This window comes from Amblyomma maculatum, chromosome 2 (assembly GCF_055883805.1).
Source record: "Amblyomma maculatum isolate TAMU_Amacu chromosome 2, ASM5588380v1, whole genome shotgun sequence".
In the NCBI taxonomy this organism is placed as follows: Eukaryota; Metazoa; Arthropoda; class Arachnida; order Ixodida; family Ixodidae; genus Amblyomma; species Amblyomma maculatum.
The window spans coordinates 198390860-198535038 of NC_139345.1; the positions used below are offsets into that span (position 1 = coordinate 198390860).

The 144179-nt window shown below is 45.1% G+C and overlaps 4 protein-coding genes and 1 long non-coding RNA gene across 5 annotated transcripts; all 5 read left to right on the top strand.

Annotated features, from left to right (window-relative positions):
* Positions 1 to 17492: 17492 nt before the first annotated feature.
* Positions 17493 to 61467, top strand: LOC146200883 (uncharacterized). Its single transcript, XM_084592458.1, has 3 exons — positions 17493 to 17693; positions 59403 to 59552; positions 61074 to 61467. The coding sequence occupies exons 1-3, from the start codon at positions 17493 to 17495 to the stop codon at positions 61446 to 61448; spliced, it is 726 nt and encodes a 241-aa protein (XP_084448584.1). The 3' UTR covers positions 61449 to 61467.
* A 15343-nt stretch (positions 61468 to 76810) lies between these two features.
* LOC146200884 (uncharacterized) lies at positions 76811 to 81912 on the top strand. The gene is made up of 3 exons (XM_084592459.1): positions 76811 to 76822; positions 79496 to 79645; positions 81538 to 81912. Exons 1-3 carry the CDS (start codon positions 76811 to 76813, stop codon positions 81910 to 81912), a joined length of 537 nt encoding a protein of 178 aa, XP_084448585.1.
* A 2894-nt stretch (positions 81913 to 84806) lies between these two features.
* On the top strand, positions 84807 to 89132 carry LOC146200885 (uncharacterized). Its single transcript, XM_084592460.1, has 3 exons — positions 84807 to 84872; positions 87093 to 87242; positions 88764 to 89132. Exons 1-3 carry the CDS (start codon positions 84807 to 84809, stop codon positions 89130 to 89132), a joined length of 585 nt encoding a protein of 194 aa, XP_084448586.1.
* A 7262-nt stretch (positions 89133 to 96394) lies between these two features.
* LOC146200886 (uncharacterized) lies at positions 96395 to 99594 on the top strand. Its single transcript, XR_014704857.1, has 3 exons — positions 96395 to 96562; positions 97027 to 97107; positions 99015 to 99594. It is a non-coding gene; the product is annotated as an uncharacterized LOC146200886 (long non-coding RNA).
* Positions 99595 to 115176: 15582 nt separating this feature from the next.
* On the top strand, positions 115177 to 118007 carry LOC146200887 (uncharacterized). The gene is made up of 3 exons (XM_084592461.1): positions 115177 to 115194; positions 115623 to 115772; positions 117633 to 118007. Exons 1-3 carry the CDS (start codon positions 115177 to 115179, stop codon positions 118005 to 118007), a joined length of 543 nt encoding a protein of 180 aa, XP_084448587.1.
* Positions 118008 to 144179: the final 26172 nt, after the last annotated feature.

Here is a 144179-nt window from a genome sequence, read left to right on the forward strand (position 1 = left end):
CAACGTCCCGCTGGCTCCTTCCTATATATGATCAGGTCCCCATGCAGATAACCCGTTTCAAGTCTGTGTTTTCTCTTGCAGAGCCGTCCTGTTGTATTATGCACACTGTGTCGTAACAAAAAACAGCATGATTTTTCCTTTAATTTGCGATACTCTGATTCAAATCCACGACAAAGCAAACAATCGTCTACCTTGAGCTTTCATACCATCAGCAGTAAAATAATGGTGCAGACTATGCGCATAAGTGCGAAGAAAGAATAACCGATGGTCGCTTAGGGTAACAAACTGGATTTCATGGGAAGGAAAGCGTAGCAGGGGCGGCAGAAAGTTATTTATTTATTCATATACCCTCAGGGCCCGAAGGCATTAAAGAGGGGAGTGGGAAAGATACATTGGTACAGGGTACAGTGCAGCATAAAACAACATAGGAGAAACAATAACACGGCGAAAAGTGATGAAAATAAAAAAAAGGAGGATTGGCGCAAAAAAAAAAGCGGAAAGGCACTTGAAAAAAAAAACATTTCCGACAGTCAACAATGTCACCGAAAACGAACAAAAACAATTGACTACCATCTATAAATATAGATTACATACGGCAGTCTTAAAAAAATTTGGGTCCGTAATATCAGCAATGTGCCTAGGAAGGTGGTTCCAACTGACAGAAGTGTTTGGAACAAAAGAATAAGAGGCGTGTTTAGTCCGACATAACGGAACACCTACTTTGTGAAGATGATCAATGCGACCTGAAACATATGTGGGGGTAGTTAGTAGCCGGCTCTTAAGGACAGGATTGTGGTAATAGATTTTGTGAAATATAGGCATAAGCGAGAAATTTTTCTGCGTAGTGAAAGCGGTGGCAATGATAATGTTGTTTTCATAACGGTAACAGTGGAGTTACGGTGATAGTTGGATAGTATAAAACTTGACGAGCGGTTTTGAACAGATTCGATTTCAGATTCTAGAGATGCAAGGCCAGGGTCCCAGACAGAGGCTGCATATTCCAGTTTAGGACGAACAAGGGTTTTATAAAGAAGCAATTTTATTGAACTAGAAGAAAGGTTAAAGTTTCGGCGCAGGTACCCCAACATGCGGTTAGCATTGTTAGTAATAGATTCCACAGGCAGATTCCAAGAAAGATTAGAAGTTATGTGCACACCAAGGTATTTATACGAAAAAAACAGTTTCAAGAGGAGTATTATTGAGGTTATAATCAGCTACTTCATTGTTACGACGAGAAATACGCATATGTTTGCACTTGTTAATGTTAAGCTCCATTTGCCATAATTTACACCACTCTGAAACTTGGTTAATATCAGGCTGAAGAACAGAAATGTCAGAGTGACTGTTAATTTCACGGTAAATAACACAATCGTCAGCAAAAAGACACACAGAAGAAGCAATGGTGTTAGGCAAATCATTAATATAAATGAGAAAAAGTAGGGGCCCTAGTACGGTGCCCTGGGGAACGCCTGAGCCCACTGGAGAGGAACGAGAGTTCGATTCATTTGCTGTCACGTATTGAGAACGGTTAGTGGGCGGATGAGGTTAAAAAGTTCTCAGGGGTCAAGTGGATGCAGCTAGCACAGAACCGGGTTAATTGGGCAAATGGAGAGGCCTTCGCCCTGCAGTAGGTACAATCAGGATGATGATAATGATGATTATGCTGCCGCGTCATGCGCAGCACCGCATGCATACCGGGGCATATTTTGTCGTCTGTACGCCAAAGTCGATTCATTCTCATGGGTAAATGCAGACGATACAAAAATGACTCAGTCGGAGCTTTATGGTTGGTTGGTTGGTTCACAGGAAAGAAAAGGCGTAGTATCTGTCACACTTGCTCTGTGGACACCTGAACCGCGCCGTAAGGGAAGGGAGGAAGGTGGGAGTGAAAGTGGAAAGAGAGAAAAGGGAGCCCTAGTGGAGGGCTACGGAGTAATTTCGACCACCTGGGGATCTTTAACGTGCGCTAACATCGCACAGCACACGGACGCCACTTCGTTTCGCCTCCATCGAAACGCAGCCGCCGTGGTCGGGTTCGAACCAGGGAACTCCGGCAGCTTTATCTTAATGTTTTATCTTTAAAAAAGATACCGGTTGGCGTGCGCGCAATGATGATCGCGATTCCACTTGTGCATTTGCCGGCTAGCGGGCGACGCGCAAAGCGCTACCATTCCGTCTGCTCTCCGCCTGTTGTTGCGGCGCTCGCAGGGTCGCGTAAATCGACCACGGGGGCATTTAGTTTCGCGGCGCTGTCAAGAGTTAGCGCACCAATTTGTCGTTGTTTTTTTTTCAAGGAGAACGAGGAGAGGAATAAAACGCGACCAGTGTAGCGTCGGAGAGGGCAGGTGAGCAGAGGGCGAGAGTACTCTGCAAAGTTGAGCGCCGTACGCAGGCTGTGCGTTCGCGTGGAAAATGCGGCCTGTGCAGAATAGTGCAGAATGCACTGCGGCGCGCCAGCTCGTGGTGGTCAAACTCGGCACTCCTATTTTATCTTATTCCGTGGTTTAATCAAAGCTCGGTGATGAGCTTAGCCACATGAAGCTTTGTCCTCCCTGGAGGGGTACACAAAGTTAAACCACCTGTTAATTTTTTTAATGTTTATTTCATGAACCACGTTTTTTCTCATGCGACGTAAAAGCCGATATTTCATTATTTAGTTATGTTGCGTTAGAATACACAGTCATCTGCAAGCAGACAAATTTTCGATGACACATGAACGGGCAAGTCATTGATACGAATAAGAAACAATAAGGGACCGAGTACTGAGTCTTGCGGGACACTGGAGTCAACTGGAGCTAAAGCTGATTTAGCATCATTGGTGGTTACAAACTGAGCCATAGCCTCCTTTATACACTACAAAGTACATACAGAGTATAAAGGAGGCTATGACTGAGCACATGATGCTCGGAAAGCGCGGGTCCAATCGTTTACGGCCGGGTCTATGTTTAGGAAGCTTACTTTATGAAGAAAGAGTGCATGCCTTACTAAGGTAAAATCGAGAAATATGCAGTCAGTCGAAAAAACCGGAGTCTAACTTGGCACGCAACTCATTGGTGAAGATGATGAGCTGATTGTCACATCAGAAATATTTACGACATTCTGTGCAACTAAGAAGAGATTGGTATTTTCAAGAAAATGAACTAGATGTGTGAGTATGACATGCTCCATAATTTACTGATGTGACGGAAATAGGCTTGAAGTTATGAGGATCATGTGACGGTCCAGTTTTGTTAATGGGTATTACTTTGCCTGTTTCCCAATCGTATGGTAAGGTAGCGGAGATATATCATTAGGAAAAAATGCATTGTATTTTGACTGAACTGTATTCCACGGTATTTTGTAAGAGAATATCTATTCCATCTACCTCAAATGGTGGTTTAGGTTTTATTTGTTTATTACAGCTTTGATGCCGGTTGTATCGAATACAATCGGATTCATAGGGTTGGTGAAATTTATGGTGGGCCTCTTAATGGGACATTAGCAAAAGAAAATAATTGCATTAGTAGATCATTGAGCATAGTGGCACACAAATGGACAGCCATTGCTAACGCACAACTCGCAACCAATGATAATGTGGATTGATAGAATTTTCTCGTACGGTGCTTCAAAGTTTCTTTGGGTTAGTTTTCAATAACGTTTTTAAGCAACATTTTAGGAGCGGAAATATTGCGAATCATATATGGCACTCACGTACAAATTCGCTGCAACGTGTTAGGTTTGAAGAATATTTTTCTGCTCGGAATGACCGTTTCCTCTTCTTTGATAATCGATTAAGGTTTGTGTTATATTATGGTGGTTTATTATTAGCCTAGACATTCGAAGAGGTACATTTTGGCGATTAACTCAGTGATCTCGTTTTTGAAAAAGACGAGTCAGTTTCTATGCAGCATTACAGATGAAGTGTTAGGTAGGTGTCAAGAAATGCGAAGAGCTCACTGTTGACGGCGAGGAAGTCAGACTTCCTATAATCTCGAATTTGGTTTTTCTTTGTCGGCGCGTTTTGGTTGTGTTATTGTGAGCGTAAAACGTAATATGCTATGATCGTTCAGCCTGCGCAGATGCGCAAACTTAGACAAATTATCAACTGATGACGTTAGGATAAGGCCAAGGAGCGATGAGGCGTGTGTGTTACTCGTGTTTGGAGACTAACTTCTCGCGATAAGCCGAAATCTGAGCAAATGGAATTAAACCGGTCACGTTCCCCTGACGAGGTGATAAAAACCGGGTTGGCATGCGACCAGGCGATGTTAGAAAAATTAGTCACCTAATGCTATAACTTCATCACCGCGGAAATGCTTATTAATTTGATTTAACTGTCTATAAGTTGTAGCAAAAAGATGAGTCGCTTGATGGTGATCGGTAACACACACTTAACAATATTTCTTTTTTTTTTTAATAAGCGTTAGATCTCGCGCTGTGTGCCAGGTGATTCTGAAAGGACAGATGTTTGTTGTAGTGCTGTCTTACAAGTGGTGGAGGTCCGATTTGTATCCCCCATCTCTGGCATTAGACCAACCTACGGTGCTTCCTGGAGCTTTGCTCTGGCCTTCGCTTACGTCCTTTCCCTGAGCTATGGATGAGGGCAACGGTGTTCGCTCACCCCTGGCGTCTCCAGCTGCTGCTTCGGCTCCCCCTGTTTCGACCATCACCAGCCGCCAACGTGATCCAAGTTCTTCGCCGGCCTTCGCGGTGAAGATGTCGACGACTGGCTCGACAACTACAACAGGGCTAGTGCGTTTAACCGCTGCGATGACCCTCACAAAATGCTTAACATTGTCTTTTACTTGGTCGACGTCGCGAAAGCCTGGTTCATCAATGAGGAAGACATCGGTGACTGGCCGATCTTCACGGACAGCTCAAGAAAATTTTGGGTGCTCCTGCTGGTCGCTAAGAACTGGCGAAGAAAAAACTAGTCACTCGTCGCCAGCAGCCAGGCGAGTCATATACCTCGTACATTGAGGACGTTCTGGCCCTGTGTGGCCGTGTCAATGCTGATATGCCTGACCTCAGCTTGTTCGCCGCATACTTAAGGGCATCAGCACTCTCCCGTTCCACATTTCCTTGCACAGAGTCCATCGTCTGTGTCTGAAATTACATTCGCTTGTCAATGTCTCGACGACCTTCAGTCGTGCCGCCTCGTGCAAGACTGCAGCGATGGTAGCGCCCTCATAAAGGAGTACTTGCGTTCCCTCATTCGTACATGATACGAGAGGAGCTCTACGGCCATCCACCGATCTCAGACTCTCCCGCCAGCTACTGCAGATTGGAGCAGTACTGTCAAAGATGAACGGCCACTTTCAACTACACTCTGGCACCTGCTACGCCTCACATTGCCTCTCGGTCGCCCACCTATTCTGAGATTGTTTTGTTTCCTGTCAACCAGCCTTGCTTTTTCCTACTTGTCCAGCACATATATGCGGTCACGTCGCTGCCATGGCACAATATCCGCAGCTGCTCCATCATGTTCCGGCCTGGCACCCCTCCCGCCCTGGGTGTTGCTATTGTGGGATACGTGGCCACATATCCCGTGTCTGTCCCTCAGTAAGATGAGCAGAAGGTTATCTTTCTTAGAACGTGTCCCCGTGCGCCAGACCGATCATTATTTTGTGCCCTACTCAGACTTTCCTCGGCGTTTTTGTTCACCATGGGACTGCCCCGATGTTTCTCGGCCCTCGCGTTCTTCTCGACCCCAATCCACTATTCGCCACACGTCACTACTTTTCGTCGTGCCTCGCAAACCGTTGAGCCTAGAGCTGATGAGTAACTGACACAGTTTTCGGAGGGAAAGCTGGTTGTTGTTGTTGTGGCTGTAGGAAGAAGGAAACGAAAATGCACGCGCCAGCTACTAGCTCTGTAGCTCAGCCACCTCCGCAGTCTCGTGTGGAGAGAAGAGAGAAAGTAGAGAAGGAAATAAAAGAAAGAGGGAGAGAAAGATGCGCGCCGCCACAGCCGTTGTCCACTACCTAAGCGGTGGCGGGTGCAATGACGGCCTACAACAGATAAACATTCGGTGGCTGGCTAGCCCCCGCCGCAAGCGGCGCTGTCGTACCATCTCAGCCCATAGGGCCAGGAACAGCCACCCTTCAACACCTAGCCGGAAAGTTGTTTGTTGTTGTTGTGGCTGCAAGACGAAGGAAAATACAATGCACGGGCCTGCTACTGGCTCTGTAGCTGAGCCACCTCCGCTACCTCGTGCAGACAGAAGAGAAAAAAGAGAAGAAAAGGAAGAGGGAGAGAAAGACGCGCGCCGCAACAACCGTCCACCATCGGAGCGGTGGCGGGTGCAATGACGGCCTACAACAGATAAAGATTCAGTGGCAAGCTAGCCCGCGCCATAAGCGGCCGTGACCTACCTGTCCCAGCCCCATCAGGGGAGTCTCTCTAAAAGCTGCTTCGAGTATGAACTCTGAAAGTTCTTGCGGGCGACCATCGAATATGCTAACAGTAATTATTGGAGGACTGCATTGAGGCCCTCATCGACGCGGGCGCCGTGTATTCTATCAGACATTTTACCCCCTGTTCTCGCTTGAGCAAAGTTATTAGTCCATACATCGGTCCGCCACTTAGTGGAGCTAATAGCACTCTCATAAAACCCATCGGGCAATGCATAGCAGGTGTCCTCATCGATAACCAGCGGCACCACATCGAATTTATTGTGCTCCCCTCATGTGTTCATCTCTTGATCATGGAATGGCATATCTTGCAGTCGGCGTCCGCCCTTATCTCTTGCCGCGATCGCCTCAGCCATCTTGCGGCCCTCGATATATTACCGATGTCTAATTCTTTCAATACGGGCTTATCTTCTTTATTTATTTGCAGCTTCCTTGTAATGCTCTGTCCTGCAACCATTCATTATTGACAAGAGCAAGGTGGCTGAAGATACAGTGCATTCTGTGCATCCAGCTCAGGCTGATTCCTGCCTGTCAAATCTGGTGCAGCATCCCCTCAGCCTTTATATATTTATGCGAGATATCACACTCCTGGAACCGTCTGGGTCATGCATGGGGCATACGCTTAACTCAGGTTAGTTACCATAGGAGTAACAATTCTGTGTTTGGGTATATTGCAGACATTGATGGCGAATTTCATTGCTGAGTGTCATTTTTCGTAAATCTCAATGGCATTTCAGTAGACATTTAACTAAACCCCAGACCATAGCACACATTAATGTGGCATTCAATTGGATTAATCTAAAAGGCTTTCTTACAGCTGTATATTACACAGATATACCATCCCGGTTTAACTCATTATTAGGTTCTGCTATAAAGAATATTATATGTATGTTTGGTTGTTTGTGCTTCTGTGCAGGCGAAATAGAAAAGGCTAGACAGACTGAACATCTGCTTTTTTTCTGCAGCTTGAGAGAAGAATTGAAAATATTTATGGAGAATTTGGCTTTGAGTGACAAATACTAAAACACTGAGAAATGCCTGCACTAATCAAAATTTCTTTTATTACAGATGGTACTGATAATTTTTCTTCTAGATTGCATTCCTTTTTGTTACAACTACATCAGAATTCTGTAAATCTTGGGGCTGCTATAATAGCCTCTTCATTGAACTAGACAGTGTCTGTTAATATGCGTTATGTTCTTGTTGAGAATATTTCTTTGAAAAAAGAAGAGATGAAACACTATGGGTAGAATTCTTATTTCAAAATTCCAATGGTCACTGCTGTAGCTTTCACCTTGTACACAACTTTTTTTTGTGTGTCTGTAAATCTGGCCTGATCAGGCTAGTCTCCCACTGTTCTTCGGAAGTTGGTTTGTCTAGGCTTTGGGCTTTGTCACCAAAGAATCCTTCCCAAGTAACATAGTATGTGTTGGGGGTCTCGCCGCACCAAGGGCAGACACCGTCATATTGATCAAGGAACATATTACTAAGCTATGCAGGTTAAGGAAAGTGTTGGCTTGTAGTTCGTGCCGAACTATGACATATCTCGCAGTCGGCATTGAGGAGTCAGGGAACTTGTCGCTATATTCGAAGACAAATAAGCTTTCACTGTAGGCAGGAGGAAGAGGAAGGTGCGGTCACAGAGGTTGCCTGTTCAGTTCGTATATCCTCAAGCTAGGTCATCAGGAGCCGCATTACCCACAAGCCTTTCGCCACCTCACGATGGCATTGTATATTATATGAGGTTTACTTTCTTTACCTTAATGTGACCCATCGGTTGGTAGGTTCCTTTCCTCATTATATTTGTTTCAATCTTGTGTTTATGTTTGGCTGGTGCAGGTACACATGATGCTTGTAGTTCTTGTTTGAAGCCTGCGATTGAGCTAGCAGTGAATATGTTGGGAGTAAACTGAGTGCTCTAGTGCTTTCAAGATTTTTTTGAAGTTTGTAACAGTAGCGTATAATATTCATTTCATTACTCAGTTGCAATTTATTTTCTAATTGGCGATGTGACGGCCAGAGCGGCACCATTTGGGGTGATATAAGAAAGGTAGACTCGGCCATTCAAACGCTAGAAAGGAGCAACTGCTGCCATCCTCTATTCAGTTGTGCATTGAGTTCCAAGAAAGCAGTGTATACTAAGGTAACATTTGTGATTCATCCTTTATCTCGGCCCCCACTTACTGGAATTTCATCTATATTTTAAATGATACTGCGCCCAGTGCGGCCCCAGCACCTTTCCAGCGCTTTGTGCCAGGTCGGATACCAGCTCAACAGACAGTGTTGTAAAGCTAATATCGGCATTTTTAATCATAGTCAATCAATCAATCAACCGTCTTTTTTAATCTCGCAAGCTGCCAGCGTAGCTAGCAAGATCAGTGCAAACAATATGCTGCTTTCACGCTTGAAGAAGCTGGAAGGTACTGGTTTTTGCAATAGGGTAGTTAGTTTCATTAAACCGTTATGTATCAATAAACCGTTATGTGAAATACTAGGCGGTACTTTTGGTAGAACAAAACAAAAATGATGGCTACACAGCTTGTAAGAGCACTGATCAAGGGTTGAGGGGAACCTCAGTTCACAAGCCGAGTCAAAGTTTTGGCAAGTGGGCTAGTCTTCGCCTGGGCAGCGTGATCATCACTGGTCGGGGTATAATTACGCTTTTGTTCCCAAAGAAAAGCAAGGGAGAAAGGAGTAGGCAAGATTTGAACAAATGTTTCTTCCTTATGAATTTGTGAGCCTGGAATGGGTGATCGCATGGCCTGAAAAAGAAAAAAAAACAGCAGCAACATGACAAATTACAATGCGCGGTTCCTGAACAATAAGCACCTAAAGCAGGACTGAAGCTGACAAGCCTTCCTTGAAAGAGAACGTGCATTCCAAAAGGTCCTGATGAATACAATTGCAGGGGAGCAGTTATCAAAAGCTTTCCACAACGAGGGTAAACGGACAAATAAACAGAATAACAGATCACGTGAACCACACCTACCAAGCCCACTATCTGAAGAAAATCATTCAATGGGGATCCAAAATACGACGTGGTAAGAAGGAAACATTTTTGCAAAAACACCTAAAGGTTATGTTATTATGGATGGGGATAGAGTGTACACATGGTGCTGCAAAAACGCTACAATTAACGCTATATGGGAATATTTTCCCGAAAAGGTATGATGCAGAGGGAATATGTTTAAGAATTCCAAAGTTTCTTTCAAGGTATTTCTTCCTGTTGGTTCCAGTGCTCTAAATTTATGAATTAGATATGCCTCCCTATATTTTCTACGCCTTGAATATGTAAAGCTAACTAGAAAATAAATAGTTTATTTTTTTCGAACTTATTGTCTTTGCGGTTGAAATACTGAGAAACTGCTTTTGGGCAGTATTTTCCAGTGTGTGCACTGTTTATAGGTTGTCATGTTGCTGCAGCTTTTTATTCTCTTCATCACGCTAATCACCGGTTGCAGGATCTGAAATTCATACTTATGAAACATTCCTTCACTCCTTACCCTACTTCTTTTCCCCTCCCTCCCCCTCTTAGGTATTTGTGCTTTGGAAGAAAAAGCGTAGTAAACCCCTACCAGTGATGATTGCGCTCTCCAGACGAAGGCATGTCCTCTTGTCGAAATGTTGGCTCGGCTTGCGAACTGCGGCTACCCATCATCCCTTGCTCAGCGCTCTTTCATGCTACTCAGTATTTTGTCGTTTGTCTTAGAGTACATGACTGCAAAACAATCATTCTTTCGCGCTGAAATCATGTGAACGCTGTAATTGTGGTAGAAATCGAACTGGTAATTTTTTCTTCAGCTTAGTTTAACAGGTTGTCATCAGCTATTTGCCTTTTTAACTATGGCTTTATACAATGAAACAAAAGTTTGAAATGAAATGTCGTCGACATCAAGAAATTTCGCTATCACAGGTTGTTTTGATGAGATAGCGTGCGCGTTGCTATTTTTAATGAGGGAAATAGAAGCCGCCAACAAATTAAAAATACCAAGTAACAGCATGTTCCGTGCGTCCAAATTCACTGGGCTTACAGCGGTCTCATTCATGACTTGGTCAAGAACTACCAGCTTCATTCCTTCGGCATAACCCGTGACAGTGGCTTACATTGCGGCTGCTTGAGATAGCGTTCCTGTTATCTGCAATCCCAATCTTGAACGCGCGCCAAGGGACGCCACGAGACAGGAGCCATGACATAGCATCCAAACGCACACTTCTTGGAAGATACTGCGCCTTTCCTCCAGAAGTCTCAGCTTGTCTAGCGTTTCTACCATCTGCAATCCCAAACTTGAACACGCACCAAAGAACGCCGCGCAACAGCCGCCGCAAAAGCCGGACACACTTGCGTGGAGACGTACAGGCGGCTTTGACCCTTTCAGAGAAAGGCCCCACCTTTCGGAGCGGCGGTGGTGGGCGTGCGTATCGAGGCCCCCTTCCACTTATGACGTGTATGACGTCAGTAGTCACGTGGTGTAAAGCATAACTACCAGACCACGCTACGCTGAAGGCTCAAATGCTTTCGCAATAAGGCATTGCTTCTCGCGTGGTAACAACTCACGCCAATACTCCTAAGCCATCCTTGTAGGCACTGCTTCTGCGTCTTCGTCTGGCAGGACCCCGCTCCGTCGTCCGTGTACTTACATACATCCCGCCGGCCTGTGACGCTCACTGGCCCCCTTTCGCTGGCCTGCTGCCCGGCAAAAAGCCGTAAGCCTTGCTTCGCGCGCTTATCTACCCGAAGTTTTGCGCCGATAACATGCTGCCCCCGCTCCAGGTAGCTCGCTCATGCGTACTCGCGCTGTGCGGGCAAACACCAACGAGAACAGGGAAACGCGCGCGCGGTTTGAAACACTAAAAGGGGCTGTGGGGCCCCACAACTTGCACTGTTCCATGACTTGTGCTGTTACAACCTTACCTGCATTAAATAAAAACACTGAACTAATAGCATAGCTAGCAGCATTCTAATTGGAATAGAATTTCAAACACGTTTGCAAATAAAACCTATTTTCCGTAAAATGTACAAAATGGTTCGTAATATCGTACATTTCTCGGAAACTTCGGAAGAGTTGTCAGCTGTATGATACATTATTCTTGTTTTCTGTTATACCCACGATATCTGGCCAAGCTCAACGTGAGTATTTCTGCTATGACTTCGGTTTTTGAGTGTACTGCGGTGATTTTGTACCCATCGTGTTTGACAGCTTCCTATTCTACGCACTCGTACTAGCCCCTGATTCCGAGATGCTGCTAAAGGCCTAATGTGAGTAACAGGATATCGAAGAGGTACCTTTCAACCAGACAGGTCGCTTCAAACTGCATTTTTGTCCGCGAGAAGCTCAGCGATGTCTACGGTGCCCCTTCCCAGCTAAGACTCATGAAGTCAGGAGAGGTTTGTACACATTTTGACAGTTGGATGTCCGACGGTGGGTTTCGAATCGACCATCTCCTACTACCGAGACAGGATCCCTAACTACTAGGCCACAACTTCAGTACCTTAAACTCATATAATTTGAGTTCAAAGGTACCGGGACGTGTCGTAATACAGGGTAATGTAAATAGCTTATTACAGGCCTCCAACTTCCATGATGTATGTACGACCAAACTAAGTCTTGTCGAGTAAGTGTGCTATAAAAGTCTGCAGCAATCACTAATCGCACACAACAGCTCATTACGGTGCGCAAGCCTTGAGTACACATTCAGCAAGCCACTGTAATCATATGGGTCCTGCTCACTTTGAGTAAGCTATATACAATGCATGTGTACATTTTAGCATGATGGGCTTTATTACCTCTCTTTCCGGACTACGCTGTCAGATCAGAGTGAGAACACGGAGTCAAAGCTGTACTAAATTTATCAATGTCATTTCTTTATGTTTACTATCTACATGCAGCGCGAGCACAGCAAAGGCGCACTGGCCAATAACAGTTTCTCAAAAGTGCTGCATTGATGATTGAGCATGCACATAGGGCTGGAAACATAGGCAGTTGAGAGCAACCATGCTAGCCTTAGTGGTTACTCCAGCAACATTACCAGAAATGTATGCGTGTGAGAACACTTGTGTAATTGTGTTGCATGTTATCCATCGCTTGTGCGTGCCCACCTGTATATGGGTGACAGGGCCCTCGTCAGGCAGATAGTATCTGCCTTTTGCCCTGTCATCCAAGACCAACGGTGTCTGAAATAATGCCTCAAATAAATAAAAAAAATTTACAATAGGAAGAAAAGGTAACACGTTACGAAGGTTAGGCCTTTTAAGGAAGAACACACCCGGTGAGCTAACCCCTCTGAGAAAGAGGCGGTCAAGACGTACGGCACCTTCAATCTAATGTAGTTCAACAGGAAAAGAAAGCACTCAAAAAGCATTACAGTCTGCTTCCATTACAACTGTCCTAAAGGCAGCACATTTGGGGTCGGGTTACTCTCTGCGCTCTCAATTTTGTGCACGGCTCGTAAGAATGCCGTGACTTTGAAATGTCAGTCGTGACGGATTACGAAACCGTCCGTTTGCCAGCGTGCATCTGGTAGCATTTATTTGCTCAAGGGGCCGTTTGCTAACTTTTGTGAAACAGCACAATGAATAAATAAATAAATAAATCGAGTAATCTTCTATTTTGGCAGCGAACTATGTTTTAAAGCCAATAATTTCAAGCAACACAAGAAGCGTCTTTTCATTTATAATTAAATTTGCTTCTCAGTTATATTTGTGGCCGCGAAGCTACGCTGATTGCGTCAAAGCGTGCGCATTGCTGTCTGCAAGGAGATATTTTTTTGCATTTGTTGCCGCTTTTTCACGCGTCGTCGAGGTTCTGTATAGGTGTCGTAAGTACACAGAACAGTTTCACTGAAGGCGGCTGACGCTGAGTGCGTGATGAGATAAAATTTTATGAAACGCTCGTACTAAGACAGATGAAGACACATGGTATTGTTTTCGGTAGGCGAGAAACGTTCTAAACATTGAAAATACAGCAGGTAAGTGATCTTTAGTTTTGTTTGCCTTTCTCTAGGGAACACAAAATGACCACGAAACATATAGCGTGGGCCACAATATATTTCTCTGGCCGCATAATCATCTCCTGGTACGTAGCTGGGCAATTAGAATACATGACCATGGCAATGCTACCGCCGCAGCCGGGACTAAAGCTGAAGCCTTTATTCACTTTAATAGCAGAGTGCTCCAACCACAAAAACACCGTGATTGGACTTTCCATGTATAGTTTCCATCTTAATGTGGGCTATATTTAAAGAGCGTTCTTCATGACTGCGTTGTTTTGCTTTCGAGGGAAAACGTATAGCCGCACTCCGTTTCCTTGATACATCTATGCTGTTTTACGCATGTCTGTGTACCTATGGGCATTTTATACTTTTGTGCTAGTCCATATTAGCGCTGAAATTCGCAAATCATATTATGCATTCCATTTTGCAGCTTAATGTTTAGTATGCTACACTGTTTAGCGCTAAGCAAAGCTTCCATTCTCACTCAACTAAATTGGCATCCTCTGTGATCTCCACGAATTCTTCACATTCTAACTTTATTTTCAGTCCTGAAAATTTCTATAAGGATCCGAGAGTGCTCTGCACAAAACGTTTGCATAGCACTACTTGAGTTATGTTTCTCTTTGGTGGTGTGCTATACCTGGTTTTGAAATGTCCAATTCCTGCGATTCTCTGGCCCCGAAGACCCATTACGAACTCGTGGCGAACTGCCAACCATCGCCCATCGCCCTATGTGCTACGCTTTATTTGCCGTCAGCGTCCGCCTCATCCTGTCTATGACATGCATCCGTAGCAATACGATCCCGCGCCACCTATGTGCAGTATCTTTGGGTAACCGCTTTTTTGCCACTCTCACAAAACTAAGAAGCAAAGTGCAGCCGCGACATGATTATGTTCCTTTCTAGACGGGGGTTCGTCGGTATAAATATTTTTCCAGGCCCTAAACGAGTTTAAAACCTGCGTGCCCGAGCACCGCCTAGTAGTAACTCTCTTTGACCCGCCTGCAGGTGACATCGTCCTCATAGCTGCTGCTCGTTTCTTGCATCTGCTGGTGCTTGTTCACTCAAGCTTGCCGTGGTACAAGATATCGGTTAGCGACTACTTCTGCAGTATAGTCTGCTGCGCAGGTCGTGCCTTGAAGACGACAGCGAGTTCCCAGAACGCTTCGTGGCGCTTCTCCATCGCCGACCCGCGATAGGCCTGTAGCTTCGCCGGTCACCGTGGTCTAGGACGCATCGGCATCACCGCCGGCACCTTCTCTCCGCCCTATTCTTTGTGCGCGCTTGCCGTGCTACAAAAGACTGGACCACACCGACCTGTGTAGTCAACTGCAGCATGAAACTGCGTTCAAGCAGCTCCTAGATATCCGTAGTCTGCGTAGAGCACTAATGTTGACCGCTGCCGTTAAGACGATTTGACATGGCGATGGGTGACGCGTAAGTTTCCTTGATGCCAGTGGTCTATCGTTTGTTCGCTGCTAATTGGCGTGCAATAGCCGAACGAACCAGAATTTTCATTGCTGTTTCAAGCCACTGTCGCATATGCAAATATGCTAGTTTTTATTCTTGTGTGGCGACAGACTGCGATCTCCCCAAGGTATTTGGGGATCATGAGATTTTCCCTCGTCGCCCCGAGGAGACTACGATTCCGCCGGTCACTAAGGTGAGTACGTTGGGAATTTTTTTTACATGCCTTAGAAGAATGGCGAAGACAGTATATGCGTGCCTCATTGCGTTAATATGTTTGGCTGTAAGCTGAAATTTTCTTTTGGGAATGATCGCAGCCAAATTCCAGGAGCCCATCCCAACACGTGTATTTTGATAACATTATCAACGGCGTCAAGAAAAATATAGCCTATACTAATAGGTAGTTCCCGTGTTTTGCAAAAGACTCCACGACGCAACTCAAGAATGCAATGTTATCTTCCGCGGAACAGCCATAAACATTTGTTGATAGTAGCGCATTTCCTGCCCTAGCCTCGTCCTCTGTCGTTTATTGCACTTTGCTTTGTTGACGATGAACCAACGCGCCCAAACATTTTCCCTTCTGAACCTACATCCTTGTACGCAAAATAAACAAGTAAAACAAACGTGTAGATATTGTTGCAGATTCGCATAGGAATCTGTAATAAGAACAAAGAGAAGAAAGACGAGATTTGCGAGGGGCGCGCGCGGTAGAGAATGAGCGGCATGTTGACATATTGATAGACGTGGGAACAGCCGAGGTTAAAAGCAGTTCAAAGGCGTCCTGGTGTGTGCCCTGCTTCTCCTATATTTTTGGTGCCGAAACCCAGGAGGTAATGTGAGCTGCTCTATCGATTTTTTTGGAGGTTACAAGAAATCCAATGACCGTCCAGGAAGATATCAGTAGCTCCACCATCGAACCTCCTCGGACAGAGAGGAGGGCTTCAGCGATACGACATAGAGCACATCATGAGGAAGCGCGTCATTCAAAAAGATTTTCAGTCCCGGTTCTACCATGAGGCGAGTAATTTACTAAAACCGACCGAATGGACTGTTCTTGACCTAAAGCTTATTTATGCCAGACTAAAAAGCTGCAACGACGGCCTGCACATTCTGAATGAGAAAACGAATGCTTCCAAAGTCGACTCTTGTGTACAAGGTGTCACAGCTGTAAAGGAGTACGGGGAGACTGCGACATAGACAATGAGGCTCTTCAGCCGCCACATCGAGGGCCTTCAGGCGCCTACTCCTGCTGCCGACAGCCGTCATTTCACGAAGCCAGTAGATGAGCTCCCTGCAGAAGCTGTATTGTTTACGAGCGCTGCTTTACCGGAAATGTTCACCGAACCACCTATTGACTTAACCAACGATTCTGTCATTGAGCTTAAAGAGAGGCAAGTCGTTATTGCCACCGTGTTCACGGCGATGCCCGATTTTCATTTATTCGAGTCAACCTCTTAAGGCATCTACGAAGGAAGCACAGTAAAACGAAGCATCGCAGAAATTCATTGATAAGAGTGACTTTAAATGGTCGCAGTGCGATGTCAACATTCACAGAGGAGCGGCTACCATGCAGTGAGAAACACCTTCCGGCCAAACGTATGGCTATCACCAACCTACCCAGACGGGGCTCCCGACAGTAAAGAAAGCATCGAGCCAGCTACACGCGTTGAACGGCGCGCGGATGATCCTGCGCAGTTTACAAGCGAGATTGTTTTCGGAATGTCATCGGAAGAAGACTTTTAAGGAGCGCAACATCTTGATCCTGTACCTCATGACATACCCTTGGAGCGAGAATCCAAACAAGTCCACAAGCAAGCAATCGAGAAAGACGGAAGTGCATTCAATGGCTCTGTGCAAGAAAAGGAGAGCCATCAGCAGAAAGCCTACCTTGAAGAATGCACAAGTGGAACTTCTGAAAATATGTGCGGAAGAAAGACGCCTCGATAATGACTCTAGGTGGCACACCGACTTCTGTAAAGTTCAAGAAAGAGGCCGAGGTAGCAAACGAAAAGCTTGCCTCCAGTGGTTTTGCACAAAGAAAAGAACGATGTCGGGCAATGCAGCAAGCACTTATGCACTGCGCAAGAAAAGAAGAAAGATAACAAACAATCGAACAGCCTGGAAAAGTGGAGGCTGAGTATCCACAAGCACAGAAAGGAAACAAAGCCAGGGCGCAGAAAAAGAACACTGTGGAAACCGAGAGTGCTTTGTCAGAGTGCTGTGTTGATCCAGAGTGAGTGCGTATGTCAGTGCTGACGTCAAAGGTGTCCGCCAAAACGTCGAGCTGCAGCTGTGTATTTCCAGTCCTGCGTACTGTTGCTGGTGCGCCAACGTTTTCATATTGGCACCGAGAGCTCTACATGATAAGTCATGAAGAAAAAGGCAGAGCACGCGTGAATCTATCAAAGTGAGCCTCAAGTCAAAGATCCAGCCTAACCAGATAAAACTATCACAGCTCTCGGCACCGAGAATTTCGCTCTTCCAGAAAACTCGGAGCAGCTGAGTAAACATGTCTCCCGAAAGTAGCATTTCACCTGGAAGTAGTGCAGTTGGTATCAAAGCCGGTACCTGGAGAGGTGGTATTCTGGTCGTCGCTCAACAGAACCGGAACCTCTGGACATCGTGCGGGATTTAACGAGGGTCCATGGCTACGACAACGCTCAAGCAGATCAGCGATGATACCGATGATACCTCAAACAGTTACAACCACCAAAGGGACCACACCGCGAAACTGAAGCCGATGCTGGACAAGCGCAATGACCTTCGGGTGTGCAGCTCTTGCGACAACATCTTGGACGCCATCCACCTACTGCAGATAATCATCACAATAGCTCCCACTACCCCGGTGCCGTAGTACATAGTGTGCTGTTACATGAATCAAGGAATTGATGTATCGTGGTCACTCAGCCCGACGAATCAGCGCAGTCTGTTGCGGCGCGTATAGCAGACAGTGCGGAAAAACTTGGATTCGTGTGTAGGCTACAGTGTACGATTTTAAGGTGTTCTGCCATGCCCCTCCTAGTTCTGCTCTGTTGGTACGCTTGTTGAGGAAGTTGGAAGCCGGTTTTCGTAGATTATCTCAGGTTATCATTGACGAGCGAGATGTTAGTACCGACTTCACCATGGCGGTCATCAGATACCATTAAGGTGTGACTCTATTCCAGCTTCTAGGTATTGCTTACCTTTGGGCGCAGAGCGTGTTGCAGATTCGCATAGGAATCTGCAATAAGAACAAAGAGAAGGAAAATGATGTTTGTGAGGGGCGCGCGCGGTAGAGATTGAGCGTCATGTTGGTATACTGATAGACGTAGGGACAGCCGAGGATTAAAAGCAGTTCAAAGGCGTCCTGGTGTATGTCCGCGCTGTCCTGGCATAAGACAGCGCGTGCTCTCCATGTGCGGGAGAGAGAGAGAGGTGGTGGCTGATCCTGGCCCTGATGGGGCTGGGACAGGTAGGTAACCGCCGCTTGCGGCGGGGGCAAACCTGCAATCGAATTTCATCTGTTGTAGGCCGTCATTGCACCCCCCTCCCTGCTTCGGTGGTGGATGACGGCTGTGATTGTGGCGCGCGTCTTTCTCTCCCTCTTCCTTTTCTTTCTTCTCTATTTTCTCTTCTGTCCACACGGGGCAGCAGAGGTGTCTCGGCTACAGAGCCAGTAGCAGGCACGTGCTTTTTTTTTCTTTCTTCCTACAGCCACAACAACAACAACAATGTACGGGAGTTGTTTATTTGAGGCTGCGAGCTTGCACCTCGTAATAAAGCATCCTGTTCTTTGACCTGGCGTCTGGACACTAGTGGCGACGAGGATGGAATTATATAGCCAGGCTGCTAGGATGACCAACACCGTCGGGAAGCTACCAGAGTTCTAGCCAGACATCGGCGACTTCGAAGTGTACCTGGATTGCTTCGGGTTACCCGCTGCTGCCAACGATGTCACAGATGACAAGAAATTGCAAGTTTTCTTAACGGCTATAGGCAAGAAGGCCTATATTATGCTCCGGAGCTTACTGCTGCCACAAACGCCGGCGACGTCTTCATTCAAGTGAAGTAGTAAGTGGGCTTAAGAAACACTACACTACCAAACGCTCGCTTGTCACCGAACAGTATCGGTAAAACCAGCGCAAGCAGGAAACCCATGAGAAAATCGCCAATTTTATAGTCGAATTAGAGGCTCTAATCTAATCTAAGCGGCTCTGAAGCGGTGCAGCGGTAGCATAAAGGTAGAACATCCGCCTCGCATGCAAGTGAACCGGGGCTCGAATCCCGGTTCAGCGCAATTCTCCACCGGATAAGAAAAGCAAACAAAAACAAAATCCGCGTGTTGATGGAATTGCATAAACAGGTTTGGAGTGCGACCTGATGCCGGTGAACACCTCCGGCAACGCATTACCTCACCAGAACAGGAGTTGGCCACCCTGGAGCAGTAATTGGCCGCAACGTTTCATGATTAGTCCAATAAAACCCCGGCCCTCAGTCACCAGCGGCTGCGGAACAAATGACCACGGCGGTGGTCAAACCGGTGACGCAGCAGACGGTGCTAAGAATTCCTGGCTCCGCTGGACAGGCCGTCATTGTAAACTGACCCTGGCAACGCTTAACGCTAGACTCCTAGGTAGTGACGCTAGTTTAGCAGTGCTGTTAGAGGAACTAGAGGGTATGTAATGGGATGTCATAGGGCTTAGCGTGGTTAGGAGGCCGAATGACGCATATACTGTACTGAAGAATGGCCATGTACATTGTTATCGAGGTTTACCGGAGAGGCGAAAACTAGGAGTAGGTTTCCTTCTCAATAAGTATATAGTGGGTAATATAGATCAATTCTATAGTACTATCGAGAGGGTTGCAGTGCATCGTAATTAGCCCTAATAAGCGGTAAAACTGAAGGTTGCACAGGCCTATGCACCTACATGTAGTTGAGATGACCAGACAGTTGAGAGCTTCTATGTAGAATTGGCACTGTGAAAAGTAAAGACACATAACTCTGTACTAATCTAACAATCATGAATGCCTTCTTCAGCAAACGGAAGGACCGGAAATGGAAAGGTAAAAGCCCTAACGGGGAGACTGCAAATGAAATTGACTTCATACTGTGTTCAACCCCCGCCATTATGCAAGATGTAGAGGTAATCGGGAAAGTGTGACGCAGTCACCACAGGATGGTGAGGTTCCGAATTAATCCAAATCTGAAAAAGGAACGCAAACGATTAGTAAGAAAGAATACCATCAATGAATTAGCGGTGAGGGGGAGGGCAGAAGAGTTCAGGATCTCGCTACAGGATAGATAATCAGCTCCAACCGAAGATGGCGACATTACCCCAGAAGCAATAAACAATAATTTTAGAGATATCATTACGGAGTGCGCTTTAGATGTAGGCGGTAGGATAGTTAGATAGGATACCGATAAGCTGTCAAAGGAGACGAAAGATTTGGTTAAGAAGCTCAGAGTATGAAAGCATCCAATCCAACAGACCAGATAGAATATGCAGATATCAAAGCTAATCAATAAGCGCAAAGTGGCCGATATAAGGAAGTATAACATGGAGAAAATTGCGCATGCTGTAAACAACGCAGGAAGCCTTAAAGCGGTTCAGAAGACATTGGGAATAGGCAAAAATCAGATGTATGCGCTAAGGGACAAGGCGGACAACGTCATTACGAATGTGGACAGGATAGTCGAAGTAGGCGATGAGTTCTATACTGATCTCGACAATAGCCAAAATAGTGAAGACCGTACTGAGATTGGTGGTAGAGAAAAACAGTCAGACGTTCCCCCAGTGACGAAGGACAAGGTTAAGAAAGCAATAGACTCTATGACAAGAGGGAAAGCAGCTGGAGAGGATGGGGATATTGTACTAGAAAACTGGCCACGTTGTGTACGCAGTGCCTGGTATCATAAACGATACCGGAACCATGGAAGAATGCAAACATTATCCTCATTCATAAGAAAGGGGATGCTAAAGACCTTAAACATACAGACCAATCAGCTTACAGTCTGTTACGTATAACGTATTTAATAAGGTAATCGCTAATAGAATCAGGACAACCTTAGACTGCAATCAAGCAAAGGATCAAGATGGTTTTCGAAAATTGTACTCTACTATCGATCATATCCATACCATCAGCCCGGTGATAGAAAAATGCTCGGAATATAACCAGCCCTTACAATACATAGCATTCAGTGATTACGAAAAAGCATTTGACTCAGTAGAAACCTCGGTGGTGATGCAGGCATTGCGAAATCAGGGGATAGACGAGCCGTACGTGAAAGTGCTGGAAGATATATATAGTGGCTGCACAGCAACCATAATTCTGCTTAAAGAAAGTAACAAAATCCCCATAAAGAAAGGTGTTAGGCAAGGGGACACGATCTCCACATTACTTTTCACAGCTTTCTTAGAAGAAATATTCAGAGACTTGGATGGGAATATTTAGGGATAAGGGGAGATGGAGAATACCTCAGTAATCTGCAATTTGCTGATGACATTGCCAGTAACTCAAGAGATGAACTGCAAAGAACAATTGGTGGTGTAGAAAGGGAAAGCAGAAAGGTAGAATTGAAAATCAATATGGAGAAAACTAAGGTTTTTCAGCTTCGGGAAGGAACAGCAGTTTACAGTAGCCCTGGAAGTAGTAAGCGAATATGTCTACTTAGGACAGGTAGTAATCGCAGATCCGGACCTTGAAAAGGAAATAACAAGAAGAATAAGATTGGGATGGAGCGCATTTGGCAAGCACTCGCAGATTATGACTAGCAGCTTACCGGTATCGCTCAAGAGGAAAGTATACAACAGTTGCATCTTACCTGTACTCACCTATGGGGCTGAATTGTGGAGGCTAACCGATAGGGTTTTACTTAAGTTGTGGACAACGCAGAGTGGTATGGAATGAAAAATGGTAGGCGAAACATTAATAGGAAGCGTGCAGAGTGGGTCAGAGAAATAACTCAAGTTACTAACATTCTAGTGGAAATCAAGAAGAAGAAATGGGCATGGGCAGGGCATGTAGTGCGAAGAGAGGATAACCGATGGTCGCTTAGGGTAACAAACTGGATTCCAAGCGAAGGAAAGCGTAGTAGGGGACGGCAGAAAGTTGGGTCGGCGGATGAGGTTAAGAAATTCGCAGGGGTGAAGTGGATGCAGCTAGCACAGAACTGGGTTAATTGGCGAAATATGGGAAAGGCCTTCGCCCTGCAGTGGGTATAGTCAGGCTGATGATGATGATGATGATTATGAAGTACCCCGCCGAGGTGGCGCAGTGGTTATGGCGCTCGACTACTCTTCCCAAGGAAGCGGGATTGAATCCCGGCCTCGGCGGCCGCTTTTCGGAGGAGGCTAAAAGCAAGGCGCTCGTGTGCTGTTCGATGTCAGTGCACGTTAAAGAACCCCAGGTTGTCGAAATTTCTGGAGTCCTCCACTACGGCGTCTCTCATAGCCTGAGTCACTTTGGGACGTTAATCCCCACAAAATCAAACCAAACCAGACCATGATGATGATGAAGAAGAGGCTAGCGGCAACCTGCGAATTCGGTACGTTTCTGAGCGAGGCTCTGCGTAACCGGCTCGTCGCGCGATTGCGCTCCGAAGCAATACGATGCCGACTGCTGCCACTTCCTGACGATGAAATATTAAGGAACCGAGCGTGTGTGAGGCCATATCCATGGAAGCCGCAAGCCAGGACTCTAAGGACATGCTGCAATCGTCGAGCAACTAAGCAGCAGCGTCGGACAGCACCGATGTCTACTGGAAGCAGACGACCGTGAAACAACGGAAAGCGCATAACGGATAAATGGCTATCAAGCAAGGAGCTAGAGCAAGCGTTCGTAGCAATGAGTCGCAAGCAACTAACGCACCCTGTCACTGATGAGGGAGTTGCACCTTTTGTAAACAGTGAGTTGCACCAGTGAGTTGCACTTTTGTAAACAGACGCTGCTACCAATGTGAAAGAGGTGCTCGCGTTGCAAATTTGTGCAGATCTAAGGTAGTGGACTCTGTAGAGTCGGGTGATAACACTAATGAGCCGCTGTCTCTTTGTCACACTAACCAGAAGGCTGGCGCGTCAGCCATTGCTATTGTGGTTACAATAAATGACAGAGCAATTCAAATAGAAATAGACACAGGTGCAGCTGTATCAATTATGTCTGAAAAGAAGTGAGCGAAACACTTTCCTCATACTTGTTTAAGAAAAGCTAATGTGAAATTGGTCACATACAATGGAACGCCTGTGCCTATTGCTGGAGTCATGGACGCCAAATTGCAGTATCGGGATGAATGTTTTGATCTGCCGCTAGTTATTGCAAAAGAAACGGAGGGTCCGAGAATGCCCACGTTGGTAGGTCGAGAATGGCTTTTAAAAAATGACCTTGACTGGCACGAGATAATGACTGTGCAGAGAGTGGAAAGTGAGACGTCCTTCACAACAAATACCGCCATGTGTTTGACTCTGGTTTCGGTGATAACAAAAGTTTCAAAGCTAGCAATGTCTTGAAAGAAAATGCGCGCCCTGTGTTTGCTAAAGCAAGACCAGTTCCGCCCGCTTTACGCGAGTACGTCGAGCATGAATTGGAGAATTTAGAGAAAGCTGGTGTCATCTATCGGGTCAGGCATAGTAGTTGGACAACGCCCCTGGTCATAGTTCCTAAAAAGAACAGCAAAGAGCTGCGTCTTTGGGGCAATTACCGGGTCACCTTAAACCCGGTAGTTGAGGCTGAGCGTTATCCCTTGTCGCTGACCGAATACATTTTAGCAACCTTACAAGGGGGAACAGTGTTTTCTGTTCTTGACCTGTCAAAGGCGTACCTGCAGCTGGAGCTCAAGAACTGCTGACTATTAACACGCACGTGGGCCTTTTTAGGTTTCGTCGCTTGCCGTATGGCATATCATGTACACCAGCAGAGTTCAAAGCTGTCATGGGCCAAATAGTTCATGTTATGCTGGGTACGGCCTGCTACTTGGATGACGTAATCATCACAGGCGAGAACTATAGGCTGGCTTACGAAAGAGCGGAACGGGTCCTACAGCGTCTGAGCGAACACGGTATACGTGTGAATGAGAAAAAGTGCGCTTTGTTTTAGCAACGCATAACGTACTTGGGACATGAAAGTGATAAGGATGGCCTTCATCCGACGCCGGAAAAGTTGGTGGTCATCAAAAAAGCGCCCCTGCCGACCAACGTGACACAGTTGAAAGCGGCTTTGGGCATGATAATCTTTTATGCCAAATTTTTTGCCAAATTTGGCAACGGTCCTTGAACCACTTCACGACTTGCTCCGCGTCAGTGTGACGAGGCTTTCACATTAGCCAGAACAGTTGTCTGATAAAATTGTCTTGACGCCTTATAATGTTAAAAGGAAATGCCGATCACCTATGATGCCTCCGAGTACGGACTCGGCGCAGTATTGTCGCACGTCGAAAACGGCAATAAAAAATTCATAGTCTTTGTGTCTCGGTCATGTCATCAGCCGAAAGGAACTATACGGACAAATAGAAGAAGAAGCCCTGAGCATTATGTTTGCTGTGAAAAAATTTCACAAGTACTTGTACGGACGGATGTTTAACATTTTGACTGAACACCAGCCACTGACTAATCTGTTTGATCCGAAATGGCAGGGAAGCACGGTAGCCACTACAAGAGTGCTTCGGTAGCTTGCATTTGTGGCGAACTATCGTTACCAGATAAAGCAGAAGCCGGGATCTGCTATCAGTCGTGCGGATATCTTGTCTTGCTTGCCACTACCCGACTCGGGGACCAGTGTGAGGAAATCTTATGTTTCGTCTCTGAATGAGTTGCCTGTGACGGCAAAGGATGTTGAACGCGAAACTGGCGAGATAAACTGCTGAGCGTCGTTTAGAACATGATATGGTATGGCTGGCAAAGAACTGTGTCCAATCAGTTGAAACCATTTTTCATTCGGTGATTTGAGCTCAGTACAGACAATGAATGCCTGGTATGGACCAACAGAGTAGTCATTCCCGAGACGCTCCAGAACCAGATGCTGTATGTATTGCATGAACAACATCTGGGCATAACCAGAATGAAAGCTGTAGCAGGATCCACTGGTGGGGGTCTGGCAATGATCATGCCCTCAAGCAATGTGTGCGGAATTGTCAGATATGTCAGTCCTGACCCTGGCTACTATGTCAAAACCCATAGGAGCGTATACATTTGGATTTCGCGGAAGAAAAAGGCAGATTGTTCCTTGTCGCGATTGATGCATACTCCAAATAGTTATAAATCAAAGCTGTGATAGTGACAACTGCTGCCAAAACGGTTGAATGTGTTCGTTCCTGGTTTGCTTCATGTGGGTTGCCGGTAGAACTAGTAACCGATAATGGTCTGCAGTTTCGAGCAGCGGAATTCAAAGAACTTCTTAAAGCAAACGGAGTAAAGTATACACTCACGCCACCCTACCACCCACATTGTAATGAAGCGGCAGAGCGTGCAGTGCAAACAGTCAAGAAGACATTGCTTAAGCAGCTGCAGTAACAACTTCGCTTTCTCTTATAGAACTACACCGCATACTTTCATGGGAAGAACACCCGCCGAATTATTTCTGCGAAGGAAACTGCGAACTCGCTTGTCGTTGCTAAAACCGAGCACTATAGAGGCACTGAGTACGAAGGCTGACAAAGTAAAAACGTCTGCTGATAAACGCTGAGGTGTGCAGAGGTTGTTTGCTTTTGATGATCGTGTGTGGGTTCGCTCGGTGCGTGATGACGTGGTGAAATAGTGGCCTGGTTACGCGAGTGATATCACCAACATATTTAGTGTGTGTGAAACAAAGTGCGGTTTGTGCACGCTGACCACCTGCGACGATCCTGCATCAAGTCGAGTGCAGGATCAGTTCCTGAGGTGGACCTGCCTCATGGATCACACGTAGGGCTTCATTCATCCGCTGGATCAACCCCGTCACCGTTTCCAGCACACCAAACAAGAGGCGACCAACCAGTGCCACTGCAAAGGAGCACTGGACAGCGACGGCCGCCGGATCGTTTAGAACTGTAAAAGGAAGTGAGTTTTATAGCGTTGTGTTGTATCCCGAGAAGGACGCTCGCTTTGTATTGTCATGGCTGGTCGCGTTTGTCATGTCTGTCTGCGCATGCGCCGGCAGCTCACGCAGGTATAAGACAGCGCACGTTCTCCATGTACGGGAGTTGTTGGTTTGAGGCTGCGAGCTTGCACCTCGTAATAACGTCTCTTGTTCCTAAGCCTAGCTTCTAGATACAACAGTGTTGAGAGTAGGAGCGCGCCAGCAGCATGTATGCGAGGGTAAAAAAATATGGTCTTAATCTGTACTCCCATGAATGTTTTTATTTCCATAAAATTGAGCATATATAATGTGCAAAGCCGGTGCTGTTGATCAAGTATTTTCAAAAACAAAAACAAATAAAACAAAAATACTGGTTTCACGGAAGAAAAGGATTCGCTATATTGCTAACCTTCCTTATCTCCCTTCGACACGAACTTCCTTCCAGAATTATCAGATATTCCGTTTTGAAAATGTGTATATTTTTTGAATTTTGCGCTCGTTTTGCCATTCATCTCCAGCTTTCAGGGATTTCTTAAAAGCACGGCGCATTTAAGGGCAGCATCAAATCTAATCTGCACCCGTAATTCCAATATCTGGTTTATTCCATACTTTCGAAACAATTATAAACTACAAACACTAAAACACAACTTACCGTCCACTCTTAATAGACACAAATTCCTGGCTAATGTGAGCCTAAATGATCCTAAATGTATTTTGCTAACATGTAACTAGGTTTTATATTGCCACCAGGTGTTCGTGAGGTTCTTAGGTGGCGCCTCGAAGAAGAGGACGCTGAAGTTTGCTCGCGCGCTGCGTGCGATACTCTGGCTGCTGGTACAGCTTCGCCCTGTCGTTTAGTCACGTCTAGCCCTGTTGTCCGTGACATATTTTGTTGTCGGCGCTCACTATCAATAGCAGTATATGTCCCAGGTACCTGCGCACGCCCAGGATTCAACACCTGTGCCAGTATACACCCCTGTGCACTGTGCTAGCCGGAGGAATCAAGGCCTGCCCCTCAGCACGAGCTGTTGGAGTTCAGTACCGCAGCCGCCCCTCGACCTGTCATGCAAGCTACAGGTTACTACACCTTGCAGAATCCACACCTGCGTCAGCCCTTCTACGGCAATCAGACCGAAGACGTTGAAAACTGGCTCATCCAGTTTGAACGGGTTGCCTCATTTAATCAGTGGGACGACGCCGCCTAGCCTAGAAACGTCGTCTTCGGCCTGGCAGATGGCGCTCGTACTTGGTACGAGAACCGAGAAGACGCCCTAACATCATGGCGCGAGTTCTGCCGACTCATCCTTGAGACCTCTACCAGCGCGTATCGGCGATAACGCGCAGAAAGAGCTTTACGATCTCGCATGCAAATGCTGAGACTGTAACAGCGTATGTGGAGGACATGACACGGCTCTTCCGACGATATGACTCTGCCATGGCCGAAGACAAAACGGTGCGCCACCTTATGCGCGGCGTTAAAGAATAACTGTTCGCTGGTCTCGTGCGTAATCAACCGAGCACAGTTGCCGGGTTTCATGCGGAAGCTGGCACTTTGGAGCAGATGCTCCAGCAGCGGTCTACCACCTACAACAGGCCGGTACTTGCCGCTTCGGTTGCGGAGCCGCTTTTGGCCTTCGGGGCCACCCAGAATCTACGCGAAATTATTTGCTCAGTTTTACGCGAAGAGCTCCATACGTTTTTCGGTGCTCCCCAGCCGACACTCGGCTTTATAGCTAGCATTGTCCGTGAAGAGCTTCAAGCATTGAGGCCTTCGATACCGTCTGCTGATCCGCCACTTTTTCCCACGGAGTACCATCGTGCAACTTATGCAGATATGTTGCGACGCCCTGCGCTTGCTTCGATGTCATTACAGCCTCCTGATGAAGGCTCACTGCATTCCGCACAAACTGAGCCGTACGCCGACAACCGACGACTACCCCAGTGGAAGGCGGGCCTGTGGTGCGGCTCAAATCGGCAGCGCCTCTGGTTACATTGCGGGGAACCAGGTCACGTGTATCGCCAGTGCCTCAATTGACACCTGGGACTACGCGGATTTCCCATCGACATGTGCCGCCCTCCACTAGGCCAACGACCTCGTGAGATTGAGGACCACTCAGCCCAGCAGCGCATGGTGCCAAGTTCCCAGCGGCAGTCACGCACCCCGTCCCCACGCCGACGTTTGCCGCAGCCCAGATCCTCCTGGATGGCGCAACGACGGTCGCCAAGTCCCCGTCGGGAAAACTAGACAGCGACCTCCGGAGGCGAGGCTTCTTGCAATCGACGTACGGAGACCCCGCTACAACGATACCAGTGGGCGACCACGATTTTACTGCACCGACGACAGTTACGACGCTGGAAGATCGATTCTCGCTGTACATACCCGTGGTTCTCGGCGGCTATAAGGTTAGCGCAATGGTAGACACGGCGCTGATGTTTCGATTTTAAGCGGAAAGCTAGCGGCGCTTAAAACAGTAATGACTGCATGGTCTGGTACGTAGATTCGCACCGCTGGTGGACATTTCATAACTCCGAGTGGCCTGTGCACAGCATGAGTTCAATCAGTTAGCCTCCCTTTAGGCTTTTTATGGGACCTCTAAGCTTTATTAATATCGGATGTAAACGCTAAAATCCTATTATTTTGTAAACAGCACAACTTTGAATGCATACTATATACATATCATGTAATCAGTTGAATGCATACTACATATCATGTAATCAGTTCTTATTATATATGTTGCCAACAAGGCAACATAATTTCCAGCAGAAAAAGAATATTAATTTGTAATTTTTGTTTTTACTTTGTACCTCAGGATGTCAAGCGAATATTGTAGGCAGCAGGCACACTTCCAGTGACTTTGGAGCCTTTGTCACGCTATTGTGCATTTGGCTGCACGTTTATAATTAAGAACGTATCTCGCAAGCCAACCCTGAGTTTTGTAATTAAATCAAATAATCACCTTAAGTACCTTTATTTCGCAATTTTACAAGAAGAAAACGTGGACGAAGAAAACGTAGCTTCATTGCAGCTGGACTGCACTCGAGCCAGCCATAAGCAGCGGAAATGTGTTACATTCAGTTTTACTGTAAGCTCTATACCAACCATAGGTAATATATGATAACGAATTGAAATGTATTACACATCACGTAAAATGGCATAAAGTGCCTGTAACAGCTAATGAAAAAGGAGCCTCAATGCTGATTAAAAACTTAAATACAGTAGTTTGGTAGGGTAGTCCTTATCTAAGAATTCTGGAAGCTTTTGCGAGTACTTGTAGAAAAAAATGGTTTGTAACTATTACTCAAGGACACTTGATAGGTCTTTTTTTTTTTTTGTTAGTCCAGTGTCAGCGCTCGTGTTGTTGCAAGTGTCCATCTTCGTCTCATTTTCGCTATTTTAGTATGAATAAAGCAAATCAACTCGCCCGGCTTTTTGTTCGTCTAAGTGATGTCAAGGAATAGTGAATCGTAGTAATTTAAAGCGGCTGGCAGTGTGTGCTGAATTCTCTGTTTTTCTTATTTTGTGCGTAAAAAGAGAGCATGCCAAGGAGGTTGGTGATGAAAAGGGTATCTTACTGTAGTGTGAAAACACATCTGATTTGCCCTGAACAATCTTCTCACAGCAAGACAGCAGTGTGTGAGCGGTGAATGGACAAGTCTCAAACTCCAATGATTCGATATTTTTCTAAAAGAGGCGCTTTGTGTTCTAAATAAGGAGCATTTGATACAGCGCGGACTGCTTTGTTTGGACTACTGTGAGTTGGTGCAAGTTTTCAGCTGTGTATTTCCCCATGCCAGCACACAATAACACAAGAGCTGAAAAGGGCATCATAAACAATCTGTTAATCGCCATTGAGAGAGTATGTCGGTACCAAATTATTATGCGCGCAGTTTTACTTAATTTAAACAATAATAGCCGAGCGCAGTGGTTTTTGGACATAAGCTCATTAAATATAATCCCAAGCGTTTTCACACTTTTCCGGTCCAAACGATGTAAGGTCCAAGGCTAACGCATTCAGGCACCTGACCTAGTGTTCCCAACGTAAATAAGATCTTAAAATTTATCTAGTCGATGAGGATCCATACTTGGAAGCGCGAAACAACAGGAACAAATCGAACGAGATTACAGAAAGAAGCTTTATATGTGAACTAAACAGAAAAGAAATAAAATGAAACACTACCCACATTTCCGCACACCTGCTATAGGAATACATGGCCTAAAAACCGAAAACCGCTAAAGAAAACAAAAAAATGGAATCAAACCAACTACCCGTACCCTGCGCTCGTACTGAAGAACCTACGTAAAAAAGCGATCTCCTTTTCAAATACGGTCGCCGAAGGTGATGCCAAACTCGCGTCCGCTTCTTTTTTGATTAGGTAAGCTACCACCAGCTCACGACATATCTTCTCACTGTGATTAAACAAGATACTTGTTTTATTCAGCAAAGAAAAACAATCTTTGCAACCTCGAAAGTGCAATGCGAGGTTGGAGGACACAGCACTTTTCAACTACCTACAGTGTTCCGCCAGACGTTCATTGATACATCGGCCAGCCGATGCAGTTCTTGCCACATGAAAGCGGAACTGGATACACAACCACTGTGTACGCCTCTTTCTGTCGGCTTTCGTGCATTCCCTCCTTGCACTATCACCACCATGCTCAAGCCTGTTGCGCAGAGCACTACACACATAACCCAGCATATTCTTCTCGGTGAAAACAACGTTAACTCCGTACCGCGCCTTCCTTTTTTTAGGCGACGTGAAAAGCCGTGGACGTAAGTTATTCGCACCATACGTTTACTCGATCTTTCCTCAGACCTTCCCGTCTTACACAGGATCCTTTCAGAGAGCTGAGGCAAGATCCGATCAGGAAAAACCACCTTCCTTAAGGCTGTGGTATTGCCCCAACGTACGAAACAACACACACTTAGTTTTTGGTTCCTTCAGAACAAGACAGTTTGATTTGCCCCATTCACATAAACTACAGCAAAATTCATCTGCCTCGGTAATAACGGGTGATAGATCCTTTCCCGCAAAAACGGCGGAGTAATATCATCGGCGTAGATAAAGAATTTTTAAGTCTTGCTCATTTGCACTATATCATTTCCGTAAAATAGGACACGAATAAGTTCCAAAATATATCTCTGTGGCGCGCCCCTCACACCATACCTTTAAAGCGCGATTTCTGTTTGTTTTTTCAGTATGTTATGATCGACCCGTAAGATACGAACAAATTAAATCCGCTTCTCCTCTGGACCCATAACGCTCTATTTTACCCAGCAAAACAGCGTGAATAACGCGGTCAAAGGCTTTGCTGAAGTCCAAGTGGAGCCCAAATGTCATCAATTCTTTTTCCATGTTTTAACTAATCAAACCAATTCAATCTTTATTCAGCATTTTTAAAGAAAAATGCAGGGAACGGGGACAAACAGCTGCTCTGCGGCACGCTCGAGTGGGGCCCCGGACCCTTTACAAGGCAGTGGTTCAGAACAGTTCTACAGCAACAGCGCAAAAAAAAATATGACTCATTTTCAGGTACTCATGCATAGGTAGATAAAATTTAAAGTTTCAGGTAAAAGTAAGAAAAGCATTTTGCGCAGATTATTATCAGAACCTTAAGTCATGACAATGATAAAAATTACTCACCAGAAAGGGGGAAGGAGCGCGGGACTTTCAAATGGAAACCACAATAGCGTAATGTGTGGCAAAATGACCGTATTATGGATGTTAAACTTTATTCATGAGGATGGCGGACATAGCGCAAAGCTGCAACACTGGTTGATGAAATGAATATATTAGCCTTAGTTGCTGTTTGCGGATCAATTTCATTATGTATTAATTCGTTTAATAGTCTCGGAAGGCGATTTTCGATGCTATTGAGCCCATGTTTAATTCTGGAGTATGACACTTCCCATGTTTCTTCATTCCTTATAACGTATAAGAACTTGTTGTTTGGCTAGTTGGCAACTGATCATTTTCAATTTAAAGGCTCCAAAACCACATGCACACACATATACAGAAGCGAGTAAAAATTGGAGCACGCTTAAGCTTCGCATTTAAGAATGGAACGCGATAGCGTTATCGAGCAACTTGCTATACTCATTTTTCTTTATTAATCTTTCCGGGACGTAGAAGCGCTGCCAGCCATCTTGCCGAAACGCGCGTGCCTCAAGTTGCCGTCGTAGTTCGTCGGCAACATCGTTGATGATCCGAGCCGGCGCGATTAAGATCACGGAGGCCATGCTCTGACTATCTTATTCCGTGCGCCACACACATGATGGCGCTGCGTGCACGCCAAGCGAAGAGGAAGAAAAGTTATTTGCCACTCGCTTAACTGCGTGTTCTGGAATTCTGTAATTTACATGCTCATAATTATTATTATATTCCACAATACACTTCTCTAATGAAAATTTCTGAGACAACACCGCAATCAATAGACGCGCCTTTGTCCATTTCAAACCATCCCCGGAGGCCCACGTTCGATTCCTCCGGTCGGCGATTTTTCCTACTCGTTTTTATTTATTAATGCTTCTGGGATGTTTCGCTCACGGCCAACGCCGGGCGACGCGAGACGGCGGCCGCCGACGACGACACCGACTTTTCTGCGAAACGGGGCCCTTGACGCTGTCGCGTTAAAACGGGACATAGCGCCTCCCTTAATGCATACCCCTTGTCTGGGGGAGTTTTAAATTTACATGAAGACAGAAAGGCGTCATTATTACTCTTTAAGCTTTATTTATTTCTCATGAAAAGGTTGAAATAATATAATTTTGGAGAAGGCATGCTTTTTCACGCATAATACGTATTATGTAATCGGTTCTCATTGAGGAGTAACATATTTCTGAACCAGAAATGCTTTTGTGTGATGATATTTCCTAAAACCAAATGGATGACCTATTATGAGGTCACGTTGCTCTAGAAACTCTTTATTCTTGAAATAATTACCTTTTCAAACCCTTTATCATACACCAAAACAGACTGGATGATGTTTAGAGAAAATGTTTCACCCCCCCCCCCCCTCCCCCTTGTTCACCTATGGATGACAATAGCCTTGGCTATTAGCGTGCTGTCTGTAGAAAATGCCAGTAGTGATCGTTATGTTGCATATGTGCGAAATGATAGGCGCGATCATACTTAGCACGTACTTAACATGCTTAATATAGAGGTCATCGACTTGCCGACTATTGCTGTTTTAATACCCTCAAACATATCGCTACAACTTCTGCAGTAGACGTTGGTTAAAAAAAAAAAAAAAAGCAAAGAACGCTGAGACCTTGGGGGATATGTTGCTGCTGCATAAATGCTCGTTTTGTTCCCTTTTATACAAACAAATTATTGAAGGAGTTCGCAAGTTTTTCGCCCTTTATTGCAGCCGTATTAACGTAAGAGTGACGATGAAGTTTTATACATGCTACTGGCTTAAGACCGCGTGCTTAGTTTATTCCAAATAACCTCGTTTTTATGGAGGCATGAATTGTCAAAAATGCTTCTGTACTAATTTTCTTCCGAATTCCTGATAGTCTTGTAAACTTGTTTCTGAATGACTTGAATTCTACCCACTTACTGTAGTCACTACATTGAAGGAATGCCTGAATCACTTCGTCCTTACCTTTAATCATTTTAGCCGGTTACAAGCAACCCAAGGTTTCCATGATATTTGCTCTTATGAAATGTTTTCATTGAAATGAAACAATAAATGCTCTGCTTTAAGAATTATAAGATTTTATCATATGAAGAATCACAGGCATAGAATTTTATTATAGGCACTTGTAGCTGCCGATACTTCCCTCCAAACAAACGCATAATGCTGTTTGTGAAGTCTCGTAACGTGAGTCCTGTTACATCGGGATACATTATTTCTGCAGCTCCTCGTCTCCCTACGCATTCTGTCCATCATTAAACAAATAAATGATTAAAATATAAGCCGCATGACCATTAAGATATCGTATCACAGAAATGATTGTACGTTTTCGGGACATAACATCAGTCCATACACACGTGTGGCGTTAAGCCGAGAAGATGCGCCGCAATGGAGTGGTATAAAATCATATTTCCTAACGCAATTTCTCTGCGCGCGGCATTATGGAAGACACGCAATGTGAAGCCACTTAGGAGCAAGCATAGGAATCACACAGATGCACAGTCGAAAAGGAAAGGCTGCGTAACGGCTGTGCTGCTGCTTCTTCAGTAGACGTGAGCTTACGGGGGTTTTCGGCACGAGTAATCCCACCTACAATTGGGCACTTAAGCAGCACCGAGTGGCACTTCATTTTTTTTTTCAGCGCACGTTAATAATAGTAGCGAATTGATCCAACCAAACGATGCTTGTGTCAGTAGTGTCTCAATAGGTTTCAAAAGAGACTCGTTCAACTCCGTGCAGAAAATAAGACACAAAAAGAAAAAAAAAACCTGCGCTCAAACCACGACATACCTGAAAGGCAGCAAGGAAGAAATTACGACAGAGAACATTAGGTGAAGGGGAAAACGAAGAAAAGCTAAAGAATGTCCACGTTTCCGACAGCTGGCTGAAGAGCAGCAGAGGCCTTCCGTTGCGAAGAGCTGCGCGGCAGAGGCTGCTTAGGCGTCAGCCAGGCGTCCTTCGCACTGGTTGCCGACACGCACTCATTCGCTGTAGCGGCGGCGCAAATGGGTGGACCCCGAACGAGGTCGTCGCGGGTGGCCGCCATTCTTGACGGCGGCCGTAACGACGCCATGCGCGGGAAGAAGAGCGCCCGCGCGCATTCTTCCGCCCCCTTGCGCGGAAGTGAACTAGACCGGCCGCCGCCAAATGACCTTGTTTGCCTCGGCCACAAGTGACGCGTCTTCGGAAAAGCCCCGGCATTCCTTTGTCCGCGAAGGCTTAACCGCCGGTGTCCACCCTGTCCCCCTACAGAGCGGCTTGGCTAGGAGAAAGTGGTTGCGATGAAACCCGGCGTGGTTGGCGTTCCGTGCACGGCAGAATAATCGTGCGGATAATTCCACGCATTGCTTCAGCCTCGTCTCTACTCATGTCGTCCAGCGCAGCCGGCGGCGTCTCGGACATTTCATTTTCCCTATTTTTCTATCTCAATAAAGGTTACATTCTTCTCACAAAGCGCTTACAACTTTCTACCGTCAGTACTTGGAAACCACCTTGTAGACGCTGCCGCCTGTAGCGCGATCAATACAACTTGCTTCCCTGAATATTGCTTTTCAGGCTCTGTACTCCTAACATTCTTTAGAGGCATGTAAAAGAAAAGGTTCAGTACTGCAGATGCAACGACTTAGATGAAAATTCCACCTTTCGAAAATTAATCTTTTTCCTCCATTCGATATGTTTTATTTCCTCGATTAATACTATCAACCCAAAAAAGCGGCCAAAAAATAGCAGGGCTCAAAGTCCATGTTCAAATGTAAAATAAATACTCCAAAAGATCTTAAATACTACAGTTAAACAATAAATATGGACAAGCATTTTCAATACACAAATAAACTAAAATCGTTATATTGGAAACCTGGGCCACAGCTGTCTTCAGTTGTAAATAGCCCCACTATACTTTAGCGCTGTACACAAACAACTTCTCTAAATGATACGGTCATCATTTTTTGATGTTGACAAAAGAGAGGAGTTATGTGGAGGAGAGTTTTAGATTTTTCAAGTTTGTGGAAAGTAACTATTATTACAAATACCACTCCGTGTAAGCGCTAATGCGATTAACTTCCTGTTAGACTGTCCTGAGATTTCACTAGTTTTGATTTCAAGGTGATTTTTATCTTATTTTGAGATAATTCTTGATAATAAGGAATGGCGCTTTTCTAAAAAGTTTTTATTACCTGGTTCTGTTTTCCAGCGTAGGTAGTCCAGCTTCCGCAAAGGATTATGTTGAATAATTGTTCCTGATATATTTAATAAAGTTAAACCTTGCAGTGACTCGCTGTATAGAAAAGGGGTTTCGGTGCGAGGATGCAATATTATTTTAGCGTATTGAATATACCGGTCTCACTATGACATTGTATGCAAGGCATCTTACATCTAGATTATACAGCAGTGTGCATACTGCGTGTCCGATAAAGTGTCAAGTATCACTGGGCTGAAGGTAATGAAATAAATTTAGAACATCCTTCAGTTCGTCTTAAAGAATGCTAAGCCCATACTTGGGGCCGAGTTGGCTTCAGATTCTTGCAGAAAAGAGCCAAAAAAAACACAACAGAAAAAGAAAAGGACACGAGTCGTGGTACACAGAGGACGCGGCAGACATCCCGTGTCCTGTGTTCTGTTCTATGTTTGCCGTGTATTTTAGCGCCTTTTTTGCAAGAAAACCTTTAGACTTTAGCACTAGTACGTTAACTGGTCCCTTAAGTAGCTTTGCGTCCTCTTTGCATATCACTTCGGAGACTATGCCGCCAACCGTTTATGTATGTATGTATGTATGTATGTATGTATGTATGTATGTATGTATGTATGTATGTATGTATGTATGTATGTATGTATGTATGTATGTATGTATGTATGTATGTATGTATGTATGTATGTATGTATGTATGTATGTATGTATGTATGTATGTATGTATGTATGTATGTATGTATGTATGTATGTATGTATGTATGTATGTATGTATGTATGTATGTATGTATGTATGTATGTATGTATGTATGTATGTATGTATGTATGTATGTATGTTTGTGTGTGTGTGTCTGTGTGTAAATATAGCCCGCCACACCTCCACTTAACCAAGGCGAACGAACCTGTCTCTATAGGTAGGGTAGTTTCCATTTCAAGGCTTCAATCCTCATTCGCAAAAATTATACATGCAAATAATTTCCTTATAGTCTTAGGTGTAAATATGTAAAATGAGAAATATTATTGCGCCATATTTTTCAATCTTGCCTATTTTGCTACTGTTTTAATCCCGTTCAATACTACAGATCCACGTGGAACGTCAGAACCTTTCATATCGTCCTGATTTCCAGCTCACAACAGCGACAACTTCAACACCAACACCAGCATTTCCGCAGGATGAACGCTTTAACGTGTCGGCTCTAAAAGAAAACAAGCTGAAGGTGGAAAGCACGAAATGAACAAGTATGTGTAATGGTTGATAGGTGCCTATCAACGCATTATTCCCGGACTGTACGGATCGTTTTAACCAACCTCGCAGTAGAGTTCATTCCTATAGAATGACATCATTTGGCGCCAGCTCCAGTAAAAGTAGGGAACAGTCCAGCATCAACCTCACCGTTCCATTCGCCTTTTCAAGGAAATAACGTGGAAATCAACTTTTGTGCAGAGATTTTTTACAAGGCAGTTTTGCCCTTTTATTGTGGCAAAGAATAGATTCTACTGTATACATTTTTGTAGCATCTAAATAGAAATTTGGCTATATAAATAGGGTACAAGTGTACAAGGAATATATAAAAAGCGAGGAATAGCGTAGTGTACAAGTTTACATCTGTGCAAGAAATATATAACTTCAAGGCTTGTCAAATGTATTTTTATTCCCTTTAATATGTCCTTCCTACCTAGAATTTGTACGCGCGTTCTAGAGCTACTGGGTCAGGCCTGGGATCTGATTATTTAGAGAAATATTTGAGCCAAGCATTTAACAGTACCGCCTTATATAGTGAAATCAAATGCCTCCGCGGAGCTTGCCTTCCACAGCACGCTTCTAAAAATTTTCATTAAGGTGAGCCATGCCCTTAGTAACAATGAAAATGACGTTAAAGTGATGTTAGTTCAGTTCAGTTCAGTCGTTCAGTCGTGTCCGACTCTTCGTGACCCTATGGAGCATATCACGCCACGCTTTCCGGTCTCTCATTATCTTCCCTAACATCTCATAACTTCATCTGCAGCGCCTCGAGGATGCCATCTAACCATTGCGTTCGCTGCCTACCCCTTCTCAGGGGACCCTCAACCTTTCCCAACATCAAATCTTTCTCCAGCGACTCCTCTCTTCTCATCAGATGACCAAAGTAGCTGAGTTTTAACTTTAGAATTTGACCCTCCAATGGGCAGTCAGGGTTTATGGTCGACAATATCGACTTATTTGTTCTTCTTGCAGTCCAAGGAACTCTCAAGGGCCTCCGCCAGCAAAACAATTCAAACGCGTCAATTCTTCGGCGGTCAACCTTGTTCACAGTCCAACTCTCGCATCCATACATCACAACTGGAAAGACCATACACGAGTTCTACGGATCTTGGTTGGCAAACTAATGTCTCTGCTCTTTACTAGGCGGTCAAGGCTAGCCATGGCTCTCTTTCACAGAAGCAGGCGTCTCCTAATTTCATGGCTGCAGTCTCCTTCCGGAGTAATCTTGGAGCCCAAGAAGAGAAAATCTGTCACAGCTTCCACTTCTTGTCCCTTGATGCTCCAGGACTTGATAGGGCAAGACGCCATGATCTTTGTCTTTTTAATGTTCAGTTTAAGCCCAAACGTTTTACTCTCTTCTTGTACGCCCTTTTGTTTGGGTGTGGGTCTTGAAATAAGTATAATTTGTATACACAACATGATCACCATACATTTCCATGCGCTCAATTTAAATTAAATAAAGTGATAGATATAAGAAAAATGTAGAAGAGGCATTGTCAACTGAGCCTCATAGACTAGGCTACGGCAGAATAGTAAAAAAAAACAAAAAAACTGCTCCGTTGATTCGGGCACATACCAAGCATTATCCTTGCCTTCAGTACTCCTTCCATCTGCGCTTGCTCCTTTCATCGGAACCTGCCCTGTATTCCAATCAGGCTTTTGAATAAGTCGTACTTACTTCGTTTGCTCGACACAAATGTGGCGCTATGCTGTTCACAATCAAATGCCTTTCAGATGTAGGTGCATTAGAAAGCGTTTCGATGACACTAAATGACAACTTTTGAGCAGTAAACGTATTACAAAAGCGGCCAAAAAGTGTAACACTAAATTATGGGTTTGTTTAGTCAGGATACATTTTCTTAATTTATTGTTGCTGCGCCCTGCCTGGTTGGCATAGTGGTTGCGGCTGTCGACTGCTGTACCGCCGGATGCGGGATCGAATCCCAGCCTCGGCGGCCGCTTATCACTGGGGGTGAACAGCAATGTGCCCGTGGGCTGTGCGATGTAAGTACACACTAAAAACCCCAGGTGGTTGAAATTTCCCGAGTCCTCAAATACGGCTTTTCTCATAGCCTGAGTCGCTTATTGACGTTAAGCCCCACAAATCAAACTAATTTATTTCTTTTTTGCCTGCTTATGGCAAACGGCGCCTGTCTATTTCTCCGTTGGAAGTTGTCTGGCCTTTGTACATAGAAGCACTTCATCAGTGTTCTCTAAATACTCTGAACGCTTGCTCGATGATGAGGAAGCTATGGAATTGAAGAAATGGGCGGGAAAGCTTTGGTTGCCTATTCGGCGTAGTTTTTCTAGTGAACGCCGGAAGATTATGGTAATATCGCTTCCGTTGCGGCGCTTTATTCTTGCAGATATTCTGTCCGATTTGGTAGTAAACCGTCTATTTTCCTACTTTGCTTCAACTCGAGAACGAAAGGCAAAATAACACTTATGTGATATTCATAACTTCTGTGTTGCAATAATGTGCCCGCTTCTCATATTTGGAGCGCAACCTAACTAAAGACTGGGATCCTCTCTATATTCCAGCTTTTTTTTTTTCAGATAAGATTATGGTGCTCGTAATGTGAAGTCCAGTGGTGTCACTGGTAAGCATTTTGCTTAGCTTTATGCAGTTCTTGCCTCGGTGTTTCTGTACACTTAAAAAACAATTTCTACGTAAGCAGTGTCTGGCGGTGATAAGCTTCTACGGTGGTGATAAGCTTTTTTTTTTTTTTTAAATTTCATTTAGGCTTTGCCAATGCAAAAAATACATAATGCGCTGCAAAGAAGCCGCCTCCTATTAAGTTCATAGAGACATTTGTACACTGGGTAAGACTAGCAGGGACCCCTTCCTTTTGTACTGCGAAACTCGCAGACATCTATATAATTCTATATAATAGGCATAACGACTCTACGCTGGCGGGGAAGGCGGACTTTTAAAATTCTGTTTCAATTCTTGCCAGGTCTTTGTCATCTTTCTGGGAATACCGCAGTTGATGCCACTCATACCGGGTGAAGAAGGAGACACGTCTCTATTAACAACGTGAGGCTCTCAAACGCCTTCCGTCTTCTCAAGAACAACGTACTCGCACACAGAATGCAAGCCTGCCTGCTCGATGTTGTAGGTAAATAATTTTACACCCAGCGAGGAGTTCGAAAAGTAACAGGGACGAACCCGCTCGACTGAAAAAAAAAACGACAGCATTACATGAATCATGTGCCCACGATGAGCACTGAAACAGAATAAGCTGAGCACGCGGTGGCCTACATTCATACGGATAATTATTCAGAAGAGATAAAAGACACGGTTGCAAGAGGAGAGATAACTTACCAAAGTACACTTTGTTTCTACGAAGGTATCTATTTTCTCGTAATGTTTTCTCCTACAATAACTTTATACTCATGGTTTCTGAATGACTAATTATTATCAGCGCTTTGCTGTCTAGAATTCTCTCTGTGTCCTTTGAGGTGCGGCAGGCATACGTATTTCCAAATGAAGTTTAAATAATTCCATTCATACGAGAAAATGTAAACATGTTGTCAACTCTATAACATTTTGGCGTAGTCTGGAGACATGCTTCGAGAAAGTAAACAAGCTAGGGTATAATGCCACTGGCAGTGACAAAAACCTAACGGGCGAAGCCTTAATCAACATTGCACAAAAGTGCTACCCACGCAGTAGTTGATGTTCTGGAAAATTTTCAAATTGCTAAAGATTGTAATCCTTCTTAAAGCACCTGCGCCTCACTTAGTTGTCTTCTGTACTAACCTAGAACTGCAATTTCGCTTTTCTGCTATTTGTATTACGTCGATTTGTGCTGCCGTGCAAAGATCGTGGACGTTTCCATCCAAGTGCCTAATTTTCAAGCCAGAGGTCCTGCATGTACTTTCCGTCAGCTTCATATGAACTGATCAAGTAGCAGCAAACCTTTGTTATGATCTTCATTGAGCAAGGTATTCATTTTTAATGTATTGTGTTTTCAGAGAATTCACTGTACATACGCGTTTCAATCGCTGTTGCCCTGCAGCTCTATTCGGTCAACCTTTGTAATGTGTTTACGCCAAAATTGTCCATGGTGCACTGGTGCTATTTAATTTGATTCACATGAAACAATGTTGATAACAAAGAAGCCATTTGACATGTCGATAAAGTTTCACTTATTGAGAGCAAGCCAGCGCTACAAAGGAAGTATAGATATGGTATAAAGCATATTGCATTGTTCCTTAAAAAGAAAGAGGCTATCCCAGCTTCCGTTTGAGTTATTTGTAATCAGCGCTTCCGCTTAAAAAAATAATAATACCGCACACATTCTCTCTACGGAAGCTCGCTTAGATGGAAACTGAAACGGTTTTCAAATTTCATGAAATTCGGTGGTTGGAAAGAAAGGGTCTTGTTAATAATCTGTGTCAATTTCTTTTTTCAAATTCTATTGATAAGAAAAACAGATATCGCTTGTTAAAAACGCGCCGCGGTCATGCCCTCGTCGCTGCCTAGAGCGGCGGAGGCGGGGCATCGAAACTGGGGAACAGGCGGCGTCAATTTTGAAATGCCTGCCGGCCGGCTAGGCCTGCCCCATGTTTCACACGCTTGCTTAGCTCCGTCCCGCGCTTTGGGGATCTACGGATCAGCGCAATCTGCTGCAGATGCTGTTTGTTTTTTCCAGTTCTATCGTCTGCTGAAGGTTCCGCGTGTTCAAACGTTCCATATAAGGTCAACCAGCAGATACGCAGCTGTTACTACGACGCCCTCCGACTAGTGAGTCTCTTTCGCTCAGTTGTAAAATAAACGTCGTCCAATGTTGGAAAATTGTTTTTTTGTGTCATTAGAAAACAAGCATTCTTGTAAGTGCGTGAAGCAACTGGTGGCTACCAACCCGGCTTTCCGCTGTGCTAACATCAGTGTTCCAGCGACATTTTGCTTTATAGTCTGCCAGAGGATAAGACATTTTCGGCGCTGGGGGGTCTGACATGAAAAAGAAAAAAATCTTGGCTTTGGATTTACTTGTGTTTTGCACTAATGATTCGCATGCCGTTGACGGTAATCGAATCTTGGCAGCGATTACGGCCATTTGGGATTTCAATTAAATCAGCACAACTGAATTCCGCGGCTCTGTCATTGTTCCCTCACCTAATTAGGTTAATGCCGCTGCTGCACGGCTGGCTTCACCTTAGTTACATTTAACCGAGACTACCGAACTTAAAACGCGATTTGCGGCTTACTGTTGTTACGTCTTGCAGCCGTTCACGACTACGTAAACAATTACCAATTACGTACAACAAACGAAATGCATATGAACGGTAGAACGAAGCTGCATTTGCAATAGTCATTTATAACGCAGTGTCTGGAGTGCCGTGCTTCTCGCGCGGCAACAGCGCGCTCAAGCATCGTCCGAACGAAGCACTGCCTCCACATGACGCGCCGGCCGCGCCTTCCGAAAGCTGTCCGTGGATCCCTTGCTCTAGCATCAAGAAAGCGTGCTCAAATATATTGCCATTCTAAATAAAAAGCCCAGGGATAACGGAATGTCAAACATTATTCCTTACTGATTCTCGCTATCCCGTACCAAGATGCTAGTAGGATAACTGCGATACAAGCAAGTTCTGTTCACAGCGGTGTAGCGACAGCCGCCGGTGCCGTCGCGGCTCATCCGATCTTCTTGTGTAGCTCATCTTCCAAGGCGGCGCCGTGATAAATGATTTCTTAATTTCATTGTGAGACAAATAATTTCCAATAGGCAGTTCTGCGAGTTCACTACAGCGCTGCTTCATTTCCAAGCGTCGTCCGCTTTCGCGCCGATGCGAAACAATATAGGCCTAGCGACGACCAGGGAGTGCGCTCATCCAGAGCACCCGTCCGCCGCGCTCGCTGCTGGCAAAGTTCCGGTAAGCTCGCTTAATCCGGCGCTGCAGGCGCTGCGAACATATCTGATTTCAAGATGCGGCTGAAGCCAGACCATTTTCAGCGTTGCTTTGAACAGCGCACGCTGAAAACATAGGGCGGATAGCAGCTGCAATACGCGCGCGTTTGTTGTTGCGCCGTTGTGCGATACTCGAAGGTTGTACAAACGCGCTGTCGGCTAGGATTGCATCATATACAATGCCTATTTCTTTTGTTGCTACTGAGCCCAGTTTTAGTGTGTGAAGGGCATTTGTTAAATCGGGCCAGCTCTTGCACTTCTCGACTCGCGCAAATGCGCTGACTTTGCTCTTGCTGTCGAAGTGCTCGACAGCGTCTTTAGTAGCGCCCCCTTTTTTTTTAACTGCTAGGTAAGTGTTCGAGGTGTTTTAAATTTTTCGAATAGCCAATAACATTTTAGGTCGAGCTCTCAAGTCCCCTAAGCGACGCGCACACAGCAACACCGCCGGCGCCGGCCTGGCATACCCGAGCTTGACGTCATGATGGGCCCGGCCAATTACGGACAACAGCGGCGTTTGCTTGGAGGCCGGTCCCGCTGGTGCTCGTTCTCTTGTTAAAACTGCCGTTTGCGCTCCTTTCTGCCTTTTGAAAGTATGATCTTGTTCAGCAGACAAACAACTATAAAATGCATCCCATAACTGATATTTTGCGAAAAACGTTTCACCTTTCTTTTAAGCCAGAATGCACAAAGAGGTGTCGAAATAAATTTCGACTTCCTGAGACGTTTTTGTTTCAATTGAAACACACTGCTCTCGGCGTTTTCTTCAACTTCGCCTTTGTCGAAGCAGAGCCGCCACGACCGGCATTTCAGTTCATGTCCTCGAACTCACCCACCAACCATCGTTACGAAGAGCGAGCAGCGATAGATGGGTCCCATCTCGTGCTGTACAGCAGCGTCAGAAAGTAATCTAAACACTTCTTTTTTTGCCTATCCAGAATGGAAAACTGCAGTGCTTGCCACGTGGTCACCCGTACCATCCCAGGTGTCCATCGCAATACCACCATAATAATAATAATAATAATATTAAGAATAATAATAATAATAATAATAATAATAATAATAATTGGTTCACTGGAAGGCAAAGGCGCAGTATCTGTCGCATTTCTTTCTGTGGAGACCTGAACCGCGCCGTAAGGGAAGGGAGGAGAGTGGGAGTGAAGGTGGGTAGAAGAAAGGGAGCCATAGTGGGAGGCTACGGAGTAATTTCGACCACCTGGGGATCTTTAACGTGCGCTGACATCGCACAGCACACGGACGCCACTTCGTTTCGCCTCCATCGAAACGCAGCCGCCGAGGTCGAGATCGAATCCGGGTTCTTCGGCACAGTAGTCGGCCGTCTTACCACTGCACCACTGCACCACTGCGGCGGGCATGTACCGCCATACACCTGCGTAGGAAAGAGTAATCCGGGCGCATTGTTCTTTTCTCACACTTATAGTGCGCCACTTATGCCACCTCTGAAGCGTTAGGTCACTGCAAGCAACGAATAGCTCTTGTATGTACCGTACAGGGTCTTTGAGCTATACACAATAGCATTAAAGGTCCCATTCTCCAGAAATATGGGGCACCCTTTTAGCAGGTGGTAATTGGCAAGGAACGTACGAGTATGCACGTGCACTCATTTATCGTCTGGTTATGTGGAGCCCCAAGAACTAAAGCCGGAGGTGATTTGTCAGGCGCTTCACATCCGGACTCCGCATATGAGATAATAGGGTCACGTCTGAATCCAGCTCTCTATGACCTCTGGATAAGAAGGGGAAAGTGGGCTATTTGATTAATGATTATTGTTGCTCACACGAATGAGCCCATGAAGGAAAAAAATTAGTCCACTAGGAAATGAGATTCCAGATAGTTGGTGTGGTTTCGTAATTAATTCATGAGAGAAACAAATTAAAGACCTGTGTTTTGTCAACTCTTCCGCTTTCTCTTCTGCGCCTGGGTATTCCATCTCCTAGTTCGCTTTGTCTTCGTTTTCACGCACTTGAAGTGTGAACCCACTGCGAGAGAACTTCGCAGCCTTATTGCCCTCTTTACGTATTGCCGTCGGTTCGTCAGGAGTTTCGTTCTATCACTGAGCCACTGATCAGACTTCCGAACACTGACTCAGTCTTTTTCTTTACGGTCTTCGGTATGAGACAATGCCTTCTCCTCCCTTCGGTATCTTCGCGCTTCTCCGACTGAATAACACCATTTTGTCCCTAACGCCCGCACTGAGGTGCACACTGACACCAGTTGTTGGCATCGGCGCAGTGCTCGCTTAACGTTATACCGGATTGATGAATACGTCGTCAAGTACGAGAGGCGAACTGTCACAAAAGCGGAGACCAACTACACCGTGACCGAAAAATAGTGTTTGGATATCGTCTGGCTACTTCACAAGCTTTCTCCTTATTGACACGGCTTACCGTTCGCCGTCGACGTGGGCCATCACGGATTGTTCTGGCTATCATCACTCAGCCAACCTTGAAACTGCCTTGATCACTGGCCTTTGCGCCTCGGAAAATATGTTTTCTGCGTTCTCCTCTGGTCTGGCCGTGAGCATGCAGACACTGGTGAGGCTTCCAGTTATCTTATACACACGAACACCTCAACCCCTCCCTCCATTGAGGTCATTTCGCCTTCTCTTTCTCTCGACGTCATAATATCGGAGCAGCATAAATATCCTTGCATCGTCTCTCGTCTGGATTTTTAAGGCGAAAGCATTTACTGGCTTATGACTTGCAGAGTGTCCATCCGTGCGCCAGCTAGGAGGCTCCCATTTCTTCGCGAGATTACGCTGGATACTGCTGGATTCCACTTGTCAATCATCCTGATGACGTCATGCGAAAAACAAAAATGCCTACACTGGGAATCGAGCTCTACTCCTCGGATCCCCCACCTAGCGCTTTAACCAACTGCGCCAACCCCGGGATCGTGAAACACACATCATAATTATTTGCTATCGAGAGGATGGTAGTTGCGGGATTCAGCGTGAGAGATACTGCGCCTTTCCTTACTTGTAAACCAATTATAGAACACCGGCGAACTTTGATGCGTTCAACGTAGCCCTTGTTATTTCTACAAGAGGAGGCCATGCACTGTATGCAACAGCAACCCTCATGCTTTCGAATTTCTGCAATGATTTTGAAATTTACAAGTTAGTCTTCCTTTCCGTCCGCACCTCAAACCCTGCGCCACCAAGTACACCATTTTTCCATTTGAGAAAACCTTTTATACTATAAGTAATGCCGAAAGTTGGGCGAGTTGGTTAACATTCATGATGGAAAATAGCGCGAAAGTACACGAAGGACAGAAGGAAGTAAGACACGGACAAGCGCTTGTCCGTGTCTTACTTCCTTCCGTCCTTCGTGTACTTTCGCGCTATTTTCCATCATGAACCTTTTATACCTCCGAAAGTACTTTTCTGACAGAAGTAAATGATTCCTTGGGGTTCTCCGTGCATTACGCGAAGAAGTGTGTGCCTCTTAACAAGCAAGCCCTCAGTACCCTCCTCTAGCTGGCGTGTTCACGACGTCAGAACGGCTTCGAATTCGGTACCTCTGGCGGAGCAGGCACTCTTTTGTTTAAAAATGCGTACGTACGATCCTGTCACGCTTGTTACCGCCGTAAGTCTCCTCGTCATTTTGATCCTCCGCTGCAGCCAATCCCTTTTCCTGTTCGACCTCTTGACTGCTACCTGCCTTTCCTCCTAGTCATTTTCATCCTCCTCCCGCTCATGACTGTGTCGGCATCGATTTGTATGGCCTCATCCTTACGCTGCCACAAGCAATCGCTCGGTAGCTGTGGCTGTGAGAAGATATGCCTAAACCGCAGCACTGCCGGCAGCCTGGGTCGATGATGTGGCGTCTTTCATTCTGCACCAGCTGTTCTTACGCCGCGGAACACCACGTGAACTGTTGAGCGATAGAGGGCAAGTTTTCTTGTCTGAAGAGAAGGAAGCACTCCTCCGAAAATGTCACATTATATCCCGCACATCCACGAATTGTAAGAGAGGAGTACATTTACAGTCTGATCGTCCGAGCGCTCAGCGCGATGTGTCTAACCTGACGCAAACTCCCGGCTTCTGCCTCCTCGTCTTTCCCTAGCATCTCAAAGCTGCCCCTGTTGCATTTTCGTCACCACATTTTTAACTACATTTTCTGTTCTGTGAGTCATGTTTTGCCTATAAAATTTCGGACTTCGCCTTTGCGGCTCTCGATCGATTTGTCTTCGTTTCACGCGCGGCCCCATAGACCAAAAGAATGTCAAGTTAGACACAACTCTTACGCTAGACAGGCACGTCCGTACAACCTGGCTTAAACGAAGCCTTTTTTCTGCGTTGGGTGGTTTTTCATATGTGACAACTTACGATTGTAGAGTCTGTGAGGGTAATAACGTAAGTAATCAAAATATTAGGGGTTAAGCCAGTAGAAAAGTGAGTTTCCTGCCACCTGCAAAAGTTTACGGAACCTCCATTGCTTTGGCGAACTAAGGGTGGATGGATTGGATATATGATAAGAACGTTCCCGTTTACACGGGGGGGGGGGGGGGGGGGGCTGTTTCAACCATGCTGTCTTTTTCTTTCATATATATTTAACGCTGTTACAAAATCCGTCAACTACTCCTCCATTTCAGTCAATAAATTTTTTTATTGCCCTTCTAGCCTTATGTTATCTGAGTATTTCATCCGCCCATCTTCCAATTGCTTCTTGTTAACTTGCACCGCAGATTCATTCTCCCAGTCCCTGGTGTATTCAAACCTTAGCGCAGCATAGAGAGTGACTGCGCCTACATCGACATCCGGATCAATACCATAACATGCGATTATATATGTTCAGTTGTTTCTACGGATTTACCACCGGCTCACAACAGTCATCTTCCAAGTTAAATTTCTTTTTCTTCCTTTAAGCTCGAAGGTATTAGGATCTAGATTCAAAAAGCAGGGCACGAGCTATTTGAGTTATCAAATATTTCTTCCTCAACTGCCATTTCCAGCTTCTTTCACGTAGAATTTATAAAATTTTGCATTCTGTGTTTTTACCTTTTGTTTCACGGTCTTTATTTACCCGTCATTGTGCTCTGCATGATTAGTACTGGTCATTTTTCTAGTTCTCTTCCACACTTTTTAGTTACTGCGTTTTAGTTATAGGTATTTATATACTATAGCTGCCCACCTGTTACTGCCCATTTTCCTGAGGCGTTGTTTACATAATATTTTGCTCTAACCTTCCCGTTATTCTAAACATGTCTGACCCATAGAACCTTGTGCTGCCTCGTTTGACGTGCGCGCTTAGTGCTCATCGTTTAACAACTCTCTGATCTTTTTCTAATCTCGACTGTAGCTCTGCCTCTAAGCCCAATATTACATTCTCGGAATTAAACCCTGGCATCATAATTCCTATACAAATGCACGTCAGAAGCAAATACCTGCTGTATTCCAAAAACTGCGCTTCATTGGGAAACTGCACTACTGCGCCATCCGCCATCACAGAGCTTGGTGTCGAGGCTCGGGACACTCCCCCGCCAGGTACGCGCTTCGCGAATCTTTGTCCTTTCTTCCGCATCACCCATATCTCTTCGCTCGCATCATCGTAATGCGCTTTTGACACTCACTGCAGCCGCTGAGGGAAGTGATAAGGGGCTGACAATATAGTTGCATAATCTCTGAGTGCCTGCTTCTGCTTCTGCGATGGACGACGGAGCTCCAGACTGTTTTGCCCATCGCGTAAATATTGCATAAATAAATGTTACCTTGAATATATCATCTCTTTCCCAACATTCATTGGGGGATTCTTTTTCACGTTTGCAAGTGCCTTGGTACAGCTTCACCTTCAAAAACGGAATTCGCAGCTTCGCAGCTTCATGCGCAACAGTTCGCGTCTGGCGCCGCCATGCAGGCTCAGTGGCTCATGCATTGTGTAGTGTAAGTATATCGTAAGACTGACAAGACAAATGACAGCGTCGATGGTCGCAGCAATGTTTTGAGGCTGGGATTCAAAAACACCCATGCTGTGTGTGTGTTAATAGAAAATACCAACAAAAAATGAATAAATGACACATATAACTACAGACCACCTTCCGGAACCTTGCTTATAACTGATGCTATCCTCAGAACTGATACGTTTACAGTAGATATTTCAGTTGTTGTTATGATTTTCTATGAAAATGAAAAAATGCCCTCGTTCAAAATGAAGGCGTGCAACTAGGGCAGAGTTGAGAATTGAAAATAAATTTTGTGATTGGCCAGCCTGTCCTTGGAAGATGTATACACCTGCAACATTGCGCGACGCTCAAAAGTCTTCAGCGAGGTCGCCGTTCATGGCACAAGCCTAAGCAGACGTGCGGCAATGATGACGCGCCGCACCAGCGGTTGCCAAGAGTGTCGAAGACGCATCGCAAGGAAGCGAGCAGCAAGCCATGTCTAACAGCGAAGTGACGACATACAGGAGAAAAGGGCGTCTGGGGCGCTTTTTCCGTAAAACTTGACACGATGCGGGGGCGACAGATCGTGCAGCAATGCAGACTCTCCGCTCTGCACAGTTTCGCGGCCCACAGTACGAGAACGATTATTCATTTATTTTATTTATACAATACTCAGGCCTCGTTGCGGCCCAGGAAAGAGGGGCGTACAAAGTACAGAATAATTGCATTAGCAGACGTAAGAACAAAAGGACCACATATTAGTGGGCACAATAGCAATGAAGCTTAACAGCTGCGATAACAAAATGGGTAAAAAGAACACTCGGTCTTGTAACCATGAACAATTCCCAAAACAAAAAGTGAAAAGTAATCTACAAATGAACCGTCAGTACAGTTCAGGCAGTGAGAAGGAATAAAACACAGATCAAATTGAGTAATTACTAATTGACAAGAAAATAAAATCAGTAATTCAAACGGTCAATGGAATAAGTAATGTTTAGTAGCAGTTATAGTGTGTGGGGGAAAAGAATATTTACGAATGTTAGATCTGGCATTATAGGGAGTCAGAGAGTCAGCATGACGATGACGTGTTCGGCGTGCTGCCATTGGCGTTACATAATGCTCAGGAGTGAGGGTGAGGAGATTAGTTTTAAGCCCCGCCGGGATGGCGCAGTGGTTACGGCGCTCGACTACTGTTCCCAAGGACGCGGGATCGAATCCCGGCCTCGGCGGCCGCTTTTCGATGGAGGCGAAAAGCGAGGCGCCCATGTGCTGTGCGACGTCAGTGCACGTTAAAGAACCCCAGGTGGTCCAAATTTCCGGAATCCTCCCCTACGGCGTCTCTCATAGCCTGAGTCGCTTTGGGACGTTAAACCCCACAAACCAAAAGCTGACATTAGTTTTAAGAAGAACAGCCGACAAACGAGAACTATTAAGAGTCATACCTTAAAGGCGGAGCTTCATTGTCGTTCTATAGACGATTTTAGTTTCGATGCCTGGGCGCAGCCTTCTTAGTTTGATGGTGGCGCCCCGTATGAGCCAAACTGGGAAAGTTCGCTCCTGCTCTCCTCGTAGCAGCTTCGTTTGCACGACGTATTGTTGATAAAAACTTCGAAAAACGTGTGCTCTTAGCTGCACCATGAAAGAAAACGACAAATTCGCAGCACGTACAGCAGGGCGTAAGAAAGCGGCACCGCACGCAGGCGCGGCGGACGACGGCACTCTCTCCGAGCGCTACTCCTTAGTCGTCACTAGGCATAAATTGTTTCGCATCGAAGGCATATGCGACTACGGTGTATAGTCCGACGGCACCTTGTAATTGCTCAGCGCTAGAGTAAATGGTCTCTCGCGGAACTGCCTTCCTGCCGATCCCATTGTATCAGTAAAAGAAAGATGTAAATTTCGGTGACGCCTTAGCAGGGGAGGCAGTGTGCAGACGATGAACCGCGCGCCGCACTGGCTGCAGCTGACTGTGCTGAGAACCTTGTTTGTATATGCAGTTATCAACAACACGGCATGGGTCACAGATCCGCACGCAAGTTTTTTTTTTCTTTTTTGCTGTCGGCTTATTTTTTATGTGAAGAACAATAAGTGAAGAGATCCACCGTATCGTTGGCGCGGCCGGCTTGCGGGAGGCCGCGCCCGCACGCACGCACGGCTTGCCCAGAGTGCGTGTTTACTACAGCGGAAGAAGTAAAATGGGAATCATATTCATGAGTCCGTCATTAGTACTAAGTCTGTCTGGTTTGCACAAAAGGTTAATTGGCGAATTAAATCAGGATGGACTGGAAAGCGGTGAAGCAGAAACATATCACAGTCGCACTCGGACTGTCATTGCATGCTTTCCGCATAGGCTCTCGGCAATCATGCTGCGCTTTCTTTGATTGTTTATGCAGTTCACGATCACGTAATGTTGTCCCGATGACATTACCACTAAAATTGGCGCTAATAAAGGTATTTGAGTCACTCAAACGACAATATACCGAGGGGCAAGGCTGCTCTACTATGCATGAAGCGTGCGAATGCACAGCCCACTCGGTACTGGCAACAATGGGCCGGCGCAAGGAATCTGGTTAGAGAGTATTTTCCTCCTCTCCTGCTTGCTCTCGGTAAAACGGTCTGTATTTGTTGCTGACGTTTTACAAGAGCAAAAATATTTAATGAAGAATCATTGAAGTATTATTGCTCAAATTTGCAAAATTATCGCACTAATTTTGTAGTATCACTCGCAATATATTGCAGCTTGCTTATACTGAAAATTAGTGCATGTTTTATCACAGAATGACCACTAACTCATTTTTATAGGATGTTGTACTACCATTGTCAAATTATTGTAGTTTGGTGAAAATTTGCTGAAAATTGTTCTATGGTTTATGATTAAATGACCTGCGATTCATATTATGCTTGAGGTTTTCCAGTTTTTGGAAATAATTTATTGACATTCTTGGTAACGGTCGCTGCTCCAGAAGTAAAAAAAAAGTTCTTTACCTACAGTTTTAGTACGTCAGGGGGACCACACTCGTGACCACATCTGCATCACATGCAACCTCGCGTTTGAGTGGCTCCGCAAGCATGAGGCATGTGAGCGCATTTACAAATATGCCGGTGGTTCCAGCTAATTTTAGACAAGGGCTAAACGATTAAATATTTGAGTTTGAAGAGGGAAACAAGCTAGATACAGCTGCCACCCACCTTGCGCACCACAAATTAGGAAGCACCTTCTTTTCAGACAACAAAATTGAGAGCAGCACAGTCGGCACGCTAGAATGCGCTAGCAGGAGCTGTCTTTTTTGCTTGTGCTTTGCGGGCTTTCTCTCGAGCTCCGAAAAGAAGATACGCCTAAGGTTCTCCCTATTGTGAATAAGCGAAAGGGGTTTATGAAGTATTCTAATTTTTGAAGTCCGATTTCTTTTCTAAAGTCAATATTTAGAAATCTGAAAACTGAATTACGCATAAATAATTGAAAAAAAAAACACTATTGGCGCAGGCTCGCTCCCGTTTCCCTGAGGGAAGAGCCAGAATAAGCACATGACTTCCGGCAACTTTTGTGAAGAACGGTACTTCTGCCCTTAATTGTAGGTCCCTGTCCACATTGAATACTTGCGTAGGTTTTCAATATTTATTGATTGAGATTTCTTTGCTATACAGAACATTTTACAATAGTTTTCACGAACGCCAGGGAGGCGTTTAGTGGTGGAAACGCAGTGCTATCCAACGTTAATAAAAATAGTGTCGATTGCCAAACTGAGTGAAGTTCCGCGGCGCCGCTGCCATCGGCTGGTTTGAGTGCCGCTTCAGTAGGCTTTAGCTGGTCTGATCGGTGGTTGAACTCGCACAGTGCGTGCAACATGGAGTGCAGTGGGCTCGCGACGCGGTTGCTGCAGCGACCGTTATTTGTGCTGCCTGTGGTTGCATGGAAAGTTGAAGGTGCTATAAATACCATGCCGGAGTGCTGCATTTGAGGCTGCACTCGGTTACAAGAGCAGCAAGACTGCAAGCCACTTGTTCTCTGCTCTGATAACGCGGGCCTCAGTGCGTCATGAGATCGCGTGATTTCGCGTGTTATTAGAGTTTTCTGTCAAGTCACGTGTGTTCGAAATTCATTTTCACGAAGATAAAATCGAGACGGGAAAATACAGCTTCGCTGAAGGATGCGTAATGAAGGTTTTCCCTAACCTACCCTCCTACCTATGAAGCCGCCTACAAATAAGCGAGAACTGCAAGACAGGAAGGTACTGTAAGGGAAGAGGAAGAAGTGAATCCAGACTATTCCTCTTAAGAAGCAGCTTTAAACTACGACGTACCAGTGATGGACACGAGCCCACGGTAAAGGGCTTCGAGGATATTGTTTATCGTCCCCACACTGGCGAGGTAGCAGAAGATGGCGGCGGAGACAGCTTTGTGGCATATTTTATGCTCATAATGGAGCAGGAATTACTAATTATAAAATAAATGCGTCATTATCGTCTAACAAAAACGCGGTAATTTGTTCCTGGAGCACTCAAGCACGCGAACTACGACGGACGGCTGTGACGGACGCGGCTCCACGTTAAAGGTCTACGAAGATGCTGTTTATCGTCCCCTCGCTGGCGAACGATAGCAGACGATGAAGGTGGAGACAACTTTGTGGCATGTTTTATGCTCAGAAGGGAGCAGGAAGTACTAAATCTATAAATAAGGAAGTAATAACTCACTGACATCCACCCAAGCTCCGCCATACGGCTACAAAGGATAGCTATACAGCGTTTTCAGAAACTTCGTAGGTAAAGAAACATTCGTCCTGATTCGTTGATCGAACCCGGCCCCGCCGCCTTTCCGATGCAGTCGCTCTACCGACTGAGCTAACCAAAACGGCTATCACCAATGTATTGGATTATTTGACCAATGTATAAATAAGTGCGTCATTACCTTCTAACTAAAAAGCTCTCATTTGTTCCTGGAGCAGTCATGCACCCTGCAAGCTACGTTACTGAACTACTAACTGGCATCGAATCAGTCATTGTTTGGAAATCTGTTCTGCTCGATTGTGGACCAGCTTTTAAGCAGGAAGCTACCACGGATAGGATGTAGCCTGCGCTTTTTGAGAGTTTGCAGTGAAGGTTATGAAGCTTTGCTTGGTAAAGCGGATGCGTTTTTACCCAGGATTTCTGTCTGAGAGGAGAAATATGAATAAGCTGGTTAAGATTGCAAGAAAGAATTAAGCCACTCTCGCCTGCTATAATGCGTGCATTCAGGATAAAGTGCAAAAGGTGCTCTGAATAATTTGTACCATTGTGTATATAGGAGGCGACGAATGCCCGATTGTCTCTCTGTATTTGTGTCTAGCAGTAGCGCTTGATGGAGTGATCGCAAATTAAATACTTGCGACACTGCCTCAGGCCAGGTATCATAATCGAGAGTAGTGAATAACAAAAAATACAACTCTGCTATCTCGAGTTATTTGCGTCGGACCTTATCTCTACGCTTCCTCTCCTCTTGCGGGAAGAAACAGACAGCTCATGAAGCTGGGGGAGTTTTCCGCCTTTGCTGCTCAGGTTGCGCGTGGATAAAAGTCACTGCATGCTCATTGACGAAATTAATGATGTGAGCAAAACCCCTTTATTCCAGTAAACACGGCCGCTGACATCGTAGTTACTTGTCGTCAACTTCCGATTGCCGCAAACTTGGCCCTTTGCGCTGTGAAGGTGTTGATAATTGGTCGTTAAACACGTATATAGTGTGGCACAGAAACATCAGAAACGCGCCCCATACCTTAGCGCTGACCTAAGCATATTAAGCGGGAAACGCATGTGAGCGAAAAAGTGAGCGACGCGACAAGGCGGCGCGGCGAAAGCGATCATGGTTCGCTCCGTCGCCTACTGGGGAAGACGCATGCACGCGACAGCGCGAACCGAGCGAAACGGCGATGACGCTCTGTGTAGGTTGTGTGGCTGGCATAGTGGCTTAGTACACCGCAAAACTATTGCCAAATGCAACAACAGTCATAACGATTGCAAGTTATTTTGCGACAACATGGCAAAGCAAAATGTATTTACAACAAACCGTATCGAATGTGCGTTAACTTGCACTGTAGTCTGTACGAGTAGTCACGTGACCCATTGTTTCTTTTGTTTCGGTTGCGATTAGACGTTCTTTGAATCCTTGGCTATTCACCATTGTTCGTACAAAGCGAAAAATGTACGCGGTAGTGTACAATCACGTTGCAACACAGCAATAATAAAGAAAGCGTGCAAAATGAGCGGCAGTGACGTACGCTCACTTCCGGGCGAACGAGCGAAATTTTCTATTTCGGCAGATCCGAGCGACGAGCCAAGCGACACGTGCATTTCTGTTCGCGCGAAGGCTTCGCGTGCCGCCGTCGCGTTCGCGTTCGCGTGAGTTTTCGCGTGCATGCGATTCAGCCTTTACTGATCTTACGGTGAATTTGGCGATCATCTGACCTCCAGCTTTAGTGTAGATGTCTCCTATGCCTCTTCGGGAAGAAACTTATATAACCAAGTACACCCCCCCCCCCCCCTCAAAAAAAAAAAAAAAGAAAAAAAAGAAAATTGATAATAAGCGCCCGTGTCAGCCAACAGTATACCGTTGGCTGAGCATGCGACCGCCTTTATCGCTCGAATAGCTTTAGCAAAGTTTTGTAGCATGCTCGACACGGGTTCAGGTTCTGACTGGTTTCTTTAGCGTAAAGAACGGCAAGTGCGGCATCCGGTATTTCAGTCCACCTAACATTGCCGAAGGCTACATGCTCCGCCGGACGACTGGGACCGCGGCATCTGCTTGTGCTTCGGCGGTGACCCGGAGCCCGATTCGACAGCTGCGCCACGTCAACAGCAGTGGAGAACCTGGAGAATTTGGCAATTGATCTTAGTTCTGTTAACGTTGGTGCTATCTGCCAGGGCAATGCGGAAAAATTCAGTTTACTAGTATGAAGCACTTACGTCTCACTTATCAAATTTCTTTTCTGCGTCCGATGTGAACGTATTTCAATTACTGTACTTCCTTCCGGATTGTTAATAATGCTGCGCTATCGTCCATTTCCACGTACAGCAGCGCTGAGGCAAAGCAGATTTGAAACTGGGAAATGGAACCATCATGCAGCTGGAGCGAGAGCGCTGTGTGTGTTGGCAGTTCTGCTTCGTAAAAAGAAACTCCCGCAAAGAAGGGATTCGACCCTGTGGTGAGGGTGTTCTTTTTTGTTCTCTTTCAGCCGCGTGTTTATGGCCCTAGATTTCTGAAATCGCGATACGTCGGAAACACGACAGTTAGCTTCGACGGCGTTCGCAGACAACGCTTCCGAAGCTTCTGTTTTAGTACATCTCAAAAATTGATCACACATACATACTACCTTGGTCTGCTCTCGATTCCTGTCAGTTTGGGGACAGCACCACTTACTCTACGAGCTCTTGGTCTATTCACTCTCTTAATACCATCTGATCTATTAGCCTTCCTTGTTAGCTCAGTCGCTAGACCGACTTCTCATATATAGGTATGATCCAGGACTCAAATCTCTCTCCAGGATGAATGTTTCTTCAACTCCAATGTTTTCATGAAACCCGCATGGACCTCATTTATATCCCTATGTCTGGGCTTGTATAGCTGCTGTAATGAGCAGTCACTCTCTAGTAATTATAATATTACGGCAATATTTTTTGATACAGTGAGGGTCTCATTAGAATTCAAATTATTTTTGGGAGTGCTACACAATTTATTGTTAACACGTTCTTGTTTTGGTATTATCTGCAATATGAGCGGTTAAAATCAATCGCTAAAAGTGATTGTACTCCGATAAAGAATTGCTCATCCTTTTTACGGTTTGCTTCGCAGTATTCAAAAGAGCCTTTCAGATGGCGCTATCTTCGCCAGCTGTGGTTGAAGGAATCCATGGACTACCCGTCGCATTGTCACAAGAAACTCCATATCAAGCTGGAAGGAGATTCAAGCTTCAAGCCGAACGTCACAGTCTTGAATTCGCAATTACGTGGATGACTTGCCCGATAACTTTATTTGTCGAAAATTTCTTATTTAGATTTTTTAGGCGCCGCACGTTCGCAATTATAAGCAGACTATTTAGCCTCCTGCCCATATTTTCTATGCGCACAGGTCGGATTCACACACCTAGCAGTGCCTGCTAATGTTAGAAAAACATCTTTTAGGCTTCATTTTGATCACTGAGTACACACATTCAGTCGTAATTCAATCTAACGGTATGTAGCTTCCTTTTAAATAAAAATGGGATCAGAAGGAATTGAAAAAGATCTATTATAAGAGCAAAACGTGATTTTTTGTTATTAATAAATGATGCCTGCAAGAATGTTTGTTCAGTTCATTGAGCAGCCTGATTAGCAACTATTGAGCACGCATGCCGTTTAGCCATCAGGAAGCTTTACATTTCTGAGTGTTCAGAGTTGAGAAACTGAGACCACAAGCCACAAATAACTGAGAGACTTGCGCGTGCAGTCAGCCCCAGAAACTTATGAATATGAAAACGATAACTTCATGCCCAAGATGAGCCTGGCCAACCTCGAAGAAACAACCCAAAGAACACGTCGCTTAGATTGCTTTTCCTCGGCCCACCTGCGCCACAGTCATGCGGCTGCAGTTGAGTGCGGAAGCTTTTTCAAACGTACTATATCGGCGACGCCTTCACCCGGAAAAGTCAACTGAAACCCATTGTTTTATTACGACCTCACAGATTAGCGCAGCGCCATTTGGTCTCAGCGCTTGAGAATGCGACGCGGGCAGCGTAGACATTCGCCGATGTGGCCACTGAGCAAATGGCGCAAAACGAAGAAGCACATTGCGTTCGCGTTGCTACCAACGGCACTGTCCGTGACAAAATCACGTTACGGAGAAGGAGAGAGAGGGTGAAGAGAGAGCGCGGTCGTCTCCTCCGTCACGAGAATCGCAATGCGTTGCATATGGCCAGGCAGCGTATATAAAAGCTTGACGCGCCATCGCCGGCATCGCATTCGCCGCTGCCCCTGCACTGAACAGAAGTTTGTGGTTACACGTCCTTTGGATATGATCGCTAAGGTGAGAAAGATATGACGTTCTTTCCTTCGCGTTCTCTTATTACGAAAAAAAGTTAGGGAAACAAGTCACAAATTTTGTATTGCCTTATTTAGGCCGACGACAGGTGTCATGCTCTTGGGCGAGTGTAACAATTATGAAAGTGGAAGAAAGGAGACCTTTAGGTGTAACTCAGTTTTTCTTGTATGTTCTTTACTAAGGCATTTTACTGCCTTCTTCGTAGCTCAAAATGTGGCTTCACATTGCACTGCTATAGTCTTTCTTTATTATATGGAAGTGTGTATAATTCGGTTCATGCTTTATGCAAATGAAAGAAAAAGAGCACAGTGAATAGTTCGTGGTACGTCAGACTGATATTTTCTCTCAGATTGGGATACCGTGGCTGTGCACACTGGTAACGAAATAGCGCCAATTGTGGACGTGTGTCCGCGTAATACGTTATGCTTATTTAGGAGAGTCACCTTGTCGACGCTCATGGGAAGTTTTCACTGTTTCCTCTACGTCTTTGTTTCTTTTTCATTACATGTACTCTCCTTTCTCCCTTTCCTCATTAGACAGAATTATTTTTATTTCTAAAACCAGTCAGTGGTCGATGTCGTGGAATTATAGACTTATTAAGGCCACAGCTTTACAGGCTCTGCTCTGCAAAAAAATTCCGGCATTGACGACAGCGACGTTAGCGGAGCTAACGGCGCGGTGAGCGAGAAATCACTATCTATTATGGCTCTTGTAGGTCGTAGCTGGCAGGTGATATAGACGGGTGGGGATTAATTGGCGTGTTGTACGACGGTAACAGACGTCGCTCATTGAAGGAGGCATAGTAGGAGATGCTAACTCGGTCTTCTCTTGTGAGATTTGCTGCTAAGATCGAACCTTCAACGATCGCTACTCTTAGGCCACGCAGACATCCGTATGGCTACAGGGCCTTCTAGGTATCTCTGTCCAGTGCATGGTCACCCACAAGAATATTTGCGAGTTAAAAGAGACACATATTAATGGGACGGTTATTAAATGATGGTCGCTAATTGTAGCAAATTAGATTTTCATGGGTGTAAAGCGTAGCACGGGGCAGCAGAACGTTAGGTTGATGTTTTAGATTATGAAGTTTGCAGGGGTGAAGTAAATGCAGCTAGTACAGGACCGGGTTAATAAGAGGTGTATGAGAGAGGCCTTCGCCCTGCAGGGGATATAGTGAGGCTGATGATGATGGTAATTATTCGAGTAGGCAAGTTAACATACCCGAACGAGGATCTTCAGAAGAAGCTGCAGAGGGGAGCCAATGAATGGGAGCTCTTCCCTGGCTGCCTATCGCCCCTTTTGAGATTTATTAGCACTTCTAGGCCAGATGATCGAAATGAAGAATACATAATTTGCGTATAAATCCTATTGACATACCTCTAAAAGCCGGAAATAATTTTTCGGTGAAGTGTTTCGGACTAATTTATTTCAGTGATGTCTACTATTATTGCAGTTTTCTGGAAGCATAAAAATTAGCACACCCAACAGGGCAGAGCGTTTACGGCCATATTTCTCTAAAAATATTGATACAAACACAAACGACTTCAATATCATCTGCAGCACCAAGAACTATCCCATTTTAAAAGTTGTCGATGCTGTTTTTTCAGGTTGCCGTGCTTTTCTCCCTAGTCGCCTTTGTGCGTGCGGGCAATGTGTTCGGCGGCGGTGGACGATATGGATTCCAAGGCGCAGGGTTCCGGGGCCCTATCTTTGCTTCGGCGGCCACTCCTGGCTTCTCCGCTGCTGGTGCCTCTTACGTGCGTATAGGTTAATAAAAAAAGAAGGATGAAAAGAACCTCTCCCCCCCCCCCCCCCCCTCTCCCAGCAAACTGCATAAGCGACGTTGAATTTTTCTTTCAGTTTACGTTGTATTCGGAAAAGTAAACAATTCCAGTAGGGCAGACTCGCACGAATGCTTATAACGTTCGAACTGAGATCGGGTTCAGCTGTCAGCCCAGCTCTTTCTGTGGTTCTATATTATCGGTATTTGCTTACATCAGTACTCTATATGACTTTCCATCACCTTGGACGTGGAGTAGGAGGCGGAATCTGCCCTCGTTTTCACATGCAGAGATTCCGACTACAGCGATCGCAGAGGTTGCAGCGCAGGTGAATGCATCCCTAGAATATAAAAGTAATCCGTATTTACACTTTTTCCACGATTATAAAAGGAGTATTTTTTAACAAAGAGGTGTCGATGAAGGCGGCACATCTTTATTGTTTAAAAGACCAGCAAGATAATTTATTGTACTCTTGCATATCTACTCACATATTTAAACTTTCAGAAACCTGAAGGAAGTGTCTGACAGAAGGTGTGCTATACATACGCAGTGCAATCATATTTCTTATCATACATCTGTATACATAACATTATCATCTAGTCATGTAAAAAAATCAAAACCGTAAAGGGAAAAAACACAAGCGTTCCGCCCTAACAAAAGTTTCACTAATATGCAGCAAGCGATAGACCTTGGTAAAACACTTTACTAGATGTGCCAGACAAGAAGCTTCGTTGCAGAACCTCATCGTGTAAACTGTCGCCAGAAAACATTGGTTAAATAGTCTGCGTGTTTAACTGTGTCATACTATTGACAGAAAGGGTGCTTTTAACATACCGTAGACCATTGGTGTTTGCCCATAAAGTCAATACCATGTCATTACTTACTTAAAAATTAAAACAAGAAACAGCTTATGAGAGCACAATACTTTTGTGCCAATAAGAAAACAAGTGCCAGCATCAGCGTATTCAGGAACAAATGGTGGCTAAAATATTTCCCTATGTTTAATATGCGCATACCGTTCTAATCAAGAGTTCAGCACCTATACACATACATATCAGCTGTGCAAACTAGCATGCAATTTAAACTGCACAAAGCGAAACTGTAGATACATTCCGAATTGTATTGACAACAGAAAACTCTAGGAAGGGTTTTGTTCCCTTTGCTACCGAATTTCCCGCCGCCTTTTCTGTCCGCTAGAGAAAAGTATTAGAGCAGCAGCTGCACGGCAGTAATTTGTTTGTATGTGCATAGACGCTAATGAAAATAGTGATTTCATTATTCCATCATACGAGCGATATACTCTCTTGTTTCGGCAGATTGCTCAGGATTTCTTTACGAGGCCGGAACCGTATGCAAGTGCGCGAGTGGGCGACATCTTGCAGTCAGACGACACCTTATCCATACTTAGCGAAGAAAAGGGCAAAATAATGTTCCAGACTATTGAATTTTACCGATTGAGCGCTATTGTAAGCGAGGTTTTCCTTCCTTTTTCTTCAGCCTCCCCAACCGTACAGTTTCGGATACGACACCACAGACGAGTTCGGGACCCGTCTGTATCAAAAGGAGCAGGGAGACGCCAGCAACGCCAAGACCGGCACGTACGGCTACCGGGACGCCAACGGCCTTTACCGCACCGTGAGCTACGTGGCCGACGCCGGAGGCTTCCGTGCCACGGTGGACACCAACGAGCCGGGAACTGCACCCGGTGCCAGCGCCGACGCCGTCTTCAACGCCAAACCCGTCGCGGCGCCGGCTGTAGCTCCGGGTGCGGGCAGATATGCAGCCGGTCGCTACGGAGGAGCCGGACCGTGGGCTTCCGCTTCTGCAACCGTTGCACGCGGATTCGGAGCCGGTGGCCCCTGGGCGGGATAGTCAAACTCCCCGTATGAAGCGCGAGCATGTATTCCGGAGTTGCATCCTCTAGTCCAAGCTGGATGCAAGTGGAGTGCAGAAATTCTGCAACTTCGTTAAAATAAAGAATGTTTGGTTATGTTATGAACGGTGGTAGCGTGTTCTATGCTTATTGCCCACTCCCAAGCGTTGCTATTAAACGATGCGTTGAGGTGAATTCCAATACTGAATTGGAACAGAAAGTTGAAAATAAATCGTACATTGCGCCACTTAAAAAAAGAACGAAAACCGGACGATTAGCCAATATTCGTGAAAAAGTAGAATAATGTCAGTGATAGAAAGCACACATGTTTTGCCGGAACCAACTTACTTTCATGAATCGCTTTGTTTAAGACATAGAAAGCAGAATTTCGACACGGAAACACGCTGTTGGAGCTCGAACTCGGTTAACAGATTGTTGGCTACCACGAAAACAGGGTGAAACTACTAAAGGCAGGAGGGAAAGTTTCGGGCTAAACCAAGCTGCTAGAGGTCAAATTGGCAGTTTTAAAGTGGATGTAACGGATCAAATAAGGGCCAATATTTTCAAACTACTGGTAAAACGCCGGAAGAAAAAATCCTAACAAGAAGACTGAGATTGATAAACTACATGCCATCTGCACAAAACTTCCCCTGAGAAGTCGGAGATATAATATTCTAGGAGCCCATGCGGTAGATAGCCCCGAGGTTACCGGCTTCTAGCGTTCGTCGTAATAATCATCCAGATTCTAAAAAATCAGGGGTAGCTATGTTCTCAGTGACTAGTTTCGTTTTATGCTCTGCAGTTTTTTGTTCTATTATGCTGCTTTTAGTTGCCGTTGCAATTGGTCAAGTCAGGAAGAAGTCACATTTTTGTTTCATGAGACCAAAATTTTGAGGTAACCCGCAAAAAATGTGGAGGCCGTCATTCCGTGAGCGATACCCAGATAATGTTAGACGCCGATTTTTGTCAAATTCGGACGAAGTCTACTTTCGGGGATTGAGGGGACCACGTCTTGAAAATGGCTCATCGCAATTTTTTTTTTTTTTCATTTCGGCTATTTTACCCTCTTGGTAAGGGCTACATTAGAGAGGGGTCAATAAACACACAATTTCAGAAATAGCTCGCATGAATAAACAACACAAATAAAAAAGAATGCAAACGATCGAGTCCAAACTGATGACGATACGCACGGAAAACCAGAATACATAGTGCACGATGATAAGTTTGCATATGTAACGAATAAGTAGTTCAACAGTTTTGTGAAACTTGTTGGTATAACATAACAAGAGCGTAAACAAAAATGTTAAAGAAATAAATGAAGAAAAACGAATATTCCATGTACATGAATGAAAAGCATGTTAAAGCGCGGTTATAAATTTATCAGAGTTAGTTATAGCTGTTAATAAAGGCGATAACTTGTTCCAGGTTAGGTTAGAGAAAAATTGAGTTAGACAAAGACGCTGGTAAAATTCGTTCTGTTAACTTTCTGATTATGATCACGCCAAAAAGATATAAATGGTGATTGCGCTATATAAATATTGTGTAAAATACTGTATTGATAATGAATTATTTGCGAAAGATAAATGCGGGATAGTTTTCTAAGATATTTAGGTAGCCGAATGTTTATTAATAATTTAACTTGCTGTTGCACTTACTGTTCTATTGAAATTATTAACGATAAAGCGAGCGGAGTTGTTTTGTACGGCCTCCAAGCAGTGTGCAAGACTATGTGCGCAACGCAGGTATCGTTCGTAATGATCGTAAGCGTAAGCGCAAAAAACGTAACGTGTCTGTCCAGACTGCTGTCGCATTGAGCGTAAGATGCGGAACGTCCGCAGCCAGCGTGGGAGTGTGAACATGCCAAGTGTGAACATGCGCTGTCGCAAGCTACGTAAACGGAAGTTCCAGCCGCTATGCGCACTGCGATAAATACGACACTTACGACGGATACGACTGTAGTCTGAACGGGCTTGAAGCGTGAAGCGGATTTCGTATCTTCGACCGAACTTAAGTAGCGTGCAACGTGTATTTGAGGGGTGATGGTGCATGAGTAAAATCTGGAAGTAAATACCCCAGTGTATGATAAGATTTAGTGGTTATGCTCCTAATATGCAACTTACAACAGGCTGTTAGTTATGCGATCTCTTAAATATTAGTTTGAGGTCACGCATACTAACAAATTTTCAGTAAGGAAATAATTATGAGAACTGCAGTCAGGACTAATCCGCATTGCTTTGAAATTGTTAATTTTAACTTGCATTTGGCACTATGGCATTATACAAGATGTAGAGGTAATATTAAAGGTGTGATGGTAACGTGTTGAATTGGTCTATATTTTAAAAGGGAACGAAAATTACTAAGGAAAACGTCCATTAATGAATTAGCCATGAGGTCGTAGGCAGAACAATTCAGGAACTCGCTACTGAAAAGATATTCAGCTTTAACCGAGGATGGTGAACTTATTGTAGACGCGATAAACGATACATTCAGAGAAATCATTACTGAGTGCGCGGTAGAGGTAGGTGGCAGGATAGTTAGAGAAGATACCGGCAATTTAACTTAGCTGAGCAAACATTTGCTTAAAAACTCCATAGCATGAAAGCCTCCGACGCAACCGACAGGATAGAATTGGCAGAGTTATTAAATGAAATCAATACGTTTAAAGTATCCGTCATAAGAAAGTACAACATTGAGAACGTCGAGCCTGCTCTAAACAACGACGACGACCTAAAGGCGCTCAAGAGTAATTTTGGCATACGCAAAAGTCAGGTTTATGCACTAAAGCACAATACGGGCAATGCCATTACGAATATTGACAAGATAGTCGAAGTAGACGAGGGATTCTATACTGATCAATACAGTAGCGGACATAGTCACGACAATAATGAGATTGGAAGTAGTGAAGAGCAGTTAGACGTTCTGTCAGTGACGAAGGATGAGGTTAAGAAAGCTTTTGAAACTATAAAAATAGGGAAAGCAGCTGGGGAGGATCAAGTAAGTACTGATTTGTTGAAGGACGGGGGAAATCGTGCTAGAACGACTGGCCACCCTATATACGCCTTGGCTTTTGTCACGGACGATACCGAAATCATGGAAGAACGCGAATATTATGTTAATTCATAAGAAAGGGGACGCTAATAACTTGAGGAATTAGTCACCAATCAGCATACTATCCGTTACCCGCAAGGTAAATACTGAGGTAATTGTAAACAGAAAAAACGCAACCATAGACTTCAATCAAGCAAAGGATCAAGCAGGTTTTCGGAAAGGATACTCTACCATCGATCATATCCATACCATCAACCAGGTGATATAAAAATGCTCTGATTATACCCCGCCCTTATACATAGCACGTGGTGAATACAAAATAGCATTTGACTCAGTAGAAACATGGGCAGCCATGCAGGCATTGTGAAATCAAGGTGTAGATGAGCCGAATGTGAAAGTACCTTAAGGTATTATATATAGTGGCTTCACAGCGACCACTGTTTTGCATAAATAAAGTATAAAATTTCTATAAAGAAAGGCGTTTGGCAGGGAGACTCGATCTCCCCAGTACTGTTCACAGCTTGTTTAGAGGAAGTATTTATACGCTTGGAATGGGATTAGTTAGGGATAAGGGTGGATGAATAATAAATACATGAGTTAACCTGTAATTCGTAGATAATATTGCCTTGCAAAGTAACTCAGGGGATGAATTTCAAAGAATGATTGCTGACTTAAACAGGAAAAGCAGAACAGTAGACCTTAAAATCAATATGCAGAATGCTAATATAATGTTCAACAGCCCAGAGAAGGAACAGAACTTTGCAATAGGTAGAGAAGTACTGGAAGTGGTAGGTATATATTGTTTTGTACGCGAACCAAGGCAAAGCCATCCCGCCTCCTAGCAAATGGACGTACTGTCGCTGCATCTTCAATGCCGCCTTGTGCGTGCGAGCCAGCCGCTTCGGAGAGACCAGCGCCCTGACCCTGCCCTCGAAGAGGAAGACGCGCCAAAGAAACCCGAGCCGTGCGTTTGCTTGGAACTTGACCGTCCTCAGAAATTGTGCGCGACCAAGACACGCGAAGCAATGCTTTCTTTACAAGCGTTCACGTTTCTTTATTTCCCTCTCTTCTTCTCTCTCCCAAAGGTACAATAAACGATGTCTCTACCCAGCAACTGAATCGAGAGGTTCCTCTCTCATGAGGCTCCCACGCCCCGAACATAACACTGGTGAAGAGAATCGGGATTTAGAGCAGACGCACTTGAATGTCAGGCCACAGCTACTGTAGCGATGTACGGCGCAATCGAGCCGTTTAACGGCAAAAGTGATCTTGGTGGATACCGCTCCTCATATTCTAATTCGTTTCAAACGACTTCTCCAACGAAGCGAAGAAGCTCGCGCTCCTTCTGCCGCTTCGCGGGATCGAGACATTCGAGACTGCCTAAAACTTGGTCTTCTTAAGCGCCGACTGCATCTTTCCGACAAGAAAACACTACAGGCCTTCAACTCGCTAGTCAAACTCACATTGGAATATGCGTCAGTTATCTGGAATCTCTACCAAGCCTATCTTATTAACATGTTAGAATCGGTCCAAAACAAAGCAGCGCTATTCATTCTTTCACAATACTCTCGGCATCAAAGCATTATAGCGATAAAACATCACTCAATCTCCCGCCCCTAGTCGGCGCAGAAAATTCAATCGTTTATCTCTTTTTCATGCTCTCTATCACAGCAGCACACAATCTGCATGCTAACATATCTTTCCGGCGCCGCACATCTCTGCTCGACTAGATCATATCAGCAAGGTTAAACCTAATTTAATGCGAACAGAAAGATTCAGATACTCACCTTTGGTCCTGCCTATTAACGAGTGGAACTCACTTCCTTCTAGTATCTCCATTATTCCTGAAGCATCATCGTTTCAAGCAGCCCTTATATCGCACTTGAATTTGCAAACTTAATTGATGTGCATTTTACCTTTCTAGCTCTTTAATTTATCGTCTATGTTACGTGCTCCATTACATGCCCTGAAACGCTTCCCTGTTCCATGTTCCGCCACTTCCGACTGCAATATTTTCATCTTTTTTTTTAAGTACTGTATTTCCCTGCTTTGTTAGATGTGCACTTTTACTATTATTTTTAAATCTCCGAAACCTGCTCCTTTCGCCTGTATAAATTGTTCAATGTTTTTAGTGCGCCTATTTCTGCTTACAGCTTTTTGTTTGCTTCTATTGTAATTTATTTGTGATTAATTGATGAATCCCCCCCTATGTAATGCCTGCAAGTGCCCTTAGGGTATTTGAAATAAATTAATAAATAGAATAAAAATATGCCATTGATAAATGCTTGGATATGCTTTGTTTTTTCAGCACAATGAACACATGCGCGGTGCAGGTACTGCGATATTTGGTTCATGTATGTGGGGCGAATGCGCTAGTTCTTATTTCTTAGAACAAAATACGCAAAGAACATTACTCTTTCTTCTCTAACCAGGTCATTCTATTAATAAGGTTGAAGAAATTCGAGCGTTGTTAATTACACTAGTGAATGACAAAATGCAATCTGCCTGCTAGTGATATTGCAACTATTAATTCATTATGATCCGCCGCTAAGGTCCTAGTGCGCCACTTTATGAAATTTTTCTAATCTAGCACCCAGTCGCTGTGTGAGAAAAGAAACAACAGTCCTAAGCTTTAAATATTTTGATGGTCGGACGTTACAAGCCTAATCTGCCAGTACTTCATTCCAAAAAGCAATAAGTGCAGTTGTGTTTGCTTTCATCGCGAAGTCGAGCGCGCTTTGGCAGCTGCAAGGGCGCGAAGCATGTTGGCGCACGCCCCGCGCCTTTGAAGTGGGCCGCGCAATGGCGGCCGCCGTAGGCGACGACGCAGTTGTCTACACCCTCAGCGGCACGCGCGGGCATCGTGGCACCCTACTTTGGTCGTACATGTGGCGCCGTCTGGGAGTCGCTGCCGAAAAAGGTGCTTGTCTGGATAGGCAGCCGTGGGTAGCGCGAGGCTGTGTTCCGATTTCTTCCTGGTTCCCCGTAAGAATAAAAAAATAAACGCCGACTGAAATAACTGCCTTTATTTACATTTGTCTTTATGGTCATTTCCAGCCTCATAATGATTGCACCCATTGATGTTCGTTTCGGCTGCGCATTTCCCATGTGTTTTGTTTTCCAGGACTGCATGCTAGGTTTTTCCAAGCATGCATGACCGATCAGTTGTTTATATAGAGCGCACGGCACACGAAAAAACAACAACAAAAAAACAAGATAGCTTTTTTTTGAGACCCAGCTGGAGCTCTAAGAATTGGACTATGCATTCATGCTTGGAACCAGCGCTTGGAAGGTCTTCGGACACGGCCTGTGTTGCAGACAGCGCGGAGCCCTCCTGCCCAGCGGGAGCTTTTTTTTTTTTAATGACTTCTTAAGGATATTTTGCACCAGTCTTTGGCGTTCGCTTTTGGGAAGACTAGTCCGATGTGGAAGTACGATATTGAGATCGAAGCACATGGGAGGAGTGCAGGCTTTCTGACTTGCGCCACGGGTTCATGGCTCCCCGCAAAGAGAAAACATCCTTTAAAACTAACGGGTCGAATAACTTCTCTGTTGATGGGTGCTATAATAGGTATAGAAATACCTCCGGGTATCAACCTAAAATCAAGTTTTTTTCGGCTTCCTTCGAAATCATACGAGAGCGATGGGACTCATCGTTAACAGTGGCACCCGGCTTTGCAGATGCAACTGGCATCCCTGATATTATGTGGGTTTGCCAACAACTACCTACTATAATACCGAAATAAATATGCTCTGACGAGAGGCCAAAAAGGCCGAATATATTTCACCTCTAAGCTGACGTCGAAAAGGCGCTTTTCATTTGGGCAATGCATTTTCTGCAGATATATGAGGGCTCCTCTAAACTGTGAAGTTCCTCGCGCTCTCCATACGCGTGCTTGGATTCGTACAGTTTTTGTCCGCGCACCAAGCGGTTATTCTTAAAATAAGTCTCATAATTCCCGATCACCCAAAAATCCACAGGACAGCACACTCTACGGAACTTGCACAGCCATGTCTGTTTTTCCGCGCACTGCACTGTCATAAGTCACCACTTGCTTTCACGCACCGAGTCCAAAATAAAAGCTACGGCAGAACTGCCGAGTGCCGAAAAAGCATGCATGGCCCGACGCTTTAGGGCACATCTTCAGATAAAACCTGGGCTCCTCCCATCCTTCAGAAGAGCTCTTTTTTATTCTTTTTTTAGGAGCCTTTACATTGACCGACGGAGCCCTGCTGTGCTCGGCTGTATCTTCAGCGGGGTGTAGCACGCCGTCTACACATAAATTGCCACCAAAGGGAAAAGCCAGTGCTGCGCATTACGCGCCAGCTTAGTTTATGTTTTATTTATCTCCTTGCTTTCAAAGTGCCATATTGCTTAGATTCCAAATTCCAACTTTAAAAACAAAGCAAAAAGGAAAGAAAGCCTGAGAGCCGCCTGCAGAAGCGCTTGCGCGCCAACGATGCGCTGCGGACGAAGCGCCGGCAGCCATCTAATAGACGGCATGAAAGGGTAGTGGCTTTCTTCGCTTTGCTTTTGTTTTACTTTTCAACACACACACACGGTACATGTGTCTGTATATATATATATATATATATATATATATATATATATATATATATATATATATATATATATATATATATATATATATATATATATATATATATATATATATATATATATATATATATATATATATATATATATATATATATATATATACATACAATGCCTTTTAGACCGCACCCCATCATCAGACGTCATTTTTCTCATAGGAGACTGGAATGCTAAGGTCGGGAGTGAAGAAATATCCGGAATTATAGGCAAGTTCGGTCTTGGCGAGCCAAATGAAGCTGGGCAGAGGCTAGTAGAGTTTTGTCAAGAAAACAACCTGACCATAGCGAATACTCATATTCAACAGCACAAGAGGCGCCTGTACACTTGGACTTCACCGGACGGTCTGTACAGGAATCAGATCGATTATATTCTTTGCCGGCAGAGATGGAGAAGCGCTATACAAGCAGTGAAAACAAGGCCTGGAGCCGATTGTGGCACCGATCATCAGCTTCTTGTTGCCAAAATTAAGCTTCGATTGAGGAAAACGCAGAAAACTAGAAGGCCTTTCAGGTATGATCTGGATCAAATTCCATTAGAAAATGATGTGGAAGTGAGGAATCGATTTCAAAAATTAGATCTAGAAGACAGAGAGCCCGAAGAGATGTGGACTGATGTTCGTGATATAATACAAGAAGTTGCTACTAAGGTAGTTCTAAAGCAAAAGAAATGCAAGAACGCAAACTGGTTATCTGAAGAGGCTTTGCAAATAGCTGAGGAAAGGAGGCGTGCAAAAGTTATGGGGGAAAGAGAAAGATACAAGGTTCTCAATGCGGATTTTCAGAAAATAGGAAGGAGAGATAAGAATGCCTTCCTGAACATACAGTGCCAAGCAGTTGAGGACAACAGCCAACTAAGGAACACTAGAGCTCTGTATAAGACAATCAAAGATATCAAAGGAAGCTTCTGTGCTAAGCTGGGCGTGATAAAGGACAAACGAGGCAAGGACCTCACTGAAGCCTCAGAGATAAAGAAGAGGTGGCAGGAATACACAGAAGAACTGTACAAGAAAGACCCAAATGTGCAAACCCAACATAAGACGGTTGTGATTACTGATCTCGAGCCGGGCATCCTGAAGAGTGAAGTTGAATGGGCCTTAGCTAGCCTTGCTAAGAACAAAGCTAGCGGAATTGATGGCATTCCAGCCGAGTTGCTTCAAAACCTCAACCATGACGCTGTTAACATTCTGCATTTATCATGTCAGAAGATTTGAACAACCCTGCAGTGGCCACAGGATTGGAGGAGGTCAGTTTACATCCCCATTCCAAAGAAAGGTGGTGCCAAAGATTGCTCCAACTACCGCACGATCGCGCTTATTTCGCATGCTAGCAAGGTGATGTTGAAAATCCTCCAAGGTAGGCTGCAGCAGTATGTGGATCGGGAGCTTGCGGACGTGCAAGCTGGGTTTTGCAAGGGCAGAGGAACAAGAGACCAAATTGCCAACCATCACTGGTTCATGGAAAAAGCAAGAGAGTTCCAGAAACCCATCTACTTCTGCTTTATTGATTATGCGAAAGCGTTTGACTGCGTAGATCACAGCAGATTGTGGCAAGCTCTCCAAGAAATGGCAGTTCCAATTTACCTCATCTGTCTCCTCAGGAACCTGTATGAAGGACAAGAGGCCACAGTCAGAACTGGGCATGGTTTTACTGATTGGTTTCCGACTGAGAAAGGAGTGAGGCAAGGCTGCATACTGTCGCCCTGCCTATTTAACCTATATGCAGAGTGCATCATGAGGAAGGCCGGTCTGGACGAGTCTTCAGCTGGAGTGAAGATTGCTGGAAAACGTATCAACAACCTTAGATATGCGGATCATCATCAGCATCATCAGCAGCAGCAGCCTGATTATACCCACTGCAGGGCGAAGGCCTCTCCCATATTTCTCCACTTAACCCGTATCTGTGCAAGCTGCATCCACTTGACCCCTGCGAACTTCTTAATCTCATCCGCCCACCTAACTTTCTGCCGCCCCCTGCTGCGCTTTCCTTCCCTTGGAATCCAGTTTGTTTCCCTCAGCGACCATCGGTTATCCTCTCTTCGCACTACATGTCCTGCCCATGTCCATTTCTTCTTCTTAATTTCTACTAGAATGTCGGTAACTTGAGTTATTTCTCTGACCCACTCTGCACGCTTTCTATCTCTTAATGTTACCCCTGCCATTTTTCGTTCCATAGCCCTCTGGGTTGTTCTCAACTTAAGTAGAACTCTCTTGATTAGCCTCCACGTTTCAGCCCCATAGGTGAGTACAGGCAAGATGCAACTGTTGTATACTTTCCTCTTGAGCGATACCGGTAAGCTGCTAGTCATAATCTGCGAGTGCTTGCCAAATGCGCTCTATCCCAATCTTATTCTTCTTGTTATATCCTTTTCATGGTCCGGATCTGCGGTTACTACCTGTCCTAAGTAGACATATTCGTCCACTACTTCCAGTATTTCGCTACCTAATACAAACTGCTGTTCCTTCCCGAGGCTGTTGAACATTACCTTAGTCTTCTGCATATTGATTTTCAAGCTTACCTTTCTACTTTTCCTGTCTAGGTCATCAATCATTATTTGCAGTTCATCCCCCGAGTTGCTTAGCAAGGCAATGCCATCAGCAAATCGCAAATTACTGAGGTATTCTCATTCCAGGTCTCCGAATACTTCCTCTAAACAAGCCGTGAATAGTACTGGATTGTGTCTCCTTGCCTAACACCTTTCTTTATAGGAATTTTGTTACTTTCTTTATGCGGATATGTGGGATATGCGGATGATACCACTTTAATGGCAGAAAGTGAAGTGGAACTCAAGAGACTTCTGATGCGCGTACAAGAAGAGAGTGAGTAGTTTGGGCTTAAACTGAACATTAAAAAGACAAAGATCATGGCGTCTTGCCCTATCAAGTCCTGGATCATCAATGGACCAGAAGTGGATGCTATGACAGATTTTCTCTTCTTGGGCTCCAAGATTACCTCGGAAGGAGACTGCAGCCATGAAATTAGGAGACGCCTGCTTCTGGGAAAGAGAGCAATGGCTAGCCTTGACCGCCTAGTAAAGAGCAGAGACATTAGTCTGCCAACCAAGATCCGTATAACTCATGCTATGGTCTTTCCAGTTGTGATGTATGGATGCGAGAGTTGGACTGTGAAAAAGGCTGACCGCCGAAGAATTGACGCGTTTGAATTGTGGTGCTGGCGAAGACTCTTGAGAGTTCCTTGGACTGCCAGAAGATCAAATCAGTCGATATTGTCGATCATAAACCCTGACTGCTGATTGGAGGGTCAAATTCTAATGTTAAAGCTCAGCTACTTTGGTCATCTGTTGATAAGACAGGAGTCGCTGGAGAAACATTTGATGTTGGGAAAGGTTGAGGGTCACCGGGGAAGGGGTAGGCAGCGAACGCGATGGTTAGATGGCATCCTCGAGGCACTGCAGATGAAGTTATGTGATGTTAGGAAGATAGTAAGAGACCGGAAAGCGTGGCGTGACATGGTCCATAGGGTCACGAAGAGTCGGACACGACTGAACGACTGAACTGAACTGGCCTCTTTTCGGCGGAGCTGAAAAAGTAGGCATCCGTGTGCTGTGCGGTGTTAGCGCAAGTTACAGAACCCCAGGTGGTCGAAAATCTTCGAGCCCACCACCACAGTGTCTCTCATAGCCTGAGTCGCTATGGGACGTTAAGCCCCAAAACCAAACCACACCAAATATATTCGAGGAGTTCTACAACTTTACAAGATCTGTAATGGCAATTTTCTCTCAAGTAATAATTATAAATGCAATTAGTTTACTAATAATAAATGTAGTGAGCAACACATCTGTAGGTTATCATAGGCGACTCTGAACAATACTTAACTTTATTTTACCGCGTGATCGCTGACAGTATTTTTTTTTTAAACTTGGCTAGATTTAGCTCGTACACCCGGCATATACAGTTATTTGTAGCTTAGAGAGTGCTCGGTTGTTAATAATCTAACGTTTTGGAGAGTGGGCGTGTATTCATGATAACGCTGCTGTCGAAGTTGCCGACGTTATGATGGCTTCCTTATTGACTTTTCAATCAACATTACTACATTCCGCATCCATTTCGACACAAATCTAGAAATTGAGTGGCCACTGTTACAATAGGTCATCTGAATGGGATCTTCAATGTACGTTATCGGTCCTCTTCACATCCCTCCACATCCAATAAGGACCCTAATGACTTATTTAACACGATTTGTACGTTATATTATATGCCACATGCCTTCTTACCGGACGATTCCAAACTAACAACGTAGAACAGAACGCTTTCAATCTTGTTACCCTTTTAAACCCAAGTCAAAGACTTTTAACGTGGGCTTTGTTATTTGCTTAACATGGTTGGTATCCCGCTCAGATGTTGCAGACACCCTGCATTTTTTCTAACTAATCAACTAAACAAAATCGCTTCAGTTGTCACTATTGTATCCAGTATAAGTGACCACTCCTTACATAGCTTTTCTTCAGTGGAACAAAACAAAAAAGAGAGAATTGACCGTTGGTTTCAAAAACGCCAGCGTTGAGGTGTATCAAGTGGAAATTAATTTTCTGCCCTTTTGGTATGGTTTGGTTTGGGTTTGGGGTTTAACGTCCAAAAGCGACTTGGGCTAGGAGCGTAGTGGAGGACTCCGGAAATTTCGACTACCTGGGGTTCTTTAACGGGCACTGACATCAAACAGCACATGGACGCCTAGCTTTTCGCCTCCATCGAAAAGCGGCCGCCGAGGCCGGGATTCGATCCCGCGTCCTTGGGAACAGTAGTCGAGCGCCCTAACCACTGCGCCACCCCGGCGGGGTTTTTTGCCCTTTTGGCTTTGGGAAAGTGTTATAACTAATTTTCACCATCGTACAGTTCAGGCTTAAAGGGATAGTTTCGCAACCAAGGTAAAACATGTAACGAACAGATACGTTTCGAACCGAACCTTAACATAGAATTCTGCCGACCCGTTGTACAGCACTCTACACACACCTTTATAATAGCCGTCGTACAAAATGCTCCTATAGTGAAGGTAAATCATCGCCTACTAACGTACGCTGGACGATATAAGGCCAGCTTGCTCCGGTTACGTAAACTGTTAACAACGCTCAGCTTCGTTTTCTTTTCATTAATATGTCACTCATGGTTAAAGCTAACGTCTGTAAATTCCGGTGCATATTTCTCCATCCTCTGAAAACGTAATTACATTACAAAACTCCTCTGGCCAATAGGGTTCGAGCTATCTGTGGGTATCTTTTCCTAAACGATATATTTTGCAAATTTTTTTTCTTTGCGTCAAAGCTCTTACCTTGACGGAGGAAAGAATTATAAATCGTTGATAAAGTTCGCAATATTTGTGGACATAGCTTGTGTTGCTAAATTGATCGAAAACTATTATAATTCTTTTAGGTTTGGCTCTCTTCTTGCGAAATGTCTGAAAAGCACTTCAACATATATATTTTCCTCATGCATTCCTTACGCAATTTCTTGACGCATGTACAGACTTTGACAAAAATGTACAACCTAAGCTCATTGCTTCTATGTCCCGTAACGAGGCTCGTGCCGCATCTCCAGCATTCGAAATCTCGTAGATGGCAAATCCCGTAGTCTGTCTCCTCTAAACTATTGCTTCCTGGAGCGCAGTTACAGAGCTTAGAAGCTGGCCCGTTGGACCGTCTTGTTTTGACAAATAATGTACCTTCCCTACGCAATTGGAAATTGCGGCTGGAGCTCTTCTACACTAATCGCGAAGCAAAAACACTAGCAATGAATACAGCTCCACTACTCTAGGAAATACTTGCTCTAAGCTACTAGAGCGCTGACTTTATATCTTGAATCAGACTCGTTCTTCAAGTGCACAACCCGGTTTGCGTAGGTCGTACTCACGTGTAATTCTGTTCATATTGTGCACTTTTGAACTCCACTGCATTCTTGACGGATCGCCATTCGCTCATTGCATATGTCTTATATTTTCGAACACTTTCAACATGGTTTGTAATACACTGCTACTCCACAAGCTCTGTCATCCTAACACTGAGCAAAAGTTTTCGAAATGGATTGAATAATTTGGTACTAACGATTCCAAACTCGTCTCATTTACCCATCATAGTCTGCGCTTTTGATGCGCACTTCGGGGTACCTTGGGAATCTATATTATGTCCTCTATTCATATCTATTTACATTATGTGACCTCCAATCTCAATTATCTTGTATATTTTATCCCCATGATGGGTGTATTTTCAGCGAAATCAGATGTTTTAATGATAACTATCTCCAGATGGTTATCTCTGCGATTGTTGAGTTGCATGAAATATGCCTAAAGCGACTCAACCTTAGTAAGGGTACATTGGTGCCAGCAGCATGAAATAAAATGCCCCGCGTATTTACTTCTTGAATAGGGTTCCCTTAAGACTAGTAAATATATAACAAACCATGAGCACATATATTTGAACTTATCTCAGAATTTTAATAATGAACCGAAAGTAAGGGTCTGCATCACCCGTATGCGATACAGGCTACGAATAACTAAACATAGCCATTGAGAGCTTTAAAAATTACCTTTCGTTTCAACTATTCCAGTTAAACCCGCACTAAAAGTACTGCAGCCAAGAAATTAGATCTTCAGCTTCCGTCATCAACGTCGTGCCGCCAAATATAACCTCAAGGTGTATCATCATTATCCTATCCTGCAAAAAATATTTTTTTTTCAACCTCATTAAGTATCCCTACCCCGCGGAAGGGCAAAAATTCATTTTTTGGGGGGGAGGTGGGGGGAGGGGGGGCTCTCAGTTTTTCATTGATATACGAAATTGAACTATCACATTCCATCAATAATTATTTTAAATTCGACCTTCGTTGGTATAATACACACGCTTTTCAGCAGACGTTCATACCTCGAATATTGACTCAACGAAAGCACCTTCCGGCCAATATTGTTTCCACCACCAATAACGGGAATTTCCTCGCCGTTTTAGCTAATTTCATGTACTGACAGGACTATAGCGCTGCAATTTACTGCATAATGAAATTTGCATATATCGTACTATGTTGCTATTATTGAAATTCATGCCCCTGTAAATAATTATTTTTTTATTTATTTATTTATTTTTGCTACCCACTCTCCTCTTCAATGCGTTTAGTGACCCTGAAAATATTCCAGCTAAAATAGATAAGCTAATAAAAAGCAAAAGTTAAAAATAAGGAGTGCAAGATTCAATTACTCTTAGACATGTTTAGGAATGGTGGTTTGAAGTTTGGCCATAACAAAACGCTGGAATATAGCAAGGGCACCATTCAGCGAAAATATGCTAAAAACGATAACAAGAATATTGTGTCCTGTCAGCCTAAAAATGCACGAGCACACAATTTTCGCTACAAAACGAAACCATGCAGCATGGTCGCAATGCCGCAAGCCTCTTGGTGTTACAGAGCGAGAGGCGAGCAGTCGAGGCCATTACGCCGCTACAGGGACTGTGGTAATGCCAGAAAAAAAAAAGTTGACTCGTCACGGCGTAGCCACCGCCGTCCGCAGCCCCGTGAGAAAATCCCGTTAGGCATAGAGATGAAGAGAGAGAAAAGGCTGGCCTCCTCCCTTACGATGACAAGCATTTAGTTGCATACAAGCAGAGGACGTGTATAAAAGGCGGCTGCAGCGTAGTGGACGTCGCATTTGCCGCTGCCGATTCAGCGAGCTCCAGTTTGTGGTTACACGTCCCGTGGATATGATATCCAAGGTAAGAAGTCAACCGGAAATCAGTTACGCAATGCGGTTACTATATAAAAACATGGTGTTAAATAACTGTGTGCTGCTGTATCGTTAACTAACTAAATACTGCAACATATTACTGGGATCTAAGGATAAAGGTGTTGAAGCACAAATAATATCCCTATCAAGCGTGCAAATTAAAGTGCACTTACGGCGAGTGTCACTTGCGAAAAGTTCACTCTACCGCTGCTAAAGGGCGCAACATAAGTGCACTTGGCAAAGTGCGCACTCAGGGCCGGAGTGCGTTCGCAAAACAGACTTTGAGGGCCGAGTGCATAGTCTCGCCGGCAGATATTTCTTCGTTACAAAATGTACTATGTAATAAGATATGCATACGAGCTGATCTTACGTGTTTTGTATATATTTTTGTTTAAAGAATCGTTTTATAATAGCGACGGGCAAAATATTACATTACAAAAACATGATGTAACCGTGTACGCAACTTCCAAATTAAGCGCGGTGCGCCACTGCGGCGACGCCATTTTCAAATAGGTGGTGGTCTTTGTTGTTCATGGCATTTGTTGAGGGGGGATTTCCGAATCATGACAAGGTGTCAAATTTGAAGCATTTTTTTTTGTTTTTACTACATTAAATAGCAGTATTCTGAACTTTACGCCTGGATGTTCCAATTTCTTAACAAAAAATATGCTTTTGTTGTTGCCAGTTTCGTATCTACGAGTGCTAATGCGAGTGCACTCCGGTTTCAAGTTTAGCGCTGGGTAGCGTAAAGTGTCTTAAGAGCTGCGAAGTGCACTCTCCATAGCTGCATTTTAAGTTGCACACTTGACTGGGGTATAACATTGCTAAGAGTCACTTTTGAGAAAAACAGTTTATATTCGCGAGCTAAGAGATTTACAAAGAGATTAAGCACCGCCGACACCGCCATAGCTTTATATTCTTATTCAACATTCCTCACTCTGATTAAGAAAATAAATAGTTTGAATGTGCATTACTGTACAAACCTAGGTACTTGATATATTCCAGCGTTAATATGCCAGGAATAACTTGTAACGCAGAGATTTCACGTGTCCACGCTGAAAGAAATGTGCGTCAGTAACAAAAGGCACAAAATCCTTTTAAAACTTGACAATGAAATTAGCATGCTAAGGCTTTATTTCGCCCAAACCTCCGCAGTATGTGTTCATGGCTCTTTCAGAAGAGTGAATGATTCTCAAATGATCGTCCAAGAGAGTTGAAGTTATCTTCATTCTCATAGGGCAGCATAAGTTTATTATGTCCAAATTTCTAGCAATATTCACGATCTCCTAGCAGCGCATAAGAGAGGTATTGGCGATAAATTGATTGCAAGGTTTTCCTGCCGGCATATTTCAACTGCACAAGTCATTAGCTAATATGATTGGATGCAACCTTTTGAAGTGAATGATCGTACAATGTTACGTATGAAACCTGTGCCGAAAATTGTTTGTCAATGACTCGGCGCATTGACTGTACTGGCGTAGTATGTGTCGCCCACGTCAGAGTTCGTATTTTGTATTCTTGTCCTTTATAGCTGTGTAAGCCGATGGTTTGCATACCGGTCATCCTTTTGTGATTAGAACACTGTCTGCAGTCCAATTGCTATTAAGCCCTAGGCTCCATAAACAAAGCACCAATTACTGACCGAAATTTGGTAGCGCAAACTATATTCGCAGGCTAGATTTCTTATATATTTCCATAATTTTTATATGTAGTGGAAATCAAGAAGTAGAAATGGGCATGGGCATGTAGTGTGAAAAGAGGATAAGCGATGGTTGCATAGGGTAACAAACTAGCTTCCAAGTGCAGGAAAAGAAAGCCTAGAAGGGGGCGGATGAGATTAAGAAGTTCGCAAGGGTCCAGTGGTTGTAGCTAGCAAAGGACAGGGTTGATTGAAAGAATATGGAAGAGGCCTTCCCCTCTTATGTGGCCGTATAGCGAGGATGTTGCTGCTTCCACTGTTGATGATGATGATATTGCTTACAGCATTGCTTTCAACGTGAGATAATGTATTCGCTTTCGAACTCAATTTTTTGTCCTCAGAGGCAATGAGCATGCAGTTATGCAAAAATGGTTGATCCTAATGGTAACCGCTATGCATTAATTTTGAAAAAAAGAACATCTATTTTATCACCATGAAAATTCTACGTTGCACCGGATAAGGTAGTAAAAAGCTGTGCTAACTTCTTCGGACGTCATCAACAAAAGAGATGATGCCCAGATGCTGGTAGCTTACCGCGGTAAGAATTTCAGTTATGACCACAACAGATATAGACAGTGGTGTACAAAAACATTTGGAAAGACCTCTTCATTTCAGCAGTCCGTATGGCCAACAACTCATGTGACCAACACAAAGAATTGATTATTCGTACGTAAGGGTTCTTAAGCGGCCCGTACGTTTCGGATCAATGCCTTCGATTGCCAACAAAGAACACTATTTTGCGGGTCTCAGCATTCTGATGATATTCCTTGAAAACAAATTATGGGTTCACACCAGCACCTCGTATCAGGTATTCTAATGAACTCGTTTATTTGCGCAGGACAGACTTTCACGTCATGGCACCAGGTAGACGCGAAAAGGGAGTGATTACAAGTGCAATGAAAATTAGTCGTAGTAAACAGGCAATCTTCATTTCATTTGAAATGTTTATCGCTCTTTCTCCAGGCTACCCTGCTACTCCCCATGGTCGCCTTTGTGGGCGCGGGGAATGTGTTCGGCGGCGGTGGACGATATGGATTCCAAGGCGCAGGTTTCCAGGGACCTATCTTTGCGGCGGCAGATACTCCTGGCTTCTCCACTGCTGGACCCTCTTTCGTGCGTAAAACCTAGCCGAAATATGGTTCCGGTGCTCTTTTGACCAAACTGTTGTCAAGCTTGCTTACATCACATGCAGCGTAGGATATTGTCGAAGTTTAAGGGCAGAACGCAATTTGTATAGTTTTAGCCTACGCTTCCTCAACCGTATGCTTGATTTGCGCAGCCGATACGCTAGCAATCAAAATCGAAGCCAGTGAGCTATTTTCGAATTTCACCAACCACGAATGAAAAGTAGTATATTCTTCTAGTTCTCTAATACTAAAATTATCCGCAGAATGGCAGCGTTGGCTACATTGCAGGTTGATAAGTCCCACAAGTGCAAATGATTCAAATATTTATCCCTCGAGACCCAAAATTCTAGCCGCCTACAATTCAGAATATCCAGTTCTGGTAACAGAGCAGAACTTTTCTGTTCTGTTACCAGAACTGGATATTCTGAATTTATGACTGAACTATGCAAGAATGCGTTAATTCTCAACGCTGAATGCACCCGGCTGTGGCCACATTTTTGCTTGCACAAGGGCTTTCAAAGCAAAATGTGTGTCTTCATCTATACCACATATCACAACAAATCATACTTCACATCAAAATTTTCGTAAAAAGAAGAAAACAAGTTCTTGCAGAGAGCTCTGCGCAGTTGTTTGGCTTCGTTTATGGGGTTTAACTTCCCAAAATGACTCGGACTATGACAGGCGCAGGGCTCCTATTGGATTGCTCCGAAAATTTCGGCCACTTAGGTTTTTACCGCACATTTACATCGCACACCACCTGGGTGCCTTTTCTTTCCACACCATCGAGGAGCGGTCGCAAAGGACGCGATTCGAGCTCTCATCCTTGAGCGTAGCAGTGGAGGGCCCTACCACTGCACCACCGTTCCGGGTATTTGTAGTCCTCTTGGTAAAGTAAAACTGATGCCAATGGAAGTACCTAGTAAGCATTTATGGACATTACACAAATATGTTTTTCACGCGTTCGCTTCATTTCGTTTCGAGAATGTACTCCGATATTTCATCCGCATGTTTGTTGAAGATAACCCTCTGGCTCATCCAAGTGAAAAGCAGTTATGGATCGGTGGCATTTGACCACACTACCACCGTGAAACTAGAGCACATTTGTTAGATTATTGCACACTTTCGTTTGCTCTTTCTCAGAAAAAAAAAGATGTTTCAGTCAATGAAGCGCTCACCAACTGCCGTCGAAAGAGATAACATTAAATATTTGAGAAGCGCCGGCCCGACGTGCTTGTAACTGTACAGATGGGAAGTCCCAGAAAAAGCTAATTTATTCTACTCCTGTGATTCTGAAATCAACAAATTATTTGATAGAAAAGCTGCCAAATTAAGCTGTCGGCTCAACTTATACAGAAGTGATAGGTTAATGAAGCTATAGATGTGCACTGTTCTTTAGTGATATTTCGTCCGTTAGATTCACTTTAAATGGGCGCTCCACACAGCTCGAGCAGCGTCTCAAAGCCTTAAAAGCGGGCGCTAACATGCCACTATTCTTGTATTGTACCACTTGTGGACCTCCTTGTCGCATCCGATAACAAGACCCGCAAACTAGATGGATAGGGCACTCGATTCCTGAGCACGAGGGCGCGGTTTCGATCTCGATCTCGGCAGTAGCATTCAACTCGACTCGAAACACAAGCCTTTAATGTACGGCGTGCAGGCAATAGACGTCAAAAAAAAGCGAGTTGTCGATACAACTGATGAAACCTCCAATGTGGCGTTTTTCACATCAAATAAAGGTATGAACGTTAGCTCTAATGTACAACACAATACCACGCAATAGAGTATATGATGATAGGATGACCTCAGTATTCACAACCGACTGCGTTCAGTGTTGTGGCATAATGCTATAGAAAGCCTCTCTTGTCGTTTCTCCAGCCTCCCCAACCGTACAGCTTTGGATACGACACCACTGACGAGTTCGGGACCCGTCTGTATCAAAAGGAGCAGGGAGACGCCAGCAACGCCAAGACCGGCACGTACGGCTACCGGGACGCCAACGACCTTTACCGCACCGTGAGCTACGTGGCCGACGCCGGAGGCTTCCGTGCCACAGTGGACACCAACGAGCCGGGAACTGCACCCGGTGCCAGCGCCGACGCCGTCTTCAACGCCAAACCCGTCGCGGCTCCAGCCGTAGCTCCGGGTGCGGGCAGGTACACAGCTGGTCGCTCCGGGGGAGCCGGACCGTGGGCTTCCGCATCTACAGCCATTGCACGCGGATTCGGAGCCGGTGGTCCCTGGGCGGGATAGTCAAACTCCCCGTATGAAGCGCGAGCATGCATTCCAGAGTTGCATCCTCTAGTCCAAGCTGGATGCAAGTGGAGTGCAGAAATTCTGCAACTTCGTTAAAATAAAGAATGTTTGGTTATGTTATGAACGGTGGTAACATGTTCTATGCTTACTGCCCACTCCCAAGCGTTGCTATTGAAGGATGCGTTGAGGTGAATTCCAAAGCTAAACATTTCGACAGATTTGCCTGCCTGGTTGGGTTGATAACTAAATAAAATTTGAAATTTCTCCAACCAACACTTTTATTTTATAAAACCCGACGTTTCGGAGCCGGCTCGGCTCCTTCTTCAGGGGTGCATGACGCGGGGCTGCGTGCAGCTATAAGTAAAGGAATGGTCGAGGGGGAGAAGAAGGTGAGGGGGGGGGGGGGGGAATGGGGATGGGAGATGTGTGTGAAAGGAATGAGAAGGAAGGAGGGGGGTTTAGACGAGTGAGGGTGCCACAGGTGCAGGTGTGCTCGCTGGCGACTTTTTTCTTTTCTTCTGTGAAGTGGCCAGGAGGGAGCGAAGACCTTGCAAGTATACAGCAGGGAGGTTGCCTATTGTCCGGTTGATGTTATTTGCGGTAGACTGTATGTGCCATGACTCGAGGAGGCGTCTTTTGCGGTAATTGGTCTCGGTCTCCAAGATGAACGTTTCTTCGAAATTTATTCTGTGGTCGGAATCTTCTGAATGTTCAGCTACGGGGTTGCGTTCTCTTGAAAAATTTCGTACATACTGAATTCCAATACTGAATTGGAACAAAAAGCTGAAAATAAATCGTACATTGCGCCAAATAAAAAAAAAACGAAAACCGGACGATTAGCCATTATTCGTGAAAAAATAGAATAATGTCAGTGATAGAAAGCACACATGTTTTGCCAGAACCAACTTTCTTTCATAAATTGCCTTGTGTAAGACATAGAAAGCAGAATTTGCGACACGGAAACACGCTGTTGGAGCTTATTTGTCGGCTACCTCGAAAACACGTTGAAACTACTAAACACAGGAGAGAAAGTTTCGGGCTAAACCAAGTTGTGGTGGATCAAATTGACAGTTTCAAATGTGTGTAATGAATGAAATAAGGGCTAATATTTTCAAACTACTGGTAAAGTGCAGGGAGGACAATTCTGCAAAAAGACTGAAATTGATAAACTACATGCTCTCTGCACAAGTCGTAGCCTAAGAAGTCGCAGATATGAGAGTCAAGGAGCCCATGCCGCAGAAAGCCCTCAGGCTGCCGGCTGTAATAATTCCCAGATTCTAAAACATTACAAGGGTAGTTATGTGTTCAGTGCCTAGTTTTGTTATATGTTCTGCAGTTCTTTGCTCACTTATGTTGCTTAGTTGCCGTTGCTATTGGTCAAATTCGGACGTAGTCAAATTTTGAGTTTCATGGGACCAAAGTTTTGGGGTAACCCGCAAAAAATGTGGAGACCGGAATACAGTGAGTGATACCAAGATTATCTTACATACCGATATTAATCTTATTCGGATGAAGTCTGACTTCGGGCGTTGAGGGGACCACATTTTGGAAGTGGCTCATCGCAATTTTATTTCATTTATTTTACCCTCTGGGTAAGGGCGACATTAGAGAGGGGAGGGTTCAATGCAATACGAAATATCTGAAATTGCTCGCACAAATAAACGACGCAAATGAAAGAGAATGCAAAATATTGAGTCAAAATTGATGACAATACACATGGCATACCAAAATACAGAGTACACAATGACAAGTTTGCATATGTAACAAATAAGTAGGTCAACAGTTCTGTGAAACTTGTTGCTCATATAATGAGAACAAAACCAAAATGTTAAAGAATAAAAATGAAGAAAAACTAACACTCGATATAGATGAACGAAAAGCATGTTAAAGCGCGGGTACAAACTTATCACGGTTATTTATAGTTAATAGTAAAGGCGATAACTTGTTCCAGGTCTTACTAGATTAGAGAAAAAATGAATTCGAAGAAATTACCCAGTTGGAATTTGTTCTGCTCACCTTCTGATTATGGCCTTGCCTAAAAGAAAGAAATGGTGGCGGTCCGATATAAATATTGTTTAAAATACTGCATCGTCAATAAATTCTGTGCAAGAGACAAATGCGGGAGAGCTTTTGACGATCTTATTAGGCCCTCTCTACATAATAGACATTCAGCTTTAACCGAGGATGGCGATCTTTGTGCGAAGCTATAAACGATACATTCAGAGATATCATTACTGAATAGCGGTAAAGTTAGGCGGTAGGATAGTTAGAGAGGATACCGGCAAATTATCTCAGCAGACGAAAGGCTTTGTTAAGGAACTCGAAAGCATGAAAGCCTCGGGCGCAACCGACAAGATGGAATTGGCAGAGCTATAAAATGTAATCAAGGTGCAAAGTGTCCGATTTAACGAAGTACAATGGGGAGAAAATTGAGCGTACTCTAAACAACGGCAGCAGCCTTAAATCGGTCAAGAGAAAATTAGGCATACGCAAAAATCAGTTGTACGCGGTAAAGCACAATGTGGGCAATACCATCACGAAAATGGGCAAGATAGTATAAATAGATGAGGAATTTCTATACTGATCTATATAACAGCAGGTGAACCCAGGACAATAATAAAACTGGAAATACTGAACAGCAGCCAGTGATGAAGAACGACGTTGAAAGCTTTTGAAGCTCGTAGCGATCGTAGCCGTTTTCTCAGGGTCAGGACGAACACCTTCCGTGCTAAAAAAATAAAAAAGATGCAGGAACCCCTGTTCCTTTAAGACAAAGTTCAACTTCTCTATTATCAACGTTACCCCGGATGACGTCATACCTTCTAGCACTGTCCGAAGCATTTCTAGGTGGCCTTCAATGTTAGAGGTGAAGACAATGACATCATACAAGTATGCCAGACAAATCTGCCACTTCACGCCCACCAGCAGAGTTCCCATTACTCATTGAAATGTCGCAGGTGCGGAGCGGTACTTGACGCTGGAGCGAAGTTACCCGTCTTTCTTCTTCACCAGAACGACTGATGCCGCCCAGGTGTTTTTTGATGGCTAGATAACGTCGTCAGGAAGCATTTCATCGACTTGCTTACGGATGGCTTGGCGTTCAAGCGGCGATACGCGGCAGGGGCTTTGGCGCAGAGGTCCGGCGTGTTCGTCCGTTATAAGGCGGTGCTTGGCAAGTGGTCTTTGTCGTCGCGTCGATGATGAAGAGAAGCGCTCACTGTAGCTTCAAAGAAGACTGCAAATCTGGTCTTTTCAGCTGGGGGTTAATGCCAGGTTGATGTCAAATGGGGGCGGACGGAATTGGCCAGGTGCATCTTACTGGGATTGGTCGTGGAGGCAGTATAGGCTAATTAGGGAGTTGAAGATCGAATTGAAGGAGGGCCTTGGCTCTCTTCTTAACCACAGAGGCAAAGACAGCCAAAACCCATTTTTGAAAATATCCCAACCCTTTAAACCAGCATCGTGATTTTCGAACCATATACGGGCAGATCTTTCCAAGAGCAAAACAGACTTGCCTTACCTTCGCTTTGTCGTTCTAGACGTTGAATTCTGTCACATGGTCGAAAAAGACCATACAGTCTTCCACATCTTCAGTGGGCAGTCCTTGAAAAAAGGGGGGGGGGGAAGGGGCCCACGGGGTTACATAAAGGCAACCGGTTCTCTTGACTGGAGCATTTTCAAAGTTGATGAATTCCGGGGTCGAACGAGGTCAGACAGCAACCGGGTTGGAGCCATTGAAGTGGGCGGCTGGCTCAGTGACGTGTAGGCTGGTTCCCCAGGGCCACAAGAAAACCAGGGCCACAGGTTGGTTCCCCAGGGCCACAGGCGAAGACACAGGAACAAGGCTGGGGTCTTCGCTTGAAGGGTCAAGGGCAGCACTTCCATCAGATGTTACATGGAGGTGAAAAGGTTGATGACACAATTGAAGAAACTGCTTATTGGGCTGACTTGCACCCTTAAAAGAACTAAGCATTTTGGCAGCGGTGATAGCAACAATCATGCTCGGCGGTTGGTGAACAAAGAATGGCTGTCGCACACGTCAACACTCAATTTAAAGGCGGCTCAAAACTGTCTAGATTAATACGCAAACTGTTACTAGCACAACCTTGAACATTGCAGAAACATAGGCGAGTGGCTGGAATCTTCGAGGCAGATCTCGGCGTTTTTTGCGCGACAAAAAAACTGATAAAGGTGCGTCTCGTGACATAGAGTAATAACAAGCAAAGATGGCGTGCCGCAATCAGAGTGATAAGGCCGCACGCCGTCGGCTGCTAAAAAACAACAAATACAATTTTGAAGTTTCCGCGGCAATATGGGACCCAAGCATAGCAGGGTGGCGCTGCGGGCGCCAGTAAACAGCGCCCTCTCGGGCCAACGCCATGTAATCGGTCGGGCAGAGTGAGTAGCTCGCCTGTAGACTTTCGTGTATTTGCAGCCTCTGCACGCGGGAACAACTCGCTTTGCGCCCGCTCGCGTTCTTTGTCTCTCGCGTTGTTTACAGCTGCTAGCGCGCGCGGGCGCCCTGACCGCAGTCTACTCGCTTTGCGGGCGCTTGCATTTCCGTGCTGAAAGAAAGCTGTCTTGTGCGCGTGCTTCTGCTTCTACTTTTCAAACTCGTGCTTGGACGAAGTGGCGTTTAAGCGAGTGTGCAGCAATGTACAGGCTTCGATGTGGTTTAAGAAAATAGCCGACAAAGCACAAATGTCAAAAAGGGAGAGCTGTTAGTCAGCCATGTGCATACTGTTGAGCAGATTATAGAAGATAAGCTGTTATCGTGAAGGCTAAGTAAGTATGGGTCGTATGTCAGCGACCACATCGCGCACAACGTGAGATTTGAGGCAAGTATTTAATTTTTGTAATACCCATTTCATTAAGGCCCAGTTTGAAAGGCGCATGCAACCATTCGATGCGCTGTTTGCTTTAATTTCTGAAGCGCTTGCAGATGTAATCTAGTTGGTGCCTATGAACTTATGAACTATGAACTCGGACTAATTTATTTCAGTGATGTCTACTATTATTGCAGTTCTCTGGAAGCATAAAAATTAGCACACACAAAAGGGCATAGCTTTTACGGCCATATTTCTCTAAAAATATTGATACAAACACAAACGACTTCAATATCATCTGCAGCACCAAGAACTATCCCATTTTAAAAGTGGTCGATGCTGCTTTTTCAGGTTGCCGTGCTTTTTTCCCTAGTCGCCTTTGTGCGTGCGGGCAATGTGTTCGGCGGCGGTGGACGATATGGATTCCAAGGCGCAGGTTTGCGGGGTCCCATCTTTGCTGCGGCGGCTACTCCTGGCTTCTCCGCTGCTGGTGCCTCTTACGTACGTATAGGTTAATAAGAAAAGAAGAATAAGAATAGCCCCTCCCCCTACCCCCTTCACCGTCAAACTGCATAGGCGATGTTGAATTTTTCTTTCTGTTTACGTTGTATTCGGGAAAGTGAACAATTCCAGTAGGGCAGACTCGCGCGAATGCTTATAACGTTCGAACTGAGATCGGGTTCAGCTGTCAGCAGAGCTCTTTCTGTGGTTCTATATTATCGGCCCTTGCTTACATCAGTACTCTATATGACTTTCCATCATGATAGATGTGGAATAGGATGCGGAATCTGCCCTCGTTTTTACATGCAGAGATTCCGGCTAGAGCGATCGCAGAGGTCACGGTGCAAGGCGAATGCATCCTTAGAATTTAAAAGTAACCCGTAATTACACTTTTTCCACGATTATAAAAGAAGTATTTTTTAACAATCAAAGAGGTGTCGATGAAGGCGGCACATCTTTATTGTTTAAAAGACCAGCAAGAGAATTTATTGTACTCTTGCATATCTACTCACATATTTAAACTTCCAGAAACCTGAAGGAAGTGTCTGACAGAAGGTGTGCTATACATACGTAGTGCAATCACATTTCTTATCATACATATGTATACATAACATTGTCATCTAGTCATGTAAAAAAATCAAAACCGTAAAGGGAAAAAACACAAGCGTTCCGCCCTAACAAAAGTTTCACTAATATGCAGCAAGCGATAGACCTTGGTAAAACACTTTACTAGATGTGCCAGACAAGAGGCTTCGTTGCAGAACCTCATCGTGTAAACTGTCGCCAGAAAACATTGGTTAAATAGTCTGCGTGTTTAACTGTGTCATACTATTGACAGAAAGTGTGCTTTTAACATACCGTAGACCATTGGTGTTTGCCCATAAAGTCAATACCATGTCATTACTTACTTAAAAATTAAAAAAAGAAACAGCTTATCAGAGCCTAGTACTTTTGTGCCAATAAGAAAACAAGTGCCAGCATCGGCATATTCAGGAACAAATGGTGGCTAAAATATTTCCCTATGTTTAAAATGCGCATACCGTTCTAAGCAAGAGTTCAGCACCTATACACATACATATCAGCTGTGCAAACTAGCATGCAATTTAAACTGCACAAAGCAAAACTGTAGATAGATTCCGAATTGTATTGACAACAGAAAACTCTAGGAAGGGTTTTGTTCCCTTTGCTACTGAATTTCCCGCCCCCTTTTCTCTCCGCTAGAGAAAAGTATTAGAGCAGCAGCTGCACTGCAGTAATTTGTTTGTATGTGCATAGACGATAATGAAAATAGTGATTTCATTATTCCATCATACGAGCGATATACACGCTTGTTTCGGCAGATGGCTCAGGATTTCTTTGCGAGGCCGGAACCGTATGCAAGTGCGCGAGTGGGCGACATCTTGCAGTCAGACGACACCTTATCCATACTTAGCGAAGCAAAGTGCAAAATAATGTTCCAGAGTATTGAATTTTACCGATTGAGCGCTATTGTAAGCGAGGTTTTCCTTCCTTTTTCTTCAGCCTCCCCAACCGTACAGCTTCGGCTATGACACCACTGACCAGTTCGGGACCCGTCTCTACCAGAAGGAGCAGGGAGACGCCAGCAACGCCAAGACCGGCACGTACGGCTACCGGGACGCCAACGGCCTTTACCGCTCCGTGAGCTACGTGGCTGACGCCGGAGGCTTCCGTGCCACGGTGGACACCAACGAGCCGGGAACTGCACCCGGTGCCGACGCCGTCTTCAACGCCAAACCTATCGCGGCTCCAGCCGTAGCTCCGGGTGCGGGCAGATATGTAGCCGGTCGCTACGGGGGAGCCGGACCGTGGGCTTCCGCATCTACAGCCATTGCACGCGGATTCGGAGCCGGTGGTCCCTGGGCAGGATAGTCAAACTCCCCGCTTGAAGCGCGAGCATACTACCCGACGCTGCATCCTCTAGTCCCCGCTGGATGCAAGTAGTGTGCAGAAATTCTACGACTTCATGATAATAAAAATGTTCGGTTCTGTTATGACCGGTGGTTGCGTATTTTATGCTTACTGCCGGCTCCCAGGCGTTGCTATTAAACGATGCGTTGAGGTGAAGTTCAGTACTGAATCGCCACAGAAAGTTGAAAATAAGTGGTACATTGCGCCACATAAAAAATATTAAAAACGGATGATTAGCCGAAATTCGTGAAAACAAAAGATACTATAAGAGATAGAAAGCACACATGTTCTGCCAGAACCAACTTTCTTCCATGAATCGCTTTGTTTAAGACATAGAAAGCAGAATTGGTGACACGGAAACACGCTGTTGGAGCTCTAACTGGATTGTTTGTCGGCTACCACGAAAACAGTTTGAAACTACTAAACAGAGGATAGAAAGTTTTGGGCTAAACCAGGTTGTTATGGATCAAATTGACAGTTTTAAAGTGGATGTAACGTATAAATAAGGGCCATTATTTTAAAACTACTGGTAAAGTGGCGGAAGAAAAATTTCTAACAAGAAGACTGAGGTTGAACTACATGCCATCTGCACAAGACTTCCCCTGCGAAGTCAGAGATATAAGATTCTAGGAGCCCATGCGGTAGATAGCCTCGAGGCTACCGGCTTCTAGCGTTCGTCGTAATAATCATCCAGATTCTAAAAAAATCAGGGGTAGCTAAGTGCTCAGTGACTAGTTTCCTTTTAGGTTCTGTAGTTTTTTGCTCAGTTATGCTGCTTATTAGTTGCCGTTGCAAATGGTCAAGTCCGGAAGAAGTCACATTTTTAGTTTCCTGAGACGAACGTTTTGGGGTAACCCGCAAAACATGTGGAGGCTGTCATTCCGTGAACGATACCCAGATTATGTTAGACGCCGATTTTTATCAAATTCGGACGAAGTCTACTTTCGGGGATTGAGGGAACCACGTCTTGGAAATGGCTCATCGCAATTTTATTTCATTGCGTTTATTTTACCCTCTTGGTATGGGCTACATTAGAGAGGGGTCAATACAATACACAATTTCATTCATTATTACAGCGCAAAGACGGACGGGACAAGAAGAGGACACAACAGCGCTGTGTGTCCTCTTCTTGTCCCGTCCGTCTTTGCGCTGTAATAATGAATGTATGTAACCAACTCGCCCAAAATGTTGTATTATGGAACACAATTTCAGAAATAGCTCTCATGAATAAACGACACAAATGAAAAAGAATGCAAACGATCGAGTCAAAACTGATGACGATACGCATGGAAAACCAGAGTACATAGTGCACAATGATAAGTTTGCATATGTAACGAATAAGTAGTTCAACAGTTTTGTGAAACTTGGTAACATAACAAGAATGTAAACAAAAATGTTAAAAAAAGAAGAAAAATTAACACTCCATGTACATGAGCGAAAAGCATGTTAAATCGCGGTTTTAAACTTATCATGGTTATTTATAGTTCTTAATAAAGGCGATAACGTGTTCCAGGTCTTTCTAGGTTAGGGAAAGAACGAGTTAGAACCAAAGACGCTGGTAAAATCGTTCTGTTAACCTTCTGATTATGATCACGCCGAAAAGATATAAATGGTGATTGCGCGATATAAATATTGTGTAAAATTCTGTGTCGATAAGAAATATTTGCAAGAGACAAATGCAAGAGAGTTTTCTAAGATATTAAAATAGCGGAATGTTTAATAATAATTTAACTTGCTGTTCTATTGAAATTATTTACGATAAAGAAAGCGGAGTTGTTTTGTACGGCCTCCAAGCAGTGTGCAAGTGAGGCCGCATTGAGACTATGTGCGCAACGCACGTATCGTTCGTAATTATCGTAAGCGTAAGCGCGAAAAACGTAACGCGCCTGTCCAGACTGCTGTCGCATTGAGCGTAAGATGCGCAACGTCCGCAGCCAGCGTGGGAGTGTGAACATGCCAAGTGTGAACATGCGCGGTCGCAAGCTACGTAAACGGGAGTTCCAGCCGCTATGCGCACTGCGATAAATACGACACTTACGACGGATACGACTGTAGTCTGAACGGGCTTGAAGCGTGAAGCGGATTTCGTATCTTTGACATAAGTAGCGTACAACATGCATTTGAGGGGTGATGGTGCATGAGTAAAATCTGGAAGTAAATACCACAGTGTATGATAAGATTTATTGGTTATACTCCTAATATGCAACTTACAACAGGCTGTTAGTTATGCAATCTCTTAAATATCAGTTTGAGGTCACGCATACTAACAAATTTTTGAGTACGGAAATAATTATGAGAACTACAGTGAGGACTAATGCGCATTGCTTTGCCATTGTAATTTTAACTTGCATTTGGCACTATGGCATTATACAAGATGTAGAGGTAATAGGAAAGGTGCGATGGTAACGTCTTGAATTAGTCTATATTTTAAAAGGTATTAAAATTAGTAAGGAAAACGTTCATCAATGAATTAGCCGTGAGGGCGTAGGCAGAACAATTCAGGAACTCGCTACTGAATAGATATTCAGCTTTAACCGAGGACGGTGACCTTATTGTAGAAGCGATAAACGATACTTCAGAGAAACCATTACTGAGTGCGCGGTAGAGGTAGGTGGCAGGATAGTTAGAGAAGATACCGGCAATTTAACTTAGCTGACCAAACAGTTGCTTAAAAACTCCATATCATGAAAGCCTCCGACCCAACTGTCACGAAATCGGCGCCCATTTTCATCAAGCCGGTACGGCGCGAGGCCCGCACGGCGTCACGTGGAAGGCATGGAGAGCAAAGCCCCCTTCCCCGCGCGGTAGAGCGCGTAGCTTTGTACGCGTTGTTGTCACCCTCTTTCCCCTTGCCCGGGGAAGACGGTGGTTCATCGGCCTGGAATGCGCCAGAAAAATCAAGCATCTTCTATGGGACCTAGCCAATGACGACGCGCGGCTCGACGGGAGGAGAAGAGAGAGCTATAACCAGCGAAGCTATGTGTGTGTGCGCGCTAGCTTTGGCGCGTGTTAACAAACAGACGCGGCGCGCCCTATTTAAAGCGACCGCGCCGCTTGTTGAGTCAGTCAGCCAGTCAGTCACTCAGTCAGTTCGTCAGTTCGTCAGTGTTTTACGACGTGCTCGCCTGCGCTTCGGCTGGACTCCCGGGGATCACCCGCTGCTGCAAGCCCACGGACTTTCAAGGGAGCGGCGCTCGTCTCGTATGGCGGCCACATCGTGACTCTTGAGGCGTCGGACTGCAACAGTGCCCGGTGAACAATTTGGTGTTTGTTTATGTACTCTCTCGTGTTTCATCTGTTGTAAAGCCTCTACGTTATTGGATACCTGTGTAATTGCATGCTTAGCGTTTGTATTCTGTGAACCTCTCGTCTATGTATTTCAAGTGATCTTGTGTATTCCTTTGTATCGTCTCTTGCTGTGCATAAATTGTGTTTTGTTACTTCTGACTCCGATCCTTTCTCTGGTTTGAACCGGCGACCGCTGGGCACCAAACGACCACCCCCTTCTGTCACCAAAAGGTAGTTGAATTCCGGCTGAGCTTGCCACGCACGTCGAGGGCATCTCCTTTGCGACCGGAACAGCTACCCCCACTCACTCAAAGGGTGTCTGGGAGTGTGCGCACCGTTAAGGGCGCATCGTTAATAATACCCCCTTAATTATTAACGGGTGACACCAACCGACAGGATAGAATTGGCAAAGTTATCAAATGAAATCAATAGATTTAAAGTATCCGACATAAGAAAGTACAACATTGAGAAAATCGAGCCTGCTCTATACAACGACGACGACCTAAAAGCGCTCAAGAGTAATTTTGGCATACGCAAAAATCAGGTTTATGCACTAAAGCACATTACGGGCAATGCCATTAGGAATATTGACAAGATAGTCGAAGTAGACGAGGGATTCTATACTGAGCAATACAGTAGCGGACATAGTCACGACAATTATGAGATTGGAAATAGTGAAGAGCAGTTAGACGTTCTGTCAGTGACGAAAAAGGAGGTTAAGAAAGCTTTTGAAACTATAAAAATAGGGAAAGCAGCTGGGGAGGATCAAGTAAGTACTGATTTGTTGAAGGGCGGGGGATATCGTGCTAGAACGACTGGCCACCCTATATACGCCTTGGCTTTTGTCACGGACGTTACCGATATCATGGAAGAACGCGAATATTATGTTAATTGATAAGAAAGGGGACGCTAAGAACTTGAGGAATTAGTCACCAATCAGCATACTATCCGTTACCCACAAGGTAAATACTGAGGTAATTGTAAACAGAACAACGCAACCGTAGACTTCAATCAAGCAATGGATCAAGCAGGTTCTCGGAAAGGATACTCTACCATCGATCATATCCATACCATTAACCAGGTGATATGAAAATTCTCGGATTATACCCCGCCCTTATGCATAGCACGTGGTGAATACAAAATAGCATTTGACTGAGTAGAAACATCGGCAGTCATGCACACATTGCGAAATCAAGGTGTAGACAAGCCGAATGTGAAAGTACCTTAGGGTACATATAGTGGCTTCACAGCAACCACTGTTGTGCATAAAGAAAGTATCAAAATTTCCATAAAGAAAAGCGTTTGACAGGGAGACCCGATCTCCCCAATACACTGTAAAAACAAAAACACCTTTTTGGGCATTTGTCTGATTCAAAACACTCTTACACCCTGACTCTAGGGTGTTCGTGCCATTGGAAATCACCTCTTGCATGCCAAAGGGGTGCTTTGGTTGGAGAATATGCCTTAGGGTGTTACGGGCAAGCAATATCACTTAACATGCTGGGGGTATATGGCTGCGTAACTTCGTAGCCTTTTATACACAAGCGGCGCTGCTAATATAACCCAACACCTAAATAAAGCACCAAAAATACCGCTAAAATTAAAATTACACAAGAGTGCTTTCTAAAAATGAAACAGAAACTGAAACAAAATTTCACCGCCAGGAGGCCGCCGGTAGCTACGAACGCTCTTTTCAAATTTCACAATATGGCCGTTAGCATTGCGGGGTGCGTTTCGACCACGTTTCGGCGAATGCTGAATGTGCTTCTTCGATTGTGTACCCTCGTGAAATGTGTTGCATTTCCCATGCATATGTGTTACAGAAGTGTGTACGCTTGTGAAGTGCCTTTTACATGTGGTGTTTAACGCAAACGGGCATTTATTGTGTCGGCAAGTGTCCGGGCTTCTTTTTGCTTTTCTCAGGCCGAAGGACTGCTGCACCGCTTTATGTTTGAGATGTTCGAAAGAAGAAGGCATGGACGATTTTTTTTTTCTGCGTGACTAAGAGGTATATGCGCCGACTACATTGCACTCGCGCTGAAATCGCACTGGTTGGTTCGGTGCCGGTGATACGAAGGCGGACAGCGTACTTTGCGGCTGACGCAATCGCCTGTAAAGGTAAGCCTATTCTCACGCATATTGCGCTTTGTGGGAACAGTGTCCTACCGGATTGCTGCATTCTGTGTCTTTTTGTGCCAGAACGCTCCAGAATGTGCTGAAATGAAAACGTGAGACACGCGCTTCTTTTCACCTGGCTGCCAAAATGACATCGCACATGTGGCAGATGTCGCGGCGAGTTACGCAGATTTCGCGCAAGAACGTCAGTCTCAACTTTCTTAAACAGAAATAATGTATATGCTACGTATCCTTGCATTTTGTACGTGCAGGAGGTTCACGAAACGATTTTCGTTTCTTGACAGTTTGATACTTGCGCTCAGTTCGCAACGACTCGGTTTTGTTCTACCGTTTCCGTTCGTGCGGCAAGGTCATGTTGGCGTACTACCTTAATTCTCCTAGCACTCTAGACTCCCCCCTCCCCCCTCCTCCCTTATCTCACACTTCGCGCTCGCTCTCCTGAAACCTCTTTCATGCTTCGTCGTCTTCTTTCACTCGGAGCGCTGCGACCCCCCCCCCCCCCCCCCCCCCGCTTTTTTTTTATTTACTCGGAGCATAGGCGCGCACCGTCCTGCTGCTCGGGGAGCGTCCTCCCGCAGCCCTTCTGTTTAAACTTTTTGTTCGTGGAGGCTATGTTCGTTCTCGGCGGCCGTTCAGCGCGGCACGCCTCTGCGCTCGTGCTCTCGCCATCGAAGTGCGCTGGTCGGCCGGCCTGGTTGCATAATAGTTTATGCCAAACTGCGTAAACTATATGCGCTATCATCAGCCTATGTTAACTTCCCCGCGTCTGGATTTGCCTTTTTTAATCACAATGGGAGCATTTTTCATTTTACGGGGACCATATTTTGCGGTTGCATGGAGTGTGAATTTGCATTCTTAATATGCTGCTTTTGTTATGTCGTTTACTTTCGCTCTCGAAGAATCATTTAGGTACGTATTTTATTTTCAGCAAGACTTCAATTAAGACACTTGTACACGTGCTAAGTCAGCTGATGTGGTTCAAACCATCCAGTTTTCATTATTTTTGTGGTCACATTTCAACATAACTGTTTGACCGCATTACTTGATTTTTGTAGTGTCTAAATTTAGACTAGAATAAATGGATATTCGATACTGATGCCTCAGCATTCAAGTAGAGGTCGACAGCTTGAATTCCGTGGCCAAATATTGTACCGGATGTTGCTGTTACAGAGTTTGATTCTGACCAGATGTTTACTTTTTTTTGTCTTTTGCTTAAATGTACATATGAAGCGGTTATCATAGCCTTAGTCGCATATGCTTACCTTCTTTGCTCATCACAGTGCGCATATTGCAGGCAAATTTGTTACTTACTGTTATTAAAAAATTTGTAATATATGTGTTGAAAGCAGTTTACTGATTTAAAGGGCCCAGAAAACAATTTGACTTTCATATGCTAACGATGCATGTCTGTAGATTGTCTCTAAGAATTGAAGCCTACTTTTTAAAGCTGAGCGGGGACCCTTAGTTTAGAGATATATTACATATTTTATTGCCATTCAGCCGTGGGCCAAGTTGAGGGAAGGAGGGTCATAATGTTTGCTTTGTTATTTTTTATATTAGACTTTCCTTAATATTGCTTGCAGTTTGGCGATGAGTGGCAAAATACTGATGGTTTTTGCAGTTTTCTAACCTTAGTAAATATTTGTATTTGCTGTTTGCTAATGCGTTTTTTTTTTTCAGATATGTACAAAGGCATCAATTGCCTTAGCTTGTGTACAATGATTTTTAATATTCAGTTACTTGAAACATTGAGTAAAATGAATTCTTTATGGCTACCATTCACACAAACTTGCAGTTCTTACATGACGTCAACCTGCTGATCAAGAAGGACGGCAAAGAGGCAGTTGAAATTGGCCTTAACAAGACACTTGTCTTGGTTTTGAAGGACACCATTCGTGCAAGAAAAAAGGACATTGCCCGGGTGCTCGAAGTATGTTCTGAGGGAATGCGTGAAAGGAGAAAGAAGCGTAAGTATTAAGCTGTTTCCTTAATGTGCTATCTAATTGGTAGTTTTTCGCTAAATGCCTACATTTTTGCCATTTTGCATTGCCTTATAGATATACTAAAAGCATAGCTGAGCATCAGAAAGAATAATAAAACCATAACTAGCCTGTGCATTTCTTCGTATGTAACAATTTTCGCATTAGCTAAATTTAAATTACCTATTGTTCTTCTCCATTGTAATGGTGCAGCCTTTTCGAATCTGTTCAACTAGTAGCAGAGAATTAGGTGATACCTGATTCAAATCTTCACAAGCTTTGCTAATTTTTGCTGTCAGATGTTTGGCTTTCAGTTTGCGTGCCTCTACATGTTTTCAATTTTGTTTATTTGCCTTCCTAAATTAGACAATAAATTATCGCCTAAAAACTCGGCTGTCTCTTTTTACCTGCAAGGAGGTACACCATTGTTGTGTTGCTTATTTCTATTGTAGATGTACAGACAGTATGCATTCTGCAACTCTTGGCAAACATTGGGAACCAGCCGGGAGCTCTGGATGTTGTTTGTATCATTTGTAAGTTTTCTCTGTCATTTGAATATTCAGGAAGCCTACTTGAAACCGACATTATTAGAGAATTTTCTTTGTTTCTAAAATGGTTTACAGTCTAACTTGTAATATGTATTAGGGATTCATAATTCAAATAGAAATACTACACAAGTGTTCATCACAACTGTGAATTCTTTGCTGTGAAAGGATTATTTGCTCTGTAAGTACAATCAAAAGCACTTTTAAGAGACTCCTGCCATCACATGCTTACCACGTCATATTGCATACAAGAGTCACCTGATGAAGTACTGGTAATGTCAAGATTGGTGCAGTGTGCCATTTGACTAAGCACTCTGCTGTGGACCAGCAGTGCTTTATCAGATGGCTCTTGCAGGCAGCTTGGTGGGGTTTAGCATTTGCTGGAAAGGGGTCTCTCAACCTGCTCATGCATGGTAGTACCTAACATGTTCCTGATGTCTGGAATATATAATCTGAGACTGCTTCAAAAGAAATATTTGCCACATTGTCTTATCCTACAGGCTTCTGAAGGTAGGTAATGCAGTTTAATAGCTGTTTTAAAAAAATGCTGTAATTTGCTAGCCAAGTTTGAAATGATGTAATAATTTTAATTCTTCTGAGATTAGGTTTACCACATTGGTTGGGAGAAAATACTGCTGTGTTTCAAGGTTCATGCTGTATAATTATAATGCCTTCAACTACAGATGCTAACATTTCATGCATTAACCATGTGGCACTGTCATAGACATTCTCATTTATAGTAAACATTCTCAATAAATCCAAATTGTTATTTTTGCATTTCAAGTTAGTCAACATATTTTTAGTATTCGAACCTTTAGTATTTCAAAGTGCTCAGACTGCCTGCCGCCATAACGATTACAACTTCTTGAACACTTGAGCTTCCTGCCGCCTCTTGAGGCTCACCACTGATGTTCTGGATGTCTATGCATACAATGTGCTATGCGTGGAAAATGTTTTAACATGCCATGCTTCAGTGTTGACATTTTTTAGAGCTTCTGGTGTTTGGTTGTTTGGTAATGCTCTGCTGTTGCACATGTAATTGTCGCTCAACTCAAAGCTCCAGTGTACACTTTTAATGAATAATGTGTGATGAAGTTTCAGAACTGCCACATAGAGCAGCGAGAACACTTTTTCCTTGCTACTAAACCTTAAATGTAAACACTTCAGGAAGCATTGCGATGACCTAGGGCTTGGCTGGTTCATACTTAGCACAAGAAGACGTGCAAAAGTTCAGAAATGCATTATGTGTTATGTATTACATGCACTTTTTTTTTTTTTTTTGTAGTGCCTCATCACTAAGTATGCTCTTTCCACGTTTTTTTTTTGTTCTGCAGTATCTACTTGGCCAGTGCAGGGTATGCTGTAGGCCTTGTGTGAAACCTTCCATTGAGCCAGCTGTTAATATTTTAGTAGTAAACAATGTGCTCCAGTGCTGTTTATTGTTTATTTACATTTTTAACTATCATAATAAGCATTCCAGTTGATGTGAAATGAAAAGTTCGTGGGGCAGCATTGAAGTTCTCTAACCCAGGTGCTTTTGATGAGTGTAGCCATTTTTGTTTGATAAAATAGCTTGCATAATCTAAAATTACCATGCAACAGCATGCTGCATGAATAAAAATGGGTTGACCTTATGTGCTCTCATTTATGACTTGATCAGACTGCTGGCTTTGTGCCTCCTGAACCAACCATAACAGTATACTCGGCATTGTTAATTGTGAGATAACCACCAGTGGTTTCCGATAGGGCCCTTTTCCAGCACACTGCTGTACACTAAAGGGGCATTGGCGTATTCTAAATATAGAGTAGAAAATATGTTGAATTTGCTTTTTGCCAGGTGCAGTGCATATTTATACAGCTGCTCTGTTATGCACTTCTTTCACAATTTTATCAAGGAACAGGAAGAAAAGCCTCCCACGCCGTGCGTCGGATATACTGGGAGCAGCATCAAAGAAGCTGAAGAGCATTTCCCCTTCATTCAGCAGCGGAAGCTTCTTCGAGACATCGACTCTACTTAGGGTATTGTTCCAATAATGGGTGGATTTTGGCTGTTCAATCTGGCATATGACAAGGGTTCCGATAATTTGTGCTGCTTTATAGAGCACCTCTTTTTGGGCGTCTGCGTGTCGAAGCCAAGATGTGCTGTACGACGCTTTATTTCATCGCTTAAGGCCGAATTTTATGCAAGCGCACGCGTTGACACTGACAAAGCATAGTATTAATATTGTGTACTGCGATTATTGTTGCATACGACTAAACGTTTTGTTGTTGTTTTTTCAGAAATGTCACCATGCTGTTGTGTTCATTGTTCGGTTCTGTTTTTGAAAAAAATTGTATACTTTGTTGTCTGCATTTGTTGGAACTGTTTTGCTTCCTTCATTTTTTTAGGTATTTACGTACATACCATGCATGTTTTTGCCCGTCTGCTAGGCTCTCGGTATAGAGTGGCAGTATTGTTAAATAAATGAGGTTCCATAGCGCGCATCAATGAAGAAACAAAACACAAGTGCCCCACTGCCCCCCCCCCCCTCCACCAGCACCCGAGCACCCACTAGCCCGAACCCTGACCCTTCTATGCCGAATAAAAGACTTCCAGATTCCTTCTGTGTGACATTTTTTTGTAACATGCTCTGTGAATTTGAAAAAACAATCATACTGGCATGGGCCATTCGAGATGTCAAAATAATGGCATGCAGCATCTCTTTACATGCTCATTTGGCATTACAGGTGGTTAAAAAGAATACCGTTAAGCTTGATTGATAATGTGCACACACGAAAAGCATTAAGGAACGTGTAGTGGCAAAAGTAATTCCTAAATAGGGAATGCAATATATGGACGTTACCCGCACTGATTTTTATCGAGGGGTGTAAGGGTGCAAAGCCAATGCTTCCACCCTGCAATAGGGTGTAAAGGTGATGAAAACACCCCAGTGCATTGGCCCCATAGAAGGGTGTTATGACCAACCGAAGCACCATCTTTGAGGGTGTACTGGCACTCTGAAGCCACTTTTTTTCAAGGGTGCATGGGTGTTAGTTATAGACATGCGAAAACACCTAATAAGGTGTTTTTGTTTTTACAGTGTACTGTTCACAGCTTGCCTAGAGGAAGTATTTATACACTTGGAATGGGAGCAGTTAGGGATAAGGGTGGATGGAGAATAAATATATGAGTTAACCTGCGATTCGCAGTTAAAATTGCCTTGCAAAGTAACTCAGGGGATAAATTTCAAAGAATGGTTGATGACTTAAACAGAAAAAGCAGAACAGTAGACCTAGAAATCAATATGCAGAAGACTAATATAATGTTCAACAGCCCAGGGAAGGAACAGCACTTTGCAATAGGTAGAGAAGCACTAGAAGTGGTAGGTGGATATTGTTGTGTACGCGAGCCGAGGTACAGCCACCCCGCCTCCTAGCATAGGGACGCACTGTCGCTGCAGCTTCAATGCCTCCTTGCACGTGCGAGCCACCAGCCGCTTCGGAGAGACCAGCGCCCTCACCCTGCCCGCGAAGACGAAGACGCGCCAAAGAAACCCGAGCCGTGCGTCTGCTTGCAACTTGACCGTCCTCGGACATTGTGCGCGACCAAGACACGCGAAGCAATGTTTTCTTTACAAGCGTTCACGTTTCTTTCCCTCTCTTCTTCTCTCTCACAAAGGTACAATAAACGCAGTCTCTACCAAGCAACTGAATCGAGAGGTTCCTCGCTTATGAGGCTCCCACGCCCCGAACATAACACTGGTGACGAGAATCGGGATTTAGAGCAGACGCACTTGAATGTCAGGCCACAGCTACTGTAGCGATGCACGGCGCCATCGAGCCGTTTGACGGCAAAAGTGATCTTCGTGGATACCGCTCCTCATATTTTAATTCGTTGCAAACGACTTCTCCAAAGAAGTGAAGAAGCTCGCGCTCCTACTGCCGCTTTGCGGGATCGAGACATTCGAGACTGCCTAAAACTTGGTCTTCTTAAGCGCCGACTGCATCTTGCCGACAAGAAAACACTACAGGCCTTCAACTTGCTAGTCAAACCCACATTGGAATATGCGTCAGTCATCTGGAATCTTTACCAAGCCTATCTTATTAACATGTTAGAATCGGTCCAAAACAAGGCAGCGCTATTCATTCTTTCACAATACTCTCGGCATCAAAGCGTTAAAGCGATAAAACATCACTCAATCTCCCGCCCTTAGTCGGCGCAGAAAATTCAATCGTTTATCTCTTTTTCATGCTCTCTATCACAGCAGCACACAATTTGCATGCTCACATATCTTTCCGGCGCCGCACATCTCTGCTCAACTAGATCATATCAGCAAGGTTAAACCTAATTTAATATGAACAGAAAGATTCAGATACTCACCTTTGGTCCTGCCTACTAACGAGTGGAACTCACTTCCTTCTAGTATCTCCATTATTCCTGAAGCATCATCGTTTCAAGCAGCCCTTATATCGCACTTGAATTTGCAAACCTAATTGATGTGCATTTTACCTTTCTAGCTCTTTAATTTATCGTCTATGTTACGTGCTCCATTACATGCCCTGAAACGCTTCCCTGTTCCATGTTCCGCCACTTCCGACTGCAATATTTTCATCTTTTCTTTTAAGTACTGTATTTCCCTGCTTTGTTAGATGTACACTTTTACTATTATTTTTAAATCTGCGAAACCTGCTCCTGTCGCCTGTATAAATTGTTCAATGTTTTTAGTGCGCCTATTTCTGCTTACAGCTTTTTGTTTGCTTCTATTGTAATTTATTTGTGATTAATTGATGAATCCCCCCCTATGTAATGCCTGCAAGTGTCCTTAGGGTATTTGAAATAAATTAATAAATAGAATAAAAATATGCCATTGATAAATGCTTGGATATGCTTTGTTTTTTCAGCACAATGAACGCATGCGCGGTGCAGGTACTGCGATATTTGGTTCATGTATGTGGGGCGAATGCGCTAGTTTTTATTTCTTAGAACAAAATACGCAAAGAACATTACTCTTTCTTCTCTAACCAGGTCATTCTATTAATAAGGTTGAAGAAATTCGAGCGTTGTTAATTACACTAGTGAATGACAAAATGCAATCTGCCTGCTAGTGATATTGTAACTATTAATTCATTTTGATCCGCAGCTAAGGTCCTAGTGCGCCACTTTATGAAATTTTTCTAATCTAGCACCCAGTCGCTGTGTGCGAAAAGAAACAACAGTCCTAAGCTTTAAATATTTTGATGGTCGGACGTTACAAGCCTAATCTGCCAGTACTTCATTCCAAAAAGCAATAAGTGCAGTTGTGTTTGCTTTCATCGCGAAGTCGAGCGCGCTTTGGCAGCTGCAAGGGCGCGAAACATGTTGGCGCACGCCCCGCGCCTTTGAAGTGGGCCGCGCAATGGCGGCCGCCGTAGGCGACGACGCAGTTGTCTACACCCTCAGCGGCACGCGCGGGCATCGTGGCACCCTACTTTGGTCGCATATGTGGCGCCGTCTGGGAGTCGCTGCCGAAAAAGGTGGCGGTCTGAATACGCAGCCGTGGGTAGCGCGAGGCTGTGTTCCGATTTCTTCCTGGTTCCCCGTAAGAATAAAAAAATAAACGCCGACTGAAATAACTGCCTTTACTTACATTTGTCTTTATGGTCATTTCCTGCCTCATAATGATTGCAGCCATTGATGTTCGTTTCGGCTGCGCATTTCCCATGTGTTTTGTTTTCCAGGACTGCATGCTAGGTTTTTTCAAGCATGCATGACCGATCAGATGTTTATATAGAGCGCGCGGCACACGAAAAAAAAAAATAAAAAAAAGATAGCTTTTTTTTTTTAAGACCCAGCTGGAGCTCAAAGAATTGGACTATGCATGCATGATTGGAACCAGCGCTTGGAAGGTCTTCGGAGACGGCCTGTGTTGCAGACAGCGCGGAGCCCTCCTGCCCAGCGGGAGTTTTTTTTTTTTTTAATGACTTCTTAAGGATACTTTGCACCAGTCCTTGGCGTTCGCTTTTGGGAAGACTAGTCCGATGTGGAAGTACGATACTGAGATCGAAGCACATGGCAGGAGTGCAGGCTTTCTGACTTGCGCCACGGGTTCATGGCTCCCCGCAAAGTGAAAACATCCTTTAAAACGAAGAGGTCGAATGACTTCTCTGTTGATGGGTGCTATAATAGGTATAGAAATACCTCCGGGTATCAACCTAAAATCAAGTTTTTTCGGTTTCCTTCGAAATCATACGAGAGCGATGGGACTCATAGTTAACAGTGGCACCGGCTTTGCAGATGCAACTGGCATCCCTGATATTATGTGGGTTTGTCAGCAACTACTTACTATAACACCAAAATAAATATGCGCTGACGAGAGGCCAAAAAGGCCGAATATATTTCACCTCTAAGCTGACGTCGAAAAGGAGCTTTTCATTCGGGCAATGCATTTTCTGAAGATATATGAGGGCTCCTCTAAACTGTGAAGTTCCTCGCGCTCTCCATACGCGTGCTTGGATTCGTACAGTTTTTGTCCGCGCACCAAGCGGTTATTCTTAAAATAAGTCTCAAAATTCCCGATCTCCCTAAAATACAAAGGACAGCATGCTCTTTGCTCAGCCATGTCTATTTTTCCACGCACTGCACTGTCATAAGTCACCACTTGCTTTGACGCACCGAGTCCAAAATAAAAGCTATACGGCAGAACTGCCGAGCGCCGCAAAAGCACGCATGGCCCGACGCCTCAGGGCACATCTTCAGATAAAACCCGGGCTCCTCCCATCCTGCAGAAGAGCTTTTTTGTTCTTTTTTTTAAGAGCCTTTACATTGACCGACGGAGCCCTGCTGTGCTCGGATGTGTCTTCAGGTGGGTCTAGCATGCCGTCTACACATAAATTGCCACCAAAGGGAAAAGCCAGTGCTGCGCATTACGCACTGGCTTAGTTTATGTTTTATCTCCTTGCTTTCAAACTGCCATATTGCTTAGATTCAAAATTCCAAATTCCAAAAAAAAAAAGGAAAGAAAGCCTGAGAGCCGCCTGCAGAAGCGCTTGCGCGCCAACGATGCGCTGCGGACGAAGCGCCGGCAGCCATCTAATAGACGGCATGAAAGGGTAGTGGCTTTCTTCGCTTTGCTTTTGTTTTACTTTTCAAAACGCACACACACGGTACATGTGTCTATATATATATATAAAGGGGCCTTGGCGGCCTCTTTTCGGCGGTGGCGAAAAGCTAGGCGTCCGTGTGCTGTGCGATGTCAGTGCACGTTAAAGAACCCCAGGTGGTCCGAAATTTCCAGAGTCCTCCACTACGCTCCTAGCCTGAGTCGCTTTGGGACGTTAAAGCGGCCGCCGAAACGTTAAAGCGGCCATCGGACGTTAAAGCGGCCATCTAAAAGCGGCCGCCGAGGCCGGGATTCGATCCCGCGTCCTTGGGAAAAGTAGTCGAGCGCCCTAACCACTGCGCCACCCCGGCTTTTTTTAGAGCGCAGCTCTTTGGCGTCCGTTCCTGGGTTTCGCGTCGACGTCGGCGTCGGCCTCGTAACCAGCTCTGCCCCCTTTTCATCCCCCCAGCGCTAGCAGCGACCGACTGATACCGCTGGATGCCGCTGACGCCGCTAGAGAGTCAAGATAACGTGACTGCATAGAACACCGTCGCCGCCATGCAGAAAGAGGAGGGGAGGGTCCCCCCCCCCCCCCTGTTCCTGTGTGGCGGATAGGGTGCTCTTCAGTTGCCGACGCGCCGGTTATTTCACGTAGGCCCCGGCACGTCGACGAATACGTGACCACCTTCCCACGGCTAGACCTGGTTCTTGGCGCTGCGGAAGCGAGGGTATCATATTGTTTGCGTCGGCATCGGCGGCGTTGTCCCTGAAACCAACTTCGCAGCTGGCGTCAGCAGCATCAGTCAGTCGCTGCTATCTCTTCCCTCCTCCCTTTATCGCGTTGTCCGCTTGCTGCGCGCGCTTCTGCCCCCATCGTTTGCCGCTGGGTGTACACGCCACCCCCTCCCCCCTCTTCCTGCGAGTCTGCGGTTGTCAAAGCGCCGGCTCGAACTTAATTCCTTTCTTCGCTCCTCCTCCAATGCAACCCCTGTGCGGTGGCAATCAGAGAGCCAGATGGGTGGCGGCGGATTGGTATATGTGCACCGCCCGAGCCGAAATTGCCGCTGCCGTTCGCCACTGCGAAATTATCTGCCAGTTCTTTCTGATTCATGAGCGAGACGACCGGTGGAAGTCCTCCGTCAGCTGCTGCTAAACGAGCTGCCAGAGCAGAGGCCCAGCGCCGTCGCCGCCAGAATCCAGAGCAGTAAGCGAGGCTGAAGCAGAAGCTCATCGCCGCCGTCGAGAAGACCCTGCCGTTCGCACCGCCGAAGCGGAGGCTCATCGCCACCGTCGAGAGCAACCAGGTGTAAGCGAGGCTGAAGCAGAAGCTCATCGCCGCCGCCGAGAAGGGAGTCTTTGTTAAAGGAATACATGTGAAAAATAAAAAAAAATTCTGTGATAGCGCATACATGTGTTGCTCGATTTCTTTGCCTCAATCTATCGAAAAGGTGAAACAGCTTATTTGCTGCGCTCAAATTTCGCATTAGGAAGTAACGTAATCGTCGGTAATTTTTTTTTTTTCTTTATTGCCTGACTTCAGCACAATACACGAAACCACTTACAGGGCACAATGAGCATTCATTAATACAACAATCAGCCAGGTGGGTTGTGGCGCCGTCATGCTAAATATTCTCTTAGGGTCACTAATGGCTCCAATCTTCCGAGCCACTCGGGAGCTTCAGGAGCAAGTTTCTGAATTTCAATATATCTATTCACGCCTTCCCGAAAATAGATCCGTGCTGGCCGTGCGTCAGGATCGCAATGGTATCCTGCCATTCTCGAGCGACAAATGCAGTGGAGGGCCATTAGCATAATAAGGTCAAATGGCACCCCATCCTCATTATCTACTGGCAAGTACCTAATACCGTGTGTGTCTAATGGGAATTCCTTTTTTAAAGTCCTTTGTAAAATATCCCAAAAGTATACCCCTTCCCAACAATGTAGGAAAACGTGGTCTATAGTTTCTGTCTGTTTACAAATTAAGCAATGCGAACCCCAAGGTAAAAATAAATTCTTCCCTTCCAAGAACTTCTTTACTGGCAGTGTTTCCGTGTGTAACCTAAAGAAAAAAGTTTTTGCATTTGACGGCACCTGCATCGCCTTCACCCGCTTAAGTCCGTCGCGTCCTGGTCCTCCACTGTAGAAGGCCTTGTACATTGGTATGGGAAGAACTACGTCACACAAATCCTTATACAGCTTTTTCCTGCTAGTACAAGATAAATATTCATAAGAAAATCGAACAGACAGGAATCGCACACTAGCGACAACTTCTCTAAAATAACCAAAAATGCTTCTCGATACACTTTCGGTCGAGACAACAAAGTCCGGCAGTGCATTTCCGAGCCTTAATTGGCTCACAGTACGCAAAAATGGATCTGTTACATCGCGAACAAAAAGAAACCTGCTGACAATCTGTCGTAGAAATAAATGCCCCAAACCCAATCCACCGGCCTTCACCCGCCTAAACAAAATAGTCCGGCTACATCGTTCCCATTCTGCTGCCCACACAAAAATTGCAAATATCCGGTGCAGTCTCTGTACGTTCATCCTTGCACAATGCAACACTTGCATTACGTACCACAGCTTCGACATAAAAAAACATATTGCACACTGTGGCCCTGGCAAAAACTGACAATTGTTGCCCTTTCCACACCTCCACCTTTTCCCGCATGGCTTGAGTCTGTGCCCTCCAGTACGATTCGCTATCGCGATAACTATCTAGTGGGACTCCCAAGTACTTTACTGGTGTTGTCACCCAGGACATGTTTGCGAACTCCTCGGGCGTCGTTGGCCATTCTCCGTGCCATAGCCCCAGGGATTTTGACCAATTAACTTTACTGCCGGAAACCTTTGCGAATTCTTTTACAGACGACACGGCCTCGATTACCCTTTCGCTATTCACTGCGAATAGAGCCACATCGTCCGCATATGCCAGTAGCTTAACCTCTGCAGCTTGCAATTGGAAGCCACGAATTTTGTCGTTTTCTATGATATTTAAACACAGTGTCTCGATGTAGATGCAGAATAGCAGAGGGCTGAGGGGACAACCCTGGCGCACCGATCGCTGCACGTTTATGGGGGCCCCCAAACTCTTATTTACAATCAATCTTGTTGTGCAGCTTCGGTACGCCATGGCCACTCCCTCGCGAATGACGGACCCTACATTCACATGGTCGACTATGCAGAACAGGATTTCATGTGAGACACAATCAAATGCTTTCTCCAGATCAAACTGAGAGATGGCTACACAACTGTTTGTGTGATCACAGCACTCAAGCACACTCCTCACTTTACGCACATTGGAAACAATGGATCGACCCTTGATCCCACACGTCTGGTGTGGTCCAACTAACTGTTGAATTACTGACTGTAGTTTACGGGCTAGAATTTTCCTAAAAACTTTGTAGTCTACATTCGTGAGTGCGATAGGGCGATATGCTGTAACCTGTTGTAATTCATCTGCTTCATTGTATTTAGGAATCAACTCTCTGTGGGATTTGCCATAAGCCGGGGGCAATACATTTACTTTGTAGGACCCGTTGTACACGGCTGTCAGTACCGGCACTATTTCATGTTTGTATGCTTTGTAGAACGCCGCGCTTAACCCGTCGGGGCCGGGAGATTTTCCCGGGTTCAATTTTTCTATGGCAAGCTCGACCTCCGACGCGGTTATTGACAGCTCCAGCCTATCTTTCTGCTCATCATCTAATCGCGGTAAAACGCCCAGAAATTTTCCTTTGAATGCGTTTACTTCCACGTCTTGCTTTGTAATCAGCGTTCGATAATATTCAATAAACGGCTGCTGGATATGACCGCTTTCTCCAGATAACTTCCCGCCCCATTTTATCAGTTCAATGTGGTTTCTCTGAGCACGCGTCTTCTCGATTCCTTGTGCTCGTTTCGACGGTGTCTCCCCAGCTGCTATATCTTGCGCCTTCGCCCGCACAAGCGCACCACGATAGCGCTCTTCTTCGAACAGTTTAATCCTGTTTTTTATTTTCCTAATATCGTCCATCCATTTACCAGGCTCTTCCCTTTCTTTTTCAAGTAGTCTAGCCAGCAACGATATTAAATTGTCCTCCTCACGCTTCTCTTCTTGTCGTATACAGCTTGACCGTTCGATTGCTGCTATCTTTATTTGCTCTTTGCAAAGTTCCCACTGCTGCCATATTTTCATCTCCCCCCTAGTCTCTATTTTGTCAATTTCTTCGCTTACTTTCCTACTAAAGATATCGTCTTTAATGAGCTTATTATTTAATTTCCACGTCTCCCATGAAAACTGTTTGCCTCGGTTTTTTGTCCCTATCCCGCACTCCACTAAACAATGATCAGAAAATGAAATCTGTACTACATTGTAACTACTGAATTTTGATATGACGTCCGTAGACACATAAATGCGATCCAGCCGCGCGTGGCTTGACCGCTGGAAATATGTAAACTTCACACAACGCGATCCTTCTAAACATTCCGCCACGTCGTCAAGGTTGCTAGTGTCTATAATTTCTGAGAGGGCCTCAGTACTTCTGTCCCTAAATGCTCTTGTACTGGATTTATCACAGCCTCTCAAGACGCAATTAAAGTCGCCCATGACAATCAGGGATTTCTCACAACTGATGTACTTTTGTACGTTTTGAAAAAGGCTACCCTCTCATCCACAACATTTGGAGCGTACACACTAATAATGCGCCAATACTTTTTGTTGCACACAAAATCAACACAAACACATCTGCCCGACGGACATGCCATATGCGCCTGAACCTCGAGTCCGGGTAATTTCTTAACAAAAATGACACAGCCCGCAGACGTGCCAATTGCGTGGCTCACTACTGCAAAATACCTAGACTTGACACGTCGCACCATGTTAGCGGTCTCTTCTTTCCCGTCAACTTTCGTTTCCTGCACGGCCAGGACGCCGATGTCATGCTCAGTTAAAAGGCGGCACACCTGGCCCTGCTTCTTCTTGCTTGCCAGTCCCCTGACATTAAGTGTACCTACTTTTATCGGAGCCGTAGAAGCCATTTTCATACAGAGGAAAGAGGCCGGTAACATGGTGCTTACCTCTCGCGTCTAGCGCGTGGCTAGACGACGTCTGAGCCATCCGGTGCTGGCGGCAGGCCTGACTGCGGTGGCGGTTTGTCGTGGTCTCTCCTCTCCGCCGACACATTAGGTCGCGGCCGCAAAGTGGACCGGTTTTTTGCCCTTTTGGCTTTTGAAAACTGTTATAATTAATTTTCACTATCGTACAGTTCAGGCTTAAAGGGATACTTTCGCAAACAAAGTAAAACATGTAACGAACAGATACGTTTCGAACCGAGCCTTAACATAGAATCCTGCCGCCCCGTTGTACAGCACTCTACAGACACTTTTATAATAGCCGTAGAACAAAACGCTCATATTGTGAAGGTAAAGCATCGCCAACTAAAGTAAGCTGGACGAAATAAAGCCAGCTTGCTCCGGTTACGGAAACTGTTAGGAACGCTCAGCTTCGTTTTCTTTTTAATAATTTGTCACTCATGGTTAAAGCTAATGTCTGTAAATTCTGGTGCATATTTCTCCTTCCTCTGAAAACCTAATTACATTACAAATCTCCTCTGGCCAACAGGGTTCGAGCTATCTGTGTGTATCTTTTTCTAAACGATATATTTTTTAAATTTCTTTCTTCGCGTCAAATTTCTTACCTTGAGGGAGGAAAGAATTATAAATCCTCGATCATGTTCCCAATTTTTGTGGACGTAGCTCGTATTGCTAAATGGATCGAAAACTATTGTACTTCTTCCAGGTTTGACTCTGTTCTTGCAAAATTTTTGAAAAGCATTTCCACATATATATTTTCTTCATACATTTCTTCAGCAAGTTCTTGACGCATGTACAGACTGACAAAAATGTACGACCCAAGGGTATAGCTTCTATGCCTCGTAACGAGGCTCGTGTCGCATCTCCAACATTCGAAATCACGTAGATGACAAATCCCGTATTCACGCTCCTCTCCACTATTGCTTCCTGGAGTGCAGTTACAGAGCTTAGAAGCTGGCCCGTTGGACCGTCTTGTTTTGACAAATAATGTACCTTCCCTACGCAAAGGGAGATTGCAGCTGGGGTTCTTCTGCACTAATCGGGAAGCAAAAACACTAGCAATGAATAAAGAACAGCTACTCTAGAAAATACTTGCTCTAAGCTACCAGAGCGCTGACTTTATTTCTTGAATCAGACTCGTTATCAGACTCGTTCTTTAAGTGTACAACCCGGTTTCCGTAGGTCGTACTCACGTGCAATTCTGTTCATATCGTGCACTTTTAAACTCCACTGCATTCTTGCCATTCGCTCATTGCATATGTCTTATATTTTCGAAAACTTTCAACATGGTTTGTAATACACTGCTACTCCACAAGCTCTGTCATCCTATCCCTGAGCAAACGTTTTCGAAATGGATTGAATACTAATTTGGTACTAACGATTCGAAACTCGTCTCCTTTAACCATCATAGCTCTGCGCTTTTGATGCGTACTACGGTGTACCTTTGGGATCTATATTATGTCCTCTATTCATAATTATTTACATTATGTGACCTCCAAACTCAATTATCTTGTATACTTTTTCCCTATGATCGGTGTATATTTAGCGAAATAAGATGTTTTAATGATAACAACTACCTTCAGATGGTTCTCTCTGCGATTGTTGAGTTGCATGAAATATGCCTAAAGCGACTCAACCTTAGTAAGGGTACTTCGGTGCCAGCAGCATGAAATAAAATGCCCCGCGCATTTACTTCTTGAATACGGTTCCCTTAAGACTAGTAAATATATAACAAAACACGAGCACATATATTTGAACTTATCTCAGGATTATAATTATGCACCGAAAATAAGGGTCTGCATCACCCGTATGCGATGCAGGTTATTAAAAACTAAACATAGCCATTGAGTGCTTTAAAAATTACCTTTCATTTTAACTATTCGAGTTAAACCCGCACTAAAAGTACTGCAGCCAAGAAATTAGATCTTCAGCTTCCGTCATCAACGTCATGCCGCCCCAATATAACCTCGAGGTGTATCATCATTCAACCCTGAAAAAAATACTTTTTTTTTTGAACCTCATTAGTATCCCTACCCTGCGGAAGGGCAAAAATTCCTTTTTTGAGGGGGGGAGGGGGAGGGGGGCTCTCAGTTTCTAATTGATGTACCAAATTGAACTATCACATTCCATCAATAATTATTTTAAATTCGACCTTCCTTGGTATAATACACACGCTTTTCAGCAGACTTTCATACCTCGAATATTGACTCAACGAAAGCACCTTCCGGCCAATATTGTTCCCACCACCAATAACGGGAATTTCCTTACAGTTTTAGCTAATTTCATGTACTGACAGGACAATAGCGCTGCAATTTACTGCATATTGAAATTTCTATATATCGTATTAGGTTGGTATTATTGAAATTCATGCCCTGTAAATAATTAATTTATGTATTAATTTATTTATTTATTTATTTATTTATTTATTTATTTATTTATTTTTGTTACCCACTCTCCTCTTCAATGCGTTTGGTGAACCTGAAAATATTCCAGCTAAAGTAAATAAGCTAATAAAAAGCGAAAGTTCAAAATAAGGAGTGCAAGATTCAATTACTCTTAGACATGCTCAGGAATGGTGCTTTGAAGTTTGGCCATAACACAACGCTGGAATATAGCAAGGGCGCCATTCAGCGAAAATATGCTAAAAGCGATCACGAGAATATTGTGTCCTGTCTTCCTAAAAATGCACGAGCACACTATTTTCGCTACAAAACGAAACCATGAAGCGTGGTCGCAATGCCGCAAGCCTCTTCGTGTTACAGAGCGAGATGCGAGCAGTCGAGGCCGTTACGCCACTAAAGGGACTGCGTTAATGGCAGAAAAAAAAAAGTTGACTCGTCACGGCATAGCCACCGACGTCCGCAGCCTCGTGAGAAAATCCCGTTAGGCATAGAGATGAAGAGAGAGAAAAGTCTGGCCTCCTCCCTCACGAGGACAAGCACTTAGTTGCATACAAGCAGGGGATGTGTATAAAAGCCGGCTGCAGCGTAGTGGACGTCGCATTTGCAGCTGCCGATTCAGCGAGCTCCAGTTTGTGGTTACACGTGCCATGGATATGATATCTAAGGTAAGAAGACAACCGGAAATCAGTTACGCAATACGGTGACTGTATAAAAACATGGCTGTTAAATAACTGTGTGCTGCTGTATCGTTAACTAACAAAATACTGCAACATATTACTGGGATCTAAGGATAAAGGTGTTCAAACAGAAATAATACCCCTGTCAAGCGTGCAAATTAGAGTGCATTTACGGCGAATGTCACTTACGCAAAAGTTCACTCTACCGCTGCTAAAGGGCGCAACATAAGTGCACTTGGCAAAGTGCGCACTCAGGGCCGGAGTGCGTTCGCAAAACAGACTTTGAGGGCCGAGTACATAGTCTCGCCGATAGAAATTTCTTCGTCACAAAATGTACTATTTAATAAGATATGCATACGAGCTGATTTTATGTGTTTTGTATATATTTCTGTTTAAAGAATCGTTTTATAATAGCGACGGGCAAAATATCACATAACAAAAACATGATGTAACCGTGTACGCAACTTCCAAATTAAGCGCGGTGCGCCACTGCGACGACGCCATTTTCGAATAGGTGGTGGTCTTTGTTGTTCATGGCGTTTGTTGAGGTGGGATTTCCGAATCATCACAAGGTGTCAAATGTTAAGCATTTTTTTTTGTTTTTACTACATTAAATAGCAGTACTCTGAACTTTACGCCTGAATGTTCCAATTTCTTAACAAAAAATATGCTTTTGTTGTTGCCGGTTTCGTATCTACGAGTGCTAATGCGAGTGCACTCCGGTTTCAAGTTTAGAGCTGGGTAGCGTTAAAGTGTCTTAAAGGGCCACTGTCCAGGGAAGGCCCTTTTAAGAAAAGGAGCCCAGTGTTTCGACCAGGTACCGGAGATAGTCTGTGCAAAATTCTACAGCGACACGCGCGCTGCAAAGCATCGAAAATACAATTCAAAGCTCCCTCATGCTCTCCTTCGAGAAGCCAGCTTCACCGCTCTCGGCGCTGGCCCGACGGGCCACGATAATGACGTACGTACCAGGAACGACGTCAATTGGTCCGTCTCGCTGACTGACGGGAGAAGGATGGGTGTCTACCGGTCGCAGCGCGCTTTTCCCTCGCCACGGCAGGCTGAATCCAGCGGCGCGCGCTCCCTCGACTGTTTCTTTTTTTTTTTTCGCGCTCGCGGAGAGCCACGCCCCACCTCCCGCCAAACGCGGAGGAGGAAGGGGAATTTGTATTGCGGAGGCTAGACGACCTCGGGCAGGAGAGTGAAAAACCTTTGCGAGGGAATGGAAGGAGAGAGGCATGACAGAATCGGGTGATTGCGGTGGCTGTAACTGCGTTATTAGTTACTCTTTTCAAAAACATTTTGCGGCCTTGCGTTCTTGGGGCGAAGTCTCACAGTCACCGGGGAAGAAAATATTTTCGACCGGAGGGTGGACAGTGGGCCTTTAAGAGCTACGAAGTGCACTCTCCATAGCCGCACTTTAACTTGCACACTTGACTGGGGTATAACATAGCTAAGAGTCACTTTTGAGAAAAACAGTTTATTTTCGCGAGCTAAGACATTTACAAAGAGATTAAGCACCGCCGACTCCGCCATAGCTTTATATTCATATTCAATATTAATCACTCTGATTAAGAAAAGAAATAGTTTGAATATGCATTACTGTACAAATCGAGGTACTTGATATATTCCAGTATTACTATGCGAGGAATAACTTGTAGGGAAGAGATTTCACGTGTCCACGCTGAAAGAAATGTGCGTCAGTAACAAAAGACACAAAATACTTTTAAAACTTCACAATGAAGCTAGCATGCTCCGCAGTATGTGTCCTCCGCAGTATGTGTCCGTGGCTCGTTCAGAAGAGTGAATGATTCTCAATTGATTGTCCAAGAGACGTTGAAGTTATCTTCATTCTCATACGGTCAGTATAAGTTTATTATGTCCAAATTTCTAGCAATATTCACGATCTCCTAGCAGCGCATGAGAGAGGTATTGGCGATAAATTGATTGCAAGGTTTTCCTGCCGGTATATTTCAACTGCACAAGTCATTAGCTAATATGATTGGATGCAACCTTTTGAAGTGGATTATCGTACAACGTTACGTATGGAACCTGTGCCGAGAATTGTTTGTCACTGACTCGGCGCATTGACTGTACTGGCGTAGTATGTGTCGCCCACGTCAGAGTTCGTATTTTGTATTCTTGTCCTTTATAGCTGTGTAAGCCGATGGTTTGCATACCGGTCATCCTTTTGTAATTAGAACACTGTCTGCAGTCCAATTGCTATTAAGCCCTAGGTTCCATAAACAAATCACCAATTACTGACCGAAATTAGGTTGCGCAAACTATATTCGCGTGCTAGATTTCTTATATATTTCCATAATTTTTATATGTAGTGGAAATCAAGAAGTAGAAATGGGCATGGGCATGTAGTGTGAAGAGAGGATAAGCGATGGTAGCATAGGGTAACAAACTAGCTTCCAATTGCAGGAAAAGAAAGCCTAGAAGGGGGCTGATGAGATTAAGAAGTTCGCAGTGGTCTAGTGGTTGTAGCTAGCGAAGGACAGGGTTGATTGGAAGAATATGGAAAAGGCCTTCCCCTTTTATGTGGCCGTATAGCGAGGATGTTGCTGCTTCCACTGTTGATGATGATGATGATATTGCTTATAGCATTGCTTTCAGCGGGAGATAATGCATTCGCTTTCGAACTCAATTTTTTGTCCTCAGAGGCAATGAGCATGCAGTTATGCAAAAATGGTTGTTCCTTATGGTAACCGCTATGCATTAATTTTGAAAAAAAAAGAACATCTATTTTGTCACCATGAAAACTCTACGTTGGACCGGATAACGTCGTAAAAAGCTGTGCTAACTGCGTCGGACGTAATAAGCAAAAGTGATGATGCGCAGATGCTGGTAGCTTACTCGGTAAGTAAGAAATTCAGTTATGACCACAAGAGATATAGACAGTGGTGTACAAAAACGTTTGGATAGACCTCTTTATTTCAGCAGTCTGTATGGCCAACAATTGATATGACCAACACAAAGAATTGATTATCAGCATGTAAGCGTTCTAAGCGGCCCGTACGTTTCGGATCAATTCGTTCGATTGCCAACAGAGAACACCATTTCCGGATCTCAGCATTCTGACGATATTCCTTGACAACAAATTATGAGTGCATACCAGCACCTCGTAGAAGGTATTCTAATGAACACCTTTAATTGCGCAGGCCAGATTTTCACGTGATGGCACCGGGTAGACACGAAAAGGGAGTGATTACATGTAAGGTGAAAATCAGTCGTAGTGAAACAGACAATGTTCATTTCATTTGCAATGTTCATTGCTCTTTTTCCAGGCTGCTGTACTACTCCCCATGGTCGCCTTTGTGGGCGCGGGGAATGTGTTCAGCGGCGGTGGACGATATGGATTCCAAGGCTCAGGTTTCCAGGGCCCAATCTTTGCGGCGGCAGCTACTCCTGGATTCTCCACTGCTGGACCCTCTTTCGTGAGTAAAACCTAGCCGAAATATGGTTCCGGTGCTCTTTTGACCAAACTGTTGTCAAGCTTGCTTACATCACATGCAGCGTAGGATATTGTCGAAGTTTAAGGGCAGAACGCAATTTGTATAGTTTTAGCCTACGCTTCCTCAACCGTATGTTTGATTTGCGCAGCCGATACGCTAGCAATCAAAATCGAAGCCCGTGAGCTATTTTCGAATTTCACCAACCACGAATGAAAAGTAGTACATTCTTCTAGTTCTCTCGTACTAAAATTATCCGCAGAATGGCAGCGTTGGCTACACATCAGGTTGATAAGTCCCACAAGTGCAAATGATTCAATTATTTATCCCTCGAGACCCAAAATTCTAGCCTCCTATAATTCAGAATATCCAGTTCTGGTAACAAAGCAGAACTGGATATTCTGAATTTATGACTGAACTATGCAAAAATGCGTTAATCCTCAACGCTGAATGCAGCCGGCTGTGGCCACATTTTTCTTGCACAAGGGCTTTCAAAGCAAAATATGTGTCTTCATCTATACCACATATCACAACAAATCATACTTCACATCAAAATTTTCGTAAAACGAAGAAAACAAGTTCTTGCAGAAAGCTCTGCGCAGTTGTTTGGCTTCGTGTATGGGGTCTAACTTCCCAAAATGACTCGGACTATGACAGGCGGGGGGCTTCGGAGGGCTCCTAGTGGATTGCTCCGGAAATTTCGGCCACCTGGGTTTTTACCGCACATTGACATCGCACACCACCTGGGTGCCTTTTCCTTCCACACCATCGAGGAGCAGTCGCAAAGGCCGCGATTCGATCTCTCATCCTTGAGCGTAGCAGTGGAGGGCCCTACCACTGCACCACCGTTCCGGGTAATTGTAGTCCTCCTGGCCAAGTAATACTGATTACACACAAATTACACAAATATGTTTTTCACGCGTTCGCTTCATTTCGTTTCGGGAATGTACGCCGATATTTCATCCTCATGTTTGTTGAAGATAACCCTCTGGCTCATCCAAGTGAAAAGCAGTTATGGATCGGTGTGGCTTGCGCACATTACCACCGTGAAACTAGAGCACATTTGTTAGATTATTGCACACTTTCGTTTGCTCTTTGTCAGAGAAAAAAAAAGATGTTTCAGTAAATGAAGCGCTCACCAACTGCCGTCGAAAGAGATAACATTAAATATTTGAGAAGCGCCGGTCCGACGTGCTTGTAACTGTACAGATGGGAAGTCCCAGAAAAAGCTAATTTATTCTACCCCTATGAATCTGAAATCAACAAATTATTTGATAGAAAAGCTGCCAAATCAAGCTCTCGGCTCAACTTATACAGCAGTGATAGGTTAATGAAGCTAAAGATGTGCACTGTGCTCTATTGATATTTCGTCTGTTAGGCTGACTTAAAACGGGCGCTCCACACAGCTCGAGCAGCGTCTCAAAGCCTTAAAAGCGGGCGCTGAGATGCCACTATTCTTGTATTTGTACAAATAATGGACCTCCTTGTCGCATCCGATGACATGACCCGTAAACTAGATGGATATAGGTCACTCGATTCCTGAGCACGAGGGCGCGGTTTCGATCCCGATCGCGGCAGTAGCATTCAACTCGACTCGAAACACAAGCCTTTAAATGTACGGCGTGAAGGCAATAGACGTAAAAAAATGCGTGTAGTCGATAATACTGATGAAACCTCCAATGTGGCGTTTTTCATATCAAATAAAGGTATGAACGTTAGCTCTAATGTACAACACAAAACCCCGCAATAGAGTATATGATGATAGGATGACCTCAGTGTTCACAACCGACTGCGTTCAGTGTTGTGGCATAATATTATAGGAAGCCTCTCTTGTCGTTTCTCCAGCCTCCCCAACCGTACAGTTTCGGATACGACACCACTGACGAGTTCGGGACCCGTCTGTTCCAAAAGGAGCAGGGAGACGCCAGCAACGCCAAGACCGGCACGTACGGCTACCGGGACGCCAACGGCCTTTACCGCTCCGTGAGCTACGTGGCCGACGGCGGAGGCTTCCGTGCCACAGTGGACACCAACGAGCCGGGAACTGCACCCGGTGCCAGCGCCGACGCCGTCTTCAACGCCAAACCCGTCGCGGCTCCAGCCGTAGCTCCGGGTGCGGGCAGGTACACAGCCGGTCGCTACGGGGGAGCCGGACCGTGGGCTTCCGCTTCTGCAACCGTTGCACGCGGATTCGGAGCCGGTGGTTCCTGGGCAGGATAGTCAAACTCCCCGTATTAGAGCGTGAGCATGCCTGCGGGAGTTGCATCCTCTACTCCAAGCTGGATGCAAGTGGAGTGAAGAAATTCTCAAACTTTGTTAAAATAAAGAAGGTTTGGTTATGTTATGAACGGTGGTAGCGTGTTCTATGCGTATTGCCAACTCCCAAGCGTTGCTATTGAAGGATGCGTTGAGGTGAATTCCAATACTGAATTGGAACAGAAAGTTGAAAATAAATCGTACATTGCGCCACATAAAAAAGAAAAACGAGAACCGGACGATTAGCCAATATTCGTGAAAAAATAGAATAATGTCAGTGATAGAATGCACACATGTCTTGCCGGAACCAACTTTCTTTCATAAATTGCCTTGTGAAAGACATATAGAAAGCAGAATTTGCGACACGGAAACACGCTGTTGGAGCCTGTTTGTCGGCTACCTCGAAAACACGTTGAAACTACTAAACACAGGAGAGAAAGTTTCGGGCTAAACCAAGTTGTGGTGGATCAAATTGACAGTTTCAAATGTGTGTAATGAATAAAATAAGGGCTAATATTTTCAAACTACTGGTAAAGTGCAGGGAGGACAATTCTGCAAAAAGACTGAAATTGATAAACTACATGCTCTCTGCACAAGTCGTACTCTAAAAAGTCGCAGATATGAGAGTCAAGGAGCCCATGCCGCAGAAAGCCCTCAGGCTGCCGGCTGTAATAATTCCCAGATTCTAAAACATTACAAGGGTAGTTAAGTGTTCAGTGTCTAGTTTTTTATATGTTCTGCAGTTCTTTGCTCATTTATGTTGCTTAGATGCCGTTGCTATTTGTCAAATTCGGACATAGTAAAATTTTGAGTTTCATGGGACCAAAGTTCTGGGGTAACCCGCAAAAAATGTGGAGACCGGCATACAGTGAGTGATACCAATATTATCTTACATACCGATATTAATCTAATTCGGACGAAGTCTAACTTTGGGCATTGAGGGGAGCACATTTTGGAAGTGGCTCATCGCAATTTTATTTCATTTATTTTACCCTCTGGGTAAGGGATATATTAGAGAGGGGAGGGTTCAATGCAATACGAAATATCTGAAATAGCTCATACGAATAAACGACGAAAATGAAAGAGAATGCAAAAGATTGAGTCGAAATTGATGACGATGCGCATGAAACTCCAAAATGCAGAGTGCCCAAAGAGAAGTTTTCATATGTAGCGAATAAGAGTTCAACAGTTCTGTGAAACTTGTTGCTCACATAGTGAGAACACAACCAAAATGTTAAAGAATAACAATGAAGAAAAACTTACACTCGATATAGATGAAAGAAAAGATGTTAAAGCGCGGGTATAAACTTATCACGGTTAGTTATAGTTATTAGTAAAGGCGATAACTTGTTCCAGGTCTTACTACATTAGGGAAAAAATAAATTAGAACAAATGACCCAGTTAGAATTTGTTCTGCTAACCTTCTGATTATGGCCTTGCCTAAAAGAAAGAAATGGTGGAGGCGCGATATAAATATTGTGTAAAATACTGCATCGTCAATAAATTCTGTGCAAGAGACAAATGCGGGAGAGCTTTGACGATCTTATTAGGCTGTCGCTACATAATAGACATTCAGCTTTAACCGAGGATTGCGACCTTTGTGTAAAGCGATAAACGATACATTCAGAGATATCATTACTGAATAGCGGTAAAGTTAGGCGTTATGATAGTTAGAGAGGATACCGGCAAATTATCTGAGCAGACGAAAGGATTTGTTAATAAACTCCAAAGCATGAAAGCCTCGGGCGCAAACGACAAGATGGAATCGGCAGAGCTATAAAATGTAATCAAGGTGAAAAGTGGCCCATTTAGGGAGTACAATGGGGAGAAAATTGAGCATACTCTAAACAACGGCGGCAGCATTAAAACGGTCAAGAAGAATTTAGGCATAGGCAAAAATCAGTTGTACGCGTTAAAGCACAAGGTGGGCAATGCCATCACGGAAATGGGCAAGGTAGTATAGGTAGACGAGGAATTTCTATACTGATCTATATAACAGCTGGTGAACCCAGGACAATAATGAAACTGGAAATAGTGAAGAGCAGCCAGTGATGAAGAACGACGTCGAAAGCTTTTGAAGCTCGTAGCGATCGTAGCCGTTTTCTCTGGGTCAGGACGAACACCTTCCGTGCTAAAAAAAATAGATACAGGAACTCCTGTTCCTATTAGGCAAAGTTCCACTTCTCTATTATCCTGATTCGCCCTCGCGCCATTAAAATTAATCATCATCATCATCACTTCTCTATTATCAAACTTAACCCGGATGACGTGATACCTTCTAGCCCTGTCCGAAGCATTCCTAGGTAGCTTTCAAAGTTAGAGGAGAAGACAATGACATCATACAAGTATGCCAGGCAAATCTGCCACTTCACGCCCACCAGCAGAGTTCCCATTACTCGTTGAAATGTCGCAGGTACGGAGATGAATCCACATGGCATCACCTTGAACTCAAAAAGGCCTTCCGGTGTGACGAATGCGGTCTTCTCGCGATCTCTTTTGTCTACGTCAACTTGCCAATGACCGCTGTTCAAGTCCATTGAAGAGATGTACCTTGCATTACAGAGCCGGTTGAGTGTGTCGTCGAAGTGAGGAAGAGGGTAAACATCTTTGTTCGTTATGCTGTTTAGGTGGCGGTACTCGACGCTGGAGCGAAGTGTCCCGTCTTTCTTCTTCACCAGAACGACTGATGCCGCCGAGGTGTTTTTTGATGGCTAGATAACGTCGTCAGGAAGCATTTCATCGACTTGCTTACGGATGGCTTGGCGTTCAAGCGGCGATACGCGGCAGGGGCTTTGGCGCAGAGGTCCGGCGTGTTCGTCCGTTATAAGGCGGTGCTTGGCAAGTGGTCTTTGTCGTCGCGTCGATGATGAAGAGAAGCGCTCACTGTAGCTTCAAAGAAGACTGCAAATCTGGTCTTTTCAGCTGGGGGTTAATGCCAGGTTGATGTCAAATGGGGGCTGACGAAACTGGCCAGGTGCGTCTTACTGGGATTGGTCGTAGAGGCAGTATAGGCTCATTAGGGAGTTGAAGTTTGGATTGAAGGAGGGCCTTGGCTCTCTCCTTCTGTATAACACCAGCTGCAAAGACAGTCAAAAACTCATTCTTGAAAATATCCCAACCCTTCACACCAGCGTCGTGATTTTCGAACCATATACAGGTAGATCTTTCCAAGAGCAAAACAGACTTGCCTTATCTTCGCTTTGTCGTTCTAGACGTTGAATTCTGTCACACGGTCGAAAAAGACCATACAGTCTTCCACATCTTCAGTGGGCAGTCCTTGGAAAAGGGGGGGGGGGGGGGGAAGGGGCTCCCGGGGTTGCATGAAGACATCTGGTACTCTTGACTGGAGCATTTTCAAAGTTGATGAATTCCGGGGTCGAACAAGGTCAGACAGCAGCCGGGTTGTTGCCCTTGAAGTCGGCGGCTGGCTCGGTGACGTGTAGGCTGGTTCCCCAGGCCCACAGGAACAAGGCTGGGGTCTTCGCTTGAAGGGTCAAGGGCAGCACTTCTATCAGATGTTACGTGGTGGTGAAAAGGTCGATGACATAACTGAAGAAACTCCTTATTGGGCTGACTTGCTCCCGTAAAAGAACTAAGCATTTCGGCGACGGTGATAGCAACAATCATGCTCGGTGGTTAGCGAACAAAGAATGGCTGTCGCACACGTCAACATTCAATTTAAAGGCGGCTCAAAAAACCATCTAGATTAATACGCAAACTGTTACTAGCACAACCTTGAACATTGTAGAAACATAGGCGAGTGGCTGGAATCTTCGAGGCAGATCTCGGTGTTTCTTGCGCGACAAAAAAACTGATAAAGGTGCGTTTCGTGACATCAAGTAATAACAAACAAAGGTGGCGTGCCGCAATCAGAGTGATATGGCCGCACGCCGTCGGCTGCTAAAAAAAACAACAAATACAGTTTTAAAGTTTCCGCGGCAATAGGGGACCCAAGCACCGCAGGGTGGCGCTGTGGGCGCCAGTAAACAGTGCCCTCTCCGGCCAACGCCATGCAATTGGTCGGGCAGAGTGAATAGCTCGCCTGTAGACATTCGTGTCTTTGCAGCCTCTGCACGCGAGAGCAACTCGCTTTTCGAGCGCTGGCGTTCTTAGTCACTCGCATTGTTTACAGCTGCTTGCGCGCGCCCGCGCCCTGACCGCAGTCTACTCGCTCTGCGCGCGCTTGCATTTCCGTGCTGAAAGAAAGCTGTCTTCTGCTTCTACTTTTCAAACTCGCGCTTGGACGAGGTGGTGTTTGAAGCGAGTGTGCAGCAATGTACACACTTCGATGTGGTTTAAGAAAATAGCCGACAGCAGTGGCTATTTTCACAGCACAAATGTCAAAAAGGGAGAGCTGTTAGTTAGCCATGTGCATACTGTTGAACAGATTATAGAAGATAAGCTGTTATCGTGAAGGCTAAGTGTGTGTCGTAGGTCAGCGACCACATCGCGTAAAACGTGGGATTTGAGGCAAGTATTTATTTTTATAATACCCATTTCATTAAGGCCCAGATTGAAAGGCGCATGCAGCCATTCGATGCGCTGTTTGCTTTAATTTCTGAAGCGCTTGCAGACGTAATCTGGTTGGTGCCTATGAACTTAATAAAAGATACTTGGGTTCGTTCGCATCTTAGGCGGCGCTTTTGGTATATGCCGATATGTTAATTTTGATGCCGATTGATGTGCAATTGCATACTCACAACATTTTATACGTAGCTTCCACCTGAATAGAATGCGCATTCACATGTATAGAAAGAAACATCAACCCTTCTGCTGCAAACGAAATATTTTCGCGCTTTAATTTTCGTAAATCGCATTCAGCTCCTAATAACTGGTCCCAGAATTGCTCGAGTAATTTCAATTCCACAGAGTAAATGAGACAGTTCTGGACAATATCTAGAAAAACAAATTTGCGCTGCGTGGTTATTACTTCATTGTTCCTATAGCTTTTATATTGGTATATAACTGTTTTATACAATCACTCGCCCCGCTGTGGTGGCTCACGCGTTAGGGACTGTTGGTCATGGCGACGCGGGTTTGATCCCGGCCGCCACTCGCTAGAGGCGAACTGCAAGGAGGTCTTTAGAAATATACGTTCCGGTTAAATAATCACGGAAGGGAGGGGGGGGGGGTGATATTTACAGGTCTCCAATACAGCGCCCCTCGTAGCCTTGTCGCGCTGAGGTGTACAAAACAAAACGAACATGTTTACTCAATTGTATCCTTGCTTACAGGTCATTTTATATATCCTGCCTTTGAGCTTCAGTGTCTGCTTTCTAAAGAAACAATTTGCGTCTGAGCATGAGTTGCGAGGCAGCATCCTTGTTCTCTTTTGTTAGTTTTGCTCCTTATGTCGTGGGTTCGAAATGAACCAAACGGCCCGTCTGTGTTATGTGACATGTTTCTTTGCAGCTATCATGGACATGCCCTGAAAAGCGCCAACTTGCGATTTCCCGTGCTAAGTGTACCTGCAACGCAGGAATTCAGGGGTGCTGCAAGCATGTTGATGCTGTGTGCTGTTTCATAAACTCCCACGAAGATGAGTCCTGCACAAGCCAGGCACAACAACGGGGCAAACCCAGCAGCAAAAATCCGAAGCCCTCTTTAGAGAGCACCTGGGCCCTAATGAAATGGGTATAATAAACAGGGAATTCTTGCCTCAAATCCCACGTCGTACACGATGTGGTCGCTGACCTGCGACACACACTTAGCCTTCACGATAACAGCGTTGGCTTCTACAATCTGCTCAACAGAATGCACATGGCTGACTAACAGCTCTCCCTTTTTGACGTTTGCGCTGCGAAAATAGCCACCGCTGTCGGCTATTTTCTGAAAACCCTATCGAAGCGTGTACATCGCTGCACAATCGCTTCAAACACCACTTCGTCCAAGCGCGAGTTTGAAATTAGAAGCAGGCGTGCGCGCGCGCGCAAGACATCTTTCTTTCAGCACGGAAATCCAAGCGCGCGCAAAGCGAGTAGACTGCAGTCAGGGCGCGCGCGCGCGCAAGCAGCTTTCAACAACGCGAGCGACAAAGAACGCGAGCTGCTTCCGCGTGCAGAAGCCGCAAAGACACGAAAGTCGACAGGCGAGCTGTTGCGACAGCCAGCAACAAAACAATACACTTCCCCACATTTCGAGCGTCGCAGAACCACTCCAGCCATGTTTTAAACTCAGCTGTGACACCTGTTTGCATGCCTGCGAAGCTACGGCGGCGGGCCGGCGCGAGCACTCACAAAGAAAGGCAACGCGAGCAGCACACGAAGCCGCCAGAACACGTTCGGTCAAGCGCCGCATCAGCGCCGCGCCCAACCAATGCTTCAAAATTTTGCCGCTTGCGGCGGAGCGCGCTGCAGTCGCGCAGCCACACTTGAGGTTGGGTTCCCTATACGATTGCGATGGAGCGTATATCGCAAGTACTCGCAGATTATGACTAGCAGCTTACCGGTATCGCTCAAGAGGAAAGAATATAACAGTTGCATCTTGCCTGTGTATACGAATGGGGCCAAAACCTGGAGGCTAACGAAACGACTTCTGCTTAAGTTGAAGACAAAGCAGAGAGCTATGGAGCGCAGAATGGTTTGATTTGTTGGGTTTAACGTCCCAAAGCGACTCAGGCTATGAGAGGCACCGTAGTGGAGTTCTCCGAAAATTTCGACCACCTGGGGTTCTTTAACGAGCACTGACATCGCACAGCACACGGACGCCTTACCTCTTGCCTCCACCGAAAAGCGTCCGCCGATGCCGGGATTCATTCCAGCGTCCTTGGGAACAGTAGTCAAGCGCCGTAACCAGTGCGCCACCCCGGCGGGGGAGCGCAGAATGGCAGGTGTAATGTTAGGACATGCCAAGCGTGCAGAATGGCTCAGAGAAATGACTAGAGTTAATGATATTGTAGTGCAAATAAAGGAGAAGAAATGGGCATGGGCAGGACATGTAGTGCGAAGAGAGGATAACCAATGCTCGCTTAGGGTAACAAACTAGATTCCAAGGGAAGGAAAGCTAGCAGGGGGCTTCAGAAAGTTAGGTGGGTGGATGAGTTTAAGAAGTTCGTAGGGGTGAAATGGATGCAGCTACTACATGACCGGGCTGATTGGAGAAATGTGGGACAGGACTTCGTATTCCTGTTGGTATAATCCGGCCGCTGATGATGATCCATTTGCCACTCATGGCACCACTCAGTTTATTTAGATCAAGCTACTTTTTGATGAATAACTCAGAATCAGTAAACAAACATACCTTTGAGGAACTAGTAGAAGAGTCGCTAATATATACCAGAAACAAAAGTGGGTCCAGGACACACCCTTGAGGGACACCTGTGCTCACTGTGGCTGAGGAAGAGTTAGATTCTTTAGCAAAAACAAATTGTACGCGAGACAAGAGAAAGCTCCGGATGCAGTCAGCTTTCGTAGGGTCTATATTTAACATGCTCAGCTTGAGCAAGAATTGCGAGTGACACACAGTAGTGAAGGACTCACAGAAACACAGAGTTCGTTAGAAAACCTGCGCCGTTATTAGCGTGTAAGTCGCTGTTAAACATGAAAAGCTTGTTTCCGCAGGGTAACCCTTTCCTATATACATGCTGGTTTGTACTAATAAGTTGTTTCAGATAAGCAAAATAGCCAGATGTGTGTAGATTATATGTTAAATTATTTTCAAATGCTCTGAAGTAATAAAAATTGGTGTATAATTAAAATGATTGTGAGGAAAATCGTATTTGTGTATTGGTATTATTTTCCCTCATTTCAAATCGTAGGGAAACAACCCAGAATTTATTGTAACGCGGCGGCAAGCCGATGAACACAGGATGAGGAGAGCAGAAGAATATAGGAGGATTGCAAAAATAGGCGAAATGATGGAAGAATATTCAACAGTATTGAGTAAAAATTATGGGATGATTTCATCAACAGTGCTAACGGATGTAATTTTCAGGTTTTTGATTGAAGTTTTAATACCTCGTGCTTAAAAAATAATGGAATTGCGATGTGGATTTAATAGTTCGTTTGAACGTCTAGCGCTGCCAGTAATTCGGGCAGAGCAGGGTCGAATCGCCAGCCGCAGGGCACAGCTTCAGCACGAGAGATGGGCGCCGGAGCCAAGCGACGGTGATGGCGATGCCGCAGCATTTTCCGTTCTTTGTCTTCTTTACATTTCCCCCACGTGAAGAAGTCGCCATCCTGGCGACTCAGGGAGAAGAGACGACCAGAGGGTTGTAATATGGCTTGAGGCGGCTAACGTGGACAATCTCGCGGCCGCGACGGCGGTGGTCGGAAGAAGGGGTGACTGGCTCGATGACGTAGTTCACAGGGGATGTGCGTTCCAAGACGCGATAAGGTCCGTGGTATTTGGTGTCTAGTTTGTTGGTGGCAGGAACGCATAGCCAAACGAAGCTGTCGGCCTGGAACGTGGGAGCAGGAGTATCGGTATCATGCTGATCTTTGCGATAGCCTTGAGTGTTGGAGGTAAACGTGCGAGCTAGCTGACGGCATTCCTCGGCCTTCTGTACAATGTCTGACAAAGCACTGTACTCAGAGGCATCTGGATGGTATGGCAAAATTGTGTCCAGAGTACATGATGGTTCACGGCCGTATAAGAGGAAGAAGGGCGAAAAACCAGTTGTTGCTTGGGTGGCAGTGTTGTACGCGAACGTTACGAATGGCAGTACTTGGTCCCAGTTCGAGCTTCCAGATTCAGATGTAACATACATTGCGAGCATGTCCCCAAGCGTACGGTTGAAGCGCTCCGTGAGGCCATTTGTTTGCGGGTGGTACGCAGTTGTAGCTCGATGTATCGATTTACAAGACGACAGGAGCTCTTGGACTACTTCGGAAAGAAAGACACGACCTCTATCACTCAGTAGCTCGCGGGGGGCGCCGTGTCGAAGAATGAAGTGGTGCAGAAGAAAATGGGCTACCTCTCGAGCTGTCGCCGCGGGAAGTGCAGCAGTCTCGGCGTAACGGGTCAGGTGGTCGACGGCGACGATGACCCATCGATTACCAGCGGCACTGCATGGTAGCGGACCATAGAGGTCGATTCCCACGCGATCAAACGGGCGAGATGGACACGGTAAAGGCTGAAGAGGGCCAGCAGGGTGGCGAGAAATCTTGCGTTGTTGACAGGCGGTACAAGAGCGAATGTAGCGACGTACGAAATTGTACATTCCCCGCCAGTAGTACCTTTGACGAATTCGATCATATGTTTTGAGGACGCCGGCATGAGCGCTTTGCGGGTCACTATGATGGTGGGCACAAACCTCGGAGCGGAGGTGGCGCGGAATGACAAGAAGCCACGTTCTGCCGTCTGAGTTGTAGTTCCTTCGGTAGAGAAGGCCTTCCCGAATGGCGAAATGGGAGGCCTGTCGGCGGAGTGCCCGAGGATGCGTAGCCGCGGAAGTAGTGCCAAGGATATCTAGCAGGTTAGAAACCCAAGGATCTTGTCGTTGCTCGAAAGGCATATCCTCAATGGTGAGTGCTGACAAGAGTGTTTGAGGAGGGGACGATGAGTTAGGCGAGCACACCGGTGACCGAGAAAGAGCGTCGGCGTCAGAGTGCTTGCGGCCAGAGCGGTACACTACACGGATGTCGTATTCCTGAAGCCTGAGAGCCCAGCGCCCGAGACGGCCAGACGGATCCTTGAGAGACGCGAGCCAGCAGAGAGCGTGATGATCTGTAACTACCTCGAAGGAGTGGCCGTATAAGTAAGGGCGGAACTTCGTTACAGCCCACACGATTGCTAAGCACTCCTTTTCGGTAACGGAGTAGTTGGACTCGGCTTTGGTGAGAGCACGGCTGGCGTAGGCGACAACGTATTCGGAGAAGCCAGGCTTGCGCTGGGCGAGGACGGCGCCGAGGCCGACGCCACTGGCATCGGTGTGAAGTTCTGTAGGTGCAGTAGGGTCGTAATGGCGAAGGATTGGCGGTGACGTTAGAACATTGCGCAGTGTCGCGAATGCATCATCGCAGGCTGGCGACCAAGAGGAGAGGTTAGGGGTGCCTTTCAAGAGCTGTGTAAGGGGGGCTATGATGGTTGCGAAATTCCGAACAAAACGACGAAAGTACGAGCAGAGGCCCACGAAGCTTCGCAGTTGTTTCAAAGTGGTCGGTTTCGGAAAGTCAGCGACGGCGCGCAGCTTCTCAGGATCAGGCAGAACTCCATCTTTACACACAACATGTCCGAGTATTGTGAGCTGGCGGGCACCAAAGCGGCACTTTTTGAGGTTCAGTTGAAGACCGGCGCGGGTTAGGCAGGTGAAGACCTGGCGAAGTCGAGTCAGGTGGGTCGGGAAGTCGGTTGAAAAGACGACGATATCATCAAGGTAGCATAAACAGATGTTCCATTTCAGGCCGCGCAGTACAGTGTCCATCATTCTTTCAAATGTGGCTGGGGCGTTACAGAGTCCGAATGGCATAACATTAAATTCGTATAGTCCGTCTGGAGTAATAAAGGCGGTCTTAGGACGATCCGCCTCTGCCATGGGCACCTGCCAATACCCGGAGCGTAAATCGAGTGAGGAAAAGAATTCTGCGCCTTGCAAGCAGTCTAGGGCATCGTCGATTCGTGGGAGGGGGTACACATCACGACGAGTGATTTTATTGAGACGGCGATAATCAACACAAAATCGTATGGAGCCATCCTTTTTAACTAGGACCACAGGAGACGACCATGGGCTACAGGATTCTCTAATTATTCCGCGTTGGAGCATGTCATCGACTTGTTGGGCAATAACACGGCGCTCAGTCGGCGACACACGATACGGCCGCTGATGGAGAGGTGGATGAGCGCCAGTGTCGATGAGGTGGGAAATGGTCGTCGTGCGGCCCAAGGAAGATTGCGGGATGTCGAAGGAGGAGCGGAATTGGTGTAGAAGGTCAAGAAGTTGCTCGCGGTGGCGCGGCTCTAGAGCGCTGTCCACAGAATGGTCAAAAAGGTCCCGCTGTAGCGGATCGGAAGCCACACGAGTTGGGGTCAAGGCGTCAACTTGGCAAACAGGGAATGACACATCATCAAAGGCGAACAGAAGGTCCACGGGCTCGATGCGGCCAAGGCACTCCCCTTCGATCAACATAGCGGGAGACGCAAGAGGATTGGCTACCAGAAGTGTGCTAGCGCCGTTGTTCATGTCAAGGACGGCAAACGGCAGCGGTAAGTGGCGGCGGCGGCAGACAACGTTAGAGGGCACAAAGAGGACTGTCGCGGCGGTGGTAAAAGAGGCAGTGAGGGGAACCAGAACAGCGCTTCCGGGTGGGATGGTTGTATCATGAGCTACGAGGAGTTTGGTCGCAAAACGAGGACACGGCTCGTGGAACAGGGCATCAGACGGTGCATCACTCGATTCAATGAGCTCTACTTGAGGACTGGCGCAGTCAATGATAGCATGATGCTGGGACAGGAAATCCCAGCCGAGAATGACGTCATGAGAACATGTGGGGAGAACGACGAATTCGATGATGTACAAGGCTGCAGCAATGACGACGCGAGCAGTGCAGATAGCTGTCGGCTGTATACTGTGAGCGGATGCGGTACGAAGCGATAGTCCCTCGAGAGGCGTAGTCACTTTTCGGAGGGAGCGGCAGAGTTTTTGGCTGATAACTGATACAGCGGCACCGGTGTCGACGAGCGCAAGAGTATGAACACCTTCAACGATGACAGCAGTAACATTCGCGGGATTAAGACGAGGACTTTGAAATTCTGTCGAATACGCAGTTCGTGCCTCGCGAACTGCGGCGGTTAGTTTTCCGGCTGAGTAGCGGGTCGTCGGCGCATTGGCGAAATGGAGCGGCGACGTGGTGATGGCGAACGACGAGGCAGGAAGTCCGGAGGGTCAGGGGATGCTGTTGGATGACCCGATGGGACGGGGAATTGGGGGGCCAAATAAGGTGGCGCAGGCCGCGCAGCAAAGGCCATATTTATTCGGCGCCGGCAGTAGCGTGTAGTGTGCCCAGGGATGCCGCAGTGGTAGCAAATAGGCCTGTTGTCTGCAGTGCGCCATGGAGATGGTGTCTGACGCAAGGGGGGAGCAAACGCTGTTGGTGCCGAACGCATAGGGGGCGAAGCATAGGCATATGCTGGCTCAGGAGGTGGACTTGAAGTAACTTCGGCATATGAGCGACGCAATACCTGGGGAGGAGCCGGCGCGAATGCTGGAGCATAGCTCAGTGGCGCAACGCCGGACGATGAAATTGTGGGCGTGGGGAACGGCATTGAGGGTGCGACCGGAGGTGATTGAGGAACAGAATTAGGGAGGACTTCAGATACATGCTGTTGGATTGCACGGCGAAGCTCCGGAACAAGGCCAGTTGGTGACGACTCCTTAACATATGGCTGCAGGGACAGTTGTCGTGCGACCTCCTGACGTACAAAAGCCTAGATGTTTTCAGAGAGGCTAGATGACTCCCTCTCCGCGGCTAGTCCAGCAAGTGATGCTTGAGGCTGGCGAATCAAAACACGCTCCTTGCGGAGTTCGTCGTAGCTTTGACATAGGTCGTAGATTTCCTTGACCGTCGTGGGGCCTTTGGCGACGAGCATGTTGAAAGCGCCGTCATCAATTCCTATGAGGACATGACGTATCTTAACGGCCTCGGTCATGGTCGGGTCAACGCGACGACACATATCAACAATGTCCTCAATGTAACTGGTGAACGTTTCACCGGGTAGCTGCAGTCGCGACCGAAGACGCTGTTCCGCGCGGAGTTTTCGGACGGCGGGGCGGCCAAAGACATCAGAAAATTTCGTCTTGAAACTCGCCCAGGTAGTAAAGTCAGACTCGTGGTTTCTAAACCACAGATTAGCAAAGTCGCTCAAGTAAAAGATGACATTGGTGAGCTTACGGTTGTCGTCCCAGTTATTGTGACGGCTGACCCGTTCGTAAGTGGTCAGCCAATCGTCGACGTCGTCATCGCTGCTTCCACTGAAGGTAGCGGGGTCCCGTTGACGAATCGCACCTGTGCAGGTGACGGGCGGAGGTAGGTGCAATGAAGTCGGCTCCGTCATTGGTGTAGTCAACGTTCTGCTGCGAAGTTCCAGGGCGAGATGAGTACAGGGAACCTCAGATTGACCTCCACCAAGTGCGATGTGGATTTAATAGTTCGTTTGAACGTCTAGCGCTGCCAGTAATTCGGGCAGAGCAGGGTCGAATCGCCAGCCGCAAGGCACAGCTTCAGCACGAGAGATGGGCGCCGGAGCCAAGCGATGGTGATGGCGATGCCGCAGCATTTTCCGTTCTTTGTCTTCTTTACAGAATCCATATTTTAAAGGTTAGTGCATGGTAGAATGAGTAGGTTGCTGTTAGGCACAACTGAAGAAGATTGTGAAAATGTGGACTTTAGGACGCCTGCTCAAATAATCTTTGGCACCCAGTCTCAAGCCTGCGTTAATTAAATCTTATTTCCACTGCTCATTTTAACTACACTCCAAAAACGTTTGTGGTATGTTTTGAGCAGGGAAGTAAGAGTTTTATTAAAATATGTGCATTTGGTAATTTTTCCAGCGTTTGCCACCTCCAGTGAACCACTCCACTCCAGATTTCCACCTTCTGCCAGGTCATCAGATATCGATTCTGGTCAAATTGTAACGAGGTTACAGTTTAGAGGGTTAAGAGGGGCTAAATTTTTACGGTGCACTTCTTGCTAACACGGTGTGTCACAGGCCCTGAATGGGCGCTCTGTCCAAGCCACTAGGGAGTGGAGAATCACATTCGCAATAAATAGAAAACAGCAAATAAGAGGAGCACAAAAATGGGCGAGAAAATCCGCATAGTACGAGTACTTCAAATAGTATAATTCAATTGTTAAAATAAAGCCGTGCTATCGAACACCGAGAACATCTGCGTTCCGAGCGGCCACACCATGCTTAGGTCACGAATTCTAGAGGAAAGCCTAGAAAAAGCAATGTGAACTTTTGTGACGTACTGGCTTGAATATATCTCGCATAAAACATTAGTGCACACAAAAAGATATAAAACGCTATAGCGTTTCACTTAAAGGTCGAAGGTGCCACAACATTCAGCTTATCGAGGAAAATGATTAAGCGTGGGAACGATTCTAAATATGTCGTGCACATCAACCACTCTAATGCATGACCAAGGCTAATGCCTAAGTTGCTTTCGGCAAGAGACGACGTAAAAGCAGTACTGGTAGTGAATGCACATGCCGGAAAAACATGTTAATTTTATTTTTGAAAATACTGCAGCCCCTCAAGGGGCTATAGCAGGAGTGGGTACGAAAATGTGGAACAATTCCACGCATACAAAAGTACATACAAGCATTGCAAATATAAACGCTAGAAAACAACATACAATGCTACGACTCAATTGCCGACGCAAAATCAGAGATTGATAGTGCACGAATGTAGCCATCCAAAGAATTCCAACACTCCACAGTGCGCGGAAAAAAACTGTATTTGAAAACGTTAGTGCGGGCAAAAAAAAAGGTTGGATATTAAGATCGTGATGGCTCCTGGTTGCAGATGGTTTTTAAAACGAGATATGCTTACCCTCTGAAAGGCAATTAGCAGAATGAACTATGGAGTGAAGAAGTTTTAAGGACTCAGTTTTTCGGCGGGATGCAAGCGGGCTTATGTTTAGGGAAGACATCGCAGATGAGGGTGAAAAATGAAAGTCGTAGCGGCGAAAAATAAATCTTACAGCTTTACGTTGCACAGATTCTATTTGATCGATTTCACATTGCTTGTATGGATTCCAGACATTAGAAGCGTATTCAAGAATAGGGCGAATTAGAGTTTTGTACATGAGCAATTTTGCTTCTTTAGGAGCATCCCGTACTGTGCGTCGTAAGTAACCTACCGTTTTAAGAGCTTTAGCTGTGATGTAATCGGTGTGTTTTGACCATTGCATATTGTGAGAAAAAACGACGCCAAGATATTTATATTCATGAACCCTTTGCAGTGATGCATAGTCGTAAATAGAAGGTGATAGGCGGTTGGTGAAAGACATGACAACTGTTTTGCTGAAATTGATGTTCATCTGCCACGTATTGCACCAGTCACGGAACATACCAAAAGACTCATTCAGAAGGAGGTGATCATTAACAGAGTTGATAGTATGGTACAGTACGCAATCATCGGAGTATAGACGGATCTTGGAGGTTATACTGTCAGGTAAATCATTAATATAGAGCAAAAATTGCAAAGGGCCAAGGACAGAGCCTTGGGGAACACCTGAGGTGACATCGGCTAAAGAAGAATCGACGGAATTGAAGCGAACAGACTGGGAGCGGTGGTAGAGGAAATCGGCAATCCAATCAGCGAGTTGAGAGCTATTGAGAATTACTTTTAGTTTGCATAACAATTTAGAGTGAAGGACCGTGTCAAAAGCTTTTCAGAAATCGATGAATATAGCATCGATTTGGTTACCGGCGTCTATGCTGAGAAGAATGTCATGTGCAAATTCGGTTAACTGAGTCACTGTACTAAACCCCTTACGAAACCCGTGTTGAGCTCTGGACAGAAGATTATTTGCTTCAAGAAATTCCATAATGTGTTTATAAATAACGTGCTCTAGGATCTTACATGAATGTGCAGTTAAAGAGATCGGCCTATAGTTAGAAAGCAGTTGTTTGTTGCCGGATTTATAGAGAGGGATAAATTGGCGAGTTTCCATGAGGAAGGGACAATGCCAGTGGAAAGAGATTTTTGAAATATAATTGGGAGATATCGAGATGACCAGAGGGAATAACGTGCTAGGAAGGTGTTTGGGATACAGTCCGGTCCAGCGCATTTTTTTGTGTCAAGGCACAAGATAAGATTTAAAATCCCCGGAGTGCTAACCATGATATCTGAGATAGAATAATCATGATTAGGAAGACTGAAAGGTGGAATCATGTTATTATCACGTGCAAAGACGGAATAAAAGTAGGCATTAAATGCATCAGATATTTGAACAGGGTCAGTCACAATTTCTTCATTAATAACAAATGAGGTGGAGGAAGTGTTTGAGGGTAGAACAGAGCGCCAAAATTTACGAGGGTTATCTCTTAGCAGCCCTTGGAGCTCAACGCGGAAATAGAAATCTTTAGCAGAGTGCATTTTAATTCTAAGTTCATTTTTTGCAGCTTGAAATCGAGCAACAACATCAGGGTTATTGTTACGTGCCATGTGTCTCAGCCGGGCTACACGATGTGACATCTGTAAAACATCGCGATTAATCCAAGGAAGAGTAGGATTTCTTTTCTTTGTTTTGACGGGAACAAACTGTTTAATGCACAGTCTAACAATTTTTTCGAAATATTCAACAAGGTCATTAACGTCGCCGTTACGGCTGAGCGCGCAGAAGGCGTCGAAGCACTCGGCTAGTTTGTCGATTACGGAGTTGTCGTCTGCGTGATGGAAATCCGGAAATGACGTGAAGAAGTACTGTGGGTTACTAGAGAAGCGGGACAGGGTAAGGAGAACTGCTTCATGGTCAGAAATACCATCGACAACTGTACACTGAAACCCGGTGTCTATTAGGTTAGGGCTTAGAAAAATTAAGTCTAGCAATGAATTCAGCCTGGTGGGAAGCGTAACTATTTGAGTGAGTCCAAGAGAGAGTGAGAGATCCATCAACTCTTTTGCTAAAGAAGCGTCACGGCCAGAATAACACATCGATGGCCAGTGAATACCAGGCACGTTGAAATCACCCATGAAGATGATGTTTGATACTGAAAGGCTATGTATGAACTGACCAACAGAGTGCAAAACATCAGCAGAGGTTCCGGGGGGTCGGTAAAAAACGCCAATAATAACAGTCTGTTTTTCTAAATAAAGCTTGCACCAAATTGACTCGGTGTTGCATGGAGCGGGAAGTATAGAAAATCTAAGATAAGAACGCAGAAGTAAAGCAACACCACCTCCTTTGCCCTCATGCCTGTCAGCACGGATAGCAAGGTAACCAGGTGGGGTAAATTCAGAGTCATATATGTCAGGGTGAAGCCAGGTTTCAGTGATGCCAATAATGTGATGGTCCTGGGAGGACACAAGCGCGAGAAGATCAGGGAGTTTGTTAGAGATGCTTCTAGCATTAAGATTTAAGACAACGAGACTTGGTGGCGAGCTAGGTGAACGTCAACGGGGTAACGGAGGAAGCTCACTAGATTCGGTAGCTTCATGACAGGGTAACAAATGAAGCTCAGAAGATTCGGTCGCATCGTGATGGGGGTCCCGTTTCAAGCTGCTCGAAGCTTCATCCCATGTGTACCTGACACCATCAATGAAAGCGTGATTGTACCGAAGCTTCACTTTTGAACCACCGTCACGAAGCGAGGAAGATGCATTCCATATTTTCTTACGAAGGGCACGGACGCTCGCAGAGAAATCCTCAGTGATGTAAAAATCTTCCCCTTTGAGTTTCGATACGTTTTTCATGACAACAATCTTCTCACTGAAGTCGAGGATCCTTAGAATGACAGGTCGTGTACGTCCATCACTGGGTCTGCCGATGCAATGACAACGCTCAATGCGCGGACATTCTATGCGAAGATTTTCAGTAAATATTTTGCGGATTATGGACAATAAACTGGTGCCATCTTCATCAGGACTCTCATGTAGACCGTGCACAACAAGATTGTTCCGCCTTGACCGGTTTTCTAAGTCTTCATTCTTTACAACCAAGTTGGATATTGTTTTTTTTTAATGAGGTAATGTCCGAACGGAGGTTAGCGCTCAATGACTCAGAGGCTGAAGAAGTTGCAGATGATTCCAGTGATGAAACACGAGCTTTGAGGACATCAAGACGAGCGGAAAAAGTTTTATTAATATCTGTAATGTCACTAGCGATTCGTTCTTGACCAGCAATCAGTTGCGAGAGCTGAGAAAGGACGTCTGCGACCCCCGGAGTGGAGGACAAGTCAGTATTGGAACGCGTTGCCCGCTTCCCACTAAGATGTTTAGACGAGTTAGCTGAGACTGATCGTTTAGGGGGGCCTGGTTTTTGTTCAACGTCCCCGCTTTGTAGAAGGCGAGAAAAGCAAAATACAGCATTTGAACAGAAGGTAACAAAACTGTGTGGGCAGGAAAACAGCAGCAAACAACGATCATCAGATCGAACGCAGTGAGTGTTCTTTAGGTAACATACCTGCACGAAGAACATGCAACGATTAGGCATCTTGTAAAGGCTGCTGCCGTCCTGCCCACTGAAGCGGTACGCCGGTGCGGTCCGATTTATAGTCCGAGGAAGAGCTGACGTAGACCAAGGGCCGATGGTGATTGGACGGTGTAGACATGCTCGTGGGAAGCCGTCAGGTGCCCAGGGGAGCACGCCAGGTATATCACCAACAAGGGTGACATGGAAGTCCGTAGCGAAGCTGATGGTCCCATCCACGTGCCGCAAGCTTGATGGTTGCGCAGGCGCTCTTGAGTCGAAGTCGCAAAAAAGCGAAACAGCAACAGCCGCGAGGATCTGCACGAAGAACATGCAACGATTAGGCAACTTGTAAAGGCTGCTGCCGTCCTGCCCACTGAAGCGGTACGCCGGTGCGGTCCGATTTATAGTCCAAGGAAGAGCTGACGTAGACCAAGGGCCGATGGTGATTGGACGGTGTAGACATGCACATGGGAAGCCGTCAGGTGCCCAGGGGAGCACGCCAGGTATGTCACCAACAAGGGTGACATGGCAGTCCGTAGCGAAGCTGATGGTCCCATCCACGTGCCGCAAGCTTGATGGTTGCGCAGGCGCTCTTGAGTCGAAGTCGCAAAAAAGCGAAACAGCAACAGCCGCGAGGATCTGCACGAAGAACATGCAACGATTAGGCATCTTGTAAAGGCTGCTGCCGTCCTGCCAATGGCTGCCGAAAAGTCCTCTGATGCGAAGCTTGAACCTGATGATGGGAAGGCAGGAGGCGGCGGCCCGTACTGACACCTCGCGCCGCGAGTATCAACCAATAGTGGCACGATCACATAACCTCCCGTTCACAGAGCCTGTGCCTCGCATTTTCGGACAGTTTACCATAACCCACAGATGCATGAACGCTCTGATAAGAACACAAATATAAAATAAAACATCGGATACTGCCGAGTATGCTTTTGACCGCAAAGAAAAGTATAAAGAAGAAAAGTTGTAAAAGGGCTTCTGATCGGCAGCGAGTGTTTATAAAGAGTACTACAATATCCTAGGCATTTAACCATAGCATTGCACATTTACAACACTTACGGTGAGGTGACAAAGTGAGTGCGAGCTTTTTCTAAAGTCGAAGGAAATGAGATAGTTTACCTTGGAGGACCACGTATAACATATGATTACCCTATTGGTTCACCGCTTGTTCACTGAAGTTATCCAGAAAGATGATAGAAAAAGTCGGGGGTGAGAGCTAATAAAGAATACCTTAAATATCTCCGGTTCATCGGTGGCATTGCCTGACTACACATGTGATATGATTGATAACAAAACATGGCTATATGAAATAGGCAGGCATAAGGGTACATCTGGTAAATATTATGCAGGATTGATAACAAAACATAGCTATATGAAATAGGCAGGCATAAGGGTACATCTGGTAAATATTATGCAGGAAACTAAATTAAAGTACAGCAGCTTCAGAAACGAATAGCAGTTTACCAGTTTCAGTGCAGTTGGGGATGCACTGAAGGAATAAATATGCTTGGAGATGGTATTAACCGCAGAAGCATTACAGGAAAGTGAAATAAAGACACATGAATGGGACGGAGAGCATTTAACAAGTACTCCCTGATTATGAACGGCAGCTTAGCGGTAGCCCTCAAACAAAAATGCACTGCAGCTATATCTTACCTGCACTCAATTATGGGGCTAAAACGGGTCGGCTAACGAATACTGTTATAGTTAAGTTGAGAACAACGAGATAACTATTGAACGGAAAATGGTAGGCACAACGTTAAGAGACTGAAAGTGTACAGATCGGCTCTGGCAACAAGCATGAGTCACTGACAATTTTCTCAGAATGACGAAAAAATTAATGGGCATAGGCAGGGCATGTAATGCGAATGAAGAATAACCGATGGTCCCCAAGGAAACCTGACCGATCTATGCCCAGCTTTCCGGGACACGGGTCTTTAGTTCGGCAACTGGCACCACGCGGCGTACCACCGTGAACTCCTTCTTCCCCTTTTCTTCTGCCCTTCCCACTCTCGCCTAAGGGCTGCCAGGCTCAGCGGTGGGGCTTTTTTATGTTGCTTCCCAGACGGGAGGGTGGGAAGAGTAGAAGAAAACTGCACCACGCACTTATTTATCTTTTTTTTTCGCGTCCGTTTTTGGAAGCCCGACCACCGACCACCACCACCACACTGGGTGGGGATGCATGGGTACGGGAAGACGAAACTCACGCGCGGGCACCAGTCCCTCGCTTTCTCGCCGCTCGCAGCTTCGCGCGGTTGCTTGCCCCAGCAGTCTCCACTGTCCGAGCGGAGCAGCGAGGAAGTCGAGTCGACAAGAAGGCTGGCACAACGACGATCGTGTCAGCGCTGCACTGGCGCGTTGTATGTGCACTCCCAGCCATAATAATATTGAGCATGCCTCGGTGATAAACACTCTCGCCACGCGTGACCTAGCGAATATTAGGAGGTTTCTAATTGCATATATTAGTACATGCCGCTGATGCATACACGGAAAAATTGCGTTTCAAAAGGAATAAAAAAAAATACCAATTACGGCTCCGAAAATCATTCACATTAAAATACAATTACTTCCGATATGTAATCCATTTAGTCTCAGATTACTTTCCAGTTATACATAAACAACCAAAACCAAAACTAAGTGAACGAAACTGCAACCACTCTCCAGATCGCATTTATTACCACTTTATTTCAGAAAAGCACACTAGAGGCTCTTAGGACGCGCGTGAGGGGTGGAAAACCGCAGTAGGATATTTTCCGTAACGGCAACGAGCCGCCGAATCCATACTCCGCCACAATATTAAAAATGTAATGCCAATTCAATAATGCCGCTCGAGGTCAAAAAAAATCGTTTAATTTCTAGTTCTAGCTTAAAAATCAGAGCTCACTGTTTCGGATTCCACAGCTTGCATACGTTTTTTTTTCTTCTTTATAATAAGTTTTCCAAAGACGCTGCATTATTTATTTCGCATTGATGAACTCACCCCGCCCCCCAAAACACACACACACACACACACACACACACACACACACACACACACACACACACACACACACACACACACACACACACACACACACACACACACACACACACACACACACACACACACACACACACACACACACACACACACACACACACACACACACACACACACACACACACACACACACACACACACACACACACACACACACACACACACACACACACACACACACACACACACACACACACACACACACACACACACACACACACACACACACACACACACACACACACACACACACACACACACACACACACACACACACACACACACACACACACACACACACACACACACACACACACACACACACACACACACACACACACACACACACACACACACACACACACACACACACACACACAAACACACACCTTGTTTTCATTTGTATCGGTAGTGGCTGTTGGCTCCCATTGTATGTATCTCATTGCGATCCCCTCACTGTGCTTTAATTTTCATCATCGCACCATCGCATGCACACAAACCGGCTCTGTCTGGAGCTCCACCTGGAACCGAACTTCCATGGCACTTTTTGCTGGGATACTATATGAGCAGTGGGTTATCGTTTAATTTTGCTGCCCTTTATCGTGAACCGCTGGTATCTGAGCGCTGTGCCCTGCTCTTTGTTTTTGCCAACTTTGAGCAATAGGCCCTAGAGTGCTGCGGACGAGGCCGATCACATAGGGTGCCTGCTTGGAGCACAACCCAGCGAACCAACAAACAACAGAAACAAGTTGAGTCGTGTACGTAGAACTCCTTGTCAGTACGCCCCGCGAAGATAACCGCAAAGCGAAAAGGGGCGGGAGGGAGGGGGGGGGGGGGGTAGACAACGTAAGCACACAAACGAAAAAGAAACAAACGATTGAGGAAGGAAGGGAAGCGAACGCCACGCACGCGGAGTGGGCGTGGGAAAAAAAAGTACAGAAAAAAACGAAACTGTTTTGGCGGCCATCAATACACAAAGGGCGCGCGGCGGATGTGTGTGCGCACGCATTCCTGCGGTGTTCAGGGAGGCGATCATTAGGACATCTTTCAATTTGCTGTACTCACTTTTTCCACAATATATCGGTATGCTATATGCCTCTGTGACTTGAAACAAATTGTTGCGAGTTAGCGCTCGTGTGTATCCTGTCCTTCCTGGTCCTCACCTGGATGTGCGCTTATGATTCCATGTCATGTATTACGAACAAGCCCAAACTGATAGTCTAAAAAAGCAACGAGCCCATCACGGGGCCGCTAACCATTTCATGCTTACATTTACTGTCGATTATGGGAGAGGCAGATAATTGTGGTCGTCATCGTTCACATAATGTTTTTTTATAAAGTCGAACCCCGTCATAAAAGGCATGGATATAGCAGGTAGTCGGATATGAGAAACACCGTTAATCCAAATGGATGGCTGCCATATGAAATTTATTAATTGGACCTTTTTTTTTAACAGACATTCGATGTAGAAGACAGTCGGCTATAAAGGACAACTTAGCCTTGAATTTTGTTATACTCGGTCTCACTTGTAACAGACATTTTTACATTAGGCGCGGCACCATCGATCGCCAGGTTCAGTTACAGCTATAGTGGGAAAAAAAACAGAGACACGCTTGCGTCATGACGATTATTTATAACTTCAGTAAAAAAAAAAAAAAAAAAAAACGAATCAGAAATTGGTTGGTTTGTGGGGTTTAACGTCCCAAAGCGACTCAGGCTATGAGAGACGCCGTAGTGGAGGACTCCGGAAATTTCGACCACCTGGGGTTCTTTAACGTGCACCGACATCGCACAGCACACGGGCGCCTTGCTTTTCGCCTCCATCGAAAAGCGGCCGCCGAGGCCGGGAAAACGAATCAGTCACCTATCAAATGAGTGAAATAAGCCCCTGCAGTGGGAATGCAACGTAGATGAGCGCCTCAGGCTTGCTGCAAGGATCACAAGCGCCACTGCACATGCGAGCTTCTGCGCGAGCCTACTGGGGATGCGCCTTGGGTTCTCCAATTATTGGAGCTTCCTATCACGGATATACAGTAGATGTTGTGTCCGCTAGTTAGAAGAATACAGCGGGAATTGTCAATTACGCTGACTTTCAGTATGAACAACATTCTATCCGAAGAAGGATAGACAATTGGGCAAGTTAAGATTGGTTCATATTGAAAAGGTACAGTGCAAAAAGACACAAGACGAAAAGAAGAAGACAGATAGACGTGCGCTGACTCGCTACTAAGTTTATTGGAAAGAAACACATTTTTACACAAGTCTTTCAAGCGATTGCAAGAAGCCCTTGCTCGAAGCACATTGCAAGGGGTCAAAACATATCATACGTCATAAACACCGCATGATACATTTTCGGCGGATGTTTCCCTCCCATCTCCCGTGAAAACTAAGGCGAAGATTATGAATTATCCAAGAACGACACCTCCTTATCTAATAATATAAGCGAAGGCTGCCTTAAACATACCGACTGTCTTTTTCGGATCAAGAAGGCTTCCATCAGATCTCTTCTTGTTTTATCCCGGTGTTGAAATAAAATCTTAGTGTTCGCAACTAAAGGGGGGCAGTTCTTTTTCTTTCTGTTTTCATCTTTTACACAGTTGCGACAGTTCGTCTTGTGTCTTTTTGCGTTGTACCTTTCCAATATGAAAAATCTATCCGGTAAATGCGAAGAAAGCGATCAGCTGGTGCAGCTGACGTAAACAAACCATTGTGACTTCATAACCATGCCAAGACCAAAACAAACGACATAACAGAAGTGGTTCTGCTCTAGCTAAGACAAATAAACTGCTCTGGTTGCTATTCCACCATGGTTTCAACTCCACTCAGAAATGCCCAGATGACTTTTATTTATTTTTCGTCTCAGTATCGACATTCACAAGTTTTTTACTCACAGCCGATGTTACCCTTTGAAACAAGCAAAATTTTCCGAGTGATATTTTTCCTGGTGATGTTTTATAGTTCTGGCTGCTTCTAGCACCTTGGTCGTAAGCTGGCTACATTCACAATAACGTGGCGCGTTTTGTTTTTACTTTAGTTCGTGTAGTGTTACGAGACACATAACTTTTTCCGGAGTTGGGAATCACTAGCTGCAGTGTCACGTCACATCGCAATAATAACGCTTATGCGAAAGGATATATATTTTCTTTTTGGGCATTTTACCCGTAGGATGCCTAGGTTGAAATTAGGTCTGATTAGAAAATGGGATTGTATACCCTGCTTATAAGGAACCTCTGATATTGGAGATAAAAAAACTGCTCACCAGCGCACGTACCTTATAAAAGGCTTCAACTGTAGTTGTAAGATTTGCAAAAGGAGTCTTCGAAAGGTTGAGAAGTGATGCACCCCGGGAAAGAAGGGCGCAGTGACACACAATGTGCCATGTCTTTTCCCCCAGGGGCGTATATTTTCGTTGTGTAATGCCAACTAGCTCAAAGCGCCACCTTAGTAAACTCAGATTTACACCCGTGATCAGAAGCCAAATTAAAGTTTATAAAAAGAATTACGCAGTCAATGATGCTGAAAGCAGGGATACAGAGTGTTTGGAGAAGCATTTTTGGGTGAATGCAATTATAGCGTTATATGCTCGGAATATAACCAGCCCTTATACATAGCATTCATTGATCACGAAAAAGCATTTGACTCAGTTGAAACCTCGGCGGTGATGCAGGCATTGCGAAATCAGGGGGTAGACGAGCCGTACGTGAAAGTGCTGGAAGATATATATAGTGGCTGCACAGCAACCATAGTTCTACATAAAGAAAGCAACAAAATTCCCATAAAGAAAGGTGTTAGGCAAGGAGACACAATCTCCCCAGTACTATTCACAGCTTGTTTAGAGGAAGTATTCAGAGACTTGGAATGGGAGCAGTTAGGGATAAGGGTAGATGGAGAATACCTCAGTAATCTTCGATTGGCTGATGACATTGCCTTGCTAAGCAACTCGGGAGATGAACTGCAAATAATGATTGATGACCTAGACAGGAAAAGTAGAAAGGTAGGCTTGAAAATCAATATGCAGAAGACTAAGGTAATGTTCAACAGCCTCGGGAAGGAACAGGAGTTTACATTAGGTAGCGAAATACTGGAAGTAGTAGGCGAATATATCTACTTAGGACAGGTAGTAACCGCAGATCCGGATCATGAAAAGGAAATAACAAGAAGAATAAGATTGGGATGGAGCGCATTTGGCAAGCACTCGCAGATTATGACTAGCAGCTTACCGGTATCGCTCAAGAGGAAAGTATACAACAGTTGCATCTTGCCTGTACTCACCTATGGGGCTGAAACGTGGAGGCTAACCAAGAGAGTTCTACTTAAGTTGAGGACAACCCAGAGGGCTATGGAACGAAAAATGGTAGGGGTAACATTAAGAGATAGAAAGCGTGCAGAGTGGGTCAGAGAAATAACTCAAGTTAACGACATTCTAGTGGAAATTAAGAAGAAGAAATGGACATGGGCCGGACATGTAGCGCGAAGAGAGGATAACCGATGGTCGCTGAGGGTAACAAACTGGATTCCAAGGGAAGGAAAGCGTAGCAGGGGGCGGCAGAAAGTTAGGTGGGCGGATGAGATTAAGAAGTTCGCAGGGGTCAAGTGGATGCAGCTAGCACAGAACCGGGTTAAGTGGAGAGATATGGGAGAGGCCTTCGCCCTGCAGTGGGTATAATCAGGCTGATGATGATGATGATGATGATGATGATGAATTATAGCGTCTAACGGACCAATCTCAAAAATCATTCAGGGGAGCTGCAGGCTGCCGCTAAGAGTTTATAATTGCTTTCGCCTGCCTTTGCTGCGGCTGAGTGACCCAGCTGTTTTATGGACGTAATGCTAGTACGGGTTTCGTGTCCGTAACTTAACTTATCTGATATGAACCAACCATCAGAGATAGCTGCGCTCTTCACGAAGTTTCTGAAGGGAGTGAGACACTCCGGTACAAGCTGAGGAAACAACGTTTTGTTAGACGACATCTCTCGCTTCGTGTACGCTGAGTGTTCGTGAAATAAGCTGCCAG

Bases quoted from the DNA above. Each gene is read 5' to 3' on its own strand.
- LOC146200883 (XM_084592458.1), top strand. From the start codon at position 17,493: ATGGCTACGACAACGCTCAAGCAGATCAGCGATGATACCGATGATACC. The intron at 17,694-59,402 runs GTGCCGTAGTAC...CTGTTTTTTCAG, and splicing joins CAATAGCTCCCACTACCCCG to GTTGCCGTGCTTTTCTCCCT. The intron at 59,553-61,073 runs GTGCGTATAGGT...CTTTTTCTTCAG, and splicing joins CCGCTGCTGGTGCCTCTTAC to CCTCCCCAACCGTACAGTTT.
- LOC146200884 (XM_084592459.1), top strand. The intron at 79,646-81,537 runs GTGCGTAAAACC...TCGTTTCTCCAG, and splicing joins CCACTGCTGGACCCTCTTTC to CCTCCCCAACCGTACAGCTT.
- LOC146200885 (XM_084592460.1), top strand. From the start codon at position 84,807: ATGCCAGACAAATCTGCCACTTCACGCCCACCAGCAGAGTTCCCATTA. The intron at 84,873-87,092 runs GTGCGGAGCGGT...CTGCTTTTTCAG, and splicing joins TACTCATTGAAATGTCGCAG to GTTGCCGTGCTTTTTTCCCT. The intron at 87,243-88,763 runs GTACGTATAGGT...CTTTTTCTTCAG, and splicing joins CCGCTGCTGGTGCCTCTTAC to CCTCCCCAACCGTACAGCTT.
- LOC146200887 (XM_084592461.1), top strand. The intron at 115,773-117,632 runs GTGAGTAAAACC...TCGTTTCTCCAG, and splicing joins CCACTGCTGGACCCTCTTTC to CCTCCCCAACCGTACAGTTT.